The sequence below is a fragment of the Aulostomus chinensis genome, chromosome 16 (genome assembly GCF_037954235.1).
Source record: "Aulostomus chinensis isolate RoL2024-O1b breed Wild chromosome 16, RoL_Achi_v1.0, whole genome shotgun sequence".
NCBI classification, from domain to species: domain Eukaryota; kingdom Metazoa; phylum Chordata; class Actinopteri; order Syngnathiformes; family Aulostomidae; genus Aulostomus; species Aulostomus chinensis.
Genome location: NC_141335.1, coordinates 21575212 through 21717606, shown reverse-complemented (window position 1 = coordinate 21717606; position 142395 = coordinate 21575212). Strand labels below are relative to the sequence as shown.

Genomic DNA, 142395 nt, shown 5'->3' with positions numbered 1-142395 from the left:
CTCGCCAGCTCAATTCCTGCAGTTCCAAGACCTGCCGATCTTGAATTGCTAGAGGTAATCCTCCTCATCCTCTTGAACAAAGTCGGCCATAACTAATAGCAGCAGTTGTCAATTAACTTTGATATTATGCTTCTGATTCTAAAATGACTGTATCTCATGATGTTATGTTGATGTTATTTTATTTTACACTACTCCAGTTTTATTAACAGAACTAGGGTTGTATTGAATGATTACTGACTTCTTCCCTCTTAGCACGGTTTGCTAACCTGTGTCTGCAAGACAAAAATGTGCCTCACCGAGTCATCAAGTGGGCCAGCGGGCTTTTACTGTCGGTGTCAGTTACTCCACACAGCCGTAGCGTAAGGCCGCCACTATTTTTTAAGACTGCTCCCTTTACAGGGTGAAAATCCAGCTCCTTCACTCTGGCTGTCAGTTTGTGGTCCCTAAGGGTAGAACAAAGGGCTGCAGGAACAGTTTTGTACCTGATGATCCTCATTTGAAGCACTTTAATGAACTTCAGCGGAGGAGGGAGCCGGGGCGCGTGGTGCTGTGGTCTTGGTGTTCTGGCATTTTGTGACATTGCGCTGCAGCCTGGTCGAGAGTGTTTGTTTTGTTGTTGTGTGACATTGCGTGTCTATGCTGTCCTGTTTGAAACATTGGACTGCTGGATCTCGTTCTGGATACCATAAAAGAAACCTCGACCTTGATGATTGTGATTAACACTTGTTAAGTTTTGATAATTATAAGATGTTGTTATAACTTCAGTCAACAGAACTTCTTTCTGATGACTAGAGGAGCCACTGCGGTTTAATCAGAGGCAATTTTATTCAAGCGGATGAGGAGGATTGCAAGACCCTGATCCCGATCCAGTTAAAGCTGAATATATCGAGAAGGAACAACAGGCTTTGGAAGCTGAGTGAGCTGTGGACTGTGTCCAAGAAGAGAAGGAGGAGGCCCCAGAAGCCAGGGAGAGGAGACGAGTCATAAGAAACGGGACGGTCACAGATGAGATCCCGGCCACTTTGTTTGACCTTGTAATCAACCAGGTGTTGAGTGTACAGGAGCTGGTCAGAGGGGCCACTGGAGCAGGAGTCGACCCTGCAGAAAATCTGAAATAAGAACAGGTAAGAAATTGTCTCCTCCATAAGAGAGATTTTAGATGGAAGACATTCTCATTCTCTTTTGCAGAAATGCAAAACATGGTCATTGCAAGCCACAACACACTTGTGCGACAATGCCATGTTATTGCTGACAACCCATTTAGTGAGATAAAGAAGGTAATTTGATGTACTTGGGTCGCCGACTGAAGCAGCATCAGCTTCTGATGAAACAGCAGCCATTTGCTTTAAACCGAAGGATTGAAACAATATTACAACAAATATCATATTCAATACATAGACAAAAACAGACGCCTGGGCAGAGATCTCATCTGGTGAGCAGCATGAGGTTACAGTTTCAGGCCTGTAAAACTAACAAATACTAAAATAAAACTTGAATTACTCGTTTGAAAGATTTATTCCACACAACTACTACTTCCAGTCTTAGTTGTACTGGCTCCTCCCGCTAAGTGCACCCAGCAGCATGTCATTGTCCATGTTCTTTAGCAACGTGGTGGCAACACACAATGAGCCTCATTCATGAGATGTTATCAGGCTGAAATGCTCTTACGTAGCATTTTATATGACCATTTAGCCTGCAATTTAGCCTCACAGACAGAAAGCAGCTGCTGACATCCACATTAAAGTCTTGGCGAGTCTGGCTGAGTGATTGTTACAAGAATTACCAAATACAGTACCGGTATATCTTTCATTTTCCAGCAGTTGGAAATATCAGGCGTCGGGCTTTGCTTCCGGTCTGTAAGACTCAACTGAGGGTTATAAAATGCACCATAGCAAATTACTGCAAAAGAACATTTGATGAATGAGGCCCGTAGTGAGCTGCACTAGGCCACACTGGTGTCCCCTCTGTTCCACCCTTGGCTCAGGAAACACTGCTCATATTATCAGATTCGTTGACACCCTGCATCACATCCCCCTTTCCGGTGACCAGAGGAATGTGCTGGAGTACTCTCAACTTTATTGAACTTTATTGAATAGTGAAGAAGTTATTTTTTTCCTTCCCAAGTCAAAGTTTGTCACAAACGAGAATAGAGCCTCCACGTTCGGGAACTCCTTGCCCACCTCTGCGGCGTTGTTTAAAACTTGTCCTGAAATTTTTGTCTTTGTCAAAGTGTTTGTAAATGTTTGATCTTTTATTTGTTCTTATGTCACTGAGGATGGTACCACCACCACCCCCCCCCCCAAGCATCACATGTAAAGCTACCCTGACCTCAATGATCCAGTTCTACTTCAGAGGACCCACTGTCGTCGTGCCATGCATCATTTAAAAGCTCTGATTTTCATAAACAACACCATGTCAAGATGCAACAACAACAACAACAGCGGGTAAAGTTGCCACATTTTTCAGTCGATTGGCACTCAAACAGTGGTTACAGTATGCTATTCAGTTATATTCACCACAAAGGCTGAATAGTTCATGCAGCATCATCGATCTCCTTACACTGTCAAAAGTCCATATAATCCAAATCCTGTTAAACGTGTTATATTCGCGCAAACTGCCATGGAATGTGAAGCATGAGCAGAATTCGATAAACTGAGGCAGGCAAAACTAACACCATGTTACAACATTTCAAACTTAACAGGATAAAGAAGTTATTGCCCTTTGTCCTCGGTTTATGACAAGAAATATTAGAATATCTGCAAATGATAAAAATGACCCTCTAATGAATGCCTGAAATACTTTTGGACAAATTTGTGAAATATTCATCTCCTGTTATATCTTGATCCTTCTGGCTCACAACATTTCAACCCATTTCCAAACATAGAGAAAGAATTCTGGTGCCGTCTGAGAAGAGAGAGACCTGTTGAGGAACTCTTTGCCATTGTTTGAGACAATATTGCCTTCCACTTCACGATTTAAATATTTGATGAAGTAATACCCTGTGATCGCTTCTTCTGAAGCCAGTTGAGGAATTCCTCTCTGCTTGGTGATGGAAGCGCCATATGACCAGATGTCCCTCATGGAGGTAATGAATGCTTGGTTGCTTGGCAATAGGTGGTCCTGATTGTCAGCGATGGATACGTCAGGCCGGGAGGATGTTCCCTTGCCCATATCCAGCATGATGAGAAGCAGTCACCTAATTAAAAGTATACCTCTTTCTTTTGTCTTTTTGGACCTATTTTTGATCAATCCCCACATTTTATAGAGATGTTTTGTTCACGAATGATCGAAATAATATGTTTAATTCTTGTGTTACCTGATGGAAATATTTGTCTCAATTGTAGCTGTTAGGGCTGGCGGGCCTCACGAGTCTGCTCACGTTCTCAGCCTTCACAACCTCCACTTCCAATCAGCTTTCAGTCACCACAACCAAGGACAGCTGAATGCAGAAGTATTTAAACACTGGAGTTCTAAACACCCACATTCTCCCCATGTAGCTCTCGTTGTACATCACTTTTGATTTTCTACTTTTTTTCCCCCCACTTCTTCACTTACAGAAATGTAATGGCTGTTCTGTACAATAATTTGATCAATACATTGCTCTTCTGTTTTAGGTATGTTTACCTATTCATGTGCTGCGTATATTTCTGGTATTGTGCTCCTGAACTAAGCCGTCACCAAAGAACAATGTTAAGTCGCGCTCTAAAGATGTTCCTACGCGTGGATGTGAGCTGCTTTTCAGAGAAAAAGCAATTGATGATCACAGGGGAGGGGAGAGAATGAAGGGCTGATTGGTGTTGATGTAATTAGTGTGCGTGGCTCTGTCAATTTGTACTTGTTGTGGTAAAGTTTGTGCTCCCGTCTGTCTTCTACTCTCAGAGCCCGATGAATGTGCGTATCAAGTCCATTTAAAACAGGCAGAGAATAAGAAATAGATAGAAGTGTTTAATCTCTCAGGACTACCATGATTTGCAGGAACTCCTCCCCCACTGGAAGATACGTTAACCCAAACCATGCTAGCAAAATGCCCTCTTATAACAGAGCAATTAGGGGATCCTCTCACTGTCGGGGTCAAGCGCCCAGTCCTGCTCCCGTGTTGAGAGTACTATTAAGGCTGGCTCATTAGAACATATTTGATACACCTCAGCTCTGTAGATCTGTAGCAGTGTTCTGGCACCACTGATGCATTCATCTATGTAACGAGGGGTTTATGCACTACGAGAATATTCCCCTCTCTGTGACTGATCATGTCCTGCATTGATCCTCAGTCGCATGAGGACAGTTCTGCTTTCCCTGACACACCACATAAATGAATCACAGCCATCAAACGAGAGTCGAAACCCTGTTCTGATGTCTTTTCCACAGATATAAACACAGGCGTAACTCGCTCTCTTTTCCTATTGAAACTCTTTTGAGTTGAGCATCTTTGTGAGTGAAACTCCGGCCTGACAATGAACCCTCTTCCAAAGTCACTGAGAGCTTTCACACTGGTTTTTTTTTTGATCCACAATTCCAGATCAAGTGGGTCTGCTTAACATTTTATACACAACATGATGAGATGTGAATTGTTCACTTTTACTATTCAGTTCACCTGTGTGGAAACATCTGCCTTTGATAGACTCATCATTTTTTTTTCCTTTCATTTGTCAGCTGCCTGGAGTTTTATCTGAGCGTTTCAACCATTTATTCTAAGCAAAAATATTATAAATGCACCTCTTAAAGGGACTGAACAATTTAAAAACAATTATTATAGGATTAGACAAGGCAAGAAGATTCATTTCTTAAGTACTGTGTTGTTTTCAACTGAACTGTTTCAGGGTCCAAAGGGATACAATGACCAACAAGAAGACCGATTCACTTCTCTCCTCTGTGCATTCATTAGACACTGTGAGGCCAGCTGGCGGCTAGTTAGCTTGACACAATGAATGGTAGTGGATTGGAAGTGTTAGCATCCCTCTGTCATGAGTCTTCAAATGCATTTTTCTCTTAAATGGTCTTTGCCTCCGTCAGTCAAACAAGATTTGTAGAAGGCTCCTTAGGACAGAAGTATTTAAAATTACAAGCCGTTGTAATATTAGAATCAGACACACAATCGAAACTATGTCTCCGGTGCTAGAGCCGACTGCACTGATTTGACGCAGCACCTCAAAAGCCCCATTGTAACTTCGGCAAACATAACAAAACCTTTACTGATGATGAGGATGAGAAGGGTTACCTCTGGACAAACCACCATCCCGAATGTATGCAAACACAATCCAATGCCATTTATTTTGCTAAGCTAACTAGCAGTCAGCTAGTTTCTGTGGGTCTCAGCTCCCTAATGCATGCACAGAGGAAAGAAGGGGATCTGTCTTTAAGTCTGCCTCTGGGGGGGGGGGGGGGGGGGGAGAGACGGCAAAAAACTATATAACGCTTATCCATTCACTCATGCTCATTACATCGCATGGCAAACAGGGCAGCAACAAAAATCATCCCCAGTTTTTCTCCACTTTGGGCTGTGGTTACTGTTAATGTCCTTTATTTTAATTCACTACTTTAACTTCTCTACTCACTTGCTAACTGTTTTTCCTGTATTCTTTTGGCAAACAGTACATTTTCCCATCATGGCGGTTGAGTGTTTTAAATAGCTTAAATTGTTAATTTATATAATGTTATAAATGTGCCAAATCAAACCCATCTCCCTAATTACTTGCTTGCTAGTTAATATGAACAGCACTCATGACCATTTGCATTAATCTTTGGAATGTTATGTCCCCCATTCATACTTAATAGCTCCCCATTTTTGGAAGCTCATGAGAGTAATTCCTTGCAAACGAATTAATTACTGTAACGATGTGAGACCTGAATATGTGACTCATTCTTCCACTGGTTGTCTCCTGATCTGTCTGCTTTGAAACAGAGGACAGTCAGTGTGATCCCAATTTCAGCATGATTTACAGCTGCTTGTATATCTGGTGCAGTCAACATATTCATCAGTGAAAGTGACATTGCATTATGCTGACTCTCCCCGGGGGAATGTTAACATTAAACATCATGCTCATGCAGCAGCATGATGGCCTGGGGGGTGCTTGGTGGGGGGAGAGTGTGTGTGAAAACTTCCATATTAAAAGCATTATAAGGAGCAGATTTTTCACTCCCACCTCCCTCATGAAAAATGTACAGCGGCGTACTCATTACTTCACTGACCTAACTGAGTATGACAAGTGGAGAGCTGCGGCAACTGAGGGCAGGGAAGCAGCACCACAATGAAGCCTTCGGCCACTCTCCGAGGACATGGCTACCCCCGCCACTCATGGGAACTTCACCCATGCACTGTTTGGATTTTTCCAAACGGCTGAGGGTGCTGCACCCATCATAAAACAGAGATCACTTCAGCCTCTTTGCCCTTTCATCTAATGCTTGCATAGTCACTGGGCAGTAATCAATTCCCTGCCTTTACAGTGTGATGAATACAAGCCTGTAGCAATGACTCAAGGCCTTTGTGATATATGTAAGGTCATGCATTTTCATCAGTTTAACAGACATATGTATATAATCCCAGCAGAGGCTGCATTAAGCATCCGGAGGCTTTGTGAGGACTGTGATGTATTTGCTGCATAAAATGAGACGACTGGATATAGGTTTGACTTTCATGAGATTGAGTCCTACGGGTAACAGCAGGGAGGGAATGCACCATTCAGAAGTAACATGAAGTACTGTATTGCCAACACAAATATGTCAGTCATCCGCACCCGTACCTAATTGAAGGCTTGATTCCCTGGCACACTTAAACAGGGAATGTGGATATTTATGTGCTCCCCACTGTTGGATGATTGCTGGCAGATGACCTCCAGGCCCTCTCTGTCTGACCCTGAGGTGTCATTATGACTCAGCCCTATTGTCTGATTAACAAAAATAACGCTGTGCCCAGAGCAGCAGCAGCAGCAGCCCATATAGTCCTCCGCCGCACCGCTACAATCAGGAGTTTGCTTTGATGACCCTCCGCAGCAGCAACAACAATATGCCTCTTAATCCAGAGCAACAGTTTCCCTCAGACGGATGCAAATTAGTGGCTGCTTCTGCTGCTGCTGTTGCTACATTGTGGCATTGGACCTGGCACCACGGGCGAGTTGTGAGATTTGAATAATTTCTAAGGTGGTGGTGGAGTCTACAGAACGGCAAGCAGACTAATAACACAGGACTCAGTAACAAGGGCTGCTACGACAGTAATGACTCCCCTCTCCAGAAATATCTGATTCCCTGTAAAAGGAATATCTCAGGCTGGAATGTGTGTTTAATTTACTGCAACAAAAGAAAAACCCAGAAATAATTGGGATACAAAGTATTGTGGGAGGAGGAATATAATATGTTGGAATTTATTATGTAAGAATAATTAATGGATTCTGAATGCAATAAATCACATGATCCTATAGAACTCCCGTCCATTACAAATGCAGGAATATATAATCAGCGCAGCTCTCATGAGACTGATGCAACAAATGGTAGGTTTTCACCAGCAGAGCTATTCTCAAAGAGAAACCCTCATCAGATCTCACAAGTGTCATCTGTGCTCTCCTTTTGTGGAGGAACATTGTGTGGGAGGCATATTCACCACTCAGTTATCGGAATAACTCTAATTAGGCTATTTTTAACACATCGTTTTCAACCGCTCGTGGGTGTTTACATTTCCTAATGACAGCCCGGGTAAAAATCATCCATCATCAAGCATCAGCATCATCACTGGCACGTTAGCATCAAGCCTCCCAAGAAAAAAGGCCACCTACCCACAGAGCTTCTCAAACAGCATGCCATTTGCATGCATGTATGGTTCATATTTATATTTTGCTCATTGAAATTTTAGGCAACCCAAGCAAACTAATTAATAGGCCCTCAGGCACATATTTTGTGTTTTTTGCTCTAGTGAATATGAGACAGCTCTTTCAAGCCAGGACTTCGCCAGATTACACCCTTTGTAAAAAAAAAAAAAAAAAAAAAAAAAAAAGACTTTTTAACATCCATGCGATTTACATAATTTTCATTTGCTTTACTGTCAACTTAAAAAACACGGATGGCATGTAAAATTTCTTTCTCAGCTTGCAGTGCCTCTTGCTGAAAAAAAAAATAGAACAAGAAAAAACAACAACCCTTCTGACACCCCCCATACACACACTTGCAATAGATGCTTGTTCATATTTCTACAATTTCTACAGGGACTGTGAGTGAGGTATGCAATTACAGGTTTATAGTCACCTTGTTGTGGTATAATGGTATTTTTAAACTCATAATGCATCATAATTATATTCCAGCAGGGACTTTCATTTTTCCTGTGGTATTTGTAGACTGTTCCTGGAGTTGGTAAGGACAGGCAGTCCACTCTATACAGGCTTGACATCAGCCTCTACCAGCTCTTTTGCTCCATCTACTGGTCATTTGCAGGAACAGACAAGAGAAATAAGGAAATAATTCCTCACCTATCAAAAGAAGAAATGTAATATCTTGGGAGGGTTGCTAACTAAACCCTGAGGCGGCGCCAAGTCTTTCTCATCATTGTTTCCCCAAAAATCAATTGTGAGGAGTAATTTGGCAGAGACAAAAGCCGTCCCTCACAACTGACATAACATTTGGTCAGTGTGATAAATGAGGAGTTGAAGGTTGCCAGAAGCAGCTCAGAGAGAATGTTATCATGTTCACCTGAGGTAAATTATGCTATAAATATCGTGAAATGTTTGTTTAGATCTTTGCTTTCCATCATGATAACAAATACAGACAGCACTTGGAGATCGCACAGTTCCATCGAGGAGAACAATCAGCTCCTGGCACTTTCATGGCCCCAATTAAAGCTACAGGCTACGATGAGAGGGCCCTCGCGGGCCCTAGAGATTATATATGTTCTCTGGAGGGAGGTGGAATCTGGGCTATTTGGCTTTTGAAAGAGCAGAGGAATGTGCAAATACCACTTCCTTCATCCACTAGCTGCCAAAAGAGAACACGCGTACAGTACACGTGAAGCTGCTGAATGTCATGGGACAACACAATGTAAGTTTGATGTAAATCAAATGCTTCTAACACCTGGCTTTCTTCTTCTAACCACTAGGTGACGCTATGACTACCCCGCCCCAAAATGTAATAGATTCTCCCTGGCCGGTTACCACTTCTAAGGGAGACCTTCCATGTTTCCAATGGTCCCGAGTCTGGATCCTCTTTTATCTAGAACCAAAATAAGAGGGAAGAGTTCTTGACCAGCTTCTCCAGCCAACCGGCAGAGTAAAACATGTGATGCAACCACTGGGCAAATCCAGCAGGAAGAACATAGAGCAGGGGTCCCCAAACTTTTTTCTGTGAGGGCCACATAACTTTCCCCTTCTCTGATGGGGGGCCGGGGTCAGTTTGTAACAGAAAAAGTGTGACAATCATGGGGTTGCCTGAACGTAAAAATGTATTGTTTTCCAGAAAGCCACACTATCAAATAACCCTCTCTGGGTTCGGGTCTAGGGTTTTTTTCTGGGGGTTGCCAGATAGGGGCACGGACTGCAGAAGGGTGGAATAGAATGTCACGCTCTATGCCAGTATGAAATCGTTACTAACTGACTGTGAGTTCACATCAAACGGCAGTGTGAATTTTCGCGTTGCTTTATTCGCGAATATAAACACATTGATCCAGCGATTAAATCTGCACGAATAAAGTGACGTGAAAATTCGCGTTGCGTTTGGTGTGAACATTCGGGCTGCAACTAACGACTATTTTAATAGTCGACTAGTCACCGACTATTGAAACGATTAGTCGACTAATCGGATAATTGTCAATTTTTTCTTACATTTAGCATGAAGTTGATTTAATTATGTGGCAAATGATAATACACAAGAAAGACGGGTACAATGAAAAACACATCTTTTATTGAACATTCGTTAATTTAAAATACGGTTGTCCGGCACAGTCTGGCATAACGCTCGAGCTCTCTTTTATAGCAAAAATACGCTTATAAAATGTACAGTGTGTGTCATAAAAACCGTATTGGCTTGAATGTTACTTGAATCTCACCGAGGCGAGTCAGACTCCGTTTCGTTCAACTGCCCGACGGGCTTCTTGAAATGTCCGTGCATCACCGCCATGACACCAAGGTCTTTTTATTCGCCGTATCCAGGCTAAAATGCCACCAAACTTTAGAAGTTTTGGTGCGCGTACCTGATGTCGACGCCGCGTTCCTGCATGTTACCGCTCAGAGACAGAGACAGAGACGCTACTGCGCATGAGCGACTCTCGGCAGAGATTGTAATCAGGAGTTATGCGTCACTCTGTTGGAAAAATCCGTCTGGCGACAATAGTCGACGATGAATTCCATTGTCGACTATTTCTATTATCGATTTTTGTCGACTGGCTGCACAGTGATGCAGTGGTTAGCACTGTGGCCTCACAGCAAGAGGGTTCCGGGTTCGAGTCTCGGCTCGGGCGCGGGATCTTTCTGTGTGAGTCTCCATGTTCTACCCGTGCCCGCGTGGGTTCTCTCCGGGTATTCCGGCTTCCTCTCACCGCCCAAAGACATGCAATTTGGGGACGAGGCTGATTGATTCTCTAAATTGACCGTAGGTATGAATGTGAGTGTGAATGGTTGTTTGTCTCTATGTGTTGGCCCTGTGATGGACTGGTGACCTGTCCAGGGTGAACCCCGCCTCTCACCCGTAGATGCTGGGATAGGCTCCACCCCCCCCCGCGACCCTTACAAGTAGGAATAAGCGGAAGATGACGATGGATGGATGGATTTTTGTTGACAACGTCGACTAATCGTTGCAGCCCTAGTGAACACACCTTAATAGTTAATAATGAAAATATTTCATAGCTTGTGATCAATTTTATTATCAAATACAAATACACATATGGAAAAAAAAATCTAAATGCTACTCTGTTGTTGTTCAGGGGGCCGGGCCAAATGTGGAGGCGGGCCGTATTCGGCCCGCGGGCCGTAGTTTGGGGACCACTGAAACAGAGCATCTGCTTGTAGTCTCGTTCAATCTCCTGTTCTTGTTTTACTGCAGTTGTTTAGTCCATCTCTGACATCTTATGGAACTCCGTTTGGCCAGCGGCTTCATCCTCTACAAGAACCAAGCAGGGCTTACATTCATAGTTTTTTTTTTTTGTTGGTATTGAATCTACTGACAGGCAAAAAAAAAAAAAAAAAAAAAAGACAGAAAAGAAACAAACAAACTGTTGGACAATACATTTGACTCTTTGGTGAAGGCAAAAAATATTGTGCTCAGGAATGTGAAACTGATCAGACCAGTAACCTGGCAACCAGTGCTGAGCATTGTACTTGACAGGAGAGCTACAACATGAGTTGCACTGTCAACCTAATACACCACACGCACTCACGCACGCACGCACGCACGCACGCGCGTGCACACACACACACACACACACACACTCACTGCTCTCCTCCCCAAGCATAGCTGCACAGCAACGAATGCCTGAATTCCAGGCTGTATCAGGCAGTAGGTACATAGTCTGGAACCTGGACTTATCTCACCCCCCCCTACTGAGCATGCTGTCCTGGCTTGCTGTGGGCAGTCGAATGCTGGAGCAGGAGTCGTTCTGGGGGTCAGAGGTTTGTAGAACTCAACAGGGTTCCATCACAAGGCTTTTTTTGTTTCTGCAGCACTAAAACGCTGGTATCTGCATAGAGATGAGACAAGACGACAGATGGGACAGGACCTGGACCTCCAGGAGGGTCCTAGATCAAGGTACAAGAGTAAGACTCAGTATTAAAATCACAGGATATTTACATTTGCTTGAAACTGCAGTCTAATCTCATATGTAAGCCAGAAGGCGGCAGGCTGAAAAGGAGTGTTTTGCTGCTCTTTTAGGTTGAGAGTCCAAAACACCACCGGTGATGTCAGAGGGTCCTGCAGAATGTCTTCGTCGCTACAAAATTAACGATCTAATTCACACATGACTCAAGGCGTAGAAACATATTGCGATATTATTATAATGAGGGACTCACACAGTTTTATTGCAAAAAATAAAACCCAAAACAAACAAAAAAATCCACACTACCTCATTCAAAAATTTCACGAAAAATAAATATGAAATTTTGAACTCAGGATGTCTCCTTCGTCACTGAAAGGTTCGTTCTCAGTGTTTTTGATCTGCAGGCTTCAAGTTCCCACATCACATTTGTGGACTCTGATTAATGGACCATGTCGGCTTCCATTCTATTTTTGATGCAACAAATGATTTCTTTTCTGATTTTTATTTTTACATGTGGATTGTGTAAGGAGATACTGTCGGAATATTTTTTTTTTTTTGTTTCATCTCACAATTTGTATTGTGCAACCGATGTGAACTCTCGGAAAATATCAAATATAGGCCTAGAAAGAGGATTGCACACAGCTACTTCAGTTAAGAAGGAGAACTTTGTTGATAGTTATTCTTACCTGTATTTCTGTTTGAAAAAAATCCTCACAAACTTATCAGCCTGAAGCAGGTGGATTGGGGTCTCCAGGTAAAATTTTCTAATATGCTGTATTTGAGGAAATTAGCAGGATTCACATGCAAGTCCTGGAACTAATCAGGACTGATGGCTGCCTTATTCCTCAGACCCTGTCCAGGGGTAATCTGTTGTCCGTGGGTGTCAATACCATTACTTCCTGTACCCCAAAGACCTCCAGGTTCTTGTTGTTTAATCATTCACCTGCCGACTTCAGTGTCAGCAGTGATGCCTGATGAACCAGCCGCAGCTGGATGAACACTCCAGAGCTCAGGTGAGTGATCACCCCAGTGTTCATGTTCATTTCCCACAAGTGTATCCCATCCATTTTCTTATATTTGTTTTCATCTTCTTTTCATTTTCCTGCTCATGTTTCCTGAACACATCAGAACTGATTTATTCATCTAATCGCCTGTTCTGGCTCATCACTGGCGAGTTCTTAATATGACAAGCAAATACACATTAAGTATGAAAGAATAAAAACCGACCCCTCCCTTGGGTCTCACCACACATGCTGAAGCTTTGCATCAGTCTGCCATTATGTGGGCAGGTACTTATTTTAAAAACACAATTTTTCTTTATCATTCTGTCTTTCAGTAGAGTAATTGAAGTAAATTACCTTGACATACATTATTATGTTTTATAGGAAGCTTTACAGCTTTACTCTGCTGTAGTGAATTGAGTATAAAATGTCATCTAGTGAATGGAGGCTTGATTGATGCCTGTATTTAGGCAGTGTGTGTGTGTGTGTGTGTGTGTGTGTGTGTGTGTGTGTGTGTGTGTGTGTGTGTGTGTGTGCGTTGAATTGATAGGACAGTTGTGAATACTCGGCTGGGTCTTTCAGCCTTTGTGTGAACACTGTTTGCTCGCTCAGACTCACTTAAGATAACCTCTCTGGATTTTGTGGATGGCTCTGGGGATGGAAAAGCCATTCTGTCTGACTTTTTGTCCAACACTTTTGTTTAGATTAAAATATGTCTACAGGAGGGACATTCCTGAAAGGCTACTGGGCTGACTGTCCCTGAGGATGAACCCAGAGGACTTCAGCGACCCTTGTAGACTGTATAAAACATGCAAACTGAATGCCTGGGTCTAAAAAGTGAAGCTAAATGTGGATGTATTTTACACCTGTATTCTCTCTAAAGGCCACTAGGGGGCAAGTTGGCCGGTTGCAAAGAGATGTCAATTTGTATAAGAAGTCTGTAAAAATGAGCCTAATTCCGTCTTGAATTATTACCACAGTACACATTTTCAAATGAGTATCTGCTCTTGTACTTATCTGGAAAAAAATCACAGAATCACACAAGATAACCTTCACAAATGAACAGTTGTGTTTTCAGTTGTTAGAGGTACAAAGATAATGCTAAGGGCGACTCTAGTAAAGGATGCATGTCTTCAATGCCAGCCCTTCACTCTTGGTGTTTTTTCACAGCCTGTGACAGCCTCCCATTCAGCTACTTGTTTGCAGCTGCCATTTTTAAGACAGGGCAAAGGATTTTAAGTTCACTAGTATGACATGTACTTTTGTGTTTTATGCTCAAGGTGTGTGTGTATCAAAGACTTTATCCCAAGCATTTCTCCAAAAAACACATTTAAAGTCCCCCACTTCTTATGAGACGAGCAGCTTATTTCGTGGTTTGAGGACTCACTCACTCATTCCTTTGCCCCTCTGTATCGTTACATTAGCACTGTGAATGTAAACGTGGCAGCATCATGACCGTCTCTATAGTCGGAGTGGGGCTAAACACTAGTTATTGCAATTAATTCAGAGGCAACATTTACATTCAATGACTGTAATGCTGAATACATTTGTATAACAAATGAGGACAGGCATTTACAAAGAAGTACTGATTTATAAGATTATGAACAATCTTGCATCATATCAAGCTTAAATGAACATAAATGACATCACTTATAATATTGTTTCTCTCATTTTGTTTTTATGTTTATCGCTTTAAAGCACTGTGTGATTCTGCATTTGGGGAATATGAACACATTTTACTTATTTACTTACAATATAATGAACACAAGGAGGAGAATCTGAAACTGTAGACAGAAAGCTCACAAACACATGCACACGCACACTTCCTCCTTTCAGGGCTTATGAAGCTAAACTAACACCTCCCACACGATTCATCAAGAACAGTACACACACGTGCGCACGCACACACACACACACACACACACACACACACACACACACACACACACACACACACACACACACTGTCAATTAGCTTCTAGGGCCATTAAGAGAAAGCGAGGGCTGGATTTGGTGCTCCAGTGATGTCATCAGGGAACAGTGGGTTCTCTTATTATGTTCATTGAATTCCTATAAGTGAACTGGGGAAGCACTAGGTCATGTAATCAAGGAGGCTATTGAAGAATCCAAATTAAATGATTGAACTTTTGGGAATCAAGGTCATCATTAACACTGTCCTGAGTGTATAATGCTCTCAGTTCTCCAGTCGTTTGCAGGAGTTATGAGGAAGTTGTTTGGGATTCAGGTGTCACAACCCTGGAGAGAGGAGCCAACCCTGTAGCTGAGCCTCCCTCATTCAGGCACTTCAGCAGCCAGCTGGTATCGGCCGTACCAAGGCTACAGCAGAGTTCACTTCTTTATTTTACTCCAGCTGCAGGGTCCTTGAGTTGGAATTTTTAGAAACTGATAACTTCGGAAAGAGGAACAAAAAAAAAACGAAAAACACGGCTGCTGCAAATCATTTCACCAAGCAGTCTCTATAAAAATAATGACCAAACACAAAACTCAGAGCAACACGCGTCTCCCTCCCACCCTCTGAGGGTAGGAAAAAACTGAACAACATGTATTTATATCCAGGAAGGTTAATAAGCCATTCAGAATGTAAGAAGGAGATCATTTGTCGTACATCAGTAACATGACAGTTGAGCAGATGGAAACATAAGTAGAACCAGAGGTACAGTATGTGTCACTGTGGCTAAAGTGATGTCTCATAGGAGGTAAGACGATAAAGTCCCTCCAGCAACTCTCTGCTGACAAGACTACAGCAGTCTGTTCAAACAGACTTTGCTGTCTTTCAAGAAAAAGGTGATGGAGCACTTGGCATGGGAGAGGCAGAGCAAAGAGGAGAGGTGTGACACTTATCACCAGAACGAGGTGGAGGCCCACAAGGAGCCGCTCGTGGAAGGTGCGGGATTTGTGTTCTACAACTATGGAGGGATTTTGTAATTAAGAATTAGCAATGGAAAGCAAAACTGTGTGTGAATGTGTGCTGAAGCGATAACAGACATCTGTAGTACAGTTGTCATCGGCAGTACATTTTAATTAGCTTGGATGAAATTTCAGCAGAAAAACATTTGTTTATTTTCAACGTTTGGTTGGGATTATTGTGATTTCCAGAGTTGGCAATCGTATTTGGACAAGTGAATACTTAAATATTAATATAACAGGCCTGATAATAAAAATATCAAATAATTAGTGTCTTAAATTATGCGAGCCACTGCCGTTTCTTTTGCTCACAGTAAAAATGCCCTTAATATATAGGTCCCTAATAATGCATGGTTTTATTTCATGATTTGATCAAGTAGCACACTGAGTCTTGTGAAGTAAGAACAAATGGAATACAGAAGCAGGAGTACACAGAAAATTTACTGGAACAATACGATGTTTTTACTTTTGGCCTGTGACCCTCCGTTTAGTTTGAGTTTTGGTTTTCCAAGGAAGAAAGTTTAGGCCTCCTGAGTAAGAGATTAGAAGTGTACCAGTTCTTCTCTCGCTGTCAGAATAAGAAACACATTTATTGACCTGTTTTTTTTGTTTTTGTTTGTTTGTTTTTGTCAGAGTGAGTGAAAGAAAATGAGGACAGGGAGTGTCAAAACAAACTGGAGGAGCTGAGGAGTAAGAAGACTGAGGAGCACAAACAATGCAGTGAGGAAATTAAGAGCACAGGGAGGGTGTAAATGATGCAAGTGGCCCATGGAGGACAGTTGACCTAAGCCTCTCTGAAAAACAGAGATTGGTCAACTCCTAGACAGCAGGTGTCACCATTGGCCTATTTAGTGCTGAAGCAGGGGCCCTTGGGAAGTTGTCCGGCCCTGTTTCAACAGGAGGTTCCTGGTGTTGATGAGGGCTGGAAGGATCAGAACAGAGACCAGCCCAGGGAAGAAGATGTGAGCAGTGAAACAGAGAGCCGTTGCTCTGGAGGATGACCCCTAGGCAGCACACGGGGGAGGAGGAACTGCACTCAGTGAAATGCTGTCTTGTTTTCAGGGGTTTTTCTCTGAGTCAATATCTGTAGACAGACCAGGCTTAGGTTACAAATCGAGATAAAGACGGTCATACATTTTGTTATTTTTCATTGTAAAATACTGTAACAAAATGTTGTTTTTTTTTATTTGCTGTCTTGTTTAGGATACAGGTTGAGTATTCTACTATGTCACGTCTTGAGCATTGTTCTTGATACACATGAAATGTTTTGCGGCAAATTCTTCAAGTGATTCACTTTGTTTACCTGAAACAAACACCGAGGAAAGGTGTTAAAAAAGGCCTGAATCTATCAGAGCGTGGCCCTGAAATACATTCATTTACCATTACATCAAAACATACGCTTTGCGAGCTTTTGGCTGTGTTATCTACCGATGTGCACAACCATAGATGAACAATGTTACTGCTTTGAATCAGATTTAAAACATATGATCAGTTATTGACGTGACAGAAAATGGATCCATCACAATCAGCCAGGTCATGAAACTCTAAAACATTTGGATTTTACATAAAGGAAAACTGTAGCCATAACCATAACCACATAATCTGACATGTGCTTAAAATCTTTCCAATTTTGACATTAGCACAGGGTCTCGTAAACATGCTTTAACTTTGAGGAGAATTGGATAAAGCGCCTAAGAGGAGCCTGGTAAAGGATAGACAGAATTCAAAATGGTGGGCTCCCAGTTAGGTTGAGGTAATGGCACCAGTGGGCTTTTTTGTAGATCTTGGTATGTCATTAGTGCCCAGTGAATTCTGGATGAAACACGTGGATGTGTGTGAAATGTTTCCTGAGGATTTGACCATGTGGAGTCAAGTCATACTGTTTTTGTTTATCATGGCCAAGCATCAGCGTTGGCCAGTCCAACATGAAGCATTGCGTAATGTTGCCTAAAAAGCTTTGCAATTTAACATCGCTGAGGTCTAGGGTGACAATACTGAAAGAGAATCGGAGGAAGTGTGCATATTAACAGAGCATGAGAGAGCAACAGAGATTTTTGAGCATGATAAAGCCTTCCGATATGTGATTAGTCTCAGTGAACAAATGATAATTCCTTGTTTTTTAATAGGGCTCTCTCACTGCCCAGTGTTTTGGCCCTAACCATGAGATACTTTAATCGGGATCAGATACGTAACTGGGATTAGTTCCCTGACTGACACTGTTCATTTGAATTTCAACAAACAAAACCAAATTTTTGTTTTTGACTAGGAACAAAAAGCATGACCATGCTCATTCTTCCCTGGTTGAAGAGGACGATGGAGGAAGTCGGGGCAGAGGTCCTAGCAAAGACCCCCCAGGTATAAACCCCAAACAGAAGCGTAGATGTGATAGACGGACAGACTGATGGTTGGTGAATGAACTCAGCCCTGTTTCTGTACTCCCAGTAAAGTGTGAGAGCCTCCCACCGCCACACCTCTCTTTTCTCCTCAGGTGGTGGCGAGATCACGTCGGGGGATTGTGGTCAGGCAACGTTATGGTCATGCTGCCCCTCCTCATGACCCTGTTCATTGTCATCATGTCCAAGAGACTGATGCTGACCAGCCTTCCCATCTGGTGGTCCAGTTAAACCGGGGGTAGTCTTTGTGGACCAGGTCTCTTCAGGTTAATAGACAAGTTGTTTCTATGGCAACAAGTTAAACACATACATAAAAGATGGAGGCACTTCTCTCCTCTATGCTGCTCGAGACATCTTCAGAAACCAGCTCACTGCTCGTCAGCCCAGCCCAGTGCATGGCAGTAGTAGATGGGTAGAGCTAAATGGAATTTTTGTTTTTCATTTAATTTGTTTTAATCTTACCGCAACATTATTAAAATACATAAAAACCAGAGTGAATTACTCTAAGAGCTTCTCCTTTAGCAGTCCAGCGGTTCTTTTTTCCTTCATTACAATTGCATATTCAAAAATATACGTTCATGACATCAACAAAAAAAAAGAAAAGCAAAAGACACTGGTAGAGGTACTTCCAAGAAAACTGGAACAGGGTTCAACTCCCTGCAGTGTCCATGCTTATAAATAAGCCATTATTTACCACATGTAGCAATGATAATATTTTTAATAAGCATCCAGTTATTTTGCGTAAGTTACTTTACGAATAATTATGTTTTGCAGTAACACATATCAATCATCGCTTTTATGCTGCAAATACATTCTAAAGGTTGTGGAAGTTGCCTGGGTCTGGGGGGCAAAGTGCCTTCAGTCACATGACCACCGTGTCCACAGATAGTCCGCTGACTGTCAGGCCACCTGGAGGAGCTGGTGAGCAGGGGCCACCTGGATGTGAGGGGACCCGGTCCAGCTGCTGGAGCCATGTTGCTGGCTGGGCAGACTGGGTAGGTGTTGGGATCTCCTGCTGCACCTGTAAACACATCATCCCTCCAAACTTTAAAGCATCGAATTTGGGTAGTAGAGTAATTTTCTCTGATTTGCAGTTCATCTCAGTTCATAAATGGAGAACAGCAACCACCAAACCTATAGACACACAAGACGAAGGTGTCGGCGAGTGTGTTTGCCTCTCTACTGATCAGCCTCCTTTGTGGAGGTCAGAGTCAGCACAGCAGAGGTCCATACTTTCAACCCTAAGTTTCTGACTTCAACACAGAAAACAGGCAAGATGTTACCTGAACCTACCGAATTTATTTTCCTAGATTTTTCAATGCAAACTTGAGAACACCACTAACTCGCTAATCTCCCCAAGCCTGATTTTTGTGCAGTTTCATACGTTTTTGAGCACGTTTAGACCCCAGAAAGTCAGTTCATTGACTGTCAAGTTTTTTTGTCCTGTTTCAATTCTTTCTTTTTTTTTTCAATTATTTTGTTATAATCACCTTGTTGAGAGCTGAGGGCTCCTGTACCTCCAGGGTGGTGATGTAATACCAGGTACGACAGAACTGACCAAACACAAAGGTGTGGAAGTCCCTGCTGTCCTGAGTCAGACAACACTTGCTGAGCAGAACCTGCCTCAGTTCTGAGCCCACAGACGGGTAGCACCACACCCAGAGAGTGTCTCCATTCACGTCCTTCTCTGTGCACAAAACACATCCATTTAAACTTGTCTATGAACCTGATGGACAAACATGTTCCCGCAGGGACAGGAAGCTGCTGATGGGACGCTTTTGGATCTCACTGACATCATGTGATCCTCCTGGGGCTCTAAAATCTCACTGGAAGAGCAAGAAACGGTGAACCGAAACTTACCGATTAAACCGACGCTTAACATAGACTGTGTTTCAGTAGCTGCCATATTCCATACCTGAGAGAGTTGATAGTAAGCACAGGTTAACCGGAGAGCAACCACCGCCAACAAACCCCCTGTGTTAGCAAAAGAGTTTAAAAAACATTACTTGCTCTTATAGAGATAAAAATGACATTTAAAAAATGAATCAAACAAATGAGCAAATGAATCAAACAGATGGTCTCAGAGACGTTGCTACTGTGATGTTTTCTATAATGTTAGACTCATCATTAACCCACCCACCCCCATACACACACACACACACACACACACACACACACACACACACACACACACACACACACACACACACACATACACACTTTCTCTTTATTTCTTCAAATATTTTAGTTTTGTGTTGCATCATAATGTGTTTGATGGCAGAATGAGATTTTTCATTTTCAGTTTTTCCTCTTGGGATCATTTGTCTGACCGCAGACCACAAGTTTGCATATTTATTTGCAGATTTATTGATGGTGGATTTGTCCTGGAAGGAGAGGGAGTAGAATTGATAATCAGAATTTCTGAGCAGGAAGCCCAGTGGAACTTAATGAGTTGATGCCATTGATCATTTTGAGCATGCCTATAAAACTGTCAAGGGTTTCCTTTCATGGATTTTATTCATATTTTTCCCAACTGACCCTCAATATCGGATGGACCTGCATAGTCCACCTGTAATTAAATGCTGTTGTTTTTGTCAAAATAAAGATTAATTTCATAGCAGTCACAACTTTAGGTCAAACCATGAGCTGTATAGTACTGCCTTTGCCTGCTGAGATGATGTGTGTCCACAGTGTTTGAGTGTGTGTCTTTTTTCACACACTTTAAGTTTCTATTTTTCCTCTTCAGAGGAGTGCTGATGAAGCATCTCTATAATCAACTGATGGGTTAATGGTATTTTCACCTCTGTGTGTGTGTGTGTGTGTGTGTGTGTGTGTGTGTGTGTGTGTGTGTGTGTGTGTGTGTGTGTGTGTGTGTGTGTGTGTGCCAGATCTATTGCTGCCTTTTCTAAGTCTGAGTGGAAGAGACAGCAGCTCTGGTTGAGGCCTGATGCAGAAAACTAATATCACTGTAAGTCTCCAACAACCAGCACCTCTGGATGAGTTTCTGAATGTGAAGTTCATTTCTTTGCGCAGGTGAACCAGCATCAATGGTCGTGCCTTGTGGTACACATTCCAGGTGAGTATTCTCATAAATTGGGATTCAGTTAAGACTCAAAACAAACACTAATTCTTGATATTTTCTATTTATATATTTTTTGGATACATTTTACATGATCTATTATATTACCTTTCCCTCGTTTTTTGCTTTGGCGTTTTGTTTGTTTTTTTAATCCACAGTTGTACACTCACATGTTTTTTCCTCACACTTCTACTGCTCATTCTGGGTTCGTGGGTTTAAGACACACAGAGTAATAATTATCCCAGCGGTCCACTGGAGGGCAATCTAAAGCACTCCTGAAATCTTTCCTAGGTTGCAGTCACACATATCTCCTCATATTTTACAACCAGTAATTATCATCAACTGGTGCGCTGCCCATGACTGCTTGCACGTTTGTTTGCCGATATAGTTTTTTCAGCACAAAAAATAATAATTGATCACCTCATAACAGTATTTTCTTCCTGTGTCCCTTCATTTGTTTGCTGCAGCGACCAGCTACTTGCCAGTAGTGACTCTTTACCATTGGGATAATCTGCCATTGGACTACCTGTGGAGGTATTTATCTGTTACACACATGTATCTGCACACATGGCACGCGAAGCTCTGAGCAGGTGACCGACACCCGACACAAACCTCGACACCGCCTGTGTCTCGCTGCAGCTGATGTTGTTGCTGTCTGGTTTTTGCTCCACATGGCACAAAATTCAACAGGGCACTTGTTTATGTCCTCAGCAACACACAGAGTAAATCAAGTAACAGATACACGCACACAAATAGAGATTTCCAGCTACACCTTTTCCCACTTCACACACCAGAATGCATGAGGGTATTTGAGTGTAAACCTGGTAAAAAGCTGACTGATCCCTCTCCATTAGCAGAAGAGGAGATGACCTAATGTCTGTCTTTCCTGCTGCATCACGTCCAGTGTCACAAACTCATCCAATACCCCAGAAAAATAACAGTAGAACTTGAGGGCAGTGATGATTTTTATATTATAGATATTATTGGGTGTACAGTGGATTGTATTTTGTAAATGAAAGTTCTGAGCTGGTATTAAATCAGAGAGAGCAGAATATTATTCGATGTAAAAACATGAAACCTTAATAGCCTGGTAGGTTTTCTGTAATTCTGCCCAAAAAAAGATCAACAAACAGCGCTGATAAAATCCTTGATAAAATCCTTGATAAAATCCTTGAAGAATCACGTTTCTATTGTGTTTTGATGGCATCTTGTTTGCAATTCTGTTCTTTATTCCTTCCTTTATTTGTTTTATTTCCGTTTTTCGAGTACTCCAAACTCAATGTAAAAAAAAAAAGTTAAAAAAAAAAATTGTCCCAAAATTAAACGCATTCTTCCTTACCAATACTGCACTCCTCCATTAAGCTCAGTGCAAATTAGCCTCATAGTTACTGTAATGAATGACAGAGATTAAACACCATCAAAATCATGAGGCTCCTCGGCTGCTGGTAACACAAGTGACCACATGGTTCATTAAAAACATCTGAAAATGAATAATTTCAGCGGGCATCAGATGTGGGACTTCAGTCTGATTATGTGCATTGTTTTGAGGATCTGCTTCACTCCTGTTAGAAGCAGCAGCAGCTGACACACACATCCCTGCTCTCTGGGACTCTTGTCTGTCTGTTAGGGAGGTGTAAACCTGTTTCCTAGTCGGGCCCCAGCAGGGCAAACTTTACCGGTTTTTGGAGCAGGCAGCTCCAGATGGCTGAATCCAGAGCAGCTCGTGGTAATCGTGGTTTTCACAACCCAGATCCATTTTCCCGTCGCACAACTCCCCCTGAGATCTGTTTCCTCTGCTGATTAGGCTGCCCTCCCATATTTTTCCCCCAAAACAAAGTAAAGACAAGCCCCTGGACTGATTAACGGTCTGCTGTAACGGTCACTCACCACACAAGTGTTCCTGCATATTTTTGAAAGTGTCAGTCTGCACCTTTAATGTCTTTGTGTGTCCACTCTGAAATTGATGAATGAGGTCGTATGTTTTATTATTTTAATCCACTGATGTTAAAATCTTCACGTCATTGGACAGTGGAAGAATCAAAGAGTTCTGGTTATGGAACCATGTGACATCCCCGGCCCTAAATAATGACCACAACCTTCTGCAACAACTTCCTGCAAGAGCACTGCATTTTCTCGCGGACAAACACACAGGCAGATGTTAGACAATGTAGATGAGAAAGTTTTGAAGATGCAGGCTTCTTTTTCGTCCCATCCAATCTGTTTATGTGAATACTGCTATTATGACGTGATGTCAGTGACTGATTCGGAGTGAGCTGGAGAATAATGAGATGCCCCATTATCATAATTTCCCTGATTTAGATGAGTGGTTTTCTAACTCTGGGTAGTCAGCTCTTGCATTGTCCTCTTAAAATTCACTCTCCCATTCTCTCACTGCACTCGTGTGTGTGTGTGTGTGTGTGTGTGTGTGCGCATGTGTGTGTGCATGTGTGCGCATGTTTGTTTCAGCTCCCTCTTTCTGTGTTTCTGTCATGAAAGGCAATGAAACAGAGGAAATATTTTCAGAGGATTTTCTAAACTAACACCCTGTTTGACATTAAGACAAAAAGTAATTATTTATGAGTAATGTTTTTGTCTTTAATCGGAGCAGGAGGCACATTTTAACACACTGCAAACCTCATTCAGCGCTGTTAATTCTGTAGACGTGACGGTAATTCAAATCATGATTTTCATGAAGTGTCTGCTGGTTTTATTTCTGTGGTTTGTGCACTCTCACGCTTCAACAGGAAATAGGGATGAGCATGTTTTCCTGTTTCTCTTCATCTACTTTTTCTAGATATGCATTATATAAAGACTTGTATTTGAGCACGATTGAACTTGCTAGGCGTTATAGTTGTCTGATCTCTTAAGTTATTAATCATACCAACACACGTTTGTTAAGATTTGTTCTTTTCCTTTGTGCTGTAGCACATCTAGTGAGAGCAGACTTCCTTTAGATAGCAGCTGCTGGTGAACACTGGCAACCAATAGCCTGCTGGAAATTCTTGACTTTAAGCCTTAATTTAGAAAGACAGCGTCTTTCATTACCAATAAACAAACCAGACACTGTTACTGTTCAATACGTTCTCACATGGTAGGGCTGGGTAATCTATTGATATATATCCAATATACTCTAACTGTGATATCATATCATTGACTTGTTTTTTTGTTTGTTTGTTTTTTTTTTACCATTGAGAACTGTGACATAGAAATTGGCTGTCTAAATCTGCTGTCTAAAATAACATGTAATATAGAAACATGGATAAACAGATTATTTTCTTACTTATCCCATACTTACTTTCAAGTTTCACATTAGAAAAGGATGATGAATGTGGCAAAGCCACTAAGTTTTGGAGGTAATTCCGCCTTTTTTGTAAAAGAGAAAATCAAAGATGGCTTCACTTTCATTTTGAATGAACTCCAACTGAGCAGTTGTTTCGTTGTCCCGCGTACACTCCGAGTGTGTCCTTGTACCTGACTACTTATGAACAATGACACCTCGAACAAATGAAAGTAATTCCTCGAGAATGCTCATCTATGCTGTTTCAGCCATGAATGATGTTACATTGTATCTCTATCTTCTGACGGAATTATTTTCTTTCTTGGATGATTTTTTTTTTGAGAGGATTGATGCTGCTCTCATATTTATCTCCTATCAGACTAGCAGCTGGTTAGCTTAGCAGTATGAATTAGCATCGGGGCAAACAACTAGCCCGGCTGTGAGCGTGCACTCGCGGGACCTCAACATCTCGCAAATTATCATTTTAAACTGCTTCCTCTCGGGGTGATTCACTGCCACCGTTATTATTCTAGAACTACAACTGTACCCGCATTTCCACTTTGGTTGTTGTGTTTAAGCCCAATAAAACGGCATTCTCTTAATCACGTCTCTATTTGCTATAAAAGCACCCCCTTCCCCCCTCCTTCTCCTGCGATTTTCCATCATGTGGTCTGAATCTCATCACTGGTCTCTCTTTTCAAAACAGCCACACAAACATCATGATTGATTCAGCCACTATCCTCCAGGATCTCTCAATGCCTGCCTGGGCTAGAGATTAATTTCTTTTCCTCATCTTAATTTTTACTCATCGCCTCTCCATAAAGAGGCTAAATGTCAAGCATGCCTGACTCCCTCTAGTGACACGTCTATTCCTGCAGATAATTACCATAAGGAAATTGATGCTTTAGTGTGCAGAGGGGAATTTAATTTACTCTGACATCCTCACAGCATAATGCATTCCTACAGAAAGAGAGTTTTCAGTATACAATTGACTTTTTAGAGAAATTGGACTATTTAATGTGATTATCAGTCTTGAACGTCTTTGACTTATTAAGGTGTTGAAACCAATTAAGGGTTACATGCTGCTCGTGCTTCCAAATGTGAAACAGTGAATACTGCTTAAAGATCCATGAAATAAGAAGCAGCCGCGGCTTATTGTTCGCTAGTCGACCAGCTACATCGCCTGATGATGTTTTGAGTCGTGCCAGGTGATGATATTAATTACAGCAACACGGTTTGCTTAAGGATTAACATCAAGGAGCAGAGGGGGGTGTTTTGGCTTGATTTAGAATGGTGGATTACGGCCCAATGTTCTACAGAATCCATTAATCTCATAAAAAATTATCTGAAGACAGGTATTTCCCCAAATCAAATATGTTACGCATAACACAGAGGATATAGGGGTTCCCTAGCAGGGGTTCTGGTCCACAGGGGGGCACACAGTGCGTCTATATGCACAGTTCCAGTCTGGCAATTTAACTGGACTTCTTTCAGAAGAACTGTAAGAATGGATCAATTCAAGGAAGCGTGTTGGCCTCCAGAACATTTGCTGGCGATACGCCTCCTTGAAGCAATGTGCTATCAGACTTTGTGACACCAAACAAGTATCCCAGGTAATGAGTGTGCCAAAAACACAACTCCTTGTGGTGAGAAAGCATGAAATCTGACTCCTCATCCAATCTGATAAGCCTTGTGTTCAACGTAGGTTCATCTGCCGTGATGATTCCCCCTTGACTGTTCTCTGTTACACATCTGGGTTTAACACTGCAGCAGGACCGACTGTAGACAGAATGCACAAAACAACAACCTGATTAGAGGCCGATGGAAGTGAATACATGCTGGAGAGATACGAGTTCCAACCACTTTGCTGATTTATCTTATTCCAGCATCAACTCAGTACATTTCAGTCAAACAATCTCAAATCTAGTCAAATAATTCAGCTCTTTTTACCTTCCTGTAAATGTGCTTACTCACATGGGAGTTACAAGATGATTCTCATAAAATGATTAAAAATGGCACAGCTTGAATATTTTTATCTGTTTGTACCACATTTCATCCACCTCCTGGGATGGTGAGTCTCTAGGCTCGTGGTGCGGGGGTGTTATGAGGTTATAAGGGATCGTAAAGGATGGTAGTATCACAAACTCTGATCCCACCTTTGCACCAGCTTTGACTGAATCAGCATCCTGATGCTGTTGCCTCTCCACAAACGAACGAAGATGCTGCGTCATCGCACGTCTGCTTCATGGAGGATCACAGTTGTGATCGGGCATCTCTGTGTTCACTGATAGTAGTGAGTTACATTTATATCCCAACATTCAGTCCCAGGGGTCAACCACCCTGCAGCTTTTTGTAGGTGTCCAGAGAGAAAGTGTGCAGGCCCCTGACCAAACATGGCACCTAGGAAGTCAGTGGGCATTGCTGCAATCCACATAGTGGCCGTGAAGACACAGCGGTGCTCCTGCTTTGAGTTCCTCCTTGTGCAACCAACTGCCCAAAAGTTGTGCTTCTTAGGAGATAAGGGCTGCCTCCCATGAAAGGTGACTCAGCACGCAGCTCTCGCTCCTGAGATAAGAGTGCTTGTGGGGCCTTAGAGCTGCGGGATACTGGGAAAAAGAAGCGGAGACATCGGAGGGCCAAACTTAATCAGACTTCCAGCAATTTGAAATAAAACAAATACAGCAAAGATTATCACCAGAGAATGAGGGGCAACTCATTGCAGCCGTACCAGAAGTCATTATTTATTGAATATTTCTATTAATATTAATCTGCAATTTATATAATATTATAATAATTTTTGAAGTCTTTACTGCACTGCAAATGACTGACACATCAGACTGGCATTAGAAAAAAACGGGAAAGTAATTATAAAACATCTGGAAAGCCGCTGCTGTTATACAGCACTTTGCTTATCCACATGAATGAAGAGAGAATTTTTACATTCACTGCTCTTAATGCAGGTGGTTGACTTTGCAGTAAAACCTGCAGTGGTAAATGAGTGTCCTGCAGATGTGTAAACGAAATTCCTGATGGGTTTGGACCTGTAGAGTCAGACTGTGCTGGATTGGATGTAGTGTGAATCTACGATGCTTCTTTCAAATGAAATACAGCAATTGCAAAATGTTGATAAATATATAGATAAATGTACATAATTATATACTTTGTACAGGCTACTTCTGATTCTGGACCCTTGCTGGTGTATGAAACATTGAAGAACGAGGAGGGTGGTGAAAACTCATTACACTGGAAAGAGAAGAGTTGTGTTAATTTCATGGACTGCTTCAGCATGCCAGAACAGGTGACAGAAGGGGAGCTGTCCAATATGCAAGTGAGGACCCCCCCCCCCCCCGCCCCCCCCCTCCACCCCCATCCTCGGTGAGAATGAAATAAATAAACAATGAATGGTCCACTCTCCTCGCGCGCCTCATCCCATCTCATGCATGGCTGCCAGTAATGGTCTACTGGGTGTCAGCTTTTATTGGCACGGCACAAAGCAAGTGCCAAGGGCTCGGTGGCTCGACTCCCCGCCGCACATTCGGCCCACGGATAAAAGCAAGCAAAATGACTCAGTCGAGCTCAAAGAGCTAGTCATGTTGGGCTGGAACGAGGAAGTGCAGTGGAGAGGGGAGGGACTCCGGGCGCAACTCCATGGGGCCGCCGCGGCGCTGCGACCTTCTGCACATGGAGCCGGGGAGAGTTGGAAGAACTTCATTCTGCAAACTCAAGGAATAGCAGGTAAAGTGACTTCCACCGCGCTTCACAGCTCCACACCAATCTCACAGACTCGCTCCCGACCTGCTCGCCGAACACAAGTTGGGTTTTTGAGAGGTTTTTTTTGGAGACATGCACCTGCTGGAAAAGACTCCCGAGAGTTTCAGTGCAGGTGCGCCGCAGCATCACATCCCGTCTGACGCGCGCTTCTCTGCTCGCTCCGGACGCCTGACAAAAATGCGCTTCTAAAGATTAGACGCAGAAAAATAAGATTTCTTTATACCATGTGATAAAAAAAATAATCTATTTTGTTTTCGGGAATACTGCTTCCCATTTTCCATGGCTTTTCTTTTGGGAGTACATGGGTGACCTGAATTATTTCACAATAAGTTTGATGTTGTCAAAAGTTCTTAGCAAATTTGTAATATTTGTTACTGATTATCGTCGTAATTGCCTGTTATTTCCAACGGTTTCCTTCGCTTTACACTTCCTTGTGGCACCTGTTGCAACACATTTGCTCTCTTATCAATTTCAGAACGTGTTTGAAAAATTAAAAATAGAAAAACATGAAATATTCCTATATGTAAATAATCACAATCATCATAATTTCAACATAACAATTTTCTAAGCCAAATACTCAGCCGGATGTGAAAAAAATACTTCATTGGAGCTTAAACAGGAAATATCACGCTTACAGACTAACAGTGCTTACGTCAAATAATAATCGATAAATTTGATAATAATCAAACAGTTGACGTTTGTTTTCACCTGTCAAACCAGTCCCCGTTAGCAGTTTAACCACCGTCTGAAATGAAGAACACACACGTGTAGAGGGCAGAGCTGAAGAAACTTTTTTTTACGAACCCGACCTGGAAAGTTGTTCATCAACGCCCCAAAAACAGACACGTTGAGGAGATATTTATGGATTAAAAAAAAAAAAAAAGAAATATAAAAAAACCTCAAAATTTAATGCCAGTGTGATGAGGTTAAGTATTACTTCTACTTCTGTTACTGCAAAGTTAAATGAAGGCTTAAAATTTACAATTAACTGCAGTACTGATCGAGTTAAATGCCTTTAATCTGTTCCCATCTTTTATAATTTTGTTTCACATGACAGCAGTTTCCCTTTTTATACCTAATATTAGACAAAATATTGTTTTTTTACAAATTTAACTATGGGAAGGTTTATAATTAAGTAATTTCACTCAAATCATAACTCTTATATTTTTTTTAAAAAGTATTTTTTCCAAGAAACCAGTGGTGACATACATTTGGATTCAGTTGTTCGATCTTGAATCTTGGAAACACACCTGCTCGAGAAGGACTTTTTCATAACTGGAAAGAGAAGTGCTGCAAATCTGTCTGCATATACATCATCTTTCTTGTCAGTAGAAAGAGAAGTAGGAGGGGATGGTGGGGATGGTGGCGGGGGTGCAGGGGAAGACAGACAGTTATTAAAATGATTGTACTGTCTGAATAGCAGAGTATTGAAGTGTGTCAGATGCAAATGAAGGAAACTTCTCCTCAGCGCACCTCTACTCTCCCCCTCAATCTGCTTCCAAACACATTGACTATAAGACTGTCTACCCACTCCTGCCCAAACGCTTCATGAATTACTGATGAAAATCTCCATATGAACAAAAGTTACCATGCAGCACATTGTTTGGCACCGCGGGATCATCTCCTCTCCTCATGGTTGATCAGAAAACACCCACAGCTCCATCACTTAAAGAGGGAAAATTAATCATGCAGAATTTTTCAGTAATTATCTAACCTGGAAACTTGTGAATAAAAAAAAGAATAACAAGGTTTCATAATTATGAACCACATCATTTAAGAATTTAAGCCTGAATATGTCTAAGAATGATGATATAGCACCCATAAAGGCCACTAATATGTATTTTGACTGTTATTAAAGAAAAAAATTGGCTATGATAACTTAACACATGAAAAAAAAACTTAACATGTGCCTCTTTTATTTTTATGATTGTTATTTCTGGTGATATATACTTTTATTTAAAAAAATTAAAAAAAATTCTTATGTGTAACTTTTACAATGACAGTAATTTTAGTGTAAAACTGAAACACTTGGGCATTGTGTTTCCTTTTTTGTTGTAGTTGTTGTTCCATGTCTTTCCATACGTGTGGCAGTATTTTATTTTAAATGTGTATCATTTACACACGTGTGTGTGTGGCGCTTCTTTGAGGGTATCCAAACTTTACTGGTGTGGTCCTCAGTATCTGTTAACGGTTTCGTAGTTTCTCATCTCCACCCTGCTCTCTGGTGTTGCTTTTGCACCTCACTATGAGCAGATGCCTGCACCCCCACGCCCTCCCTTCCCACACACACACACACACACACACACACACACGCACACACACAAAACACACAAACTCACACACACACACACACACACACACACAAACTCACACACATGCACACACGCGCACAAACAGGAATAGGACTGAGAATTCTGTCAACCCACAAGCGTCTTCCTGCCACTCCACTTGATGCACTGAAGGTTCCACCTCCTGCCCCAGTTCATGCACACAAACACACATAAATACACACAACACAAACACACACCATCACACACATCTGTATTTCCTTAATTTTAGAGGGCATCGCATCGACTTACATTCACGTCCAGGAGTCACACGCTGACCCGAAACTTCACTTTAACAACTCTTCATCCTGAAATGTCATCAGTCTGCACGTTGTGACCCTGTAAACAGATCTCCTCTCTGATATTTTCAGCAGTTTGATTGATACTTCAAAAATCTATTTGAAAATTTGATCATAAATTAAACAGAATTAAACAGAAAGTTGAGAGATCTTAGGACTTAAAGTTCAAATCCTCTGTGTGTATTCACATGCTGGTACACTGATTGAGGAATATCCTGCAAGAAAAACCCATATGGGAAAAGTTTCTAAAATAGTTAGAGAAATGCTTAAGATGTAGAGGAAAAAAAGATTTCCTGAATATTGGGCATGCACCGTACTTTCCACGTGCCTACGCAACTGGGTTGTGGCTGAATGTAGGATCTCTCCTTCTTATTTTTGTCAAAGCGTCCCCACTGACACCACTGTGTTTCCCCTTGCACCATCTGCCAGAAAAAGGGCACATGAGAATATACAACCCCCCCCCCCCCAACACCACCACCCACCCACCCCCGACCTCCAAACTCCAGATGCTGAAGGATGCGGGTGCAGAGTCAGGCTCGGTGCAGTAACACGCAACACCTCATGTTGCGCTGAACAAATCATCTGCACCAGTGACCTTTGCCCCCCTCTCTCCCTTCCTCCTCACACTTGCATCCTGGGCGTCTGCAGGCCGTTGAGCTCCTGACTCGACTTCGAGAAATACTGTGCGTTGCGACACAGCAGCCCAGTCGCTTCCCACTATTTGTTCCAAGTGTGTGGAGCCATCTGTCAGTAAAACAGGAAGGCCTAGGTTCCCCTTCTCCCTTGGGCTTGTTTCGCTATTTTCGGGAGCTTCACTTCTCCCTGTGCGGCTGCTTGGACTGGGCAGCGGCCCCACCGAGGGCTTCTTGAAGTGGCAGAGCTGGGGCTGAGGCTGTCGGGCCCATCTGCTGCAGGCTTGAGGGCTATCCATTATTAATGGGGCCACAAGCACTGGTGACTCCTCAGATATTCAGCCCTGGCCGGAGGATTGCTTCTGGACTCAACCGCCTCCTCTTACTAAAAAAATAGATAAATAAAATAAAGAGCTTCTCTGTCCTATGTCCTCCTTTTCTCTCCATCTTCTTCTCTTAATCATTTTTCACTTCACCTTCGTGCCGCTGTTGCTCTTCTGACTTCTTGGCCTCCATCGCAATCTACTTCTCTGCCTCTATGTCTATCTTGCCGCCTTGGTGGCCCGCTCTTTCTTCTTCTCTTTCCTCCCATCTCTTTGTTTCTGATTGTGTCTTGCATGCGTCTGTGCTCAGGCCGCGGGCTCAGCGATGCATGCTCAGTAAATTAGAGAGAACACGAGCACCGATCAGCTGGGCACGGCAAAAACCCGCATGCTCGGTGACCTGGGGCCAGTTAATTTTCTGCTTAATTTTGCGGCAGTCAGTTTGCATTTTTGGATGATTACGTGGCAGGAAATTAACAATAAATAACAAATGTGGTCTGAAAGCCCATTCCCAGCAGCCTTTGCTAGCAGCGGCCCATCAGCCTGAGCCGAGCCGCTCTCTGAGCTCAGTCTCTCTGTCAGACTTGTAATGAAAATGTCTGTAATTCTTTGTAATGTAGTGTGGGGGACAGTGGCCTGTCTGTGGCCATGACAAGAGTGATCTCATTGAGGTGACACCCTTTACTCCACTCGAGATTTTTATAATGTTGTTTCGTCCGCACTTGATTAAACCGTCCTTGTGTCTGTCTCCCATTAGAGTACCTGCACCGCATGGAGACAGAGGAGGCCCAGGAAATGGCCCAGATGCCAGGTAACCCGCCCCCCCCTCCCCGAGTTCATAAAGTAGATACAAACAGCCCTGATGCTATCTGAAAGTCTTTTTGGTTCTCCTGAAGTGAATGATGGGTGCTTTCTGGTGTGTGTGTCCCCCTCACCCTATGCAGGCAGGGACAGCCCCCCAGCCAACGAAGCATCTGAGGAGGCAGAGGAGCCCATGGCCATTCCAGAGGACCTGTCAGCGAACTCTGCCCACCAGCAGAACAACCGAGGGGAAAAAGGTATCCATCCACCAGCAGTCAAAATGTCACTGACGCTTGTAAAACTTCAAGTGTGTGATTGTGGTGTTAAGGATGAAGCAGTGAGCCGCCGCAGGGCCAGAGTAAAACGCTTAAATTACAGTAACATGAAAAAGCAAAGCAAATTTTAATAACCTAACCCGTTGCACATCCAGCGGGAGATATTTGCTGCTCCAAATCCCTTGGAAAAATTATGTTGAAGCTGTAAAAGGACACATTTAGGTCATTGGCAGAAAAGGTTAAAAATGCTTTTGATCCATGGCATGTCATTAATAAGTCAAATCTTAAGGAATAGCTAATGTGGCCTTGATTTGAGTTTGTGAACATCAAGCCAGGGAATGTCACAAGGATGTCGGGGGAGTCACATCTGCTGCGTGGATTTATCTCAACTGGGAGTGTGGCACATATTTCAGGTGGGGTCTTATTTATCTCACCAATGTTAATTTACTGAATTAATTCACAAAATTAAATGAGTAAATAAAGTCACAGAATAACGATTCGGACAGCCCCGAGAGAACGTTTTAGATGGTTGAATGTGCGAAAAGCCGTGCAACCAGGATCAGGCAAAGACTGGTAAACGTTGTCATCGTGAGTCTTTGTTGCTGCTCCTCTTGGCATTTTTAAATCCAGATAAAGGTGAAGATTAGCAGCACACTGTCAAACCCAAAATGTGAGAGGAAACTGAAATAGGATGTGTAAGAGTTTCCTAAGACGAACTTGCTGTCAGACGGTTTCAACACTCCTGGAGATAAAGAACTCAGGAACAGAGCCGAGCTCAGTAGATCGACGCATCACAACACACACCTGCACACACCCACCCACCCACACACACACACACACACACACACACACACACACACACACACACACACACACACACACACTCATAAAGGCTTTGACTGTGGTGCTGTCGTGTAGGAAACAGTTTGTAAGTGTTGTGATGGCATCTGAATAACTGACTGATGGACATTTAGAAGAATGACGAGGAAAAAAAGGGAAATAATTTCAATGTTTGTCTTTCCCTGTTGTGGGTGACGGTGTCTGTTAATTCCCTGTAGAGTGAGATCACTTCATATATGTGTGTGTGTGTGTGTGTGTGTGTGTGTGTAGTGACAGAGAGACTGAAAGAAGGGAAGTGTAAGTATTTACGCATCACCGCCTCTCTGATGAAAGCCAGAAAGCGTTATAATTATCAGCTTGGATCATGAGCTGCTCACTTCTCTGTTGTGAAAAAAAAAAGGCAAAAAGCAGAGGGACTATATGTGGGACACGGGACCCCAAAGTATCGAAAGCTCCAAACCTCAAAACCATTTTGTTTCCTGTTGCAAAGAAGTCCTCACAGCCACAGATAACATCATCCTTGCTTTGCATTCATACATATTTGCTCAAATGGCACTAATAAGTTAATATATCATTCTGATATTTTTCCAGTTTCTTTCAAGTTTGAGCATAAATTCTCACAGAGAGGTAAAAGATGACCTTCACAACATCTTAGGTATACGATTTCTCGTTCACTTTCAGTGAATCAGACAGAGCCTTGATACTGAGTCTTCTCTAGTCCGTCTAGTTCCCAAAAATATGGAGGGGAATTTAAAATAAAAAAAGTGTGAAGGGAAAAGTAGGCTGTTTTTGGTCTTCCTGCAATCATTTGAACGTGTTGCTATAAGTTGAATACACGCGGTTCCTACTTTGCTCGCAAGGCTATTTTCAGGCAGTGAGAACTGTGTAACAGGAACCCCCAGCATGCACTTTGTGTTTCCACACAAGAACTAACACGCTTGCTTACTTACTTCCTATATCTGCTATCTATCAGCACAAAAATCCAACCCTGCTGCTTTATGTTTATAAGTCACTTCCCTTAGTATTTATCAGCTACAGGATGTGCTTTATTTCTATGATAACGCTTAGATCCACATCGGGTTACAAGCAGCATTTTATTGCTGTGTGTTTTGTCTGTGCATGTCGTGTGACACTTGCTTCCCAAAATGAGTAAATCAGGATATGTGACCCTGACAAACACGGTATAAAGCAAAGACCTTCTTCCTATTCCCGATTCAGTTGCGACTTCCCCAAATCCATGAGAAGTGGTGGCTGGCCCGAGCTCATGGTTCTCTTCTATCTGCTTCATCTTATGTAACACCGAAGCCTCGGTGCAGCGGAGTCATAGCAAAGACAGCAGAGTTTATAGGTCTCATTTGAGGTGGTTGTCTTTATGTCTTTTTTTTTTATTGTTTTATCTATACTTTTACAACTCCATGTTGACATTTGTAAAATTCTTATCCAGAAAAAGCATCAATCATAGAGTTTGTGGCCAAAACCATAAATTAAATCAGCAGGATTAGAGTGGGTCATCTTTGAATCGATCAGTTTTGATTTTCAGAGAATACCACAAGCAATCACTGGGACGAACAAATCTCTCCAGCTGAGATGTTCACCATTAAATGTTGATGACCCATGTTCTACCCGTGCCTGCGTGGGTTCTCTCCAGGTACTCCAGCTTCTTCCCACCGTCCAAAGACATGCAATTTGGGGACTAGGCTGATTGGATTCTCTAAATTGACCATAGGTATGAATGTGAGTGTGAATGGTTGTTCGTCTCTCTATGTTGGCCCTGCAATGGACTGGCGACCTGTCCAGGGTGAAACCCGCCTCTCGCCCGTTGACACTGGGATAGGCTCCAGCCCCCCCGCGACCCTTAATCTAGGAATAAGCGGAAGACAATGGTTGATGACCCTTTACACAAGACAGTCAGTCGCATGTTCTGCACTATAAAGTCTCCAGCAGCTCCGTCAGGGTTTTCTTTCATTCCAGCAAAGACGGCAAGAAGGACACATGCACAACTGCCTCATGGACTGGAGACAGTACTAATAGAAATGTGGGGACAAGATATGGATGTACAGCCTTATTCTCTCATATATTGAGTGTGTCTGCAAACTATTAAGATTTACAGCTGCTAGTGCAGTCGCTAAAAGTTATTTGTTAGTAATACGTGTTTCGATAGGTTCTTTTTAAATAGGTTATGGCTAAACAGTTGAAAGGAGTTAGCTTGAAGTAGAAAATAATCAGCTGAAATATGTCTAAGGAAATAAACAGCTCCCGAAGCTTATTATAACATTCTGTATCAATTATAAAGTAATGATTGGACTGTTTCGTTAAAAGTAAGAGCTAAATAGTAGCTCAAGACACAAAAGAAGCACAACAAGTGAAATAGTTTGTTACAAATATTACATAAACATTTATATCTAATAGCCTAAAAAATTTTTTTAATTGAGTGAAAAATGAATATCTCACGACCTCCAATTATATGTATTTTCTTTCTGTGCCCTCCAGTTTTTAATTTTCTATTCATGGCCAATGAAGGGTTCTGTACAAACCTGCACATAGATGTAAAACCAGAGTACTCCTAAGATCAGAGATGATATCTCATTGCAGAATAATTAATTATGGATGCACATTTAATGGGGTTCCAAACTAATCGTTCATAACTCATCATCAGCTTTTATGCTTTCACAGAACTGAAGCGTCAGTGAGGCTGTCCTTTCCATGTCACGCCTCAATCTTATCTTTGTTTAGCAGAAAGAACTAAAAAGAACAACCATTGAATAAATGAGCATATTGTTTTTCACATGACAAAATATTCAAATTTTATGTAGCGCTGAACCGTATGACTGATCGTGAACTGGGGGAAAAAGGACACCTCATGATCTTGTACCGTTATTTCTCCTATTTAGCTGCTCCTCAGACTCTGAGTGAAACTACTCTGGGTCAATGTGAGACTCCTGCTACAAAAACCCAACCTGTTTCAGTTACAGACTGTTTGACAATTCCTTTCCCGTGCTTCCCTTTCTGTCACTTCTCCATAATTCTTGGTATTTCAGTTAGACAGGCCCACTTTCTGATGCTTCCCCTTTTCCATGGATTCCTATATTTCATGATTTCCACTTCTTCCTCTTTGGTTGAACAAACAGGGTTTCAGGCGTGGGGAAATCAGGCTGAGAGCATGACATGCAAACCACAGGATGGTAGCTGTAGGACTTGCAAGATAAGTCAGTTCTCTGAAATATTTCTAAAGTCCGGTGGTGGAAAAGAAGGAGACGGCCGTTGGTAGTAATCGGAGGACACTTCTCTTTTCTGATCATGGTGGGAACACAAGTAATCAAATACCCTACTATTTAGTAATACCTGTACTAATACTGAATAAATGCTAAGAAATATCAGGATTAGATGAAAACAATTACGATCAATGTAGCTGATGAGGAAATCAGCAGGAGCAAGTGTGTGTTCATCATGCCCTGATACACCGCTCTCGTCCCCAATTTCACACTGCTTCTTGTCTCTCTGTTTCCTGTTTATCTTGCTTTCATTTGTGTCACCCAAGTGTGGTAGTGTCAGGTGATCTGTGCCTTTCATCATCTCATGTCCTCAAACACTAGGCCTGCGATCCATCTCTGTATCCTCAGGAAATTCATGTGAAAAAGACATTCAGCAGCAAAGCCTTCCTGTTAAATGTGAATCACGTACAGAACAAAAGCTTGAAAGATGAGAGGAAGTTTTGGTACAGCATTATGAAAATGTCTTATATTCTGCTAAAGGAGGTTTGGCTCATGAGTTCATGAATATGAACTTGATCAAATCAGCACGTACGTATTTGTTTCGGAAGAGATGCATGCTATGTCATATCACAGTCAGAGTAAAAAAAAAACAGCATCTCAAGTTAAAAGTCCAATCAAAGTGGAATTAAGCAAATTAAATAGAGTAAACTGAGAGAACGCAATAAGTTTACAATTAAAAATGTTAACTTAAAAGTCAAGAGCACCACAAAAGTAGTAATAAATGACAGGAGAGACAGGATTAATGATAGTAATGGGGTTTTAGTTATTGTTTTTTTTTAATGTGACTTAGAATGAAGAAAAAGTCATCAAACAAAATGAGAACAGGCTCAAAAATAACTTCTTTTATAGCCATGAGTAAAGTTGATATAATTTTGTAGAAATGTACGGAGCCCTGGAGAAGCCATAGAGACGTAAGAAACTGGAGGCCACAATGTGATGAATTTTGATTATGTCTCGTGGCCACAAATTAAATAAATTGAGGCAAAAAGTTATATTTTGTGGCCACAAAATACTTAATTGAGAGAACTAGTTCTATCTTGTGGCCACAGATTAATGTTCTCTCTAAGGCCGCTTCAGCACTCCGTATTCCTCCATAGTGAAGCCTGTCAGAGCCAGTGTTGCTAATTCATCACAGTGTTACAGGACGCAGCTCTGATCAACTGCCCGTCTCTAGTATATGACATCATGACAGAACCATGCTCGTATTCTAAACCGTGGCCCCCCCACCCTTGCCCTCTTTTCCAGCCTGTAACATTAAAGTTGAGGCTCGCAGTGATGAGGAGAATGGTCTGGCCTGTGACATGAATGGCGTGGAGGAGGAGGAGTGCGCGGAAGACTTGCGCGTGGTCGATACCTCAGCGGGGGCCAAGGTGAACGGCTCACAGCCGAGCCCCGAAGCCAAGGCCTTCTCCTCAGCCGGCGGTATCCGCCTGCCCAACGGGAAGCTCAAGTGCGATATCTGTGGGATAGTTTGCATTGGCCCCAATGTGTTGATGGTGCACAAGCGAAGCCACACTGGTAAGCCGTCTGCAATACTTCTTGCCCTTCCTTTGCACCCATGTTCACTGCTAGTTTGAGGATGAGGAGGGATGAAGGTGTCTGCTGTGGCTCCGTCTCATGTTTAGAGGATAGGAGACGTAGTTGTCATCTTCAAGTTTTAGCCATGCAAGCTCAGTGTTTACAACCGTAGTCTGGCATTCTTTTTGCTTGCACACTTGCAGTATGTTTGCAGCTTTAGTTGCTTTTGGCTGTGTGTCTGCAGACCTTCCTATCATGTGTGAAATGCACTTTGAGCACACCATTAACATCCATTATTGTTCATCTAATGACTGAATTACCACATGACAAGCAACACTAACTGATCCTATTACTGCGCGATAAAGCCTCCAAAATAAGTTGAGAAACAGGATATCTGCAGCAATTAAATGGAATCTCCATGAAGTCACAATTATCTGGCTATTAAAAGTTTTTCGAATTTCAAAATTGATATTCTATTGTAATGAAGCCAAACCAGTGGTGGGGAACAGTTTTGAAAAAGGCACTTAACTGTCAAGCAGTAGAAACTAATGAAACTCAAAATGGAAGAAAGGAACACTAGACTGATAAATGCAAAAGAAAGTACAATAAAAGATATAATGAAGTGCCTCCTATTTAAATAGAAAATATTCTGTGGTGAGTCTTTGCTCCTGAAATGCATTTTTAATGAATTTCCCTTTTTATATATTTTTGCTGCTTCACTGGTGACTCTTATTTTATGGGGGGGCCTTTGAAAAAAAAAAAAAAAGCTATATTAAAACGTTCTCACAGAATGCCACAACACTCGGAGAGGCTGGATATTGGTTTATTCCAGAAGCGCTGATCAGGAAGACTGGCTCTCAACACAAAGTGTTTCCTTCACTTTATTCAAATGAGGCTGAATTTGCATTGTGATGTGCCGCTCTTATTTTAGAGACGAAGAAGAGGAAAAAATGAGATTTTCAGATCAAATTGACCTAGGCAATGGTGCATTACGGAACTGGCAGGCTGAGTCTGAAAGGCTCTTGTTCGATCAGAGCACCAGAAGTCGGTGGGGCAGGGGGAGCATGGAGAGATGGAGTGTCACTCGGCTGAGAAACCCTCCCACAGGCTGCTGGGTGGCTCTCTTCCCCGGAGACGCACCATCATCCAGCGTGTTCTGGTGCTCGGGATGCTTGTAACACAGTGACCCCTCTTTGCCTCAGCAGCAGCCTGTTTTTTTTTCTTTTATCCTCATAGCAAAGACTTTCATTGTTGTCAAACATCAAGAGATTAGGGAAAGTAGAGCTATGAAGGACATGCCTGGCAGGACACCAGGAACAAATTAAAACTGGGGGCTTTATTTCCCCCAGTGTGTTTCAGCTGCTCCTGTGCAGTAATGTGTTTCTCCTGTGTCCTCAGGAGAACGTCCCTTCCAATGCAGCCAGTGCGGCGCCTCCTTCACCCAGAAGGGCAACCTGCTGCGCCACATTAAGCTCCACTCTGGGGAGAAACCCTTCAAGTGTCACCTGTGCAGCTACGCCTGTCGCAGGAGGGACGCTCTCACTGGTCATCTACGCACACACTCCGGTCAGTATGCAAAATGTAATCACACTACAAACTTCTGCAAGGCTGCGGCGAAGGATTGTTTTCATCAACTATTAAAGAAATGCTTCACCCTAAACATGTATTTGTCCGTCAAATACTCTCTCAAAGACGGCTGTCCTTCCTGCATCATTTATTTATGACTACAGAATTCAGAAAGATCTAGCAAGACATATTTAGTCTGAAGATTAATTGTGACTGATGACTAACAACAGCGACAGCAAAAGGTAGATTCAACCGAATGGGCCAGCTAACACAAATGAGTTCCTAACCAGACTTGTCATAGTGTGTTAGTTTTCAACTCACATCAAAGATTTTGCGGATTACCGAACATCAACTGGACAAAGAAGACATGGATTCCACTGAAAGATGTGCTGAGAGTTTTTTTAACAGATGTTTTTGAACAGTTTTTGCCTGTTTTAGTCAATAGTCACCATTAACTTCAAGCTAAATATATATTTTTTTTGATCGGCTAATTGATTAAAACATTAATTGTTGCACTTGTGGTGATTCTAGGAACGCCACATTGGAGACTTTACACAAGGCAAACCCTGCTCTGCTGTTCAGACAGCGAGAAGAGCTGTGAGTTCTATAAGAGGAAGTTGACAGGGTGTAGATATGGTGTCACTTATTTTTGCAAAAGCTTTGCAGAAGTACGTGTTAATAACATTTTTAGGTGTAAAGTATAAGCATGCTTGCACAGCCTGCATTGAAAAAGTTCAACGCTAAACAAAAGCACTCAAGTGCACAGTTACCAGCGTTACTGATTATTGATCATTAGTGACTTCGTTCAATTGTGATCATTCTAATAGATCGTCCATCTCAAGCACTTTTTATTCTGTAGAAGGTGGATTTCATGACATGCTGAGCTGAAACTGGAAACAGATTTTGACTTTAAGATGTTCAAAAATCGAACTCAAATGTGTGACAGTGTGACGCCGTGATATTAATCCCAGGTTTTGGACAACAACAACAACAACAACAACAACTATGACACAAAGGAGTGTGGCGTCGTACTTAATTCAGATATTAGAAACACTCAAATCCAGCTGCCGAAAATAAAAGATTCTCACCAGAAATCGTTTTTATTTTCATCGGATTAAATGTCAAATTGCAGGACAGAGTAAAGCCCTGGTTGGCCGTCGATAAAATAAAATAATGTTTCTGGGGTTCTTTATTTTATTTTATTGTAACTGCAGAATGTAAGCTCCTTCTACTGGAAGCTGCAGTCAAGCATGTACCATCATTAGCAAGAAAAAGCCATATCTCTATTCCTCTCTGGTAAAACCAGCGTGAATGTGAAATTTCTTTCTCTTTTACTTCCAGCAATAAAAACCAGTAAATAGCAGAAGGACAAAGTATTGCCAGATATATTTGTCTATTTTTAAAAAAATATCCTGTAGATTGTACTGTAAATCAACACCGATTCTTAATGAGTGTCATCTTAGTGAGATAAAGGGGTGTGTTTTTCACGTCACTCTGCTTACACAGTGACTGATTATTGTAACGATCACATTATCATTAAAATGATTACAATCATTTCTTGTGATGAATAAAATAATCTGCCAATTATGCTTCTGCCTTCACTTACCGAGTGTGTTGCGGGTTTCTTTTTTCCAGTTGGAAAACCCCACAAGTGTGCTCACTGTGGGCGGAGTTATAAGCAGCGCAGCTCTCTGGAGGAGCACAAGGAGCGATGTCACACCTACCTCCAGTACATGGGGCTGCAGAACAGCATCTACACAGGTTAGTGCCAGCTCACATTCACACTCACCAGATCTGATGACCTAGTTTACCCTGAGAGCAGGACTTGCTATGCACGCAACAGCAGAGACTCAGTCAGTTAATAAATGCTCCAACAATTGATGACATGAATATATGTATATGGTCCTCTGATGGACACTGAAGTACACTCTTGCATTGAATTAACCTCCGAGCTGAGATCCTCTGAGCGTATGAACTCAAGCTATATTTAAAGACCAAGTGCTTCACGTGTGTCAGAACGGTCCGCTCTGAGCTCTGTGAGAAAGAGAAAGAAAACATCAGGTCATCACTTTAAACCAACTCCAAAGACTTTGACTCTGAATTCTACTTCTCTGTCTTGCTTTCCAGTAGTAAAGGAAGAAAGCAACCAGAATGAGCAGAGGGAAGACTTAAGCCAGACGGGATCTGACAGAGCCTTGGTGCTAGACAGACTAGCCAATAATGTAGCTAAGCGTAAGAGCACTATACCACAGAAGTTTGTGGGTAAGGGCTGCTTCCTTTGTGTCAATACAATGTTGTTACTTTGGCTGCAAGTTTGGTACATCGCTTAGACTGTCGGTGACAATGTGTGTTTTCTGTCACTTAGCGATGTATTTTCTTCATTTATTTTTACCCTGGATGTGCAAAGAGGTCTATTATAACTATTCACCCTCACAGTAAAAATATGCTTTTAATTTAAGGCATGTTTATCCATGTACCTTTGAACTATTTTGCTGTGTTTTATTATGTCATCTTGTATTTTGCTGATTATTATGACAGAGGAGAAACGTTCATGTTTCTGATGATGCACGTGTAAAACCAGGAACACAAATATTCCAAAATGCAGATAGCTGTGTAAGCTTGGTATCAAGATACTGAAATCACAAGATGTTCGTTTTTAGAAAATTCTACGGTCTCATCGGTCTTCAAAATCTGTCTGGCCCTTCAGGTGACAAGCGCCTGTCAGACCTCTCATATGACGGAGGAGCTGGTGAACTGATTCAGCCCCACGTCATTGACCAGGCCATCAACAGCGCCATTAGCTTTCTGGGGGCTGACACGCTCCGGCCACTGGTCCAAACCTCCCCAGCCTCCTCCTCTGATGTGGGCCTCAGTTCCATGTATCCGCTGCACAAGCCAGCACCCGAGGGTCACATGGGGTCAGGCCACAGCCTGTCAGCCAAAGACAGTGCAGCCGAGAACCTGCTTCTGCTCTCCAAGTCCAAGTCTGCCTCTAGCGAGAAGGACGGCTCTCCCAGCCACAGTGGCCAGGACTCCACTGACACTGAGAGCAACAACGAGGACCGACCAGGCGGGGCGGCCCCCGGCCTCATCTACCTGACCAACCACATCACCTCAGGTGTGAGGAACGGCGTGCTGCCCCTGGTGAAGGAGGAGCAGCAGAGGCAGTACGAAGCCATCAGGGCCAGCATGGAGATGGCTTCCGAAGGCCTCAAGGTGGTGACAGCGGACGGGGAGCAGGTGAGGGCATACCGCTGTGAACACTGCCGCGTTCTCTTCCTGGACCATGTCATGTACACCATTCACATGGGCTGCCACGGCTTCAGAGACCGCTTCGAGTGCAATCTGTGTGGGCATCAGAGTCAAGACCGATACGAGTTCTCCTCTCACATAACACGAGGGGAGCATCGCTACTGAGCAGAGAACACACTCTCACACACACTCACTCATAGACATGCACATACATCATCTAAAGTACACTGCTGTGTGAAAGTGTTTTATACAGGTATGCATGTTTGTCAAATACAGATTTATCAATTTATTTTCATTTCAAATAAGAAGAGGAGCTCCTCGTTTTAAAGAAACAACATAATATGAAGTCAAAACAGCAGCGTCATTTACATTTTTACATCAGTTACTGTTGCCACTTGTATAAAATGTAGAAATATGTCTCTTCTTTTTCAAACCCAGACAGCAACCTTTTTATTGTAGTTTTATGATTAAATATCCTTACATTTATGAAGTGTGTGAAATGTCAATAAAATATGTTTATGATTTTTTTTTTAATGTTTTCGTTTGTTTTGCAGTGGTTTTCAAGTGTTAAATTAACCAGTACAACAGAAAAAAAGTCACTGTAGATAACCCAACACTTTCTTCACATTCATTTACATTTTCAAATCTGTATTCTTGTATTTGTACCCACTCACTTATTATTTATATCACATTTACTTGCCTGTCTGTTTTTTGTATTTATTACAGTGGTTGATGTTTGTCGATAGGGTAGAAAATAAAAGCTGCATCTCTTTCTGTTCAACTGTACTGAATGTGTTGAAAGTGAAAACTGCTGCTGGATGTTCAGTGTTTTTGTTTCCTCCCGAATTGCTATATTGTTTCCCTACCAAAATAAGAGCCTTTTGAGGTCTGAAGGGAGCTTTATGCTTGCAAAAATATCAATAAAGGGATATTTTGTATATGCAAACCAGACACTGAAGTCACTATTTTTTGTCCATGTGGAGGGATAAAAGCTGTAGAAATGTGTATTTCCAGGATATTGTTTCATTAAAAACAGGTGCATGTAGGAATAGCTGCATTTTTATAGGAATTTCAGACTACAAGGATGTAAAGTAAAGACATGGAAATATTAAAATGACTCCAGTATTTACTGTGTTGTGAACGGGGATAATGAGCCGAAAGAAACTTCATCTCAGTGTTACTACGATGAAATACGTCAATTGCATTTCACTCCCTCCAATTTTAGAAATGATTAAGTTAATATGTCATTCAGGATACCCCCCCCCCCCCCCCAAAACTGTCAAGAAACAAATACTCAGGTAGAGTGAGTGACAGGCATTTTTATACAAATTGCAAAAAGCACTGAACAAATTGAAAGAAAAATGGGTGGATAAATAAATCCATGGAGATAGTAGTTGGGACTGCAAAATATTAATATTTACAAAAAATTGTAAATTTTGTCAAACAATAGACCTTGAAACAAAGATTTGCTACAGGAAGCATGTTTTCATTCAGTTTTATCTGACAATCAAGCAGAAACCCCTGCGTTAAAATTGCAGCATTAAGGGAGAGGAGTAAGAGGCGTGCACACTAAAAGGAAGGGTGTGTGTGTCTGTGTGTCTGTGAGCGTGAAGTGCTTGCATGCACACACACCAGCAGGTCAGCATGTGCCATATCCAGGACCTGAGGAGTACACGGCTGGTCCTCTGAGGAGCGAACGCAGCAGCGAGCTGGGACGGTCAGATCAGGCATTGGAGCAGAAGGCAGGGGCCGGGGCTCTGAGGGGCCAGACCTGTCTGGAGAGGCCCAGTCAGAGGCCTACAGAGGAACTCGGTGGCGTGGTGCAGCGTTGGCGGCCTCGTCCAGATGGCTGCTGTGTGATTTAGCAGAAACGGGAAGCAGCTGTAGCCGACGCTGAGCCCCCACGGTTGACTAGGACCCAACAGGGGAGGGAGGACATTTGCATGAGAGGAATAATCTGGCCAAGCAACTCTGACCTGCCAGGATCCCACATCTCACTTCCCCTTTCAGCCAGCTGACTGAAACACTCCATCTAGAACCTAAATGTGCTCTTCACAGAATCCAGCAGTCTCAATCTGGTTTCTAATTCACACCCTGAATCCCATTAATGGAGGACCGTAAAGAGTTTGATTTGATCACCGTGTCAACTAGTGTACCAGTGGAAGAAATTCTTTTCTCTGTTCGGCCCCTCCTGGGCCCATTAGGGGGCAGCAGCGGACCCTCGCCACCAGCATTCAGGAATACCACAGTATGAAACTCTCCTGACACGTGGGCACGACTCCTGTCACTCTTCTCCAACCAGATACTTGAGTACTTTCAAAGTCACAAGACAAAGACAACAAGTTGTAGTCGGGGTCTATATTAAGAGCTGTGTTGAAGACATGCACTGACGACCGCAAAAGATGCTTGAAAATACACAAAAAAGTTCGAACAAACCAACATCAAACATCATTTTTCCATCTGATGATAGATGAAGTGTCAAAAGTCCCTGATTACATTACTAGTTATGTTGAAGGAATGTTTCACTTATTTGTGCTGAAAAAAAATTGGTATTTGGGATATAAAAAGGCAAAATCGTACATATTCAAACATGGCCAAAGTCACAAAAATTCCAAACGGTTGGAATAAAAATGGTTGGGTTCTCAAGTGTGTGTGTGTGTGTGTGTTTTTTCATATTTTTTTTTAATACAAATTCCATAAGAAAACTCCCAAAAATTTGGGCAGAGGAAACAGCCAAAAAATAAAAATCAGTAAATTTTACTAAATGTGAATCTCAGTGAGTTTAATTGTTTCAAGACTTTCAGGTGCTGCTTTTTTTTTTTTTTTTTTAATTCTTGGCTGGGGGGGGGGGGGGTGGTGGGATTTGGCTGAAAGTTGGAAACAGGGATGTCTTTTATTCGAAATTAACATCTGAAACACCTAAAAATTCATTGAGTAACAAGTAACCCCCCTCCCCCCCCCAGTTCATTAAGAAATGAGGATGTAAATCCTTGTTAAACTTGTAGACATTGACTGCAAGTTTATTGTATAGTGTAGGCATGTGTGTGTGTGTGTGTGTGTACACAACTGTGACCACTGTTGCAGCGCCACAGAGAAATTAAGCTACAAGCTGAGACCATATGGCTCCGTTGTCGGTCTGTACTCGGCGGACGGATCCTGGCAGCACCAGAGGAATTCTGTGCATCTGTCCCAGTCCAGATGTGGGGAGTCGCCCGGGGGGGCTGTTGTGTGACCACTTCCACTGCTGGCTAAATCAACAAAGTTTAAACAGAGTGGCCAACCACACAGGTCTGAAATATTTATCAGGGACTTGACAAAAAAAAAAAAAAAAAAAACAGATAAAAAATAAATGACAGGCTTTTTTTTTTTCATGGTCTTCCAGATTTGCAAAGCTTGTTTCATTAAAATTACATGACAATTTCATTTCATGTGTAGTGTCTATAACCGCCCCCTTCATTAGCACTGAGGACATTGGACTGGGGGGGGGGGCTCTCTGCTCAGAATCATGCTTAAAAACCTTTTTGGCATAATTTTGTTATTTTAAGACCTCAAAATATAACATGACAACACAATCTTATTTATTTGTGGGAAGATGTTGCTTGTTCGAAAACATAAAAAAATAATTAAATTGAAGGAGTTGTGAATTACTTCGCTGGGTAACAATTAATACCTCAAGGCTTTAAAATGAGTTTGTTTTGTCTTTGCGCTAAAAAAAAAAAAAAATCCAGGGTGCCGTAAACGAGGGATGTGTTGCACCAACAGATTTTCCTGTTTGGTCCACCGATGTCTTAACAACAGGAAGGAAAGGGCAAAAGGACAGTTTCTAAGGTTTGTTGTTCTTTTCAACATGAGTACCAGGATATTGACCGTGTTGCACAACTTTATGACATAACTTAAACTTCAACGACATGATTAACACATCCAGCATCAGGAGTGTCTCAGGACTGTGAGACTCCACGAGAGACCGGCTGGCACTGAGAGGGCTCACACTGCCCTCTGTGGACACACCGCTGAAGTGTACTGCAGGGTACAAGTATAACGACTGTAATTTTGTTACCTTAAATAGTTTAAACAGGATTTATTTAACATTTTATTAGAACAATAAACCCATAAATGTCAACTATGAACCAGACCAAAAGGGTGAAGCTGCCTGAAGGTGAATTATTACAACAGAAATCAATGATTCACCTGGAACAGAAATTAAAATGAACTCCACTAATACGTTCATAACTTGGGACCCGGTGTGAATGACATCTCCGGAAAGCTACTGAACTATTAGTTAGAAATACTTCACATATTTGGAATCTTTTTGATGTAACAAATGCCGATTTTCATGATTGATTTCTTTGCTTTAATGCACAGAATGAAAGAGTACAGGCGCTACTGGCGACTGTGATTCCCTGGATGTCATCAGACGGCTTGTTTTGTCTGAGCGACAGTCTAAAAAGTAGGACCGTTCAGTTCATCATATCAGCGGCAGCAGTGAAAACAAAAAGTGGTATTTTTTTCTTGAAAACATTCACAACAACAAACCGTAAATGGATAATCAAAATAGTTGCAATTTTATTTTTGCAAGGAGAACTCTACAGTGTTCAAGAAGTCACTCTCGCGACACGACTGTTTAAAGCTGATATCATCGCCCACATCCAAAAGTCTTGTTCCAGTCCTCATAAAGCTCCAGGTCTTTGGATGACACGCTGGGTCGGACAGTCTTCAGGGCCTCCAGGAAGTCGCTGTAGAGAATGGGCCGCACCTGGTCGGCGCTGATGGTGGCGATGTCACTGAGCTGGATGCTACGGATGGGCCCCAGCGCCGCCTCTCGACACAGCTGAGTCATATCAGCGCCAGAGAAGCCTTCGGATGCTGCTACGATGCTCTCCAGCTCCTCCTCTCTCAGATGGTTCTTTTCACGAGCCATGAGGTTAGTTACTATCTGCTGTCGGGCGGCACCCTCAGGGAGGGGGATGTACAGCCTCTTTGCCAGGCGTCGCCGGGCAGCCTCGTCTATCTCCTGAGGCCGGTTGGTGGCCCCCACCACCAGGATGCGGTCCTCAGCTGCGGTGGCTGCCCCATCCAGCTGAACCAGAAACTCTGTCTTTATCCTGCGCGATGAGTCGTGCTCCCCGTCTGTCCGCTGAGACAACAGTGAGTCAATTTCATCGATGAAGATGACGGCGGGCTGGTGGCAGCGGGCGATGGCAAACAGCGCTCGCACCATCTTTTCACCCTCCCCCACCCACTTGGACGTGAGCGAGGATGCGCTGATGCTAAAGAAGGTGGCACCCGATTGACAAGCGATGCATTTCCCTATCAGGGTTTTCCCGGTTCCCGGAGGTCCGAACAACAGAATGCCTTTGGGTGGCCCACGGAGGCCGGTGAAGATGTCAGGTCGCAGCATGGGCCAAACCACAATCTCCTTTATGGTAGTCTTCGCAAACTCCAGACCCGCTATGTCATCCCAGACCACTGGGGGCCCGTGGTCCATGATCTCACTCATGATCAGCTCCACTATCTTTGGCTCAAAGTTCTTCAGACGCTCATCCAGAATCGGAGGTTCCTGATCTGAGCTCTGCCTCGCCCTGCCCTCTTCCTCCTCCTGTCGTGGCATAGGTGATACAAATTTAGAAAACGTACCACGAGGCCTGTTGGCGCCCAGGGACTTCTTCACAGCCGCGGCCATTCCAGGGAGCGGACCTCGCTGGGGCTGATGGGAGTTTTTTCTCTGTTGATCAACAATAAGCTGTTCACGTGCAGTTTTGAAGTTACTTGCGGCTCTTGGTTCGACTTGCCCCCCATGTGGCGCCCTCCCGCCATCGCCTCCATCTGGGGTGTAAAAGTGCTTCCGCTTTGATGTGTTGGTGGTGGGGAAGGAGGAGGACTGGTGGTTGGTGCCTGCAGAACCAGGGGAACACTGTGGGGGTACTGAGGACTGGTTATTGAATACAGCTCTGGCTGGAGGACGGGGGAAGGGGGTGGGATTACCTGAAACCCCCTCAGAGCCTCTTGGTCTCTCTGCAGAAATACTAGTGGCAGCATGACTGGCGGTGCTGCTGACCTCAATTTTGGGTGGCGGTGCTCCTGCGGGTTTGAAGAATGTACCCTCTGGCCTGACTGCCAGTCTGGAGGCGGAGCAGGAGCTGCCTCGGCTGTCTTGTCCGACAGAAATGTCAACATCTGCTGTTGCCACCGGTGAGCCTCGTCCCCCCGTCCCCGCCTGAGTCATTCTCTGCACGCAGGGCAACTCCCGCAAACTCTCCATGGTCAGGGATGACTCCCATTTGTCACTGTAGTTCCTCTGACTCCGAGCCAGATGCAGCGCATTCTCTGCATAATTGTTGAGGCCTATGTGGGGGTCATCCGAGTCCAGCACTGCAGCGTAGCGCTCTGAGTAAGTCCTGAGCAGGCTGGCCATGCCGGCCTGAGAGAGCTGGGAGCTTGCCCATGCATGCTGAATGGAGAGAATATGGGCCCGATAGGCATCTGCCATCTGTTCAGGTGTGCACTTGCCAGAAGAAATGTCAAAGGACCTCCGCTGCCATTCGTCCAGGTGTGGGCCACTCATGCCTGGACTGCTCCCGCCTGGTGAAGGAGCGGGGACAAAATTATTAAAAATAGATGAACCCAGTAAAAGCCCTCATGACCTGTGACCCATACACACGTCTCTAGGGTGTGTTGGAGCTTATGATACAGAGATCTTGTCAAAGGGGTTCTTATCTGATATATTTAGGTGAATCAAAACAAAAGATTGAAAATCAGGATTTCACAATAAAATGAGCAACATGCTTCACCCAAAATGTCCAATTAAATGAACATTAAATATCCGCAGAGCTGCTGTCTTTTAAATTTACCAACCCGCTACTTCCTTCAGATACAGACAGAGACATTAAGCTGCACTGGAGCTTCAAGCGATTGTGATATGAATAAATCGGTAATCCCGGGATTTAACTATTTATTTTCCGCTTCATGGAAACTTATCACACATCTCCAAAAACCAGGAGGTAAATTTTAGTCTGCGTTTTTTTTTCACTCAACTGTTACTAAACACCTTCGCATGCAGTTTGAGCAGTAATGAACGGAACCTGACAAACCGTAGACACTCACCAACGTTCGGCATTCACACTCACAACTGCACCTCGCGAGCTATAATGCCGATATCCTCGTGTGATACTGTGACGAAAACACGTTGTCAAACACACAACCAACGACACTTCGTGAGCGTGTTCTTGTACTATCCTCCCCGCAGCTCGGTGGGTTGTCTGTTCCCGCCAACCGTTCCGTCCCCGACTTCCGGCCTCGTTCCGTATCGTTCAGAAAAAAAAAAGCATTCTAGAGTACAACTTTTCTATTAAAAAAAAAAAAAAAGGTACAGAAAACCAACAGGTGCTAAACTTGATAAGTGCTGCTGAGTCGACAAAAAAAAATGATCGATATGAAATCATGGCGTCTATGCAGAACAACAGTGGACGTAAATATATCATTGACAATATTCGAACGAGACCCACAACTGCTCACAGTTTGGGAGCGCTTCATTTAACACCCAGGGTACACAGGCGTTCGGGTACTATCTAGCAACATATTGTTGCACAAGTTTAACACTTCGACAAAAAGTTTGTTACGATTATTATTTTACTTGACATTGAATCAATCTACCGAACCAAACAATCTGATCAAGACAGCAAACCTCTTTCATGACATTTTTTGTGTCGGAATTTAATTGGAACACCACACAATGTTTGGTGAGGGACGCCATCGTGTGGCTTCAACGCGTTAAAACATCTGAAGGACGAAGAGGGGTTTTAACCATTGTGGGGCTTGTGGTACATTTACTGCGAAATCTGAACTGTACAACCCGAAGCGTTGCCGGTGCGATCCTCACTTCCCCCTGTCGAGGTATCCTTGAGCAAAATACTGAACCCCTAATTGCTCCTGATGGCCCTGCGACGGACTGGCGTGAATACAAACGTCTTTACCCTGAAACTTTACTTTTGCTGGAAAAGCAACAATGATATCAGCAGAAACAAACACCATAAGATATCCCGGACAGCGTGTTGATTTCTGTTTGTCATTTTTTGTCATCTTTAAGAACTACGTGAGTCGAACTCTGAGACAAAAATGCCCCCCCCCCCCCAAGTGGCGTCAAGACAAAAACCTGCTCTCTCCCTGCCTCTCCTGAAACTTTGACTGAAGACCCCTGAATTGCTCGTGTTATAAATTGTATTTCTTTTTGAGTAAAATGCAAAAATCTTCTTTGTTACATGTTCTTCTTGATTAAAATTGTATATTTCTATTCCCTTTTTACATGACGAGGGGGAGTTTTTATGACCCTAATGTTAATGTCTGATCATACTGTGGCAGTATTTTATTTATGAGAATGATAAAACTCAGAAGAACTGAGTGAGGACACCCGATCGCCACAGTCTGTTGCAGCACAGAGGTCCTGAGCACCCGGTGACGAGGCACTGAATTGATGGAGGTTTTGGTTATAAAAAGGCTGAACGATAAAGGAGTAGTAGATTGAGTGTCTGAAATTAACGTCATCAGCTGATTGTCAGTAATCTGCTGCAAGAGGATGAGATTAATAAACTGAGACAGATTCAACATTTACTCTCAAAGACTCTCATCTTGTACCTTCATGACACCCATTTAAATTCATTCGGTGTTCTTGGAGACCTTCACTCTTATCAGAAGCAAAATCTCCATCAATCCAGGGTCTCCTCGCCGGGTGCGCTGGCGCGCGCCTGTAATCCCAGCTACCGGGAGGCTGAGGCCGGAGGATCGTTTGAGCTCAGGAGCTCTGAGCTGCAGTGGACTATGTTGATCGGGCGTCCTTGCTAAGTTCGGTATCGATATGGTGCTCCTGGGGGAGCTCGGGACCACCAGGTCGTCTAAGGAGGGGTGCACCGGCCCAGACCGGAAACGGAGCAGGTCAAAACCCCCGTGCCGCTCCGGAGTGGGATCGCGCCTGAGAATAGACGCTGCAGTGCAGCCTGAGCAACACAGCGGGACCCGGTCTTTTACTGCTCTCTACTCACTACAAACACGTGTGACGACACACACGCCGTCAACGTCACGTCTCTGAAACGTCACAACTGCTTCTGACAGTTCCTCTTCCCTGCACTGAAACTCTCAGTAACTACAGCTGTTAGTTTATCCTCCACTGCCTCCTGCTGGAGGAGAGCAGCAACTACGATCAACCCACCAAGATGAAACTGCACCAGCTGGTCTGTCTCTCTATCACTGAACTTGGAGCTAAAAGAGCTGCGCTACAAAAACCTTCACTTTCCACTTTCCTTAAAAAAATCTAACAAATAAAGACACACAATGACAGAACACCAGACAATTAAAATTACTCCCACTCATGTAGAAAGAAATAAGAAATTCTGCAATTAAGTTAAAATTATTAAAATGCAACCTACTCTGTCTCCTTCATCAAATAAACAAATAAATAAATTGATAATCTAGATTATATCAATGCTGAGTAAAGGTCATTCAAAAAGCTGCACTTCTGGACTCAAGTTATCTCCTACGTTCCAATAAAGAGCATTTTCAGGGTTGGTGACCTGGTGCGTCAAGTTCCTCCATCCTACTCATGTATGCTGGATACTGGACCACAACTGGCTTTCAGACTGTTAGTGATGCCCCAAATCCTGACATGGGCTCATCTTTTAATTGACGAAAAACTTTGCAACATTTCAAACCTCCTGTGAGCCTCAGTCACAGTCTGTCGTCTTTTCAAAACTGCATCAATCATGTTCTTCTGCACTAATTACTGCTAATTACTGTGGAAATATGTTTATTGATAACAACGATAAAACACAGAGGAAAGTGAAGGTTTTTGTAGCGCAGCTCTTTCAGCTCCAAATACAGTGATCGAGAGACAGACCAGCTGGTGCAGTTTCATCGCTTGGTGGATTGATCGTAGTTGCTGCTCTCCTCCAGGAGGAGGCAGTGGAGGATAAACTAGCAGCTGTGGTTACTGAGAGTTTAAGTGCAGGGAAGATGAACTGTCAGAAGCAGTTGTGACGTTTACGAGATGAAACGTTGACGGCGTGTGTCGTCACACGTGTCTGTGGTAAGTAGAGAGCAGTAAAAGACCGGGTCCCGCTGTGTTACTCAGGTTGCACTGCAGCGTCTATTCTCAGGCGCGATCCCACTACGGAGCGGCACGGAGGTTTTGACCTGCTCCGTTACCGGTCTGGGCCGGTGCACCCCTCCTTAGACGACCTGGTAGACCCGAGCTCCCCCAGGAGCACCATATCGATACCGAACTTAGCGAGGACGCCCGATCGACATAGTCCACTGCAGCTCAGAGCTCCTGAGCTCAAACGATCCTCCGGCCTCAGCCTCCCGGTAGCTGGGATTACAGGCGCGCGCCACCGCACCCGGCGAGGAGACCCTGGATTGATGGAGATTTTGGCTTTGACGAGGATGAACAATAAATGTAAAGCAACATCTTTTAATGCAGGGACCCTCCAACAACAAATTCATTAAAAGTTTTTTTTTTTTCATCATCTAATCGCACTTTGACACTCCTGAATAATTGGATCAGTTTACAGGACAGATAACTGCTCCTCTCCAGTTGGAGTGTCTGAAATTAACGTCATCAGCTGATTGTCAGTAATCTGCTGCAAGAGGATGAGATTAATAAACTGAGACAGATTCAACATTTACTCTCAAAGACTCTCATCTTGTACCTTCATGACACCGATTTAGTTTCATTCGGTGTTCTTGGAGACCTTCACTCTTGTCAGAACCAAAACCTCCATCAATCCAGGGTCTCCTCGCCGGGTGCGGTGGCGCGCGCCTGTAATCCCTGCTACCGGGAGGCTGAGGCCGGAGGATCGTTTGAGCTCAGGAGCTCTGAGCTGCAGCGGACTATGTCGATCGGGCGTCCTCGCTAAATTCGGTATCGATATGGTGCTCCTGGGGGAGCTCGGGGCCACCAGGTCGTCTAAGGAGGGGTGCACCGGCCCAGACCGGTAACGGAGCAGGTCAAAGCCCCCGTGCCGCTTCGTAGTGGGATCGCGCCTGAGAATAGACGCTCCAGTGCAGCCTGAGTAACACAGCGGGACCCGGTCTTTTACTGCTCTCTACTCACTACAGACACGTGTGACGACACACACGCCGTTAACGTCACGTCTCTAAAACGTCACCTGAGCGATTCATGCCTGGGAAAGTCATGTCAAAGTGTCTTTTTTGCATGTTTCACCATTTTATATGGCCAGTTCATCTTTAAGTGGTCAGCAAAAAGAAGCCATCTTCCCTCAATGATGTGAGTCAATGGACTCCTCAACCATACCCGGTTGACTTCTCCTCCGCTGCTCTCTGACTCTGCTGTGTTCTCCTTTACATTTTCCGTCATTCGCAGGAGGCGGAGTTGAAGGTTTTCAGGTCGCTGGTGGTTTTGCTTTGATAAACTTCTGAGTGTTTTTCTCAGGTGTTTGCTGTCAGTGTCAAACCACTTGTCACTGTACAACTGCGCAGGCTTGTGACACTGAGAGCTTCTCGGCTGGGATGAATCTGCAGCCTTGTCAGATCTGTTTATTAGAGTTTGTACAGCCGGATTCAGGCCAGTGTTACTGTGGGAACATCTGGTCGAAATACAACAGTCTAGTTGTGAATGAGTTGACTGATGGGTGGTTGCTTTCTGGTAGTCCTGCTTGCTACTGTTCGTCCACCTATTATAGCATTAGTAGTATGAGTATGGTTTAGTGTCCCGATGATGTTTGCCTTTTACCACATCGGCATTCCTCCTGAATCTCTGCCTTCTGTTACTTGTTTGGTGGTTGGGAATATAATTTCTCTGGAGCCTCAGGGACAACCGGTGCAGCATGAACACATCTGCGTCTCCTATCTCTCTGGTGAAGACTTGGATCCTCCTTTTACAGTAAAAACAGAGGATGTCAGACTCTGCATATTCCAACATGAAATGACAAACAATTTAGATTCCATTAAAAGCCACATTCGGTAATAAAATTTGGTATAGATTAATTTAAGAACAACACACTAATACCAATATCACAATCAATATTAATATCAGGAAATATAACATTTTTGTAACTTTACAAAAGTAAAAACAAACGCTCAATGTTCTCTCTCTCACGTCACGTCTCTTACACGCCACAACAGCTTTTCAGATTTCGTCTCCCCTGCATTTAAACTGTCACTAACAACAGCTTTTTTTTTCCCTCCACTGCCTCCTGCTGGAGGCGAGCAGCAACTACTATCAATCCATCAACTAAAGAATTTGCACCGGCTGGTTCTTCTCTCAGTCACCGAATTTGGAGCTAAAAGAGTTGCAAAACAATAGGCTACAATTCACCTTGTTGCAGATTTGTGACGTTCAACTGATGCTCACCATCATGAAAATGTCTCGAAATATGTTATGCTTTATACAAATGATATAACAATGCGAGTGTCAACAATAGGGCAGCTCCACGGCCAACATTAAAGCAATGAATCCTGTAATCTTAGCAACCGGCAGGGGGAACGAGGTAAAAAAGACAACACCTAATAGACTAAAGAAAGGATTATTTAATGAGTAACGCGTTTGATGAAGATTAAATTATCGCGACCACAGCGGACCTCATATATGAATGAATATATTTGAGACGCAATTTGTCACAGTTTCGGAGCACTTAATTCATTCCTCAGGATAATCAGACGACCGGGACAATACGTTGTACAAGTTAACATCCTCGACATCTCTCTCTCTCTCTCTCTCTCTCTCTCTCTCTCTCTATATATATATATATATATATATGTATAATATGTATGTATGTATGGCTGTCTTTATTTATCTATCTATATACATCTGTATACAGATATATCTATATCTATATCTAGATAGATAGATAGATAGATAGATAGATAGATAGAGAGACAGATAGATAGATAGATAGATAGATATGGAGAGGGACGCCATCCAGTGGCTTCAACGAGAGTTAAAGCATAAAAATGTTCAAAGGACGAGCTGCCCCTTTGCATTCTGGGTCTTGTAGTACATATGCTGCTCAATAAGAATTCCGCACTCAATTTTGGAAAAAAAATCGTAGTTTTGTATACACGAATAATATCGATGAATGTCACACAAGTAATACTGACTTGATTTTGAATGATATGTCATTTCATATCATAAGAAACACGAGATGACAACGCATGCCAGAACTACACTGACCACAACTGTGGAGCTGTAGATATGCTAGCCAGTGGTAACTAACAGATAATAGGAGCACACGCTGATGTCGGGGAAATATATTACGTTTTTGATATTGTACAACTAACCGACAAGCCAATGTGAGATTATTATTTTTTATAATTAACTAGAGGCATAATTAAATAGGGATACGGGGACAACTGCTAACAATGGTCGCGCCCAGTTAGCTAAACCGGATGCGGGATATTTATCACTCCAGACGAGACTCTCAGCCCTCGGAGCCGGCAGCAGCAGCAGTCAGTCACACCCTTGTGTGTCTGGGGCCACCGGGGGACCCTTGACGGCTCAGAAACAGCTTTTCTCCCCGTGTTGTGTTCCGGTGTTGTGACCGTATAGCTACGCTTCCTGATTAAACCCGGCACTTCTGACTGGAATGTGAAGTACACTGGGAAGTATGGGCTGGATATGACTGACTCATCATCATGGCATGGACAGAGGAGGTAACCCTGCACATTCCGTCTGCTCAAGTGCCAACCAGAGAGAAATAACAAGTACGAAACTCTTTTGATGAGATAATTTCCCCTCTCAAGTGGTACAATGAACGCCCCGATGTACACTTTTGTCACCCGTGACGACAACAGCACTGTTTATGCAGAAGTTTCCAAAATCCTCCTTTCAACTGGACAGTGGAAGAGACTGAAAAGAGACAATCCCAGATTCAACTTAATGCTCGGTGAACGGAACAGGCTACCCTTTGGACGGCTTGGTAAATTACATGCTTTTTTTTTTCTTCCTCTATTCATGACTTAGCTTTATGCGCTACATTTGGTGTCCACCCACTCAGGATGAGACAGCTGCTGTGACTGTGCAGGGCTGCTTACTCCAGCATCAGGGGAACGATGGTTGTCCTGCTAGTGGTCCTCATTTAAAGGTGCATTTAGGGCACAGGGTGGAATTATGCATTTATTTACGTTGAAATGTTTTCATTTGGACTGAACAGGTCATGAACCAGGACTGGTGCAGCTGGTGAATTACTACAGAGGGGCAGACAAGCTTTGCAGGAAGGCATCCTTGGTCAAGTGTGTGTCTACTTTCTTAAATGAGAAATCTATATTTTTTTTCCTCTCGCCTCCCTCAAGTAAATTATTCAGAAGAGACAGCATTAGCTAACCATTATTGTTCTTTGTCATCAGGCTAATAAAGACCAGCCCAGAGCTCTCTGACTCCACAAACTGGTTCCCAGAGTCCTACATCATCTATCCCACTAATCTCAACACTCCTGTTGCTCCTGCCACAAACGGCATCAGCCATCTGAAGTGCAATCCCAAGACTGATGAGCGAGAAGTTTTCTTGGCCTCCTACCACTCCAAGAAAGAAAGTGGAGAGGGGACGGTGTGGATAGCCAAGTCATCTGCTGGAGCTAAAGGTTAAAGGACCTAACGTCATTGTTACTATAAATGCAAGTGTCTGTCTGACTGTGAATCAATTGACCACAAGATTAAAAGTGTCCGATTTTCAGGGAGGTTTGGGGAAGTCACACTAGCCTTGCCCAAGGACCTTCCCCTTAAACAAGGGACACTTCACTAGATTGTCTAAACTAAAAACACAAGCAAGCCTTTGAAACAAATGTTCCCTATAACGTTTTCCTAGATTTTACTACTTTATTGAACTGAAGATTGTGTACTTGTGTTTGCTGCTATATACTACAATTTCCCTTGATAAATCTGCTATCTGCTTTTACTGTATCATATTATTTCTTCTGTGGAGGACGTGGTAGATCCTACATCAACAGTCTTCCATGTAATTGCGACAGGTGCTGGGATTTTGATATCCCACGATGCTAATCAGCTGCTGGAGTACATCGACAATCAGGGACAGGTTCATGTTATTCAGAAGTACCTGGAGAAACCTCTACTTCTGGAGCCAGGACATCGGAAATTTGATATCAGGCAAGTCTTTAATGTTTAATGTGTCCATTTCTTTCACTGAGCCGTCCTCATGTGCTGTGTAAAGTGTATCTTATGATGTGTTGTCACCAGGAGCTGGGTGCTCGTAGACCACCAGTACAACATCTACTTATACCGTGAGGGCGTGCTGCGGACCTCCTCTGAGCCCTACAACAGTTCTGACCTGCAGGATATGACCAGTCATCTGACCAACCACTGCATCCAGAAGGAGCACTCCCAGAACTACGGCCGCTATGAGGAGGGCAACGAGATGTTCTTCGATGAGTTCCGGCTGTACCTGCTCAACACTCACAATGTCACCCTGGAGGCTGCCATATTACCTCAGATCAAGCAGATCATCAAGTAGGGTCCCCTGAGCTATTTTATGTTGGCAGATTACTACAGAGTCCAGTGCTATAATGCTATAGTTCTTTCGAGCAATTACTAACATTGAACATCATCTGATTACACAGGACAGATTTATTTAGTTCATTTCGTGATATTGTTGTTCAAACTGATTTTCCAGGAGCTGTCTGTCATGCATCGAGCCAGCAATCAGCACCAAACACCTGTCCTACCAGAGCTTCCAGCTCTTTGGCTTTGACTTCATGGTGGACGAGAGCTTCAAAGTGTGGCTCATCGAGATCAACGGAGCTCCCGCCTGCGCACAGTCAGTAGCAGCTGATAATGGCCATGATGATTGTAAAAATGACCACATTATCCGTTGCCCTTGCCTTGATCCAGCACTCATGATGTAGAGGGAGGGAGGCAGAAGACATGGAACCTTTGAAATACATCAGCCATGTTCACGGGACCGCATGAAGGCAGGGTGATGACCTGCTACACCCCCTTCATCACATGTCAACATGTTTCAGGGTTCATGCAGACATGGAAAATTTGGGAAAGTCATGGAAATTGAAAATGGTCATTTACAGGTCTGGAAATATTTTTAGAATTATTTTTTTTTAAAGTCAAACAATTTTGAAGATTCTTGACAGTTTTCCTCACAAATACCTACAAATATTGGAATGTGTATGGTTCAGTTATGATCAACAGAAAAATCTCAAAAGGTTATTCTTTATTCACTTTATCACATGTTCATGTGGTATAAAACTAAATAGATTATGATTCATTTTAGTTAATTATATGCTGGATTTCTAAGCATATTTTCATGTGTTAACAGATTTTAAGGTCAGGAAAATTTTCCACCAAGGTGTGGAAAAGTCAAAATTTAATTGGTAAAAATGTATATGAATATCTGAGTTTTAAAGTACAGTTCATCAGTATTTATCCACAAACACTGCCAGGTTCACTGCAAGTAAATATGTCAATTGTTTTTTAACTACAAGATCAAGGTCGATAGGAATTATTGATTTTAGTTTGTAATGGAAAAGTTGCACTGTTGCCTCGCATGACCTCGGTATAACGAAGAATTAATTTTGGTCGGTGCAGTTGCTTCAGCTAACCGGTAACTGCGAGGCTACCGCGGCTCCCCTCTCTGTGAGCGTCCCTGTCTCCTCTTATCATCTCTTCCTCCATTTGTGGCTTCTGTTCAGTGAGGGGAAACTATTTTTGATTCAAAAGATTCTGTTATCTGAAATTGTTTTGGATCTTGTGTGAAAATATTCCCTGCTCTCTGTCAACCAATATTTCTTTCCTGCTGAGTCACAAACTGGAAACTTGAACGTTTTCCAACACAAAAGTGCCATTTGACCACTGTCAGATATGGAATGCGTCAGCACTAATGATGGTCTTCCTCCCTCCTCCAGGAAACTCTACCCAGAGCTTTGTCAAGGCATTGTGGATGTGGCCATCTCCAGTGTCTTTGCCCTCAACAGTGGCAGCGACATCTCATCAGCTTCGTCTTCTCCTTACTCTTCCTCCCCGTCCTCCATCTTCACCACCAACTCCTGCTCCTCTCCCAAACTGAGGGGGCCGCTTCACGTCGGCCCCTTCACTCGACTGTAAGCACACGTCGCTAACCTTCTCGCCTCCTCCTTCTTAGAAGCTTCCTCCATGCTCTGTCCTTACCCCTGAATTCTACCTGAGAAGCAGGCGAGTAGAGCTTTCACTTCACACGCATCTATCCTTTCATGGAAATCACCGATCTGCAGAAATGATCTCCTGATTATGCAAGTTATTAATTTAGAGGTGAAGAGGAGTTTGGGGTGAAACTGGCAGTGATGGAGGGGCTTCTGTCCTCATTCACACACACATGAACCAGTAGGTCTGATGGATGCAGAGATGCTCCAACTGTAGTGCCTTACATTTCCAACCATGCCCTCTTAAAGACTGCCAGTTAGCTCTCTCTATGACTGTGAGTTGTACTTGTTTTATAAGCCTTTGCACTGTTGCTGAACCAAGCCCGTAGAGGGCTAGTCTGCGGCGTCCGTAAGAGTATGCAGCGAACAAATACCTTGATGTTTGTTGAGTTTTGAATGCCATTTCTCTCATCAGACACGTTTTATTGGTTAAATGATTGCAGCTAAATCTTCCCATTAGTTTCAATGACTTTTAATTAAGAGTGTGAGGTAATATGAGGCCGAAAAAAATTCACAATATAAGCACATGGCGATATGTATCGCCAGGAAAGGCTTGCCCACGACATCGGGCCATAGAACAACGTCTGTTCATACTCTGTCTCTGCAGACAACTCCGCTCATGTCTTCAAGTCCAATAAGACCTTCAAGAGTCAAATTAAATGTCAGACCAGTTGTTCCTCAAGCAGAAACATCTAGAAACCTGATATTTCCCCCATCATGTTATAGTCAGCCACAGTGTGATTGTTGAGCGAATAGCTAAGTGTTACATGCTAAGTGACTGCAATGAAGCCGGCCTCTCCACTTCCGAAAACACACTCAAACTAGTCCCCGCGCAATTTTGTTGTTCATGTATATACTAGCACTCACGGTAAAGATGACCGAGAGGTTTTCGGAATAAAAACAGAATGCGATTTTGCAGTCAGTTTGTTGTGTGTTATTCAATGAAAGAGTGAATTCACCCATAAATTTGTGTGAAGAATTAATTTCAAAATGATTCTAGCAATCCAAACGATCTCAGGTCGATAGACCACCTTCCTGCAGTACAGTTTTAGGCTTCCCAAGTCATATTAAGTCACTTGTAACTGTCAAATAACTCTATAATAGCAACATTCAACTCTGAACACACATGCTGCTGCTTTAAAACTTAACACGAAGGAACAGTGAAAGTTTATAAGAGAAATCCCTCAGTGACGTGATTATAAAAGGCGCCAGTGAGAGAGTGCTGACATGATGATTGTTATAAATTCAACACTAAGATAGCATGTTTGCCTGCTTTTTTGTGATGTGTTTTCCATCAAAGTCCAAATTTGCAGTCATATTTTCCTCATTCAGTTTTTCTTCAAAATATTTGTACCCAAATCTGGTCTCGTCACACTACTAATGCTAACAGAGAGGAAGCTACTGTGGCGATGCGTTCAAACTACTGATGCACTCCCTCAACGTGTCTGATGAGCTGAACAATCGAGAAGTCGAGGTTGGTAACATTCGGACGCTGCACATGAAGGGTAGCAGGAGGATCCGTGAGCAGGGAGACTGTCCTTCACCTGGGACGTCCAGACTCCGCTTCATACTCAATCATGTATCAGGAGATTAAAATCCAGTGTGGCTTCTCTTCAAGCCCACATTTTAAAGCCACCCCTCCAAGCATCCCGAGCTCTCGAATGCAGCCAGCAAAGACAGGAAATGAGTCAGTATTAGCCGGCATTCCTCTGTTCTCACTACTTTACAGCTGATGATGTTTTAGTTTTTAGGGTATTTGAGTGAAAGCGGGTCTATATCTTCATACAACACAACCCCCCCTCCCCTCCACCCGATATCTGTTTTGTTTTTTGGATTGCTAGATTGTAAAGTGTTGTCTTGCTGTGTGTGGACTCAACTGGTGGAAGTAGATCGTACAGTGTCTTAGAATTTAACAAACGTGTAAAGGCCCCATGAAATGACTTCAAATCATCTACACCATTGTTGTTTAAAGGAACAAAATCATGCTAGAATTTTGTCTGGTTTTATAAACGGACTGTTTTCATCAAAGGGAAATACACACACACACACAGAGGTCTTCATTTCCTCACTGCCTTTTCTGCTGTTACACATTGTTTTACACATACACATTTACACATGTTGTTTTTTTCTTTGTGTTTCATGGGGTCTGTCACATATTTCCTTTCAGACTTTGTGTTTGTGAGTAGAAGGGATGGATCTATTTTGTGTTACTGTTTAGGTCATTTGTTGAAGACGGATCATGCTCGTTCCTACACACACAACATTTTCAGTTGGCTCGCGACAGTTGCGTGACAGGAAAAGACGTCATTGCAGTCAGAGTTTTCAAATTATGAGAATTCCCCTGTCGTGTTTTCAGTTGACTAAACACCATCGTAGCATTTATTTAGTTTGGAATCACTGTGTTTTTAAGATTCCCCCGAAGAATGAAGGATGTCGTCACACCTGACGGCGTGAAGCGTGTGTGTTTGTGCGTGCAGTCAGAATGATAATAAATATACAGGACAGCTTCGATGGATATGAAGCCAGGACTACTCCTTGACAGACACTGAGCTCTTGCAGTGTCATAAGCTAACGTTTGTTGTGATTTATACATACAAATAAAACTGACTTGACTTGGTTTAAGCTGATGAATGCCAGTGACTATGAAAACATGATGAATCCATACGTGTGTTCAGGATTGCAAAGCCCCTTTGTAGCGAAAAAGATGTTTGACAACTTGAGGTTGATGGAAGTGGAAATGAGAATAATCAGTGTCAGTATTTTTCAATGATGTTTGTCTGTGATTTACTTTCTATCAAAGGGAAAGGTGCCTTAGAGGCAGTTGCATATTGATAAATGAAGCAATGGACCTCCAGATTTTCAATGCACCTTCATTTGTTTGCCTCAGTGACTATTAGACTTCCTTTCTTATCAATGATGTCATCTCCTCTTACTCGGAGTTTCTTTGCACATCGAATTCATGTTGAATCATGTTTGCTCTCATGGTTTTCATATTTCTACTTTTGATGTCTCCTGGATTTCCTCATCTTTACCAAAGATAAACTTCCTGCTATATTTTCAATGTCAACAAATTTTTTTGTAACAACAACAAATAATTCGGATGTTCTCACACAAATTGGCCAACTGGATCTAAAAGCAAGTGTCATATTCAAGCAGATGTATGTGTTGTGTTTTTGCTGGTGACGTTTATCCAAAATCCTGCATGAGCATTAATCAAAAACAATATTGCTAGAATAAAAAAAATAGAAACAATATTAATCTACTGTCCTGTTTCTTTTCGTACCCTACGTGCTCCATCTTTGTGTCCTAAGATCAGCCGAACACAGTCCCAACCATGATGGAACAACACTAACAAGAAAGTGATGGTGTAGATAAATGTAGGGGGCTGAAAAATCCAGTATTTCCATTGAAACTGAAGCGTAAAAGAACAAAGAGCCCAACAATATTTTCACATTTTGTTCTGAAACTGTGTTTGAGATTAGAGGGGAAAATATCTGAAGATCCTCCTTTAGATATAGACGCGTCTGTTGTCTGCTGATTTTAATCGACCCAAATATTGGCCCAGCCCACCTGGAATCTTCCTGATTGTCTCAATTCACCACTTTGCATCCATCATTAGTAGTTTATGGATGAGACTGGACCTTCACACATTAACCCAGATAATGCAGACAATAAATATGAATTCTTTATTTCAGCCCAGCAGTTTAGTTAAATTCTCGTTTTTCTCATTTAAACACAAAACACAACCAATGGTTTTCATTTATAAATGAGTTTTAGTTGCAGTTCACAGTACATGATACATTTCATTAAGATCATCCATCCATTTTCTTCCGCTTATTCCTGCTAAGGGTCATGGGGAGGCTGGAGCCTATCCCAGTGGCTATGGGCGAGAGGTGGGGTTCACCCTGGACAGGTCGTCAGTCCATCACAGGGCCAACACATTTAGACAGACAACCATTCACACTCACAGCCACACCTACGGTCAATTTAGAGTATCAGTCAGCTTCATCCCCAATTGCATGTCTTTGGATGGTGGGAAGAAGCTGGAGTACCGGAGAGAACCCACACAGGCACAGGGAGAACATGGAGACTCCACACAGAGATCCCGTGCCCGAGCCAGGACTCAAACCCGGAAGCTTCTTGCTGTGAGGCGACAGTTCTGACCACTGCATCACTGTGCAGCCGTTCATTAAGATCAACCATTTTCAATTTAAAAGAACAAAGAACAAAAAAAACCCCAAAAAACATTTAGAGGCGTGTTAACAGAGAGGCTCAGTAATTCCAGTATTGCAGGATTACCTGCAGTGATTCATGCCTCTCTGCCAGACTAAATTTGACTCCCTACAGCAGCCTGAAAAGCCCTGGGGACTCAGCTTTTCAGGCTGCTGACTTCACTCTCGTGGAGGCCAGAACTCTTAAAGGTTGAGGGTGAGTACAGATTGAGATGATGCTTAAGTGTTCCAGTCCCACCCTGTCCTGAGGTCACACGCTGTCAGAGGACTGTCAAGGTCGGCGCGTGGTGTGGCTTGTTGATTGTTTTCAGCTGGAGCATGGCTGCACAGAAGAAACCCAACATGGAGGAGGTTACCGGTGTCCTTATCTCACGAATCTCATCTTCACAGGAATGATCTGATCACATGCATCCTCCCTCTTGATGCCAACTCCTCCCACACTACTTACAGGCCTACTCCACTGTTACTGAACAAATAAGACACTTGACTGTGTCCAGGTGCAAATCTATATAAAACAGGGCTGAAAGAGCTTGAAAGGCAACTAACAACACAATGACACATGGAGGCGCATTGTTCTTTTTAATGTTTGACTTCCAATTTCTCGTGAAACAAGGTTTTGTGCTTCATAAGGATCATCATCATTCTCGACATCAGAGAAGAAACAAACTCTTCCCCACAATCTGTTCCTTTGATTTTAATGAGTCGCTGCAGAAAAGGAGGCGTCATAAATCTATGGATCATTTCACATTTTTATTTAGTCACGTATATTTTACTTCGTATTCAATTCTAGTTATTTAATTATTTTTTTTAAAAAAGACCATGGCATATTAATGAACATGTGCATGTAAATATGCAGGATTATAGCCAGAGGCTAGTTTAGCACAGTCATTTTAATAATTAACCAAGACTAATGAAAAAAAGTGTAATATTTAATGAGATATATGTTAAAGTACACTTGCAGTACTTCAAACTCCCCCATCCACACATTCCTCCACCTGAGAAACACTGGTCTGAGACAATACATAAATTCTCATGAATCTTACTAGGTATACAGTATATGATCATGAAGTCTACATCATGAGCTGTCTGATTATATATGAAGTGAAATGTCTTTTTTGAAGGAAAACATGGTGAAAAGGTACTGCTTTGAAAGGCCTACCTTATATTAACAGTTAATCTCCAAAATGGAGAGAACCATTCAAGGAAATAAATTCATGGGAAAACCTGTGGCTTTCTTGGGAGTTTTCCAGATTTTGGCCCCGATGCAGACACAGAGGGGTCTAAACTAGTCTCTAATACAGCTCTACTCATATTTCTAATGACCTCAGACAGATGTTCACACGCACAGACCTGACAGGAGTCCATACCTCCCTTGATGATGTCTGCAGGGTTAGTATGCAGGAGATCTGCATTTCTCCTCAGCGATCAAGACAACAGGAGCATCCACCAGTTGCAATCTTTTTCTGAGAGAAAGACGGAAAAAAGCTGTTACACTAAAGTTTTGTTCAACTCTGTAACTATGGCTGTTGTGAATACATGGTTAAAATTTCCATGAAGGTCATCTCCTACAAATGTTTCTAGGTCTCATAGGATACTGAAGGTAAGTTTTAGGTGAATAAACCTGATCTGCCCATTAAATTTTAAAGGACTTGGGGGGGGGGGGGGGGGGTGTCCAGGGAAGAAGTCGCTGAAGTAGTTAAACAACTCTCACCAAGGGCTGTCTTGGTTGACACATCTGTGCAACATTAAGTCGACATTGGGGGCAGTGCCTTTGGAGTGGTCCCCATCTTTAAGAAAGAGGACCAGAGGGTGCGTTCCAGCAATTGGGGGATCACACTCCTCAGCCTCCCTGGAAAGGTTACTGGAGAGGAGGGTCATGGCGAAAGTTGAAAGAGCAAGGAGTTCACCTGTGTCATTTAATAATCCGTCAGTTGCATCTTTATTGTTTGAATGATGTTTTTATTAAAGTAATTTCAATGATGAACTTCCTCTTCAAATCATGCAGCTATGAACTGTTCTTGATATATCATGGAATTTCATAGCTCCCTCAAAGGAATAAATCTGGAGTGGTGCAGGTGGTGAGGTTACTTGGGTGCATGGACATTCTGCTCATACCGTACCCAGGAAACCGCACCACCAGTTTGGGAGGTTCCATTGATTATTGTGACATTTCCAAATGTAGGTCAATATGCAGGGCACATAATCACGTAAGATACAGTCGCAACTCTCATGTGTACTTTCCTTTACTCCCAGCACATTTTGCTGTAACAGGCTGTGTCTGAATGTGACCCCCCTCCTGGCTGTTGGAGGCTGCTGTCTGCCCTGTGCGTGGCAACGCCATAAAAAGATCATGGTCTGTTCAAAATCAATGATTACTGTCAATGAATACTTGTGCAAAGAGGCTTCAGAGTCTTGCAGAGCCTCATCTGCAGAGGGCAGCAGTGAAGCGTTCATCTACTGCCAGGTACAGTACACAATATTTCAACATTTTCAAAGATTTCTTAACAAGGAAAAACATTCTACAACCTGACAAATGCAGACTTTCATATTTTCCTTATCAAGTACCTTCAACAAAACCAGAATATGTCTTATTAGATAGTTATGGGGAGGCACGGTGGTGCAGTGGTCAGCACTGTCACCTCACAGCAAGAAGGTTCCAGGTTGCAGCCCCTGCTCAAGTACAGAGTCTTTCTGTGTGGAGTCTGCATGTTCTCCCTGTGTCTTCGTGGGTTCTCTCTGGTACTCCAGCTTCTTCCCACAGTCCAAAGACATCAAGAGGGGACGAGGCTGATTGATACTCTAAATTGACCGTAGGTGTGGCTGTGAGTGTGAATGGTTGTCTGTCTCTATGTGTTGGACCTGTGATGGACTGACGACCTGTCCAGAGTGAACCCTGCCTCTCGCCCAAAAGCAGCTGGGATCGGCTCCAGCCCCCCCCCCCCCACCCCCCCGTGACCCTTATCAGGATAAGCGGAAGAAAATGGATGAATGGATGGATATTTGTTTTTCAAGAATTGGTTATTATCTCTTAAAGTCATCATGATCTTGTAGCATTATTTTTTTTCTTTTATATCATTCCAGTTAACATGGAAAGCACCCATAGCGGTGATCTCTTCAACAACACGATGGAAGAGGATTGTTAATTGTTCATAAAAGTCTGACTTTGCTCAAGAGTTGCAGTACATTAAGATAAAGAACTTCTAAACTTAAAATGAGACATTCACACTATCAAAATCTGTCTCAGCTTCTTTTGGTTATTTATTGTTGTAATGTCATGACAGGGGTCACATTTCGTGATTCAACTATTCATTTTAGTTTATGTCAAAAAGGGCATTTTGTTTGAATATTAAAGTGTCTTCATTTGTGGGCTGACCAACCTCAATGAATGGACCTTTGACTCATTGAAAAAGTTCTTTGTGGCCCCTTAAGATTTGTCTTCGAGTACCCCAGGTGTAGGTCATGTGTCTTTGTGCGTGAGGCTCCAGATCCAAATTCGGACTCGTAAGGCAGGTTGTTGTTGTTGTTGTTGTTTTTATTTTATCCAAGATATAAGGTTTCCCAGAGATGCTAAACATTTCTAAACATTTGTTTTAAATTACTTTTTTTCTTAGAGGAAGGATGCCCAGCCATGTTTTCTTTTTGTTTGTATTTTTTTTTTTTTTAGCAAGATTGCTTTCAAAACCCTGATCAGGCCTCATGTAGTGTTACAAACAAGTAAAAAATATATGTTGTGCAGTTGATGTAACAACTGCATCTATGATGGGGGAGAACTCTGTTCCATTCTGATCCAGGAACAAGGCCTCCATCTCTGGTTGGTGAAATTCCATTTATTACGATACCTTCAAAAATATAGGTTAATTAATGGGTGAGGCGTTCCCAGCCGCATGATGTTGACACTCCCAAACATACCAGATAAGATTTTCATCTTCCTTTGGTGAGGTGTGTCTGAATGTAACCACAAATAGTTCCAAAGAAAATTTGCTCTGTGACATCTAAAAATGTTCCTTTGTCATATCTCATAACTCAACTCGAGAGGCAAACACTTTAACTACATTTAAGTCCAGGCTTAAGACCTTCCTCTATGACAGAGCCTTCAGTTAGGACTGGTTCAGGTAGCTCTGAACCATTGATAGCTATGCTGCTATAGGCTTAGACTGCTGGGGGACACATCAGGTTACATGGAGCCCTACCTTCCTCTCCTCTCCTCTCCTCTCCTCTCCTCTCCTCTCCTCTCCTCTCCCCCTCTCTCCTCCTCTCCTCCCTGCACATTTTTGGAACTGTCATTACCATTACTTGTTGCACTTTGTAGTTTGGCCTTGGTGTCGCGCAGTCTCTCTCTCGCAGTCTCTCCCCCTTATTCCCTACTGTCACACCGGCCCGCGCTCCCCTTCCATGAAACAGTCTGCTATCCAGTCCCCCATCAAGCTGGCTTGCTCTCCCTGCCTCCCCTTCCAGATGCTTCCTTCTTCAGCTGTTATTAACATTTCCGTGTTTCCCACATTTTGTATTGTAAACTGTTTTCTTGTCTGTAACAACATCTACTGCACGTCTGTCCGTCCTGGGTGAGAGATCCTCCTCTGTTACTCACCCTGAGGTTTCTCAGATTTTTCCTTGTTAAAAGGGTTTTCTATGGAGTTTTTCCTCAGTCGATGTGAGGGTCTGAGGGCAGAGGATGTTGTTATGATGCCATGAAGCCTGGAGACAAACTGTTTGTGAAAACGGGCTAGACAAATAAAATTGCCTTGCCTTGCCTTGCCTTGGTGCAGGTGGTGAGGTTGTTTGGGTGCATGGACATTCTGCTCATACCGTACCCAGGTAACCGCACCACCAGTTTGGGAGGTTCCATTGATTATTGTGACATTTCCAAAAGTAGGTCAATATGCAGGGCACATAATCACGTAAGATACAGTCGCAACTCCCATGTGTACTTTCCTTTACTCCCAGCACATTTTGCTGTAACAGGCTGTGTCTGAATGTGACCCCCCTCCTGGCTGGTGGAGGCTGCTGTCTGCCCTGTGCGTGGCAACGCCATAAAAGTATTTCTCAAAGCCTCATTATTGATGATGTTTTTCAAAAATGTTACACTGATGGAAATAAAGTATTTTTCAAATCAAAAACTTTCACGTTTTTTTTATTGGGAATGCTGATATTGGTTTCATGACTCTAATATCTGGAAGGTAGTTGCCAGTGGCTATGAAACTATTTTTCAATGCATCAGGTAGGTTATGAATATATAGTGTGCATAAAAGGACAAGCAAGGACAAACATTCAACAACCTGAGAAATGCAGACCTTCATATTTTTAATCGTTCATAAAACTCTGACTTTGTTTCAGAGTTTCAATACATCAAGATAAAGAACATATAAACTTAAAATGAGACATTCACACTGTCAAAATCTATCTCAGCTTCTCTTGGTTATTTTATGTACTTTTTAGTTGCTTCACCATATAATAACCCACCACCCCTTCATTGATCGCTTTCTTTTCTAAAAATATTTAACTTCAGATTTGGTTTTACTCTCTGTAACTATCCAGTTGTTATTTTACGATGTAACATATTGATCATTGTCAGTTTCTTTAATTTGAATAAAATTAATTTAATTATTATGTTGTTAGATAATTATTTGAAATGTTCTGTTAACCTCATTCTATCATGTCTCTATTATGATGGGTAATTTGAGACTACAGCATCTATGATGGGGGAGGACTCTGTTCCATTCTGATCCAGGAACGAGGCCTCCATCTCTGGTTCGTGAGGTTCCATTCACTCCCCTCGTATAGCGAGAGCAGCCTCCTACTTGGCACTAATTGAGGAGCAGAAGACCAACCCCAGGTTCCTCTTCAGTTCTGTAGCCAGACTGACAGCCACAGCTCTATTGAACCAAGTATTCCTGTTTCCCTGGGTAGCAAAGATTTCATGGACTTCTTTAAGACAAAATTATACTTATTAAAGAGAAAATTCATCTCCTCCTGCCATCAGCTGACAACATTTCACCTATAACCTCAGAAGCCTTAGAGGCAGTTGTTGGACCACACATACACTTTGATAGTTTTTTTGCCATTAGCCTTCATGAACTTAGTACAATAATTTCATCCTCTAAACCAGGGGTGTCAAACTGGTCCAGTAAAGGGCCGGTGTGGCTGCAGGTTTTCATTCCAACTGAACAAAAGCAACTCCTGAATCTACTTAAATCAACCAAGCTGTGTCCACACAGCTCATTGGTTGGATCAGGTGTTGCTTTTACTTGGTTGGAATGAAAACCTGCAGCCACACCGGCCCTTTACTGGACCAGTTTGACACCCCTGCTCTAAACCGTCCGCCTGTCTTCCCATCCCAACTAAGCTGCTCAAAGATTCTACCCCTCGTTACCACCTCTTTCTTAAATATGATCAATGTGTCGCTGTTACCAGGTTACGTCCCACAGTCCTTTAAAGTAGCAGTAATTCAACCCCTCCTCAAAAAAACAACCCTGGATCCAGAAGTTTTGGCCAACTACAGACCAATATCAAACCTTCCTTTTCTCTCCAAGACTGGAGAAAGCGGTTGCTAAACAACTCTGTGACTTTCTCCACAGCAACAGCCTATTAGAGGATTTCCAGTCAGGTTTCAGGATTCATCATCGCACAGAAACAGCACTAGTCAAAGTTACCAGGGACCTCCTACTAGCATCAGATGAGGGGCTGGTCTCTGTGCTGGTCTCTGTGCTGGTCTCAGTGCAGCTTTTGATACCATTGACCACCATATCCTTCTACAGAGACTGGAACATGTCATTGGCAATAAAGGAACTGCACTAAACTGGTTTAGGTCATATTTACTTGGTCAATCTCAATTTGTACTAACTAATGATAACCCCTCTGAAACCACTGTAGTCAGTTATGGTGCTCCACAAGGGTCTGTACTTGGACCAATCCTCTTCACACTATACCTGCTTCCTCTATGTCACATTATTAAGAAACACTCAATGAATTTTCACTGCTATGCAGACGATATGCAGCTGTACTTCAATGCATCCACATGAAAGAAATCAGCTGACTAAACTGGAGGCCTGTCTAAAGGAGATAAAAACATTGATGACCCATAATTTCCTTTTATTAAGCTCGAACAAAACTGAAGCTATTGTGCTGGGCCCAAAACACCTTTAGAGACACCATATCTAATGAGATAGCTACCCTGGATGGCATCACCCTGGCCCCCAGCACTACCATAAGAAACCTAGGAGTTCTCTTTGAACAGGATCTGTCCTTCAACTCCCACATTAAGCAAATCTCTAGGACTGCTTTCTTTCTTTCATTTACGTAACATTGGCAAGATCAGACACATCCTGTCTAAAAAGATGCAGAAAACTAGTCCATGCTTTTGTCACTTCCAGGCAGGATGACTGCAATTTACTCCTATCAGATTGCACTAGGAGGTCCCTAAAGACTCTCCAGCTGGTCCAAAATGCTGCTGCCTGCATGTTGACAAGAACTAGTAGAAGAGACTATGTCTCTCCTGCACTGGCTTCTCTGCATGGCTCCCTGTCAAATTCAGAATAGAATTCAAAATTCTCCTTCTAACATACAAAGTCCTCAACAATCAGGCACCTTCATATCTGACAGAGCTCCCAGTTTGAGCAGCCTATAAAGGATGCAGAGCAACACGCTCTCCGCATCAAGTTCTGGTAAGTCAGACCTAATTCGCTGAGCCTCTTTTCAGAAATTTTATGTACTGACATTTTCCAAATGTGTTCTTCTTTTCAGACTTGACATCTGCACTTACAAAGACCACCATCATGGCTCCAGTCCTCCTCATCCTGCTTGTCTCTGTGACGATTGTTCCCTTGGTAAGATTCATGATTGCAACACTTGTGAATTAATACATTACTGATCTGCCTGATGAGCAGATGTCAAGTTTTAAGGCACGAAAAGTTATAAAGTTGAGTTGTAAGTTTGGTGATAATAGATTTTTGGCACAATTGTCAAATATTACAAGAGCATTTATGTGTAAAATAACATAAGTACAAATGAAAGCATGTGCATTTCTGTTTCAGGGAGGGATAGATGGAGAATTAATGGGTGAGTTGAATCATATTGCGGAACTATGTATGACTGTTTATGTTTCAGCACTGCTGCTTTGGTGACAAATAAAAATAATAATAAAAAAATGGTTAAAAACATTTTTAAAAAATTACACACAAACAAAAAAATGTAACAAGTGTATGTAACAAAAAAGATACAGGTCAAATGAACTGTAAATTAATCATGCAAAATATTAAAACTTCAAAAGGTCATGGAGGTCCTTCATCCCTGAAAGGAAAGCAGTTGCCCATGATGTTATTCCAACCTGAATACATAAATACAAGGGACAAGAAACAACCCATATTTTATTTATGAAGGGTGCTTCCAAACTTTTCCATCTGTTTGTTTGAAAGATCCACTGGATTCCCACCACCCCCATAATATGGCTTAAGTTCAACTAATGTTGGCAGCAGTGGGTCAACAAAATCAATGGTAGATTTTCCCATTTTCAAACTGTCTGTGTCTCCTCTAACTCTGGCTGAAGCCTTGGACCCGTGTGCCACTGGGAACCATGACTGCGAGCATATATGCATCAGCTCCCCCGGATCGTCCAAGTGTGCCTGCAAAGAAGGCTTTACCCTCATGGACAATGGACGCAACTGCAGTGAGTGTCCTGATTACGTGTTGCTGTGAAAATGGAGCTTTTTGTTCAATCATGGTCTCTGAGCTCGCAGACAATCATGATTTTTTTGTGTGTGTGTCCGTCTGTGTCCGACTGCGCCAGCTTGCGACAACTCAATCAAAGATGTGGTGTTCCTGGTCAATGGCTCTGGGAGTGTGGGTGCTACAAACTTTGAGCTGGTCGAGCAATGGATCAAGCAGTTCATTGACAACATGGTTGTGTCTGACACCAGCACTCATGTCGGACTTGTGCAGTACGCCACTAACGTCAATCAGGTATGCGTGTGTTTTGCCGTTTTAGTCCCCCTTAAACACCTTCCTTCAGTCTTTCACTGAGCAAGGTCATTTTTCCATCTCCTCACTGCAGGAATTTCCCTTGGGCCAGCACAACAACGTGCAGGACCTTAAGGATGCTGTGGACCAAATTACCTTTATTGGGGGAGGGACCAGCACAGGCAAAGCCCTCGATTATCTGGCAGACGAAAGCTTTAGTGCAGTTCAGGGCGCCCGACCAGGAGTCACCAAGGTCGCCATTGTCATCACAGATGGACAAAGCGGGGACAGTGTCAGTGATGCTGCAAATAAAACCAAGGAGATGGGTGAGAGGAGGACAGATTATTCGACTGGCCGTAGTCGGCTCATGCACTTCCCTCTTTAGAGCCTCACAAGAAAAGCCTATCTGTGTTTGTTTCAGGGGTCAAGGTGTTTGCTGTTGGCGCAGGCCGTGCCGTGGTTGATGAGCTAAAAGAGAGATTGCCTCAGAGCCCACTGCGGAGCACCTGTACTACGTTAACAACTTTCAGGCAATAACCCAGATAATAGAGGAGCTGGATGACAAAATCTGTCAAGGTGACACAATTTATTTTCAGATTGGGATTCTCATTTCATCTTTAGGTGCACTGATATTTACATTTCCTCTAATCACTGTTACTTTTTTCAAATCCTTTTTTATGACCTGGCACTGACAAAAGCCAGCCAACTTAAAAGTTAAGTTGTTGAAAATGAAGCGTCATTGGACAAGCTTCTGCTTCAAATTACATGGCAGAAAGAGGAACAACCCATATTTTATTTATGAAGGGTGCTTCTCAACTTTTCCACCTGTTTGTTTGAAAGATCCACTGGATTCCCACCACCCCCATAATATGGCTTAAGTTCAACTAATGTTGGCAGCAGTGGGTCAACAAAATCAATGGTAGATTTTCCCATTTTCAAACTGTCTGTGTGTCTTCTAACTCTGGCTGAAGCCTTGGACCCGTGTGCCACTGGGAACCATGACTGCGATATATGCATCAGCTCCCCCGGATCGTACAAGTGTGCCTGCAAAGAAGGCTTTACCCTCATGGACAATGGACGCAACTGCAGTGAGTGTCGTGATCTTTTTCTTTTCTTTTTTTTTTGACACATAATAATGTATTGAAATTTCACAATTATTACAAGCCAACTATTCACAGGACTGGTAGCTCAACATCTGAAATATTTCTTTTCGTCCTAACTGCAGAAGACACTTGCAATCATGAAGATACTGACAAATTCCTTGACAGACAAAAGGGTTCCCTTCAGAAGCTAAAACGAAAGAATATCCTTTCAATGCAGTACAGGAACTTGTGATATCTTGTAATGTTCTTTTTGTATTTTCTGTTGTATGATTTTTGTCCTTAATTAATATATCACTTAAAATCATGTTGAAGAGGATCACGTCGCTGAAGCAAAAACTTTCTTGAGGATTCATATCACATCTTACTTTCACTGTTAGTTTCATCACTGACGGGATTCATTTAACCATCAACCACTATTGTTACAATCACATTCTCATTTTCTCTTTCATTTGTGTAAACACAATGATCAGCAAGGTTTGGACAAAGACATTTTCACACAGATATTTAAGCAGTGTCTTGTTTCAGTTTCTGCTGGACTCTCGTAGCGTGTACAGTGACAACTCTCGCTTATACTCCAACATTCCATTTGTGCTTGATTCCCCTTTATATCCCTCTGGTTTATCCTTGTAAATCTCACAGTTTATCACCTATAGCACATGTGGATGAGCAGTTCTGACATCCATCTGATGTAAAATGAGGTTTGTCTGTGCATCAACAGTCCAAGTCAGGTTAGCAGTAGGGTTCAATGTCTGATCAGAATCGATGCCCACTTTCTAAGTGTGCCCTCCTGCTCGTCAGCTGTGGCTGCTGAGTGAGTGAGTGAATGCCTGTTAATGTGCCTGTGCAGCATCTGGAGAGTTGCTCATTCCCATTTTTCTCACATCTTCGGGGCTCCAAAGTGTGAGATATGCTTTCTCTTTTTCTCTAAAGTTCTATGGGCTCAACTCAACCAGCAGAAATGGTATCACACAAGATAATTTGCTGCTCTCGAGTGAGACCCAGCCTGTCCCCCAGTGGTGACAGCAGTAGCCTCATATTCTTTGGGACACTGGCTCACGGCCAGGTGATTGGGCTATTCTGATTAATAACCTTATGCTCCTGCCCTGCTACCGGGAGGCTGAGGCCGGAGGATCGTTTGAGCTCAGGAGCTCTGAGCTGCAGTGGACTATGTTGATCGGGCGTCCTCGCTAAATTCGGTATCGATATGGTGCTCCTGGGGGAGCTCGGGACCACCAGGTCGTCTAAGGAGGGGTGCACCGGCCCAGACCGGACACGGAGCAGGTCAAAGCCCCCGTGCCGCTCCGTAGCGGGATCGCGCCTGAGAATAGACGCTGCAGTGCAGCCTGAGCAACACAGCGGGACCCGGTCTTTTACTGCTCTCTACTTACTACAAACACATGGGACGACACACACGCCGTCAACGTCACGTCTCGTACACGTCACAAGAGCTTCTGAGAGCACCCATAGCGGCGATCTCTTTAACAACACGATGGAAGAGGATTTTTAATTGTTCATAAAAGTCTGACTTTGCTCAAGAGTTGCAGTACATTAAGATAAAGAACTTCTAAACTTAAAATGAGACATTCACACTATCAAAATCTGTCTCAGCTTCTTTTGGTTATTTATTGTTGTAATGTCATGACAGGGGTCACATTTCGTGATTCAACTATTCATTTTAGTTTATGTCAAAAAGGGCATTTTGTTTGAATATTAAAGTGTCATCATTTGTGGGCTGACCAACCTCAATGAATGGACCTTTGACTCATTGAAAAAGTTCTTTGTGGCCCCTTAAGATTTGTCTTTGAGTACCCCAGGTGTAGGTCATGTGTCTTTGTGCGTGAGGCTCCAGATCCAAATTCGGACTCGTAAGGCAGGTTGTTGTTGTTGTTGTTGTTGTTGTTGTTGTTTTTATTTTATCCAAGATATAAGGTTTCCCAGAGATGCTAAACATTTCTAAACATTTGTTTTGAATTACTTTTTTTCTTAGAGGAAGGATGCCCAGCCATGTTTTCATTTTGTTTGTATTTTTTTTTTTTTTTTTAGCAAGATTGCTTTCAAAACCCTGATCAGGCCTCATGTAGTGTTACAAACAAGTAAAAAATATATGTTGTGCAGTTGATGTAACAACAGCATCTATGATGGGGGAGGACTCTGTTCCATTCTGATCCAGGAACAAGGCCTCCATCTCTGGTTGGTGAAATTCCATTTATTACGATACCTTCAAAAATGTAGGTTAATTAATGGGTGAGGCGTTCCCAGCCGCATGATGTTGACACTCCCAAACATACCAGATAAGATTTTCATCTTCCTTTGGTGAGGTGTGTCTGAATGTAACCACAAATAGTTCCAAAGAAAATTTGCTCTGTGACATCTAAAAATGTTCCTTTGTCATATCTCATTACTCAACTCGAGAGGCAAACACTTAAACTACGTTTAAGTCCAGGCTTAAGACCTTCCTCTATGACAGAGCCTTCAGTTAGGACTGGTTCAGGTAGCTCTGAACCATTGATAGCTATGCTGCTATAGGCTTAGACTGCTGGGGGACACATCAGGTTACATGGAGCCCTACCTTCCTCTCCTCTCCCCTCCTCTCCTCTCCTCTCCTCTCCCCCTCTCTCCTCCTCTCCTCCCTGCACATTTTTGGAACTGTCACTACCACTACTTGTTGCACTTTGTAGTTTGGCCTTGGTGTCTCGCAGTCTCTCTGTGTTTCCACAGATCCACCAGAGCCCCAACCGCCGCCTGCATCACCCCCCCCCCCTTATTCCCTACTGTTACACCGGCCTGAGCTCCCCTTCCATGAACCAGTCTACCATCCAGTCCCCCATCAAGCTGGCTTGCTCTCCCTGCCTCCCCTTCCAGATGCTTCCTTCTTCAGCTGTTATTAACATTTCCGTGTTTCCCACATTTTGTATTGTAAACTGTTTTCTTGTCTGTAACAACATCTACTGCACGTCTGTCCGTCCTGGGTGAGGGATCCTCCTCTGTTGCTCACCCTGAGGTTTCTCAGATTTTTCCTTGTTAAAAGGGTTTTCTATGGAGTTTTTCCTCAGTCGATGTGAGGGTCTGAGGGCAGAGGATGTTGTTATGATGCCATGAAGCCTGGAGACAAACTGTTTGTGAAAACGGGCTAGACAAATAAAATTGCCTTGCCTTGCCTTGCCTTGGTGCAGGTGGTGAGGTTACTTGGGTGCATGGACATTCTGCTCATACCGTACCCAGGTAACCGCACCACCAGTTTGGGAGGTTCCATTGATTATTGTGACATTTCCAAAAGTAGGTCAATATGCAGGGCACATAATCACGTAAGATACAGTCGCAACTCCCATGTGTACTTTCCTTTACTCCCAGCACATTTTGCTGTAACAGGCTGTGTCTGAATGTGACCCCCCTCCTGGCTGGTGGAGGCTGCTGTCTGCCCTGTGCGTGGCAACGCCATAAAAGTATTTCTCAAAGCCTCATTATTGATGATGTTTTTCAAAAATGTTACACTGATGGAAATAAAGTATTTTTCAAATCAAAAACTTTCACGTTTTTTTTATTGGGAATGCTGATATTGGTTTCATGACTCTAATATCTGGAAGGTAGTTGCCAGTGGCTATGAAACTATTTTTCAATGCATCAGGTAGGTTATGAATATATAGTGTGCATAAAAGGACAAGCAAGGACAAACATTCAACAACCTGAGAAATGCAGACCTTCATATTTTTAATCGTTCATAAAACTCTGACTTTGTTTCAGAGTTTCAATACATCAAGATAAAGAACATATAAACTTAAAATGAGACATTCACACTGTCAAAATCTATCTCAGCTTCTCTTGGTTATTTTATGTACTTTTTAGTTGCTTCACCATATAATAACCCACCACCCCTTCATTGATCGCTTTCTTTTCTAAAAATATTTAACTTCAGATTTGGTTTTATTCTCTGTAACTATCCAGTTGTTATTTTACGATGTAACATATTGATCATTGTCAGTTTCTTTAATTTGAATAAAATTAATTTAATTATTATGTTGTTAGATAATTATTTGAAATGTTCTGTTAACCTCATTCTATCATGTCTCTATTATGATGGGTAATTTGAGACTGCCACACTTGGACTGAAATCCCATCACGCCCAGTTTGAGCAGCCTATAAAGGATGCAGAGCAACACGCTCTCCTAATCAAGTTCTGGTAAGTCAGACCTAATTCGCTGAGCCTCTTTTCAGAAATTTTATGTACTGACATTTTCCAAATGTGTTCTACTTTTCAGACTTGACATCTGCACTTACAAAGACCACCATCATGGATCCAGTCCTCCTCATCCTGCTTGTCTCTGTGACGGTTGTTCCTTTGGTAAGATTCATGATTGCAACACTTGTGATTTAATACATTACTGATCTGCCCGATGAGCAGATGTTACGTTTTAAGACACTAAAAGTTATGAAGTTGAACTGTAAGTTTCGTAATTAAAGATTTTTGTCACAATTGTCAACAATTATAAGAGCATTTATGTGTAAAATAACATAAGTACAAATGATAGCATATGCATGTCTGTTTCAGGGAGGGACAGATGGAGAATTAATGGGTGAGTTGAATTACATAGTTGAACTCTGTATTACTGTTTATGTTTCAGCACTGTTGCTCGGATACAAAGAAAAAGAGTAATAAAAAGTGGTAAAAACATAACAAAAATGTAACAAGTAAAAAAATGTTACAGGTTAAATGGACTGTAAAATTAAACATGCAAAATGTTAAAACTTTTGAAGGTCATGGAGGTCCTTCCTCCCTGACAGTAAAGCAGTTGCCCATGACGTTATACCCACCTAAAAACATAAAATACAAGGAAAAAGGAACAACCCATATTTTATATATGAAGGGTGGCGTAGGCGGTGCCGTGGTTGATGAGCTAAAAGAGAGATTGCCTCAGAGCCCACTGCGGAGCACCTGTACTATGTTAACTACTTTCAGGCAATAACCCAGATAACAGAGGAGCTGGATGACAAAATCTGTCAAGGTGACACAATTTATTTTCAGATTGGGATTCTCATTTCATCTTTAGGTGCACTGATATTTACATTTCCTCTAATCACTGTTACTTTTTTCAAATCCTTTTTTATGACCTGGCACTGGCAAAAGCCAGCCAACTTAAAAGTTAAGTTGTTGAAAATGAAGCGTCATTGGACAAGCTTCTGCTTCAAATTACATGGCAGAAAGAGGAACAACCCATATTTTATTTATGAAGGGTGCTTCTCAACTTTTCCACCTGTTTGTTTGAAAGATCCACTGGATTCCCACCACCCCCATAATATGGCTTAAGTTCAACTAATGTTGGGCGCAGTGGGTCAACAAAATCAATGGTAGATTTTCCCATTTTCAAACTGTCTGTGTCTCTTCTAACTCTGGCTGAAGCCTTGGACCCGTGTGCCACTGGGAACCATGACTGCGAGCATATATGCATCAGCTCCCCCGGATCGTACAAGTGTGCCTGCAAAGAAGGCTTTACCCTCATGGACAATGGACGCAACTGCAGTGAGTGTCCTGATTACGCGTTGCTGTGAAAATGGAGCTTTTTGTTCAATCATGGTCTCTGAGCTCGCAGACAATCATGATTTTTTTGTGTGTGTGTCCGTCTGTGTCCGACTGCGCCAGCTTGCGACAACTCAATCAAAGATGTGGTGTTCCTGGTCGATGGCTCTGGGAGTGTGGGTGCTACAGACTTTGAGCTGGTCAAGCAATGGATCAAGCAGCTTATTGACAACATGGTTGTGTCTGACACCAGCACTCATGTCGGACTTGTGCAGTACTCCACTGACGTCAATCAGGTATGCGTGTGTTTTGCCGTTTTAGTCCCCCTTAAACACCTTCCTTCAGTCTTGCACTGAGCAAGGTCATTTTTCCATCTCCTCACTGCAGGAATTTCCCTTGGGCCAGCACAACAACGTGCAGGACCTTAAGGATGCTGTGGACCAAATTACCTTTATTGGGGGAGGGACCAGCACAGGCAAAGCCCTCGATTATCTGGCAGACGAAAGCTTTAGTGCAGTTCAGGGCGCCCGACCAGGAGTCACCAAGGTCGCCATTGTCATCACAGATGGACAAAGCGGGGACAGTGTCAGTGATGCTGCAAATAAAACCAAGGAGATGGGTGAGAGGAGGACAGATTATTCGACTGGCCGTAGTCGGCTCATGCACTTCCCTCTTTAGAGCCTCACAAGAAAAGCCTATCTGTGTTTGTTTCAGGGGTCAAGGTGTTTGCTGTTGGCGCAGGCCGTGCCGTGGTTGATGAGCTAAGAGAGATTGCCTCAGAGCCCACTGCGGAGCACCTGTACTATGTTAACAACTTTCAGGCAATAACCCAGATAACAGAGGAGCTGGATGACAAAATCTGTCAAGGTGACACAATTTATTTTCAGATGGGGATTCTCATTTCATCTTTAGGTGCACTGATATTTACATTTCCTCTAATCACTGTTACTTTTTTCAAATCCTTTTTTATGACCTGGCACTGGCAAAAGCCAGCCAACTTAAAAGTTAAGTTGTTGAAAATGAAGCGTCATTGGACAAGCTTCTGCTTCAAATTACATGGCAGAAAGAGGAACAACCCATATTTTATTAATGAAGGGTGCTTCTCAACTTTTCCACCTGTTTGTTTGAAAGATCCACTGGATTCCCACCACCCCCATAATATGGCTTAAGTTCAACTAATGTTGGCAGCAGTGGGTCAACAAAATCAATGGTAGATTTTCCCATTTTCAAACTGTCTGTGTCTCTTCTAACTCTGGCTGAAGCCTTGGACCCGTGTGCCACTGGGAACCATGACTGCGAGCATATATGCATCAGCTCCCCCGGATCGTACAAGTGTGCCTGCAAAGAAGGCTTTACCCTCATGGACAATGGACGCAACTGCAGTGAGTGTCCTGATTACGCGTTGCTGTGAAAATGGAGCTTTTTGTTCAATCATGGTCTCTGAGCTCGCAGACAATCATGATTTTTTTGTGTGTGTGTCCGTCTGTGTCCGACTGCGCCAGCTTGCGACAACTCAATCAAAGATGTGGTGTTCCTGGTCGATGGCTCTGGGAGTGTGGGTGCTACAGACTTTGAGCTGGTCAAGCAATGGATCAAGCAGCTCATTGACAACATGGTTGTGTCTGACACCAGCACTCATGTCGGACTTGTGCAGTACTCCACTGACGTCAATCAGGTATGCATGTGTTTTGCCGTTTTAGTCCCCCTTAAACACCTTCCTTCAGTCTTGCACTGAGCAAGGTCATTTTTCCATCTCCTCACTGCAGGAATTTCCCTTGGGCCAGCACAACAACGTGCAGGACCTTAAGGATGCTGTGGACCAAATTACCTTCATTGGGGGAGGGACCAGCACAGGCAAAGCCCTCGATTATCTGGCAGACGAAAGCTTTAGTGCGGTTCAGGGCGCCCGACCAGGAGTCACCAAGGTCGCCATTGTCATCACAGATGGACAAAGTGGGGACAGTGTCAGTGATGCTGCAAATAAAACCAAGGAGATGGGTGAGAGGAGGACAGATTATTCGACTGGCCGTAGTCGGCTCATGCACTTCCCTCTTTAGAGCCTCACAAGAAAAGCCTATCTGTGTTTGTTTCAGGGGTCAAGGTGTTTGCTGTTGGCGCAGGCCGTGCCGTGGTTGATGAGCTAAGAGAGATTGCCTCAGAGCCCACTGCGGAGCACCTGTACTATGTTAACAACTTTCAGGCAATAACCCAGATAACAGAGGAGCTGGATGACAAAATCTGTCAAGGTGACACAATTTATTTTCAGATTGGGATTCTCATTTCATCTTTAGGTGCACTGATATTTACATTTCCTCTAATCACTGTTACTTTTTTCAAATCCTTTTTTATGACCTGGCACTGGCAAAAGCCAGCCAACTTAAAAGTTAAGTTGTTGAAAATGAAGCGTTATTGGACAAGCTTCTGCTTCAAATTACATGGCAGAAAGAGGAACAACCCATATTTTATTTATGAAGGGTGCTTCTCAACTTTTCCACCTGTTTGTTTGAAAGATCCACTGGATTCCCACCACCCCCATAATATGGCTTAAGTTCAACTAATGTTGGCAGCAGTGGGTCAACAAAATCAATGGTAGATTTTCCCATTTTCAAACTGTCTGTGTCTCTTCTAACTCTGGCTGAAGCCTTGGACCCGTGTGCCACTGGGAACCATGACTGCGAGCATATATGCATCAGCTCCCCCGGATCGTACAAGTGTGCCTGCAAAGAAGGCTTTACCCTCATGGACAATGGACGCAACTGCAGTGAGTGTCCTGATTACGCGTTGCTGTGAAAATGGAGCTTTTTGTTCAATCATGGTCTCTGAGCTCGCAGACAATCATGATTTTTTTGTGTGTGTGTCCGTCTGTGTCCGACTGCGCCAGCTTGCGACAACTCAATCAAAGATGTGGTGTTCCTGGTCGATGGCTCTGGGAGTGTGGGTGCTACAGACTTTGAGCTGGTCAAGCAATGGATCAAGCAGCTCATTGACAACATGGTTGTGTCTGACACCAGCACTCATGTCGGACTTGTGCAGTACTCCACTGACGTCAATCAGGTATGCATGTGTTTTGCCGTTTTAGTCCCCCTTAAACACCTTCCTTCAGTCTTGCACTGAGCAAGGTCATTTTTCCATCTCCTCACTGCAGGAATTTCCCTTGGGCCAGCACAACAACGTGCAGGACCTTAAGGATGCTGTGGACCAAATTACCTTTATTGGGGGAGGGACCAGCACAGGCAAAGCCCTCGATTATCTGGCAGACGAAAGCTTTAGTGCGGTTCAGGGCGCCCGACCAGGAGTCACCAAGGTCGCCATTGTCATCACAGATGGACAAAGCGGGGACAGTGTCAGTGATGCTGCAAATAAAACCAAGGAGATGGGTGAGAGGAGGACAGATTATTCGACTGGCCGTAGTCGGCTCATGCACTTCCCTCTTTAGAGCCTCACAAGAAAAGCCTATCTGTGTTTGTTTCAGGGGTCAAGGTGTTTGCTGTTGGCGCAGGCCGTGCCGTGGTTGATGAGCTAAGAGAGATTGCCTCAGAGCCCACTGTTGAGCACCTGTACTATGTTAACAACTTTCAGGCAATAACCCAGATAACAGAGGAGCTGGATGACAAAATCTGTCAAGGTGACACAATTTATTTTCAGATTGGGATTCTCATTTCATCTTTAGGTGCACTGATATTTACATTTCCTCTAATCACTGTTACTTTTTTCAAATCCTTTTTTATGACCTGGCACTGGCAAAAGCCAGCCAACTTAAAAGTTAAGTTGTTGAAAATGAAGCGTTATTGGACAAGCTTCTGCTTCAAATTACATGGCAGAAAGAGGAACAACCCATATTTTATTTATGAAGGGTGCTTCTCAACTTTTCCACCTGTTTGTTTGAAAGATCCACTAGATTCCCACCACCCCCATAATATGGCTTAAGTTCAACTAATGTTGGCAGCAGTGGGTCAACAAAATCAATGGTAGATTTTCCCATTTTCAAACTGTCTGTGTCTCTTCTAACTCTGGCTGAAGCCTTGGACCCGTGTGCCACTGGGAACCATGACTGCGAGCATATATGCATCAGCTCCCCCGGATCGTACAAGTGTGCCTGCAAAGAAGGCTTTACCCTCATGGACAATGGACGCAACTGCAGTGAGTGTCCTGATTACGCGTTGCTGTGAAAATGGAGCTTTTTGTTCAATCATGGTCTCTGAGCTCGCAGACAATCATGATTTTTTTGTGTGTGTGTCCGTCTGTGTCCGACTGCGCCAGCTTGCGACAACTCAATCAAAGATGTGGTGTTCCTGGTCGATGGCTCTGGGAGTGTGGGTGCTGCAGACTTTGAGCTGGTCAAGCAATGGATCAAGCAGCTCATTGACAACATGGTTGTGTCTGACACCAGCACTCATGTCGGACTTGTGCAGTACTCCACTGACGTCAATCAGGTATGCATGTGTTTTGCCGTTTTAGTCCCCCTTAAACACCTTCCTTCAGTCTTGCACTGAGCAAGGTCATTTTTCCATCTCCTCACTGCAGGAATTTCCCTTGGGCCAGCACAACAACGTGCAGGACCTTAAGGATGCTGTGGACCAAATTACCTTCATTGGGGGAGGGACCAGCACAGGCAAAGCCCTCGATTATCTGGCAGACGAAAGCTTTAGTGCGGTTCAGGGCGCCCGACCAGGAGTCACCAAGGTCGCCATTGTCATCACAGATGGACAAAGCGGGGACAGTGTCAGTGATGCTGCAAATAAAACCAAGGAGATGGGTGAGAGGAGGACAGATTATTCGACTGGCCGTAGTCGGCTCATGCACTTCCCTCTTTAGAGCCTCACAAGAAAAGCCTATCTGTGTTTGTTTCAGGGGTCAAGGTGTTTGCTGTTGGCGCAGGCCGTGCCGTGGTTGATGAGCTAAGAGAGATTGCCTCAGAGCCCACTGCGGAGCACCTGTACTATGTTAACAACTTTCAGGCAATAACCCAGATAACAGAGGAGCTGGATGACAAAATCTGTCAAGGTGACACAATTTATTTTCAGATTGGGATTCTCATTTCATCTTTAGGTGCACTGATATTTACATTTCCTCTAATCACTGTTACTTTTTTCAAATCCTTTTTTATGACCTGGCACTGGCAAAAGCCAGCCAACTTAAAAGTTAAGTTGTTGAAAATGAAGCGTTATTGGACAAGCTTCTGCTTCAAATTACATGGCAGAAAGAGGAACAACCCATATTTTATTTATGAAGGGTGCTTCTCAACTTTTCCACCTGTTTGTTTGAAAGATCCACTGGATTCCCACCACCCCCATAATATGGCTTAAGTTCAACTAATGTTGGCAGCAGTGGGTCAACAAAATCAATGGTAGATTTTCCCATTTTCAAACTGTCTGTGTCTCTTCTAACTCTGGCTGAAGCCTTGGACCCGTGTGCCACTGGGAACCATGACTGCGAGCATATATGCATCAGCTCCCCCGGATCGTACAAGTGTGCCTGCAAAGAAGGCTTTACCCTCATGGACAATGGACGCAACTGCAGTGAGTGTCCTGATTACGCGTTGCTGTGAAAATGGAGCTTTTTGTTCAATCATGGTCTCTGAGCTCGCAGACAATCATGATTTTTTTGTGTGTGTGTCCGTCTGTGTCCGACTGCGCCAGCTTGCGACAACTCAATCAAAGATGTGGTGTTCCTGGTCGATGGCTCTGGGAGTGTGGGTGCTACAGACTTTGAGCTGGTCAAGCAATGGATCAAGCAGCTCATTGACAACATGGTTGTGTCTGACACCAGCACTCATGTCGGACTTGTGCAGTACTCCACTGACGTCAATCAGGTATGCATGTGTTTTGCCGTTTTAGTCCCCCTTAAACACCTTCCTTCAGTCTTGCACTGAGCAAGGTCATTTTTCCATCTCCTCACTGCAGGAATTTCCCTTGGGCCAGCACAACAACGTGCAGGACCTTAAGGATGCTGTGGACCAAATTACCTTTATTGGGGGAGGGACCAGCACAGGAAAAGCCCTCGATTATCTGGCAGACGAAAGCTTTAGTGCGGTTCAGGGCGCCCGACCAGGAGTCACCAAGGTCGCCATTGTCATCACAGATGGACAAAGCGGGGACAGTGTCAGTGATGCTGCAAATAAAACCAAGGAGATGGGTGAGAGGAGGACAGATTATTCGACTGGCCGTAGTCGGCTCATGCACTTCCCTCTTTAGAGCCTCACAAGAAAAGCCTATCTGTGTTTGTTTCAGGGGTCAAGGTGTTTGCTGTTGGCGCAGGCCGTGCCGTGGTTGATGAGCTAAGAGAGATTGCCTCAGAGCCCACTGCGGAGCACCTGTACTATGTTAACAACTTTCAGGCAATAACCCAGATAACAGAGGAGCTGGATGACAAAATCTGTCAAGGTGACACAATTTATTTTCAGATTGGGATTCTCATTTCATCTTTAGGTGCACTGATATTTACATTTCCTCTAATCACTGTTACTTTTTTCAAATCCTTTTTTATGACCTGGCACTGGCAAAAGCCAGCCAACTTAAAAGTTAAGTTGTTGAAAATGAAGCGTTATTGGACAAGCTTCTGCTTCAAATTACATGGCAGAAAGAGGAACAACCCATATTTTATTTATGAAGGGTGCTTCTCAACTTTTCCACCTGTTTGTTTGAAAGATCCACTGGATTCCCACCACCCCCATAATATGGCTTAAGTTCAACTAATGTTGGCAGCAGTGGGTCAACAAAATCAATGGTAGATTTTCCCATTTTCAAACTGTCTGTGTCTCTTCTAACTCTGGCTGAAGCCTTGGACCCGTGTGCCACTGGGAACCATGACTGCGAGCATATATGCATCAGCTCCCCCGGATCGTACAAGTGTGCCTGCAAAGAAGGCTTTACCCTCATGGACAATGGACGCAACTGCAGTGAGTGTCGTGATCTTTTTCTTTTCTTTTGTATTTGACACATCATCATGTACTGAAATTTCACAATTATTCCAAGCCAAATATTCACAGGACTGGTAGCTCAACATCTGAAATATTTCTTTTTGTCCTAACTGCAGAAGACACTTGCAATCATGAAGATACTGACAAATTCCTTGAAAGACAAAGGGGTTCCCTTCAGAAGCTAAAACGAAAGAATATCCTTTTAATGCAGTATAGGAACTTATGATATCTTGTCATGTTCTTTTTGTATTTTCTGTTGTATGATTTTTGTCCTTAATTAATATATCACTTAAAATCATGTTGAAGAGGATCACGTCGCTGAAGAAAAAACTTTCTTGAAGATTCATATCACATCTTACTTTCACATATACACACACATTAACACAAACACAACTCATTGTTACTTCTTGTAAAATACTGGGGAAAAGATGATAATAAGATGATAATAAATTGGAAATTAATTTGGTCATGTAGTCTGTCATTTTCAGACACTAAATAACAAAACACTATTTTCTCCATTGTCTTGAACAACGACTCAATTCACTGGTCAACTTAACCTTTTGAAGACTTGCAGCTTTGGGCGATTTAATAAGTATTTTCATCTATTGTTATTTTTTTGTTACATTTCCTTCTGGACCGGAACCACTTTTAGTTTTTGTCTCTTACATTTGCATCATCATGGATTATTTTATTTTGATCTTTTCTTGTTCTCTGTTATTCTATTGTATGTCCGTAATTTGTGCTCTTTTTTTTTCTTGGTAACAACATTTGTAAATTCCTGTATCCAGCTTTTAATAAATCTCTATCTATTTATATATCATTTACTTTAGTTCCTTCCTGTCTCAAATACGACTACCTCCATCAAGCAGCATTAGCATGTATGTGTGTGTGTGTGTGTGTGTGTGTATGTCCAGGGTTTTACCTGCAATCTTCTTAAACTGAGGCTGCTCGCTGTGTTGTTCACTTTCTGTTCACATGGTGTCGCTCTATGTTTGCAGTTTCGCCTGTTCAACTTTTCAAATATTTTCTCCACATACATCTTTAACAACACTTCTACACACACTATACTTTTCAATCTCCTTCACCAATTTCAGTGCGTTAGTTTCATCACTGATGGGATTCATTTAACCATCAACCACTATTGTTACAATCACATTCTCATTTTCTCTGTCATTTGTGTAAACACAATGATCAGCAAGGTTTGGACAAAGACATTTTCACACAGATATTTAAGCAATGTCTTGTTTCAGTTTCTGCTGGACTCTCGTAGCGTGTACAGTGACAACTCTCGCTTATGCTCCAACATTCCATTTGTGCTTGATTCCCCTTTATATCCCTCTGGTTTATCCTTGTAAATCTCACAGTTTATCACCTATAGCACATGTGGATGAGCAGTTCTGACATCCATCTGATGTAAAATGAGGTTTGTCTGTGCATCAACAGTCCAAGTCAGGTTAGCAGTAGGGTTCAATGTCTGATCAGAATCGATGCCCACTTTCTAAGTGTGCCCTCCTGCTCGTCAGCTGTGGCTGCTGAGTGAGTGAGTGAGTGCCTGTTAATGTGCCTGTGCAGCATCTGGAGAGTTGCTCATTCCCATTTTTCTCACATCTTCGGGGCTCCAAAGTGTGAGATATGCTTTCTCTTTTTCTCTAAAGTTCTATGGGCTCAACTCAACCAGCAGAAATGGTATCACACAAGATAATTTGCTGCTCTCGAGTGAGACCCAGCCTGTCCCCCAGTGGTGACAGCAGTAGCCTCATATTCTTTGGGACACTGGCTCACGGCCAGGTGATTGGGCTATTCTGATTAATAACCTTATGCTCCTGCCCAGGGGTGAAAGTAGCTTAAAAGTGTTGCTGGAACTGTAAACGAACATTAAAAAAAAAAAGCGCACGCCCAAAGGGCTGTGATTTTTATGACAGTTTTCGGGTGTCTATTCCCCACACAACTACAGCTCCCATAGCCCCACCCTTCCTGCGCTACCCCTGGAAATGCTTTGAAAACTGCTTTTACAGTAATTGCCTGCAACAGTGCAAACAACAGGGAACAGGTAGACATGCATACATGAAAAAACAGATCGTCAATATCACTCAATGATTTATTTAGCAAAATATCAGTTTACACTTTACAGTGAGTGACACAACACTCCTGTTTGTCATTTCATGTTGGAATATGCAGAGTCTGACATCCACTGTTTTGACTGTAAAAAGAGGATCCAAGTCTTCATCAGAGAGATTGGAAACGCAGATGTGTTCATGCTGCACCGGTTGTCACTGAGGCTCCAGAGAAATTATATTCCCAACCACCAAACAAGTAACAGAAGGCAGAGATTCAGGAGGAATGCCGATGTGGTAAAAGGCAAACATCATCGGAACACTAAACCATACTCATACTACTAATGCTATAATAGGTGGACGAACAGTAGCAAGCAGGACTACCAGAAAGCAAACACCTATCAGTCAACTCATTCACAACTAGACTGTTGTATTTCGACCAGATGTTCCCACAGTAACACTGGCCTGAATCCGGCTGTACAAACTCTAATAAACAGATCTGACAAGGCTGCAGATTCATCCCAGCCGAGAAGCTCTCAGTGTCACAAGCCTGCGCAGTTGTACAGTGACAAGTGGTTTGACACTGACAGCAAACACCTGAGAAAAACACTCAGAAGTTTATCAAAGCAAAACCACCAGCGACCTGAAAACCTTCAACTCCGCCTCCTGCGAATGACGGAAAATGTAAAGGAGAACACAGCAGAGTCAGAGAGCAGCGGAGGAGAAGTCAACCGGGTATGGTTGAGGAGTCCATTGACTCACATCATTGAGGGAAGATGGCTTCTTTTTGCTGACCACTTAAAGATGAACTGGCCATATAAAATGGTGATATATAAAACGATCCTCCGGCTTCAGCCTCCCGGTAGCTGGGATTACTGGCGCGCGCCACCGCACCCGGTGAGGAGACCCTGGATTGATGGAGGTTTTGCCTTTGATGAGGATGAACAATAAATGTAAAGCAACATCTTTTAATGCAGGGACCCTCCAACAACAAATTCATTAAAGTGTTTTTTTTTCATCATCTAATCGCACTTTGACACTCCTGAATAATTGGATCAGTTTACAGGACAGATAACTGCTCCTCTCCAGTTGGAGTGTCTGAAATTAACGTCATCAGCTGATTGTCAGTAATCTGCTGCAAAAGGATGAGATTAATAAACTGAGACAGATTCAACATTTACTCTCAAAGACTCTCATCTTGTACCTTCATGACGCCGATTTAGTTTCATTCGGTGTTCTTGGAGACCTTCACTCTTGTCAGAACCAAAACCTCCATCAATCCAGATTCTCCTCGCCGGGTGCGGTGGCGCGCGCCTGTAATCCCTGCTACCGGGAGGCTGAGGCCGGAGGATCGTTTGAGCTCAGGAGCTCTGAGCTGCAGTGGACTATGTTGATCGGGCGTCCTCGCTAAATTCGGTATCGACATGGTGCTCCTGGGGGAGCTCGGGACCACCAGGTCGTCTAAGGAGGGGTGCACCGGCCCAGACCGGTAACGGAGCAGGTCAAAGCCCCCGTGCCGCTCCGTAGCGGGATCGCGCCTGAGAATAGACGCTGCAGTGCAGCCTGAGCAACACAGCGGGACCCGGTCTTTTACTGCTCTCCACTTACTACAAACACATGGGACGACACACACGCCGTACACGTCACAAGAGCTTCTGAGAGCACCCATAGCGGCGATCTCTTTAACAACACGATGGAAGAGGATTTTTAATTGTTCATAAAAGTCTGACTTTGCTCAAGAGTTGCAGTACATTAAGATAAAGAACTTCTAAAATTAAAATGAGACATTCACACTATCAAAATCTGTCTCAGCTTCTTTTGGTTATTTATTGTTGTAATGTCATGACAGGGGTCACATTTCGTGATTCAACTATTCATTTTAGTTTATGTCAAAAAGGGCATTTTGTTTGAATATTAAAGTGTCATCATTTGTGGGCTGACCAACCTCAATGAATGGACCTTTGACTCATTGAAAAAGTTCTTTGTGGCCCCTTAAGATTTGTCTTTGAGTACCCCAGGTGTAGGTCATGTGTCTTTGTGCGTGAGGCTCCAGATCCAAATTCGGACTCGTAAGGCAGGTTGTTGTTGTTGTTGTTGTTGTTGTTGTTGTTTTTACTTTATCCAAGATATAAGGTTTCCCAGAGATGCTAAACATTTCTAAACATTTGTTTTAAATTACTTTTTTTCTTAGAGGAAGGATGCCCAGCCATGTTTTCTTTTTGTTTGTTTTGGTTTTTTTTTTTAGCAAGATTGCTTTCAAAACCCTGATCAGGCCTCATGTAGTGTTACAAACAAGTAAAAAATATATGTTGTGCAGTTGATGTAACAACAGCATCTATGATGGGGGAGGACTCTGTTCCATTCTGATCCAGGAACAAGGCCTCCATCTCTGGTTGGTGAAATTCCATTTATTACGATACCTTCAAAAATATAGGTTAATTAATGGGTGAGGCGTTCCCAGCCGCATGATGTTGACACTCCCAAACATACCAGATAAGATTTTCATCTTCCTTTGGTGAGGTGTGTCTGAATGTAACCACAAATAGTTCCAAAGAAAATTTGCTCTGTGACATCTAAAAATGTTCCTTTGTCATATCTCATAACTCAACTCGAGAGGCAAACACTTTAACTACATTTAAGTCCAGGCTTAAGACCTTCCTCTATGACAGAGCCTTCAGTTAGGACTGGTTCAGGTAGCTCTGAACCATTGATAGCTATGCTGCTATAGGCTTAGACTGCTGGGGGACACATCAGGTTACATGGAGCCCTACCTTCCTCTCCTCTCCTCTCCTCTCCTCTCCTCTCCTCTCCTCTCCTCTCCTCTCCTCTCCTCTCCTCTCCCCCTCTCTCCTCCTCTCCTCCCTGCACATTTTTGGAACTGTCATTACCATTACTTGTTGCACTTTGTAGTTTGGCCTTGGTGTCGCGCAGTCTCTCTCTCGCAGTCTCTCCCCCTTATTCCCTACTGTCACACCGGCCCGCGCTCCCCTTCCATGAAACAGTCTGCTATCCAGTCCCCCATCAAGCTGGCTTGCTCTCCCTGCCTCCCCTTCCAGATGCTTCCTTCTTCAGCTGTTATTAACATTTCCGTGTTTCCCACATTTTGTATTGTAAACTGTTTTCTTGTCTGTAACAACATCCACTGCACGTCTGTCCGTCCTGGGTGAGGGATCCCTCCTCTGTTGCTCACCCTGAGGTTTCTCAGATTTTTCCTTGTTAAAAGGGTTTTCTATGGAGTTTTTCCTCAGTCGATGTGAGGGTCTGAGGGCAGAGGATGTTGTTATGATGCCATGAAGCCTGGAGACAAACTGTTTGTGAAAACGGGCTAGACAAATAAAATTGCCTTGCCTTGCCTTGCCTTGGTGCAGGTGGTGAGGTTACTTGGGTGCATGGACATTCTGCTCATACCGTACCCAGGTAACCGCACCACCAGTTTGGGAGGTTCCATTGATTATTGTGACATTTCCAAAAGTAGGTCAATATGCAGGGCACATAATCACGTAAGATACAGTCGCAACTCCCATGTGTACTTTCCTTTACTCCCAGCACATTTTGCTGTAACAGGCTGTGTCTGAATGTGACCCCCCTCCTGGCTGGTGGAGGCTGCTGTCTGCCCTGTGCGTGGCAACGCCATAAAAGTATTTCTCAAAGCCTCATTATTGATGATGTTTTTCAAAAATGTTACACTGATGGAAATAAAGTATTTTTCAAATCAAAAACTTTCACGTTTTTTTTATTGGGAATGCTGATATTGGTTTCATGACTCTAATATCTGGAAGGTAGTTGCCAGTGGCTATGAAACTATTTTTCAATGCATCAGGTAGGTTATGAATATATAGTGTGCATAAAAGGACAAGCAAGGACAAACATTCAACAACCTGAGAAATGCAGACCTTCATATTTTTAATCGTTCATAAAACTCTGACTTTGTTTCAGAGTTTCAATACATCAAGATAAAGAACATATAAACTTAAAATGAGACATTCACACTGTCAAAATCTATCTCAGCTTCTCTTGGTTATTTTATGTACTTTTTAGTTGCTTCACCATATAATAACCCACCACCCCTTCATTGATCGCTTTCTTTTCTAAAAATATTTAACTTCAGATTTGGTTTTACTCTCTGTAACTATCCAGTTGTTATTTTACGATGTAACATATTGATCATTGTCAGTTTCTTTAATTTGAATAAAATTAATTTAATTATTATGTTGTTAGATAATTATTTGAAATGTTCTGTTAACCTCATTCTATCATGTCTCTATTATGATGGGTAATTTGAGACTACAGCATCTATGATGGGGGAGGACTCTGTTCCATTCTGATCCAGGAACAAGGCCTCCATCTCTGGTTCGTGAGGTTCCATTCACTCCCCTCGTATAGCGAGAGCAGCCTCCTACTTGGCACTAATTGAGGAGCAGAAGACCAACCCCAGGTTCCTCTTCAGTTCTGTAGCCAGACTGACAGCCACAGCTCTATTGAACCAAGTATTCCTGTTTCCCTGGGTAGCAAAGATTTCATGGACTTCTTTAAGACAAAATTATACTTATTAAAGAGAAAATTCATCTCCTCCTGCCATCAGCTGACAACATTTCACCTATAACCTCAGAAGCCTTAGAGGCAGTTGTTGGACCACACATACACTTTGATAGTTTTTTTGCCATTAGCCTTCATGAACTTAGTACAATAATTTCATCCTCTAAACCAGGGGTGTCAAACTGGTCCAGTAAAGGGCCGGTGTGGCTGCAGGTTTTCATTCCAACTGAACAAAAGCAACTCCTGAATCTACTTAAATCAACCAAGCTGTGTCCACACAGCTCATTGGTTGGATCAGGTGTTGCTTTTACTTGGTTGGAATGAAAACCTGCAGCCACACCGGCCCTTTACTGGACCAGTTTGACACCCTTGCTCTAAACCGTCCGCCTGTCTTCCCATCCCAACTAAGCTGCTCAAAGATTCTACCCCTCGTTACCACCTCTTTCTTAAATATGATCAATGTGTCGCTGTTACCAGGTTACGTCCCACAGTCCTTTAAAGTAGCAGTAATTCAACCCCTCCTCAAAAAAACAACCCTGGATCCAGAAGTTTTGGCCAACTACAGACCAATATCAAACCTTCCTTTTCTCTCCAAGACTGGAGAAAGCAGTTGCTAAACAACTCTGTGACTTTCTCCACAGCAACAGCCTATTAGAGGATTTCCAGTCAGGTTTCAGGATTCATCATCGCACAGAAACAGCACTAGTCAAAGTTACCAGGGACCTCCTACTAGCATCAGATGAGGGGCTGGTCTCTGTGCTGGTCTCTGTGCTGGTCTCAGTGCAGCTTTTGATACCATTGACCACCATATCCTTCTACAGAGACTGGAACATGTCATTGGCAATAAAGGAACTGCACTAAACTGGTTTAGGTCATATTTACTTGGTCAATCTCAATTTGTACTAACTAATGATAACCCCTCTGAAACCACTGTAGTCAGTTATGGTGCTCCACAAGGGTCTGTACTTGGACCAATCCTCTTCACACTATACCTGCTTCCTCTATGTCACATTATTAAGAAACACTCAATGAATTTTCACTGCTATGCAGACGATATGCAGCTGTACTTCAATGCATCCACATGAAAGAAATCAGCTGACTAAACTGGAGGCCTGTCTAAAGGAGATAAAAACATTGATGACCCATAATTTCCTTTTATTAAGCTCGAACAAAACTGAAGCTATTGTGCTGGGCCCAAAACACCTTTAGAGACACCATATCTAATGAGATAGCTACCCTGGATGGCATCACCCTGGCCCCCAGCACTACCATAAGAAACCTAGGAGTTCTCTTTGAAGAGGATCTGTCCTTCAACTCCCACATTAAGCAAATCTCTAGGACTGCTTTCTTTCTTTCATTTACGTAACATTGGCAAGATCAGACACATCCTGTCTAAAAAGATGCAGAAAACTAGTCCATGCTTTTGTCACTTCCAGGCAGGATGACTGCAATTTACTCCTATCAGATTGCACTAGGAGGTCCCTAAAGACTCTCCAGCTGGTCCAAAATGCTGCTGCCTGCATGTTGACAAGAACTAGTAGAAGAGACTATGTCTCTCCTGCACTGGCTTCTCTGCATGGCTCCCTGTCAAATTCAGAATAGAATTCAAAATTCTCCTTCTAACATACAAAGTCCTCAACAATCAGGCACCTTCATATCTGACAGAGCTCCCAGTTTGAGCAGCCTATAAAGGATGCAGAGCAACACGCTCTCCGCATCAAGTTCTGGTAAGTCAGACCTAATTCGCTGAGCCTCTTTTCAGAAATTTTATGTACTGACATTTTCCAAATGTGTTCTTCTTTTCAGACTTGACATCTGCACTTACAAAGACCACCATCATGGCTCCAGTCCTCCTCATCCTGCTTGTCTCTGTGACGATTGTTCCCTTGGTAAGATTCATGATTGCAACACTTGTGAATTAATACATTACTGATCTGCCTGATGAGCAGATGTCAAGTTTTAAGGCACGAAAAGTTAAAAAGTTGAGTTGTAAGTTTGGTGATAATAGATTTTTGGCACAATTGTCAAATATTACAAGAGCATTTATGTGTAAAATAACATAAGTACAAATGAAAGCATGTGCATTTCTGTTTCAGGGAGGGATAGATGGAGAATTAATGGGTGAGTTGAATCATATTGCGGAACTATGTATGACTGTTTATGTTTCAGCACTGCTGCTTTGGTGACAAATAAAAATAATAATAAAAAAATGGTTAAAAACATTTTTAAAAAATTACACACAAACAAAAAAATGTAACAAGTGTATGTAACAAAAAAGATACAGGTCAAATGAACTGTAAATTAATCATGCAAAATATTAAAACTTCAAAAGGTCATGGAGGTCCTTCATCCCTGAAAGGAAAGCAGTTGCCCATGATGTTATTCCAACCTGAATAAATAAATACAAGGGACAAGAAACAACCCATATTTTATTTATGAAGGGTGCTTCCAAACTTTTCCATCTGTTTGTTTGAAAGATCCACTGGATTCCCACCACCCCCATAATATGGCTTAAGTTCAACTAATGTTGGCAGCAGTGGGTCAACAAAATCAATGGTAGATTTTCCCATTTTCAAACTGTCTGTGTCTCCTCTAACTCTGGCTGAAGCCTTGGACCCGTGTGCCACTGGGAACCATGACTGCGAGCATATATGCATCAGCTCCCCCGGATCGTCCAAGTGTGCCTGCAAAGAAGGCTTTACCCTCATGGACAATGGACGCAACTGCAGTGAGTGTCCTGATTACGTGTTGCTGTGAAAATGGAGCTTTTTGTTCAATCATGGTCTCTGAGCTCGCAGACAATCATGATTTTTTTGTGTGTGTGTCCGTCTGTGTCCGACTGCGCCAGCTTGCGACAACTCAATCAAAGATGTGGTGTTCCTGGTCAATGGCTCTGGGAGTGTGGGTGCTACAAACTTTGAGCTGGTCGAGCAATGGATCAAGCAGTTCATTGACAACATGGTTGTGTCTGACACCAGCACTCATGTCGGACTTGTGCAGTACTCCACTAACGTCAATCAGGTATGCGTGTGTTTTGCCGTTTTAGTCCCCCTTAAACACCTTCCTTCAGTCTTTCACTGAGCAAGGTCATTTTTCCATCTCCTCACTGCAGGAATTTCCCTTGGGCCAGCACAACAACGTGCAGGACCTTAAGGATGCTGTGGACCAAATTACCTTTATTGGGGGAGGGACCAGCACAGGCAAAGCCCTCGATTATCTGGCAGACGAAAGCTTTAGTGCAGTTCAGGGCGCCCGACCAGGAGTCACCAAGGTCGCCATTGTCATCACAGATGGACAAAGCGGGGACAGTGTCAGTGATGCTGCAAATAAAACCAAGGAGATGGGTGAGAGGAGGACAGATTATTCGACTGGCCGTAGTCGGCTCATGCACTTCCCTCTTTAGAGCCTCACAAGAAAAGCCTATCTGTGTTTGTTTCAGGGGTCAAGGTGTTTGCTGTTGGCGCAGGCCGTGCCGTGGTTGATGAGCTAAGAGAGATTGCCTCAGAGCCCACTGCGGAGCACCTGTACTACGTTAACAACTTTCAGGCAATAACCCAGATAATAGAGGAGTTGGATGACAAAATCTGTCAAGGTGACACAATTTATTTTCAGATTGGGATTCTCATTTCATCTTTAGGTGCACTGATATTTACATTTCCTCTAATCACTGTTACTTTTTTCAAATCCTTTTTTATGACCTGGCACTGACAAAAGCCAGCCAACTTAAAAGTTAAGTTGTTGAAAATGAAGCGTCATTGGACAAGCTTCTGCTTCAAATTACATGGCAGAAAGAGGAACAACCCATATTTTATTTATGAAGGGTGCTTCTCAACTTTTCCACCTGTTTGTTTGAAAGATCCACTGGATTCCCACCACCCCCATAATATGGCTTAAGTTCAACTAATGTTGGCAGCAGTGGGTCAACAAAATCAATGGTAGATTTTCCCATTTTCAAACTGTCTGTGTGTCTTCTAACTCTGGCTGAAGCCTTGGACCCGTGTGCCACTGGGAACCATGACTGCGATATATGCATCAGCTCCCCCGGATCGTACAAGTGTGCCTGCAAAGAAGGCTTTACCCTCATGGACAATGGACACAACTGCAGTGAGTGTCGTGATCTTTTTCTTTTCTTTTTTTTTGACACATAATAATGTATTGAAATTTCACAATTATTACAAGCCAACTATTCACAGGACTGGTAGCTCAACATCTGAAATATTTCTTTTTGTCCTAACTGCAGAAGACACTTGCAATCATGAAGATACTGACAAATTCCTTGACAGACAAAAGGGTTCCCTTCAGAAGCTAAAACGAAAGAATATCCTTTCAATGCAGTACAGGAACTTGTGATATCTTGTAATGTTCTTTTTGTATTTTCTGTTGTATGATTTTTGTCCTTAATTAATATATCACTTAAAATCATGTTGAAGAGGATCACGTCGCTGAAGCAAAAACTTTCTTGAGGATTCATATCACATCTTACTTTCACTGTTAGTTTCATCACTGACGGGATTCATTTAACCATCAACCACTATTGTTACAATCACATTCTCATTTTCTCTTTCATTTGTGTAAACACAATGATCAGCAAGGTTTGGACAAAGACATTTTCACACAGATATTTAAGCAGTGTCTTGTTTCAGTTTCTGCTGGACTCTCGTAGCGTGTACAGTGACAACTCTCGCTTATACTCCAACATTCCATTTGTGCTTGATTCCCCTTTATATCCCTCTGGTTTATCCTTGTAAATCTCACAGTTTATCACCTATAGCACATGTGGATGAGCAGTTCTGACATCCATCTGATGTAAAATGAGGTTTGTCTGTGCATCAACAGTCCAAGTCAGGTTAGCAGTAGGGTTCAATGTCTGATCAGAATCGATGCCCACTTTCTAAGTGTGCCCTCCTGCTCGTCAGCTGTGGCTGCTGAGTGAGTGAGTGAGTGCCTGTTAATGTGCCTGTGCAGCATCTGGAGAGTTGCTCATTCCCATTTTTCTCACATCTTCGGGGCTCCAAAGTGTGAGATATGCTTTCTCTTTTTCTCTAAAGTTCTATGGGCTCAACTCAACCAGCAGAAATGGTATCACACAAGATAATTTGCTGCTCTCGAGTGAGACCCAGCCTGTCCCCCAGTGGTGACAGCAGTAGCCTCATATTCTTTGGGACACTGGCTCACGGCCAGGTGATTGGGCTATTCTGATTAATAACCTTATGCTCCTGCCCTGCTACCGGGAGGCTGAGGCCGGAGGATCGTTTGAGCTCAGGAGCTCTGAGCTGCAGTGGACTATGTTGATCGGGCGTCCTCGCTAAATTCGGTATCGATATGGTGCTCCTGGGGGAGCTCGGGACCACCAGGTCGTCTAAGGAGGGGTGCACCGGCCCAGACCGGACACGGAGCAGGTCAAAGCCCCCGTGCCGTTCCGTAGCGGGATCGCGCCTGAGAATAGACGCTGCAGTGCAGCCTGAGCAACACAGCGGGACCCGGTCTTTTACTGCTCTCTACTTACTACAAACACATGGGACGACACACACGCCGTCAACGTCACGTCTCGTACACGTCACAAGAGCTTCTGAGAGCACCCATAGCGGCGATCTCTTTAACAACACGATGGAAGAGGATTTTTAATTGTTCATAAAAGTCTGACTTTGCTCAAGAGTTGCAGTACATTAAGATAAAGAACTTCTAAAATTAAAATGAGACATTCACACTATCAAAATCTGTCTCAGCTTCTTTTGGTTATTTATTGTTGTAATGTCATGACAGGGGTCACATTTCGTGATTCAACTATTCATTTTAGTTTATGTCAAAAAGGGCATTTTGTTTGAATATTAAAGTGTCATCATTTGTGGGCTGACCAACCTCAATGAATGGACCTTTGACTCATTGAAAAAGTTCTTTGTGGCCCCTTAAGATTTGTCTTTGAGTACCCCAGGTGTAGGTCATGTGTCTTTGTGCGTGAGGCTCCAGATCCAAATTCGGACTCGTAAGGCAGGTTGTTGTTGTTGTTGTTGTTGTTGTTGTTGTTGTTTTTATTTTATCCAAGATATAAGGTTTCCCAGAGATGCTAAACATTTCTAAACATTTGTTTTGAATTACTTTTTTTCTTAGAGGAAGGATGCCCAGCCATGTTTTCATTTTGTTTGTTTGTTTGTTTTTTTTTTTAGCAAGATTGCTTTCAAAACCCTGATCAGGCCTCATGTAGTGTTACAAACAAGTAAAAAATATATGTTGTGCAGTTGATGTAACAACAGCATCTATGATGGGGGAGGACTCTGTTCCATTCTGATCCAGGAACAAGGCCTCCATCTCTGGTTGGTGAAATTCCATTTATTACGATACCTTCAAAAATATAGGTTAATTAATGGGTGAGGCGTTCCCAGCCGCATGATGTTGACACTCCCAAACATACCAGATAAGATTTTCATCTTCCTTTGGTGAGGTGTGTCTGAAAGTAACCACAAATAGTTCCAAAGAAAATTTGCTCTGTGACATCTAAAAATGTTCCTTTGTCATATCTCATAACTCAACTCGAGAGGCAAACACTTAAACTACGTTTAAGTCCAGGCTTAAGACCTTCCTCTATGACAGAGCCTTCAGTTAGGACTGGTTCAGGTAGCTCTGAACCATTGATAGCTATGCTGCTATAGGCTTAGACTGCTGGGGGACACATCAGGTTACATGGAGCCCTACCTTCCTCTCCTCTCCCCTCCTCTCCTCTCCTCTCCTCTCCCCCTCTCTCCTCCTCTCCTCCCTGCACATTTTTGGAACTGTCACTACCACTACTTGTTGCACTTTGTAGTTTGGCCTTGGTGTCTCGCAGTCTCTCTGTGTTTCCACAGATCCACCAGAGCCCCAACCGCCGCCTGCATCACCCCCCCCCCCTTATTCCCTACTGTTACACCGGCCTGAGCTCCCCTTCCATGAACCAGTCTACCATCCAGTCCCCCATCAAGCTGGCTTGCTCTCCCTGCCTCCCCTTCCAGATGCTTCCTTCTTCAGCTGTTATTAACATTTCCGTGTTTCCCACATTTTGTATTGTAAACTGTTTTCTTGTCTGTAACAACATCCACTGCACGTCTGTCCGTCCTGGGTGAGGGATCCTCCTCTGTTGCTCACCCTGAGGTTTCTCAGATTTTTCCTTGTTAAAAGGGTTTTCTATGGAGTTTTTCCTCAGTCGATGTGAGGGTCTGAGGGCAGAGGATGTTGTTATGATGCCATGAAGCCTGGAGACAAACTGTTTGTGAAAACGGGCTAGACAAATAAAATTGCCTTGCCTTGCCTTGCCTTGGTGCAGGTGGTGAGGTTACTTGGGTGCATGGACATTCTGCTCATACCGTACCCAGGTAACCGCACCACCAGTTTGGGAGGTTCCATTGATTATTGTGACATTTCCAAAAGTAGGTCAATATGCAGGGCACATAATCACGTAAGATACAGTCGCAACTCCCATGTGTACTTTCCTTTACTCCCAGCACATTTTGCTGTAACAGGCTGTGTCTGAATGTGACCCCCCTCCTGGCTGGTGGAGGCTGCTGTCTGCCCTGTGCGTGGCAACGCCATAAAAGTATTTCTCAAAGCCTCATTATTGATGATGTTTTTCAAAAATGTTACACTGATGGAAATAAAGTATTTTTCAAATCAAAAACTTTCACGTTTTTTTTATTGGGAATGCTGATATTGGTTTCATGACTCTAATATCTGGAAGGTAGTTGCCAGTGGCTATGAAACTATTTTTCAATGCATCAGGTAGGTTATGAATATATAGTGTGCATAAAAGGACAAGCAAGGACAAACATTCAACAACCTGAGAAATGCAGACCTTCATATTTTTAATCGTTCATAAAACTCTGACTTTGTTTCAGAGTTTCAATACATCAAGATAAAGAACATATAAACTTAAAATGAGACATTCACACTGTCAAAATCTATCTCAGCTTCTCTTGGTTATTTTATGTACTTTTTAGTTGCTTCACCATATAATAACCCACCACCCCTTCATTGATCGCTTTCTTTTCAAAAAATATTTAACTTCAGATTTGGTTTTACTCTCTGTAACTATCCAGTTGTTATTTTACGATGTAACATATTGATCATTGTCAGTTTCTTTAATTTGAATAAAATTAATTTAATTATTATGTTGTTAGATAATTATTTGAAATGTTCTGTTAACCTCATTCTATCATGTCTCTATTATGATGGGTAATTTGAGACTGCCATACTTGGACTGAAATCCCATCACGCCCAGTTTGAGCAGCCTATAAAGGATGCAGAGCAACACGCTCTCCTAATCAAGTTCTGGTAAGTCAGACCTAATTCGCTGAGCCTCTTTTCAGAAATTTTATGTACTGACATTTTCCAAATGTGTTCTACTTTTCAGACTTGACATCTGCACTTACAAAGACCACCATCATGGATCCAGTCCTCCTCATCCTGCTTGTCTCTGTGACGGTTGTTCCTTTGGTAAGATTCATGATTGCAACACTTGTGATTTAATACATTACTGATCTGCCCGATGAGCAGATGTTACGTTTTAAGACACTAAAAGTTATGAAGTTGAACTGTAAGTTTCGTAATTAAAGATTTTTGTCACAATTGTCAACAATTATAAGAGCATTTATGTGTAAAATAACATAAGTACAAATGATAGCATATGCATGTCTGTTTCAGGGAGGGACAGATGGAGAATTAATGGGTGAGTTGAATTACATAGTTGAACTCTGTATTACTGTTTATGTTTCAGCACTGTTGCTCGGATACAAAGAAAAAGAGTAATAAAAAGTGGTAAAAACATAACAAAAATGTAACAAGTAAAAAAATGTTACAGGTTAAATGGACTGTAAAATTAAACATGCAAAATGTTAAAACTTTTGAAGGTCATGGAGGTCCTTCCTCCCTGACAGTAAAGCAGTTGCCCATGACGTTATACCCACCTAAAAACATAAAATACAAGGAAAAAGGAACAACCCATATTTTATATATGAAGGGTGGCGTAGGCGGTGCCGTGGTTGATGAGCTAAAAGAGAGATTGCCTCAGAGCCCACTGCGGAGCACCTGTACTACGTTAACTACTTTCAGGCAATAACCCAGATAACAGAGGAGCTGGATGACAAAATCTGTCAAGGTGACACAATTTATTTTCAGATTGGGATTCTCATTTCATCTTTAGGTGCATTGATATTTACATTTCCTCTAATCACTGTTACTTTTTTCAAATCCTTTTTTATGACCTGGCACTGGCAAAAGCCAGCCAACTTAAAAGTTAAGTTGTTGAAAATGAAGCGTCATTGGACAAGCTTCTGCTTCAAATTACATGGCAGAAAGAGGAACAACCCATATTTTATTTATGAAGGGTGCTTCTCAACTTTTCCACCTGTTTGTTTGAAAGATCCACTGGATTCCCACCACCCCCATAATATGGCTTAAGTTCAACTAATGTTGGGCGCAGTGGGTCAACAAAATCAATGGTAGATTTTCCCATTTTCAAACTGTCTGTGTCTCTTCTAACTCTGGCTGAAGCCTTGGACCCGTGTGCCACTGGGAACCATGACTGCGAGCATATATGCATCAGCTCCCCCGGATCGTACAAGTGTGCCTGCAAAGAAGGCTTTACCCTCATGGACAATGGACGCAACTGCAGTGAGTGTCCTGATTACGTGTTGCTGTGAAAATGGAGCTTTTTGTTCAATCATGGTCTCTGAGCTCGCAGACAATCATGATTTTTTTGTGTGTGTGTCCGTCTGTGTCCGACTGCGCCAGCTTGCGACAACTCAATCAAAGATGTGGTGTTCCTGGTCGATGGCTCTGGGAGTGTGGGTGCTACAGACTTTGAGCTGGTCAAGCAATGGATCAAGCAGCTCATTGACAACATGGTTGTGTCTGACACCAGCACTCATGTCGGACTTGTGCAGTACTCCACTGACGTCAATCAGGTATGCGTGTGTTTTGCCGTTTTAGTCCCCCTTAAACACCTTCCTTCAGTCTTGCACTGAGCAAGGTCATTTTTCCATCTCCTCACTGCAGGAATTTCCCTTGGGCCAGCACAACAACGTGCAGGACCTTAAGGATGCTGTGGACCAAATTACCTTTATTGGGAGAGGGACCAGCACAGGCAAAGCCCTCGATTATCTGGCAGACGAAAGCTTTAGTGCAGTTCAGGGCGCCCGACCAGGAGTCACCAAGGTCGCCATTGTCATCACAGATGGACAAAGCGGGGACAGTGTCAGTGATGCTGCAAATAAAACCAAGGAGATGGGTGAGAGGAGGACAGATTATTCGACTGGCCGTAGTCGGCTCATGCACTTCCCTCTTTGGAGCCTCACAAGAAAAGCCTATCTGTGTTTGTTTCAGGGGTCAAGGTGTTTGCTGTTGGCGCAGGCCGTGCCGTGGTTGATGAGCTAAGAGAGATTGCCTCAGAGCCCACTGCGGAGCACCTGTACTATGTTAACAACTTTCAGGCAATAACCCAGATAACAGAGGAGCTGGATGACAAAATCTGTCAAGGTGACACAATTTATTTTCAGATTGGGATTCTCATTTCATCTTTAGGTGCACTGATATTTACATTTCCTCTAATCACTGTTACTTTTTTCAAATCCTTTTTTATGACCTGGCACTGGCAAAAGCCAGCCAACTTAAAAGTTAAGTTGTTGAAAATGAAGCGTCATTGGACAAGCTTCTGCTTCAAATTACATGGCAGAAAGAGGAACAACCCATATTTTATTTATGAAGGGTGCTTCTCAACTTTTCCACCTGTTTGTTTGAAAGATCCACTGGATTCCCACCACCCCCATAATATGGCTTAAGTTCAACTAATGTTGGCAGCAGTGGGTCAACAAAATCAATGGTAGATTTTCCCATTTTCAAACTGTCTGTGTCTCTTCTAACTCTGGCTGAAGCCTTGGACCCGTGTGCCACTGGGAACCATGACTGCGAGCATATATGCATCAGCTCCCCCGGATCGTACAAGTGTGCCTGCAAAGAAGGCTTTACCCTCATGGACAATGGACGCAACTGCAGTGAGTGTCCTGATTACGCGTTGCTGTGAAAATGGAGCTTTTTGTTCAATCATGGTCTCTGAGCTCGCAGACAATCATGATTTTTTTGTGTGTGTGTCCGTCTGTGTCCGACTGCGCCAGCTTGCGACAACTCAATCAAAGATGTGGTGTTCCTGGTCGATGGTTCTGGGAGTGTGGGTGCTACAGACTTTGAGCTGGTCAAGCAATGGATCAAGCAGCTCATTGACAACATGGTTGTGTCTGACACCAGCACTCATGTCGGACTTGTGCAGTACTCCACTGACGTCAATCAGGTATGCGTGTGTTTTGCCGTTTTAGTCCCCCTTAAACACCTTCCTTCAGTCTTGCACTGAGCAAGGTCATTTTTCCATCTCCTCACTGCAGGAATTTCCCTTGGGCCAGCACAACAACGTGCAGGACCTTAAGGATGCTGTGGACCAAATTACCTTTATTGGGAGAGGGACCAGCACAGGCAAAGCCCTCGATTATCTGGCAGACGAAAGCTTTAGTGCAGTTCAGGGCGCCCGACCAGGAGTCACCAAGGTCGCCATTGTCATCACAGATGGACAAAGCGGGGACAGTGTCAGTGATGCTGCAAATAAAACCAAGGAGATGGGTGAGAGGAGGACAGATTATTCGACTGGCCGTAGTCGGCTCATGCACTTCCCTCTTTAGAGCCTCACAAGAAAAGCCTATCTGTGTTTGTTTCAGGGGTCAAGGTGTTTGCTGTTGGCGCAGGCCGTGCCGTGGTTGATGAGCTAAGAGAGATTGCCTCAGAGCCCACTGCGGAGCACCTGTACTATGTTAACAACTTTCAGGCAATAACCCAGATAACAGAGGAGCTGGATGACAAAATCTGTCAAGGTGACACAATTTATTTTCAGATGGGGATTCTCATTTCATCTTTAGGTGCACTGATATTTACATTTCCTCTAATCACTGTTACTTTTTTCAAATCCTTTTTTATGACCTGGCACTGGCAAAAGCCAGCCAACTTAAAAGTTAAGTTGTTGAAAATGAAGCGTCATTGGACAAGCTTCTGCTTCAAATTACATGGCAGAAAGAGGAACAACCCATATTTTATTTATGAAGGGTGCTTCTCAACTTTTCCACCTGTTTGTTTGAAAGATCCACTGGATTCCCACCACCCCCATAATATGGCTTAAGTTCAACTAATGTTGGCAGCAGTGGGTCAACAAAATCAATGGTAGATTTTCCCATTTTCAAACTGTCTGTGTCTCTTCTAACTCTGGCTGAAGCCTTGGACCCGTGTGCCACTGGGAACCATGACTGCGAGCATATATGCATCAGCTCCCCCGGATCGTACAAGTGTGCCTGCAAAGAAGGCTTTACCCTCATGGACAATGGACGCAACTGCAGTGAGTGTCCTGATTACGCGTTGCTGTGAAAATGGAGCTTTTTGTTCAATCATGGTCTCTGAGCTCGCAGACAATCATGATTTTTTTGTGTGTGTGTCCGTCTGTGTCCGACTGCGCCAGCTTGCGACAACTCAATCAAAGATGTGGTGTTCCTGGTCGATGGCTCTGGGAGTGTGGGTGCTGCAGACTTTGAGCTGGTCAAGCAATGGATCAAGCAGCTCATTGACAACATGGTTGTGTCTGACACCAGCACTCATGTCGGACTTGTGCAGTACTCCACTGACGTCAATCAGGTATGCGTGTGTTTTGCCGTTTTAGTCCCCCTTAAACACCTTCCTTCAGTCTTGCACTGAGCAAGGTCATTTTTCCATCTCCTCACTGCAGGAATTTCCCTTGGGCCAGCACAACAACGTGCAGGACCTTAAGGATGCTGTGGACCAAATTACCTTTATTGGGAGAGGGACCAGCACAGGCAAAGCCCTCGATTATCTGGCAGACGAAAGCTTTAGTGCAGTTCAGGGCGCCCGACCAGGAGTCACCAAGGTCGCCATTGTCATCACAGATGGACAAAGCGGGGACAGTGTCAGTGATGCTGCAAATAAAACCAAGGAGATGGGTGAGAGGAGGACAGATTATTCGACTGGCCGTAGTCGGCTCATGCACTTCCCTCTTTAGAGCCTCACAAGAAAAGCCTATCTGTGTTTGTTTCAGGGGTCAAGGTGTTTGCTGTTGGCGCAGGCCGTGCCGTGGTTGATGAGCTAAGAGAGATTGCCTCAGAGCCCACTGCGGAGCACCTGTACTATGTTAACAACTTTCAGGCAATAACCCAGATAACAGAGGAGCTGGATGACAAAATCTGTCAAGGTGACACAATTTATTTTCAGATGGGGATTCTCATTTCATCTTTAGGTGCACTGATATTTACATTTCCTCTAATCACTGTTACTTTTTTCAAATCCTTTTTTATGACCTGGCACTGGCAAAAGCCAGCCAACTTAAAAGTTAAGTTGTTGAAAATGAAGCGTCATTGGACAAGCTTCTGCTTCAAATTACATGGCAGAAAGAGGAACAACCCATATTTTATTTATGAAGGGTGCTTCTCAACTTTTCCACCTGTTTGTTTGAAAGATCCACTGGATTCCCACCACCCCCATAATATGGCTTAAGTTCAACTAATGTTGGCAGCAGTGGGTCAACAAAATCAATGGTAGATTTTCCCATTTTCAAACTGTCTGTGTCTCTTCTAACTCTGGCTGAAGCCTTGGACCCGTGTGCCACTGGGAACCATGACTGCGAGCATATATGCATCAGCTCCCCCGGATCGTACAAGTGTGCCTGCAAAGAAGGCTTTACCCTCATGGACAATGGACGCAACTGCAGTGAGTGTCCTGATTACGCGTTGCTGTGAAAATGGAGCTTTTTGTTCAATCATGGTCTCTGAGCTCGCAGACAATCATGATTTTTTTGTGTGTGTGTCCGTCTGTGTCCGACTGCGCCAGCTTGCGACAACTCAATCAAAGATGTGGTGTTCCTGGTCGATGGCTCTGGGAGTGTGGGTGCTGCAGACTTTGAGCTGGTCAAGCAATGGATCAAGCAGCTCATTGACAACATGGTTGTGTCTGACACCAGCACTCATGTCGGACTTGTGCAGTACTCCACTGACGTCAATCAGGTATGCGTGTGTTTTGCCGTTTTAGTCCCCCTTAAACACCTTCCTTCAGTCTTGCACTGAGCAAGGTCATTTTTCCATCTCCTCACTGCAGGAATTTCCCTTGGGCCAGCACAACAACGTGCAGGACCTTAAGGATGCTGTGGACCAAATTACCTTTATTGGGGGAGGGACCAGCACAGGCAAAGCCCTCGATTATCTGGCAGACGAAAGCTTTAGTGCAGTTCAGGGCGCCCGACCAGGAGTCACCAAGGTCGCCATTGTCATCACAGATGGACAAAGCGGGGACAGTGTCAGTGATGCTGCAAATAAAACCAAGGAGATGGGTGAGAGGAGGACAGATTATTCGACTGGCCGTAGTCGGCTCATGCACTTCCCTCTTTAGAGCCTCACAAGAAAAGCCTATCTGTGTTTGTTTCAGGGGTCAAGGTGTTTGCTGTTGGCGCAGGCCGTGCCGTGGTTGATGAGCTAAGAGAGATTGCCTCAGAGCCCACTGCGGAGCACCTGTACTATGTTAACAACTTTCAGGCAATAACCCAGATAACAGAGGAGCTGGATGACAAAATCTGTCAAGGTGACACAATTTATTTTCAGATGGGGATTCTCATTTCATCTTTAGGTGCACTGATATTTACATTTCCTCTAATCACTGTTACTTTTTTCAAATCCTTTTTTATGACCTGGCACTGGCAAAAGCCAGCCAACTTAAAAGTTAAGTTGTTGAAAATGAAGCGTCATTGGACAAGCTTCTGCTTCAAATTACATGGCAGAAAGAGGAACAACCCATATTTTATTTATGAAGGGTGCTTCTCAACTTTTCCACCTGTTTGTTTGAAAGATCCACTGGATTCCCACCACCCCCATAATATGGCTTAAGTTCAACTAATGTTGGCAGCAGTGGGTCAACAAAATCAATGGTAGATTTTCCCATTTTCAAACTGTCTGTGTCTCTTCTAACTCTGGCTGAAGCCTTGGACCCGTGTGCCACTGGGAACCATGACTGCGAGCATATATGCATCAGCTCCCCCGGATCGTACAAGTGTGCCTGCAAAGAAGGCTTTACCCTCATGGACAATGGACGCAACTGCAGTGAGTGTCCTGATTACGCGTTGCTGTGAAAATGGAGCTTTTTGTTCAATCATGGTCTCTGAGCTCGCAGACAATCATGATTTTTTTGTGTGTGTGTCCGTCTGTGTCCGACTGCGCCAGCTTGCGACAACTCAATCAAAGATGTGGTGTTCCTGGTCGATGGCTCTGGGAGTGTGGGTGCTGCAGACTTTGAGCTGGTCAAGCAATGGATCAAGCAGCTCATTGACAACATGGTTGTGTCTGACACCAGCACTCATGTCGGACTTGTGCAGTACTCCACTGACGTCAATCAGGTATGCATGTGTTTTGCCGTTTTAGTCCCCCTTAAACACCTTCCTTCAGTCTTGCACTGAGCAAGGTCATTTTTCCATCTCCTCACTGCAGGAATTTCCCTTGGGCCAGCACAACAACGTGCAGGACCTTAAGGATGCTGTGGACCAAATTACCTTTATTGGGGGAGGGACCAGCACAGGCAAAGCCCTCGATTATCTGGCAGACGAAAGCTTTAGTGCGGTTCAGGGCGCCCGACCAGGAGTCACCAAGGTCGCCATTGTCATCACAGATGGACAAAGCGGGGACAGTGTCAGTGATGCTGCAAATAAAACCAAGGAGATGGGTGAGAGGAGGACAGATTATTCGACTGGCCGTAGTCGGCTCATGCACTTCCCTCTTTAGAGCCTCACAAGAAAAGCCTATCTGTGTTTGTTTCAGGGGTCAAGGTGTTTGCTGTTGGCGCAGGCCGTGCCGTGGTTGATGAGCTAAGAGAGATTGCCTCAGAGCCCACTGCGGAGCACCTGTACTATGTTAACAACTTTCAGGCAATAACCCAGATAACAGAGGAGCTGGATGACAAAATCTGTCAAGGTGACACAATTTATTTTCAGATTGGGATTCTCATTTCATCTTTAGGTGCACTGATATTTACATTTCCTCTAATCACTGTTACTTTTTTCAAATCCTTTTTTATGACCTGGCACTGGCAAAAGCCAGCCAACTTAAAAGTTAAGTTGTTGAAAATGAAGCGTTATTGGACAAGCTTCTGCTTCAAATTACATGGCAGAAAGCGGAACAACCCATATTTTATTTATGAAGGGTGCTTCTCAACTTTTCCACCTGTTTGTTTGAAAGATCCACTGGATTCCCACCACCCCCATAATATGGCTTAAGTTCAACTAATGTTGGCAGCAGTGGGTCAACAAAATCAATGGTAGATTTTCCCATTTTCAAACTGTCTGTGTCTCTTCTAACTCTGGCTGAAGCCTTGGACCCGTGTGCCACTGGGAACCATGACTGCGAGCATATATGCATCAGCTCCCCCGGATCGTACAAGTGTGCCTGCAAAGAAGGCTTTACCCTCATGGACAATGGACGCAACTGCAGTGAGTGTCGTGATCTTTTTCTTTTCTTTTGTATTTGACACATCATCATGTACTGAAATTTCACAATTATTCCAAGCCAAATATTCACAGGACTGGTAGCTCAACATCTGAAATATTTCTTTTTGTCCTAACTGCAGAAGACACTTGCAATCATGAAGATACTGACAAATTCCTTGAAAGACAAAGGGGTTCCCTTCAGAAGCTAAAACGAAAGAATATCCTTTTAATGCAGTATAGGAACTTATGATATCTTGTAATGTTCTTTTTGTATTTTCTGTTGTATGATTTTTGTCCTTAATTAATATATCACTTAAAATCATGTTGAAGAGGATCACGTCGCTGAAGAAAAAACTTTCTTGAAGATTCATATCACATCTTACTTTCACATATATACACACATTAACACAAACACAACTCATTGTTACTTCTTGTAAAATACTGGGGAAAAGATGATAATAAGATGATAATAAATTGGAAATTAATTTGGTCATGTAGTCTGTCATTTTCAGACACTAAATAACAAAACACTATTTTCTCCATTGTCTTGAACAACGACTCAATTCACTGGTCAACTTAACCTTTTGAAGACTTGCGGCTTTGGGCGATTTAATAAGTATTTTCATCTATTGTTATTTTTTTGTTACATTTCCTTCTGGACCGGAACCACTTTTAGTTTTTGTCTCTTACATTTGCATCATCATGGATTATTTTATTTTGATCTTTTCTTGTTCTCTGTTATTCTATTGTATGTCCGTAATTTGTGCTCTTTTTTTTTCTTGGTAACAACATTTGTAAATTCCTGTATCCAGCTTTTAATAAATCTCTATCTATTTATATATCATTTACTTTAGTTCCTTCCTGTCTCAAATACGACTACCTCCATCAAGCAGCATTAGCATGTATGTGTGTGTGTGTGTGTGTGTGTGTATGTCCAGGGTTTTACCTGCAATCTTCTTAAACTGAGGCTGCTCGCTGTGTTGTTCACTTTCTGTTCACATGGTGTCGCTCTATGTTTGCAGTTTCGCCTGTTCAACTTTTCAAATATTTTCTCCACATACATCTTTAACAACACTTGTACACACCCTATACTTTTCAATCTCCTTCACCAATTTCAGTGCGTTAGTTTCATCACTGATGGGATTCATTTAACCATCAACCACTATTGTTTCAATCACATTCTCATTTTCTCTGTCATTTGTGGAAACACAATGATCAGCAAGGTTTGGACAAAGACATTTTCACACAAATATTTAAGCAGTGTCTTGTTTCAGTTTCTGCTGGACTCTCGTAGCGTGTACAGTGACAACTCTCGCTTATGCTCCAACATTCCATTTGTGCTTGATTCCCCTTTATATCCCTCTGGTTTATCCTTGTAAATCTCACAGTTTATCACCTATAGCACATGTGGATGAGCAGTTCTGACATCCATCTGATGTAAAATGAGGTTTGTCTGTGCATCAACAGTCCAAGTCAGGTTAGCAGTAGGGTTCAATGTCTGATCAGAATCGATGCCCACTTTCTAAGTGTGCCCTCCTGCTCGTCAGCTGTGGCTGCTGAGTGAGTGAGTGAGTGCCTGTTAATGTGCCTGTGCAGCATCTGGAGAGTTGCTCATTCCCATTTTTCTCACATCTTCGGGGCTCCAAAGTGTGAGATATGCTTTCTCTTTGTCTCTAAAGTTCTATGGGCTCAACTCAACCAGCAGAAATGGTATCACACAAGATAATTTGCTGCTCTCGAGTGAGACCCAGCCTGTCCCCCAGTGGTGACAGCAGTAGCCTCATATTCTTTGGGACACTGGCTCACGGCCAGGTGATTGGGCTATTCTGATTAATAACCTTATGCTCCTGACACATAAATGACTGTGTATGACGTAATATAAGGTACGAGTGGAACACTGAAAAGTGTAGCATTGCTGCTAAATTGAATGTTACGATTTGTAATGTGTATTTCTGTCCTCTGGGACGGACTGGGACTTTTTGTCGTCAAAGGCAAAACCTCCATCAATCCATGGTCTCCTCGCCGGGTGCGGTGGCGCGCGCCTGTAATCCCAGCTACCGGGAGGCTGAGGCCGGAGGATCGTTTGAGCTCAGGAGCTCTGAGCTGCAGCGGACTATGTCGATCGGGTGTCCTCGCTAAGTTCGGTATCGATATGGTGCTCCTGGGGGAGCTCGGGACTACCAGGTCGTCTAAGGAGGGGTGCACCGGCCCAGACCGGAGACGGAGCAGGTCAAAGCCCCCGTGCCGCTCCGTAGTGGGATCGCGCCTGAGAATAGACGCTGCGGTGCAGCCTGAGTAACACAACGGGACCTGGTCTTTTACTGCTCTCTACTCACGACAAACACGTGTGACGACACACACGCCGTCAACGTCACGTCTCGTACACGTCACAACAGCTACTTAGAGTTCATCTTCCCTGCAATTAAAATTCCAGTTACCACTACTGTTACTTTAACCTCCACTGCCTCCTGTTGGAGGAGAACAGCAACTACTATCAATCCACCAAGATGAAACTGCACCAGCTGGTCTGTCTCTCTATCACTGAACTTGGAGCTAAAATATGGACTTTGCAGACAAAATCAGACAAATCTGTCTAGACCCTGAAGAAACCATGGTTTCATACGATGTGACATCTCTGTTCACATGCATCCCCACGGGAGAAGCTGTACAGACAGTCAAGAGAAAACTCCAGAGAGACGAAACTCTAGCGAAAAGGACCAACCTTTCAGCTGAACAGGTGTGTGACCTTCTTGACCTTTGCCTTAACACCACCTACTTCCAATACATCAATGGTTTCTACAGGCAAAAATACGGCTGTGCCATGGGATCTCCGGTATCCCCCATTGTAGCAAACCTGTATATGGAAGAGATGGAGAGTCTAGCCTTGGAAACTTTCAGTGGCCACCCGCCAAGACATTGGTACAGATACGTAGACGAAGCCTGGGTCACCATCAGGAAAAGTGAAGTTGAGCATTTCACTGAACACCTTAACTCGGTGGACAAGAACATCCCATTCACGAGGGAAGATGTCAAAGACAACTGTTTGGCTTTTCTAGACTGTGCGGTAGACATTGGAAACAATGGGGAACTTAACATTGGGGTCTACAGGAAACCCACCCACATGGATCAGCATCTCCTGTTTGACTCACACCACCCACTCGAGCACAAACTAGGGGTGATCCAAACTCTCAAACACAGAGCACAAAATATCCCTTCCAAAACAGATTGGAAAAGAAGGGAACACAACCACATCCACTCAGTTCTCCAAAATTGTGGTTATCCGAACTGGGCTTTCATTAAAACTGCCAAGAAGCCCAGGGAGGATAAGAAAGATGAAGCCCAAAAGAAGAGGAGCATCGTCATCCCATACGTGGCTGGGGTTTCGGAGAAACTCAGAAGGATCTTTAACATGCATCATATCCTTGTGCACTTTAAGCCCAGCAACACCTCGAGGCAAAAACTCATCCACCCTAAAGACAAGGTTCCAAGGCATAAACAGAGTAATGTTGTTCATGCAGTCCAGTGTAACGAGGAGTGCTCGGACCTCTACACAGGGGAGACAAAACAGCAACTGCACAAATGCATGGCGCAACTCAGGAGGGCCACAACCACAGGCCAGGACTCAGGAGTCCACCTCCACCTCAAGGAGAAGGGGCACTCCTTTGAAGGCCACAAGGTGCGCGTTCTAGCCAGGAAGGACAGATGGTTTGGCAGAGGGGTGAAGGAAGCCATTCATGTCAAAATACAACGTCCATCTTTGAACAGAGGAGGGGGCCTCAGACACCACCCAACACCACCTACAATGCCATCCTTAGATCCCTGCCTAGGAAGTGCAGTCAGCCTTCACGCCTTCATTCAGGTGACCTGAACGACCCTCCAAAGAGGGCTGGGAGGGGTAATGACCTGAAACTGAGGCCAATTGTTCTGGTCTGACGACCACTTTTTTTTGCGTCCGCCCCTCCTGGGGTGGTTATATACCTGATACTTCCCACCAGAATTTTAGAACTGAAGAAGCTTCTTGGATGAGAGGTGAAACGTCTTTATATACAAGAGGGGAGCCCAGTTGCCTAGTTTGACCTTTTTTTGAGGATTACGATGACCTGGAGGACTGAGAACATTCACAAATACAACCTTCACTTTCCTCTGTGTTTTATCGTTGTTATCAATAAACATATTTCCACAGTAATTAGCAGTAATTAGTGCAGAAGAACATCATTGATGCAGTTTTGAAAAGACGACAGACTGTGACTGAGGCTCACAGGAGGTTTGAAATGTTGCAAAGTTTTTCGTCAATTAAAAGATGAGCCCATGTCAGGATTTGGGGCATCACTAACAGTCTGAAAGCCAGTTGTGGTCCAGTATCCAGCATACATGAGTAGGATGGAGGAACTTGACGCACCAGGTCACCAACCCTGAAAATGCTCTTTATTGGAACGTAGGAGATAACTTGAGTCCAGAAGTGCAGCTTTTTTGAATGACCTTTACTCAGCATTGATATAATCTAGATTATCAATTTATTTATTTGTTTATTTGATGAAGGAGACAGAGTAGGTTGCATTTTAATAATTTTAACTTAATTGCAGAATTTCTTATTTCTTTCTACATGAGTGGGAGTAACTTTAATTGTCTGGTGTTCTGTCATTGTGTGTCTTTATTTGTTAGATTTTTTTAAGGAAAGTGGAAAGTGAAGGTTTTTGTAGCGCAGCTCTTTTAGCTCCAAGTTCAGTGATAGAGAGACAGACCAGCTGGTGCAGTTTCATCTTGGTGGGTTGATCGTAGTTGCTGCTCTCCTCCAGCAGGAGGCAGTGGATAAACTAACAGCTGTGGTTACTGAGAGTTGAGATAGAGGGAAGATGAACTCCAAGTTGCTGTTGTGACGTGTACGAGACGTGACGTTGAAAGCGTGTGTGTCGTCACAAGTGTTTGTAGTGAGTAGAGAGCAGTAAAAGACCGGGTCCCGCTGTGTTACTCAGGCTGCACTGCAGCGTCTATTCTCAGGCGCGATCCCACTACGGAGCGGCACGGGGGCTTTGACCTGCTCCGTTTCCGGTCTGGGCCGGTGCACCCCTCCTTAGACGACCTGGTGGTCCCGAGCTCCCCCAGGAGCACCATATCGATACCGAACTTAGCGAGGACACCCGATCGACATAGTCCGCTGCAGCTCAGAGCTCCTGAGCTCAAACGATCCTCCGGCCTCAGCCTCCCGGTAGCTGGGATTACAGGCGCGCGCCACCGCACCCGGCGAGGAGACCATGGATTAATGGAGGTTTTGCCTTTGATGAGGATGAACAATAAATGTAAAGCAACATCTTTTAATGCAGGGACCCTCCAACAACAAATTCATTAAAGTGTTTTTTTTTTCATCATCTAATCGCACTTTGACACTCCTGAATAATTGGATCAGTTTACAGGACAGATAACTGCTCCTCTCCAGTTGGAGTGTCTGAAATTAACGTCATCAGCTGAATGTCAGTAATCTGCTGCAAGAGGATGAGATTAATAAACTGAGACAGATTCAACATTTACTCTCAAAGACTCTCATCTTGTACCTTCATGACACCGATTTAGTTTCATTCGGTGTTCTTGGAGACCTTCACTCTTGTCAGAACCAAAACCTCCATCAATCCAGGGTCTCCTCGCCGGGTGCGGTGGCGCGCGCCTGTAATCCCTGCTACCGGGAGGCTGAGGCCGGAGGATCGTTTGAGCTCAGGAGCTCTGAGCTGCAGTGGACTATGTCGATCGGGCGTCCTCGCTAAGTTCGGTATCGATATGGTGCTCCTGGGGGAGCTCGGGGCCACCAGGTCGTCTAAGGAGGGGTGCACCGGCCCAGACCGGAAACGGAGCAGGTCAAAGCCCCCGTGCCGCTCCGTAGTGGGATCGCGCCTGAGAATAGACGCTGCGGTGCAGCCTGAGTAACACAGCGGGACCCGGTCTTTTACTGCTCTCTACTCACCACAAACACTTGTGACGACACACACGCTTTCAACGTCACGTCTCTTAAACGTCACAACTGCTGTTTTGAGTTCATCTTCCCTGCAATTAAAATTCTCAGTAACCACAGCTGTTAATTTGTCCTCCACTGCCTCCTGCTGGAGGAGAGCAGCAACTACTATCAACCCACCAAATGATAGCAGTGCACCAGCTGGTTTTTTTAATCATTGAATTTGGGACGAAACGACTTTGAAAACAGTCGGTCAACACGTTTGTTTAGAGTGTCAGTTCTTACGGCTACAATTTTAATGAAAAAAAGGGTAATTTTTTTGAAAGTATTTGAATTGTATTTCTGCAACTGAATTTAAAATACGTTCTGAAGTCTGTCTTCATCTCAGGTTTTACAAAAAAATCTTCATATTTTCCTTTGATCTCTGAAATTGTTAGACTGATTTTGAATCTGCCTCCCGCAACTGATTGTCAAACTACGATACCCACAACCCTCCAGCATTCTACCCTCTTGTACATAGTTGCCCCTGATATTCCTTCACTTGATTGAATGGATTATAACTTGAAGGAATCGATGAGTTTCTTTAAGATTTTGAATCCTGATGGAAATAAATCAAAACATTATTTTTCTCTCAAGTCACATTGGGTTCCAAAATCCATTTTAAATTGTTGATACTTCATTAAATTCACTCCATAAAGCCGCGATGCATTACAGAATAGTCAGGTGCCGAGGCGTGTTTAAGTATAAAAACAACACCAAGCACCAGAAAAAGACAGAATGAATGTGATAAGAGTTTATTAAATACTCTATTACAATTAGGATTTTCAAATGTTTAAAATCATTACACAATGAAATCAGTGGTTTTCTATTTTGCAGGAAAATGGTCCCTGTAACAGTAAAGTTTCTTTTTGTGTACACATTTTTTGAAATATTAGAAATGTGGTGATAATTATTGACCCTAAAATTCTGAGAAACTGTCAGGCAAAAGTCTCATTGCTCAACTGAGTGAAACGAAACTCCATCCAGACATTGCAGACAAATGTTTAATACATTATAGAAAAAAAAAAACAGAAATGCAGTGAATTACTAATTTTAATGCTCAAGTCAAGTACAGAAGGACTTACATTGAAAGAAGTTCTTGTTGGACAAATTAAGACATTCATCTACGATACCCGAAGTTTCACATGTGGTTCGAATAACCAGTCGTCTTTATTTCAATTGTGCCAGAATATCCGGCAGGTCCAGCACAGAAGTGATGGTGTAGTCGGGTTGCACCGACCCAGCTGGCACCGAGCCTCCTGAACTGTTGATCCAAACTGTAGCTCGCACTCCAGCGTTGAAGCCCCCCTGAATATCTGTGTCCAGAGAGTCTCCCACCATCACACAGTCCAGGGCCTCCACTTGCAGCATGCTGAAACACTGTCTGAAGATGGAGATGAAAGGTTTCTGCTCAGCATAATCACCCCCCACCACCACGGCATCAAAGAATGCTTCACATCCGGCGGCCTCAATTTTCTCCTTCTGGGTCCGAGCCTCCCCATTGGTCAGCAGCAGCAGCTTGTACCTCCCCCTGAGCTGTTTGAGGAGCTCGCATACCTCAGGCGACAGACTGAGAAGCACCAGTCGACTGGTTTTCCACAGGCGGTAGCACTGAGCTGCCAGGGAGGGGGATGAACAGCTGCCCAGGGTTTCTTTGATGCTCTCCTCCCAGTGACCCTCCCGGACCTCATCGATGGAGCGGCCTGCTGTGGGGTCGAACCTCTCCTGCAGGAGCTTCTGCTTGAACTTGTCACAAACACTGACGACGGCGTTGTCGTCAAGGCCCAGCATGGATTTCAATAGATCACTGGTCTGCAAGATTCACATGCAACAGAAAACATCCATCCATCTTCTACCACTTATCTTGTTAAGGGTTGGGGTTGGGGGTGGGGCGGCTGGAGCCTATCCCAGCAGCCTTCAGGCGAGAGGCAGGGGTTCACCCTGGACGGGTCACCAGTCCCTTCCAGGGCCAACACATACAGACAGACAACCATTCACACTCACAGTCACACCTACGGTCAATTTAGAGTATCAATCAGCCTCGTCCCCTCTTGATGTCTTTGGACTGTGGGAGGAAGCTGGAGTACCAGAGAGAACCCACACAGGAACAGGGAGAACATGGAGACTCACACAGAAAGATCCCGTGCTCCAGTCAGGGTTTGAACATGGGACCTTCTTGCTGTGAGGCGACAGTGCTGACCACTGCACCACCGTGCTGCCAATAACAGAAAATACATTAAAATAATTTAATAAAATGTGTTAAAATAATTCAGTAAATGAACCACATGAGGGACGGCATCGTAGGCGTGGCTGTGAGTGTGAATGGTTGTCTGTCTCTACGTTTTGGCCCTGCGATGGTCTGGTGACCCGTCCAGGGTGAACCCTGCCTCTAACCTGAAGGCTGCTGGGATAGGCTCCAGCCCCCCCGCGACCCTTAACAGGATAAGCGCAAGAAAATGGATGGAAACATATGAGGTTGAAAAGTGAGAAACTTAAGGGAAAAGACATAAAACAGTCTAACCTTTCGATTCATCACTCAGATAAAAAAGCAAGACGACAGAATTCCCTCAAGCATGATAGTATTAAGGAAAAACACAACACTTGCAGAATATTTTTAAATTACTGAGTATATTATTAGATTATCGCACATAGGGATGTGCGATGCTATTGACACGTGCTTGTCGACAGATATTGGTAATTTTTCAAAGGATCACTTGAGGAAAAAAGCAAAAAAAGTTTTGCTCAAGTGTGTACAGTAAAAGACTGAGGGTTTTTCCAAATGTTTTAGAACATATAAAAATTCTTGATGTTACCTTGCATGTGTGTATATGGACAACATATGAATATCACAAAAGACCGTTTCTGTATAGATAAAACTGATTGGTAAATACTGGCTATCAGCCAAAACAGTTGTAAAATATCTGCACATCAGTTATTAACAAGATAAATCCAATTTCTCAAATTACTAGAGTATTAGTATGGAAGCAGGATTTAAGTGTCGCAGTTGTTTACGAAGGGTTATACTATACTATATTAATCGTGTGAGGTCATCAAACTCAGCTAACAGAATGCTAGGGCTCTCTTTGGGTTGCAGTGGAATATTAAAAAAACAAAAACAATAAACAAACAATAAAACATGATTGAGTGGAGTAGTGTGTGACCAGGAGTATTTATGCGATGATAAGGGTACTCTGCCTAGTACTTGGAATTAGATTAAAAAGGTGACTGAATTCCATTTAGCTGCCCACTTACTGTACTTATTGTACTGCTTTGCTGTCATGGCTGCAGCGGTATTTCAATCCAGAAACGTTAACACCATAAAAATGTAAACTGCAATCAGACAAATATACAAGTGACAAAAGTACTCAGTATTATTAAGTGTCACGTTATTAACGCAAATGATTCTTTTTACTTGTAGATAGATGAGGATGACCTTATTTCAATTGTTTAATAAACAATTGACGTTGACGTAGTAATCCTGTAATATCCCAGTATCACTGAACGCACCTCAGCATGTAAACCGGATCCCGTAGCAATTTCATTCATAAATCTACTTTAGCTTAGCGAGTTAGCACTATACTCACTCACAGTGAGCTCACCTGAACGTAGGAGTATTAATATTTGTCGGGTAACAGTTGACAGCCTACATTTACTACGTCTGTCAGACGTTACTAATCGATCGTGGAAGTAGATAAACTTGAAAGAAAAAAAAAGATCACCTTTTCTAACGCAAATCCACCTGCTCGATTTGTTTCTATGAGCGTGTTGTCCAAGTCAAACAGAATCGCCTTTACAGTTTCCCCGTCCATTGCTACAACACACTGCACACGGCAAACGGAAGTAAGCTTTTGCTGGATGAATACAACGCATTGTGGGAATTGAAGTCTTTATTCAGTAATTGTCATTTTACTTCCTCAAGAGGGCGCCAGTAAATCAATTTGAAGAGCACCGCTAACGTGTCATCTGCTTCGAATGAATCGAAGCATCCGATTTAAGGCGTACTTGGACATTTTAACCCTTGCAGATTATACACGTGTTTAACAACAGATATGATGATATTTATTAATTTAAAGCAAGCTCATAAACAACTGTAAAGAAACACACAGCCGTAAACCTCATCAATAACCTCATGACTAAAGAATCCCCTTAAAAAAAAAAATCCCGCAGTGTCATTGGAACATGCTTTAATTATTGCGCTAATGTTGAGTGCATGACCAGAAACGAAACGATCTAATCTGAAATAAGGACTACACAACTTCATATATCGCTATCAAAGAGAACATTTATCCTGCCTTGCATCCAGTAACACACTTATGTTCTGACATCATTTCCCTTTATGGACACATTTTCCTCTCTCTTGTGTCTGAATCTGCTTCTATTCACTCTGAAATGAAGCTTTTTAGAGAAGGCTGTCATGATGGCAATATAGCGGAGACAATCAGTGCCATCGAGTGTCCTTATTTAATGCCCTTCGTGACTTCAGACTACACATATTGTCAATTTAGAAATGTATTCCGTGACACTCTTTCAAAATCAAAACATACCACAGTTCTTATGCAACCGACTCACACTCTCCTCTGGCAGAAAGCCAGAGGTTCAGTGTGCAGGCCTGCTGCACCTCCAAACCCAATCTGAAGGCACGACAGGTCTCACACGTTACCTGACAACATTTGGAACTCAATTCATGACTTAAACAGAAACCTGGCCTAATCAACCAGTTACCCTGGACATAATATGCCAAGGATAAACTGTAAATCATGTTATGGTGTGAGAAGCCTGACCGTCTACTCTCTATCAGTGCAAACAACACCTGCCTTTTGCACGCGAAGGAGGGATACGCTTGTTCAAAGCCTCTTTCACCGTAAAACGGGGAGAGGAACATAAACAGTGGATGTGTGAAGGGTGAACTTGTAAGTTTAAGGATGGAATTTCCCCTCTGATATGATGTGAAAGAGAAACAAAAAACAAGCAAATGACTTCCCCTCCCTGTGTGTGTGTATGTGTGTGTGTGTGTGTGTGTGTGTGTGTGTGTGTGTGTGTGTGTGTGTGTGTGTGTGTGTGTGTGTGTGTGTGAGACTCTTCGAAGAAGAAAGTGCAGGCATCTGAAGGAACGGTGAGGCCTGGTGTCTTTGTCTGCACGACACCATTCCTCTTTTATCTGAGTGGGTGGCTGCACAGTCACACGCTATCTCTCAGCTGGGCATGAATCCCCCCTTAGGAACAATTATTGAAGGTGTCATTCCACCAGTAAATTAAACTTTAATATTTTTTTTTTTTTTGCAGCCATCCTGTAGTTCTTTGTCATAATGTTGCTGTGTATGTGTGAGTATACAGGGGACCAATTAATTTAGGCTCCATACGGAACACGTGTGCACCACCAGATGAAGACGTGCATTACGTGACATCCAACCAGTGTATAGAAGGAAAGGTGGAGGACACCGCCAACCCAGGTATGAGGATTCTCCTGGCAAAAATATGCTCACCCCTATTCCAAGTTTGAACTCTATGATCATTTTACTGCTCAAATATGTTGTTACAGAGAGGAGGGCACATCTTTGCCCCTGATATACAGACAAACTCTTCACACACACACACACACACACACACACACACACACACACACACATACATGTGAGATTTTATCAAGGGCAGGGGAATGTATGAACTACAGTCTAAATAGAGAAACACTGGTGTGCTTAATGGCACTTGTCATGGTAACAGAGGGAGTCTGGCAACCTGCACGTACACACAAACAAAAACAAGATGATCTGGGGCAGGATGGTGCCTCTTCAGGCGGTTATGTAACGCTCTCCATGATAAAAGAGCAATAAGCTTTTCCATAGAACTTGTGTAAATTTCTGAGCATCCAGCAGCGAGACATCACTATCATTGTCAAATGCTGCATAGTAGGCCTGATTCTCCCAATAGAAACATAAAATCAGACTTTTGTGGGGGAATATTGGGTGTTATTTGAAGTATGCTAATGCTGAACCTTCTCACTCAAGAAGGCAGCCAGGACCGCCTGTAGTTGTGTGGCAGTTTGCGAGGGCTTCCAGTCGCCCCCGTCTCTGTGCTGATACACCTGAGTTCTCCTGACCTGCCACTGAACCAGCGCAGCAGCAGGGAGGGCGACCAACTATGTGCGGTCACTGGAGTATAATCCTGAGAGCCTGGATGATCATCCAGTCCCAGTGTGAAGTTTGGCAGACAAGAGCAGCCCCGTAGTCAGCGTCCAAATGGTGCGTGTTCAACGTTGCTCCTCAGTCGCACACCTCTGTCTACACGGTTACTGATGGGGGAAAGATGTGGCGAGGGTGAGGGTGAGGTAGTGATGGTTCTGATTAGATGACATAGCTGGGGAAATTAGCATTAACAAAAATGTTGCAGTTGTTGTTTTTAACTGTTATTCATATTATTGTTTTTAATGTTGGTATGCAGTGCACACTCAAACAAAGCCCTTAGCATTACCATGGCAACCTCCATCTGCAGTTGAAGGCTCCCAGCTGACTCTGAGCAGCTGATTCCACTGCTTCTCTAGTGTTTGTAGGATTAACCAAACACTTGACAGACACTTCTGCCAGTCAAGCTCCACGTAAACTGTTTCTCTTGTTCCTAGTATTCCTCCTTCATACGGTTAGCAAACTTTCAGGAGAAAGATCAGATGCAAACATGAAAACCTTGACGTCCATGGTCCCTGCATGTCCTGGTTCTGACTGATTACCTTTGGCCACTCTATCCACACAATCTACTTCTTCTGCTTTCTATAAACTAGAAAACAGAGAGCATATTCACTGTGAATCTTTTTTTTTTCGTAAGCAAAAACAATTGCTGGATGCAACAATTTACGTCATATAACTCAGCATCTTCTGTCGTTAAAACCTCCCAGCTCTCTAGATGCAGATTACTTCGAATGCCAAACCACAACATTGAAATTCAAATGATCTGAAAATTTAGCCCAAAGCTGAAAGTAGGATAATGACAATATTGTCAGAGTAATTACGTTTGGGAAAGTACGGGGAGGCAATGGCATCACTATGACAGAAAAGTCAAGAAATGCTCGTCATTCACTGATTACTGATTGATGCAGCAGTTTCACAGGAAAAAAATGCCTCAGCTCTTCCTTCAATAAGGTCTGAAACGACCTTGATTTCCTTAAACGAGCCTCACTAATCGTTTCTGCTCTATCACCTGATAAACCTACACGAGGACGTCAAAATGCACTGAGATTAGAAAATGCTGTGTCACTGTTACTTCACATAATCTAGGATCCTAATTTCTGCCAGTGATCAAGTGACAACAACCTGAACAGGTTGTTGGCACATCATTGACTCTAATTATAATGTCACAAATTTACAAGGGAAATTACATCAACATTCTAAGTCTGATGTGATGGAAGTGCCAAGCACAACATATCAACGTGTAAATTCAGTCTCAAGGACAAGATCTTTACCTTAAAAACACCGTTTTCTATGATACAACTCTACCCGTGAAAATAATCATAAAAATGTAACTTAGGGCACCATTTTTATTTCCATCGGTGCGTCAGCTAATCAAAGGACATGCGTTTGTGTGTGTGTGTGTGTGTGTGTGTGTGTGAGAGACATCTGCCAACTCAGAGGAGTTTTACAACAGACTCTACATCTCGTCACTGTATTCCTCAGGTAAAATTTTCAGGCTGACTGGACAAGGACAAGACGGGACAGGCTGAGACAGGTGACTGGACGAGGCTGTTGCGCTTCTCTCTGACACACACACACACACACACGCACACACACACACACACACACACACACACGGCAAACCACAACACAAACACAACTTACTTCAATACATGAGCTTGTGAAATCTTCTAACAACATGTAGAGATCGTGGAATGTGACTTCAGTTTAAACGCAGTCATCTTTGTAGCGTACAATCCCTCAGCTGCATTTAATTTGTAGACATATCTGTTACTCCCTCATGTGATTTGGAAGCTCTGACATCATGGTTTTGTACACAATGTTTGTCTTGGAAAAACCCTTAAGGGATATTTAGAAAGTTGAGATGTTTCAATCATTTGACAACAGCTTCATCAAATGTCACATGATAATTCATAAATTCAGCTTGGAGCACATCTCTCCTTTGAAGTTGTGTTGACGTCAAATTAAATCTTTAATGCATCTCAGCTAATAGAACCATGGTGGAGCTCAGTGGTTCCCAACGACAGAACAGGATGTAATCACACTGTATAAAACACTGGTTTCTGAAACTATCATTTGGTATAGTTTTCCTATTCAGACCCATAAAAATGTGGCGATGTTTAATTTCCACATCACTGTCTAATGGATATTTGGAAAGAACCTTGTAATTTGGTATAAATTTCAGCAACTCCCTGTTCCTCCACTCAGATCTTTCTAGCACCTCTTCTTGTTTATACCAGCCATCTGCCGGCGGTTGACACTGGACGTTTCTGCAGGGCTCTGTTCAAGGATGTGAAAACAAACGCAGTCAAGTTCCCTCTCCTTGCTCCCTCTGATTGGTTCATGATGTGGGATGCAGAGACGGCGGGCGTGCGGAGAACAGATGGCCTATTGCTGCACCAGGTGCTGACACTTTTCATTTGAAGTGTTTTTTTCCCCGCTCATCACAGAGGCGTGTAGATGACACGACATGCCCAGCGTCAGTTTCAGAACTTTGAAAAGATGCAGGGTCTGGCTGGTAGTGACGTGGAGGAGACATGACTCCCCGTTCTTGTGTGGGCTCACTGTGAGATCATCCACCACTCACCTTCGCATGCGACTTTGTCAGGAGAGTCAAGAGGAAGCTCCTCTTTTAAAAGCGAAAGGTTCACGCCAGGTTATATCAGTAACTTGAAAAGATGCATTCAGGCTGCTGAGTTAAAAGTTTGAAACTGATATTTGGTTTAAGATCGCGACATGACAGGGTTGGAGGTGGGAAAGTCATGAAATCAAGGCTGGTGGATGCTCTTTACAGAGGTTCAACCTGACCGGCAAAGAATCCTCCAGCATCGACAGGAATATATGTTGCCTGTCTGTGTGTTGTGTTCATACTGAGCTCACGAAGGATGCACAATAATATCAGAGTGTAAGTGGTAGCGGCAGATATTGTTCATTTAAAAAAAAAATATCTGCATTCATACATTGAGCTGATATTTACTCTTTTTATCATCAATGATGAGGAAACAACTTATGTGACTTACAGGCCAAATGTTTTGAAATGAAGAAATCTTTACCCTTTCAAATGAATTCACAAATACTTTCACATCATATTAATTTACTTTTCTACAGATAATATTGATATTGGTAAATCATAATATCATTTGACCGCTACCCCAGTGACTTTAATAATTTGATTATTATTTAATATCGCCCTATTGGCTCATCATATAGCTTTAACATATTGCTTATTGAAATGATTAAAGAATGACTGGAGCACTGTTGCTTCATCGTTTTGGAACATTTAAAGGATGTCTGTGCGTTCCTTAATTCAGAAGTCAATGGAAATAAAAGAAATAATTCAAATCCAAGTTGTGCTGTCCAATCTTTGGTAGCTTCAACTCAAGTATTTAAACATATTAAAGAGTGACAAGATAATTTAATGAATAATTCAACACATGAAAATTCGGATTTCTTGATCAATATACTTGCCGTCGTTTGAGTCATGGCTCATGTGCATCGACCCCCTGACCCCACCTTCGGTTTGCACCCACTCTTGAACAAAGGGCACCACCGTTTGCATCTGTGGCCCAGGTGACAACGGTTCATAATCCGTCTGCATTCATACTTGATAAAGTAACATTAAGATAAGACAAACCTTAATTTGTCCCTCAGTGGGGAAATTGGCAAAGGTCACAGCAGCAGTGGGATTTGAACCCACGCCCCCAAAGAGATTGGAGTCTTAATCCAGCACCTTAGACCGCTTGGCCACACTACCTACTATAACGTGGTATTTGTGTCAATAATTGTCCTTCCCAGTGTACTCCACGTGGTGATGGTGGTGTGTGTGTGTGTGTGTGTGTGTGTGGGGGGGGGGGGGGGTCAACTTCTGCCTAGGGCCCCCTAAAGGCTTGGGGCCAGCACTGCCCGGCACGCTGGGTCAAACCAACAACTCAACCTCATTGCCCATATTTAATCCAGCCCTGGTTTACCAAGATGACCTGAACCGGATTGTTTTTACTCAGCAGTTTTCAGGGTACTTTGTGAGTACAAATTCCACAAAGTAGAGCAGAATCAAATGTAGACACACTGATTTCCTAACTTTTTTAAGAAGGTTTTATCAAACTGGAGAAATGTGTGCTGCCTGTCTGCACGTTTGACCCACATTTTAACATCGTCTGTCAAACAGGCAATACAGATGCACCATTATCAGCTCCGTTTCTGTTCACTCTGCCAAATATCTTTATGGAACCGGAAACTTGTCCAACTGACGCAGACTGACTGCCAAACCAGATTTGATCATTTATTTTTAGAAACATACACATAATGTCTTTACACACCTACAAACACAGGAAGAGAATTATCTCAAATGTGCTTTGCAACGCCTCTAGGCATGGACAGAAATAAACAAACACCATACAAAACATAATTGTTTCTCTGATTGAAATTTAAAACTAAAATGTCTCAAATCCAATTTGTTTTTTTGAGCTAATATGAAACTTTAGGGCATGAAAAAAAGATATATCATTGCTAGATGGCTAAATAAAAGGGCTGTATTCCAATGGAACATTTGGACTCCGGTATTTTCTTTCACGGTGTTTATATTCTGGGTTCAGTCTATAAGGGCGAACAGTGCTAGGTTGCATGGCGTATGTGTGGAGGCGTGCATGCATGCATCCTTCGCCTCAGTGAGTTGGAAAAGTCTGCCTTGATTTTGTCTTGTATGTCATCACACGAGTGGTTCAAGTAGATTGTTTTCAGGGCAATGCAGGCAAATGATACTCTTCAGTTCCCATGAAAGACGCGCTGCAAACGCTGTACAGTGACGCCCACCATGAAACAACAGGTAGCGTGGACAGAGAAGACGAATCAACATTTGATGGTAATTTTAAAGAAACTCTCACTTCCAAAGGGAGTAATCAAAGGGGGCTGAGGAGTGTTTTCAAATTACATTCCTCTCTGGGGTCTTTTTTCATGGTTATGTGATGAGGTGGAATCCCAGATGCTGCTGATAATGGCGTTTGACAGACTGATTGCTGGACCCTTCTTTTATCTCACCTGGCTGAGAGAAAAGGCACCTTTGACCTGTCCCGCAGAGGCTCAAGGGAACCTTTGTTGTAAGCATGGCGTGGCAGCGGGACAACAAAGAGGCTTTTTTTAACGTCAGAAAGAAACATCTTTCTCTCTTTCAGTCTTGGACGGGTACACCTGTGCCTCTGTGTGGGATCTTGGCGCGGCCATCACGTGGCCGATGGAGATCAAATGATCGACTGTGGCTCACTGGCTCTGCAATTCACAATACAGTAAGAATAATAAACTACTACAGCAGTAGATGTCAAAGCTGCGTGTAACGAATATTCCTGGAAGAAGGGAAGCGGCGAAGGAGAACGCAGTACAAAAAATAGTGAATTGAAAAAGTACAGGACATGTCAGGTCTAGTATGGTTAGAAGTGAAAATAAATCATAATTAAAACTGATCTAATCAGAATGGATTGAGTAAGGAATGTGTGTGGTGTGGAAGAGGTCATTTGAGGTGATTAAACCACAGAAAAACTATATCAGCTGACTCACTGCATTTTTAAACCCTCTGATATTTTTTTGACAGTGTACAACAACCATCAGTCACCAACGAGGACCAACGAATAAGGCAACTTTTAAAAAAAGGAAGAATATGTACAAATACATCAAATCCCATCAGTCAAAATTGAAATGGCTAGCTCTCGCATGTATGCAGCAGAAGGTTGTATTAGAAACAGTGTAAACAAATGGTGCAATTTGGTGCATATTTGAATAAAATTGTGAATTTTGTGGCACAAAATCAGATTTTTGGGGTGAGAGGGGTTGTTTGCGGGATACCTCAAAAGCAAAGTCATAGATTGTGATAGATTTGGAACAGATTAATCATTTCTGGATGTGGATCAAATTGAAGATCTGGATGCTGAAGACTGTGTTCTAAATTTATGGCTGGATGTAGCTTGTGCCTGAGCTAGTCTGACTGCCCTGTAGTTGTATTTTAAATTTTTTTTTTTTACAGTGGATTCAGCTTCTGAAAACCGGTGTTATAGTTACAATTTATCAAAAAATATGGAAAGTAAACTCTGTGTGTTACTTTCAAGAGGGAAAAATTGATTTTTTCATGATTTTAAGAAACAATGCCTATAAATTAAGGGTAGCGTGGGACATGAGGTAGACATTTTCTGTCTGGTAGACACTTGTCCATTTTAGGGGTCATATTGCCAGTTCAGCTTTCATTTCCATCCATCCATTTTCTACCGCTTGTCTTGTTAAGGGTAGCGGGGGGGGGGGGGGGGGGGCTGGAGCCTATCCCAGCAGCCTTCAGGTGAGAGGCGGGGTTCACCCTGGATGGGTCAGCAGTCCATGGCAGAGCCAACACAGATAGTCAGACAACCATTCACACTCACAGCCACACCTACGGTCAATTTAGAGTATTTAGATGTCTTTGGACTGTGGGAGGAAGCCGGAGTACCAGAGAGAACCCACACAGACACAGGGAGAACATGCAGACTCCACCCAGAAAGACCCAGTGTCTGAGCCAGGGCTTGAAACTGGAACCTTCTTGCTGTGAGGCAACGGTGCTGACCACTGCACCACCGTGCCGCCCCCAAAAACTCCATTGAGATATATAATAATGATAACCATTTTTTTTGAATGAAAGAAAAGTGTTTTTTCCATTCAAAACATGTCTTCAATATTTACTTTTGTTTCCCACAATGACAGAAGCTTACGATAAAAACTCAACCTGTGCGGTAAACTGCGATTTAAACTGACTGTTCCTTTGCAGAACTTCTGCCTGAGCAATGAATGATGTAACCTGAGGGTATAAAAAGGATGAGCTGGAAATTATATCAAGGTTTAGATTATTTTCCATGATGACTAAGGAACCTGGTGGTGAGTAAGTTGGTTGTGATGTGTTGGGACTTGGGGCTTTAAAGGTTGCTACGCTGTGCTAGTAAGCCAGTGACGACCCAGACCATGGTTACATTCCTGGAATAATGTTGGTGACTCAAACTGGCTTGCAGGCGGAACTGTGTGTTTGGAGCGCAGATAATTATTGGGTCTTATTGCTTAATCCTGCCACTGGATTATGTTTCTCATGACATGTATCAGTCTGCAAGTCTGTAAAGGGTTCACCACAATAAATATGCAGCGTTGAACCTCCAGGGGCTCTCTTGAGATGGTAAATAAGCCACTGAGGGGTAATGAAACCCTGTTTATGTCTCACATGTATTTTACCACAACAGCTTAAGCAAGTGACCTGGGCAGCAGGTATTTTAGGCACAAGCATCTCTTTGCTTTCATCTCTGGTTGAAGCGATGCTTTTGCATTTCAAGTACTTAGGAACAGACCAGTATCTTCAACTAACAATATTTTTTTTGTCTTTTGCTATTGCATCACTTCTTTATGTCTCCAGAATGCAGAAAGAGACAGCTATATATGTTGATCCTGAAGCTAAGGGTAAGTGATGGCTAAGCAACCCAAAAATATCCATTTACAAGGTCTCAAGAATATCGTCTGGTATAATCCAGGTCTTCCACACAAAGTCATATGCTCATTAATCCACCAATACTTTGATTTGACCAATAAACAAACAAACTAAAAGTCTTCCTGTTTGGCACGACTCTGTCCTATCAACTGAATGCTCCAGCTGGTCATATTTGTATGTGGTAGAGAAAAAATGTACAGTTTGTTTTCAAATCAAAGTGTTTATGAATTACTGAGCATACAGCTGCAAGGGCGTGGATTATTCTGGAAGATCCACAACAGACTTTGTAAGGGGTTTGTTGTTAGTAACCATTAGCTCCAAGCTAAATATACATTGCTGGCTCTTTCTCCACTTTGGAGACACAAAGAAATAATGCAGGAGGGGGAAAATATCTTTGTGAGCTCAAGGCTCCTATCCGTGAGCACTTGAAAGACAAAATACACGTTTTGAAAAAGGATGATTCAGTTTATATTGCAGGCCTATTACTTCGTTAATGCACACTGCTGATACACTGCACGGACGCACATTTGATTTAAAACCAAATGGAAATATGTGGAAAGCACGTTAGAAAATGGGTTTTCCCCATCCTCTAAATTAAAATCCAGGAAGCTGTAAATGGTCTCATAAAGGGACAGACAAAATGGCACCGCATTGTTGTTTACCTGGCCTGGCGGTTATTTTCCAACCAAGCATCAAAGAAATAAATCTGAGCCAACTGTGTGAACACAATGGCTGCCACCAGTATCAGTGTTAAAAATAGAAACGTGGCAATATCACGTACTGCAAAGTGAGACAATCACTTTTTTTTTTAAGAAGATATATCAACTGGAGCATGGAAGAAAGCTGGCCACACAGACCATGACACAATGGGTTTCATTTCCCACCATTAGCTCTTCTGGCCCATTCACAACAGTTGATGTGTACTGCTTTATTTCACAGAGGAGTACAGAGTTTGCTGTAACACACATGAAGGCCTGTAAACACACCGCCCACCCGAATGGTGTTACTGTATGAAGACATGATCATATCATATCATGAGCACTGCTCAAACTGAATTATTGCCAAGAAGATTGAACAAGAAAACCATGCACAATTTGTCTTACATCACTGTCCTATTATATGATTCCTGCTGATTGATGGCCTTATGTATGGCATGTTTTTCTAGTCCTTATGTGTCATATTTAACCCGAGGCAGAGGAAGAAAAGTAGCACATGTTGACATCAATTAGCAACGAGTAAACATATGAAAACAAAGGTTTGTCTCTAAGTTCGGGGGGAAAGTGTTAAATTCAGCACAAGCATGTCGACGGTGAAAAATACTGCTGAGGTTTACATAACATAATGGGAAGCTGTCAGCAATCTGACAATTAAACACTTATTTCAGGAGGAAGAAGAGGCCTGAATGGAGGATCTCCACCAAAGAGATGACAGATGAGGGTAAGTGAAGCAGCACACTCGTGAATATTTGGAAACAGGACCAGGTTGTGCAGCCAAGGTGGGTATTAATCTGTTTTCTGTCATATCAAGATCTTTTTTTGTTTGTTTGTTTGATTTGTGAATCACTGAGTTGTTGAACTATTGGATATTCTACGCATTCACCTCACTCTCACTGGACTATTGGTGACAATTCCAGAAATTAAACTTCACAATTCCTCATCACCCTGTCATGAACAGGACGGCGGCAAACTTCTGCAAACATCCCAGTGAACACGTTCATCAATATGTGTTATACGCTAAGTGTGGTGATAGGCAAAGTCTTCAACATGTAATTATTTCCACTGCAAACAATGCATGAAGTCCCTCCTCAAGTCTTCCCTCCTTAAACGACTGAGATCTGACCTGAATAGAGTTGGAATTAGGCACCGTGACAAAACAAACAAGCGTAACAAAGAAATGTATTTTTACTTTTGGGGGGAAACTATCTTGGCTGCAAACATGCGAAAGGAAAACTTGCTGATGAAGCTTTATGTTAAATTAAAAAAAAACAAAAAAACAATCGGAGTCACCCTCATGAGGATGTGCATATAAAAAGTGTAAATTAACATAAAAGTTGCTATCAGAGATGACGGCTGAGCTTTTAACATGGTTCAGATGATATTGCCCTAGTGACCCTCATCAGCCATGTTTTTGTTTTTTTTTATATGTAGATGCTGCTGAAAAAGATCTGGAGTAAACAAGCCTGGAGACATGATGAAGCATCAACACAGCAGCAGCATCATGCATTAGCTTCTCCCCTCATGCTAAAGCTACACATCGATGACTTTATATTTGTGAGCAAGTTGAGTGAATCATGCCTGAATAGAACTAGAAACACTAGAAACTATTGGAATGTATGTAACAATGCCAGTTGTGCAGGAACGAAAAAGTGGGAGTGTCTCTGTTCAAGCACAGATCCTGGATGTAACTGGCTTATGTGAGAGGAGGGAGCCTGTTGTAGTGCAGAGGACCGTTACATGGTCACCAAAGCCTTTTTTTTTCTCAGGTTCTTGAACTGGTTCCATCCAAGATTTTCTGTCTTCCAATGCTGCGCTCCACTTAAACTTGGAGGTTGTAATTTCCCAGTTGCAAGTTTCGATTTAAAACACCCCCGAGGTTTGACTTCTCACTTGGAAACTCAGTGGTATTTGTTGAGCATGTGATCACAGTCCAGAATGGCCTCTCTACGCATCAGTCACGTCAACATTTTGAAAATATGCCATTTTCAGCAGGTCGTTCCCGGTTCTGACCTGCGAAATTCAGGGTAAATTACTGTTGAGTTTAGTTAATTTAGAGGGTAGTGTAAAAAAGGGTAGTGTGCACTTAGTTATTTGCAATAAATAAAAAGATTCAGTCATTTCATCGGCTCACTGATGGCGGCTACTGCGTGGCTTGGACTCCACATGTGAAAGATGGAAGCTGAAGTTCTGGTAGGTTTTCATAATGAAAAGCGTTTCCTCCAAAAACATAATGTCAAATATCAATGGTAAAATAAATCATGCACATATTTAGAAAAAAGTCCAGGTCCAACAGTAACACAGATTTTATTTAAATAAAGTTTGTAACTTTATTGGCCTTGAAAGAAAATTCTGGCTCAATGCAGTCCATAACTGGAGTCAGCAATTACAGGAAAGGACAAGACAAGACCCAACAACAATGGCTGACCCCAAATTGCTTTATATAGTTGAGAGTTCCACAACTTTTAAGAAAGTCATTTTAAGTTCATTTCCTTTTTCCAGTGTATGGCCACAAACACGCACCCCTCCAACTCCGACACACTGAGGTGAGCTGTTCTTGCGCTTTTCATCAAAAATCTTGATATCCACTCATGCTTGCCATTTATCTGATGTCACAGTCTCTTAATAGCTTCTTCTGAGAGATCCTTCATTAGATATTGCACTGCACTGCAATCCTCCCCTCCCTCTCTCAAACTTTTCGTGAGAAGGCAGTGCAACACAGAGTTGTCTGGGCAGAGCCACCACATGTGATGATGTTGCTGTAACAATAACTCGCCGACAGCTCTTCTTTCCTCAGAACACCCTCCGTCTGTGGAGCACTGACTCCTGCCATTCATAAATAAGACACAATCTCTGTACATTAGCAAACAGAGTGGTTCATAATGACACGTTACCATAATAAAAGTAATACAGGTAGAAAGGATGTTTGCGTGCAAATGTCAGAGAATTACAGAGCATCGTGTTCTACCGCCGCTACAACCTCGTTCATCCGGTTTGGTGTGTTCCATTCAACCTGACACACACTCACACATTACCTGGTTACAAAGAAGAATGTAAACTACAGAGAATGTTGATCCATGAAAAAAAAAAAAAAAGTCAGTCAGTCACACCAGACAGAAGACAGAGGGGTTTTTTTTATGAATGGAAAGCTTTTCTCCTATTTCATTCATAAATACACCTGAATGTATCATGCAGCAGTTGAGCAGTTTTCAAAGAGGGGATAATCAATCAATATCGATAATCAGCCGCAATGTGATAAATGAAACTGACATAAAGTTACTACTTTCACTAAAATAACATATAGGTAGTACATGCAGGTTTGGAAACCGAAACAGGCATTTGCTCCCTCTGGAAAAGTGCATTTGCTGGTTGAACGGGTGTTCAGTCCAAACACAGGAAGGAAACGTATATCCCTCCAGCATGTCAAAGCTATCTGAAGCTGTCTGTGCACATCAAAGCCCTGCTGAGACAGAAGTAATCCAGAGTGACGGGCCAGCCTCTCACCTACCAAAACCATGACAGCATCCCTTTTTTCCACAAATTCAAATCAGAGAAACAAAACGACCCTGGCAGAGTTGTGTCAACCTTGTTGGCGCCTTGGCAACCACAGACGTAGGAGAGGAGTGATATATATATATATATATATATATATATATATATATATATATATATATATGATATGATTTTTAGTGGATGCACAAAGACCTTTGACGGTGTCTCATTGTAGGAAAAGCCAGCACTTTTAGGTCATCCTGTCAATCTGAGGAAGCGGGAGGGACAAAATTCAAAGCAAACAGAGACCAGCTAACGCTAGCATCTAATTAGAATTCAGTCTGAATTATTAGAGCATGTCTGTCCATGTGCCTTCAACCGTTAGACACACACAAACAGTGGCTGATGATATACATTCAACCTTAATTAGACCTGTCAACACTGGCATGGCAGGTGCAGCCAGACCATAATGACCCTATATACATTTGTCAGCCAGTTGTAAACAGTTTTTGAGAGGAAAAAGATGCTTTTTGCTGAGGGATGATTATACATGTTACGCTCCAGTGAAACATCTTGCGATGAATTTAGCTTCAAGCTGAAAAGTATTGTTTTTCTTTGGTTGAAAGATTTCTAGCCCTAAGACGCGGTCAGACAGACCTGTAACCACACCCAGAAGTGATGGAGCCAGGGTTTACACCTGGCCTTCAACTGAGTCAGTCATAACCTGGTGATGTTCAACCTAAGAGTCATACTTAGTATGTTTACACAATGCTATGTTAAAACTGTAAAATACATGATAACACATCAGTCCAAAAGAAATCATACCACATCAGAATAAGATCTCTAGATAATGCGATCTGGGAGTGATTTAGTCGGGCACGTAAATGCAGTGATCGGCAACAAATTATGGCAGTCAGTACACAAGCGTTTAACTGAGTAGTGACAAAGGGGTGTCATCACGGCGGGCATGAGGGCAGAAACTATTAGTTTCTGAATTCCGCCTCAATTCAAGTAGTTGTCTGTTTATCTCTTAACGCCGCCATTAGACAGGAACATCACTTGCTAACCCATTTGGTATGTGACAGGGTGAATCAGAAGAAAGTCTATAAGGGGACACACTGCCACCTACTGTTATGGAGGTAGACACACTTCCATAAATAAATATTTCTTACACAGTTCTTGAATACTGGATGCAAAATGGCTGATTAAATGGACTACTCCAGCTAAGCTATAGCTCAGGCGTGAATGCAAACTCAGTGACTGCTTGCACCATCTAGGATCAAGGTTTTGTCTCCTTCATACCAGGGTCACACTGCCTGTGCAAATGGTGTATCATCTGTAGACAGGTCAGCAAACACTGGAAAGTTCCACTGCAGCTTTTAGGACAGAATAAAAATAAAATCCATGTGACCGTTCTCTAGTTTGAACTTTTATCCAGCTGTGAAATGTTACCATGTTGGTCAGGGCAGGGCTCCGTGGGGTATCGAGTTATTTCTTTCTTTCTTACTTTTATTGTCGTTTTTTTTTTTTTAATCAACCATAACAATACAGAATGAACCAAAACATTAAGTTACGGCCTCTAAAACCAACAGAACAACCTGACAGATGATACGACAGTGTTTCCCGCTGGAGGGAGCTGACTGATTATTACGTCTGGTGGGTTCGTCTCTATCAATGTGTCCTTTGTTATTACACATTATCACATGATCCACAGTAAATATAAAAATACTTAACAGCAACACTTTGATACTTAATAATTAACTGATAAGATCTAATTTGAATATCCCACAGGTCAATAGAAATCTGCAACTTCATTTGTAAGTCACGAAAGTGTAAAGATGTTTGGAGAGAGTCTCCAAGGCGGCCATTGTTGCTGTCCATCACTGGCAGTGAAGACATGGTCCACTGCTCACTCTCCCATGTCCCCTGAATTCATTGACAGCTTTTGAGATTTATTGTCCTTATATGCTTGGCCCCCCTTTGTCACTTTTATCTTCAACTTGTTGAGGAGCTCTGACCCTCTGACAGTGTTGTGGCAACATGATGAGAACGTCATGCTTGAGAGATCTGGCTCTTTAATTTGTGTTTCCCAACATCATGGGGGATCACCACGTTTTAGGGGTTAGCAGGGCTGAGGAGGGGCCACGACCGTTCTATCACCCCAGCGCCCGCAGCCGTCTGGGCTGAAGCTGAGTTGAGCTCTTCTCCGAAGCAGAGAAACCAAATCCGTCTGGACTCGGTACAACAGGATCAAAGTTTCAAATAGAATGTTGAGGAGGGGATTCAGAAGCAGACGCTAACTTTAATTTTACTGGAGAAAAACCAGCGTTATTTTAACTAACTCAAAAACTGTTGTGTGAATAAGGGTGTATGACAACACAGCGAAAATGAATAATTATTCACACATATTATAATTCGTAAAGTAAATCATGCATTGTTAGCTTTTCACAATATATGGTCCAGTATCAATTTTTTTTTTAACTATTCATTTATTCAAGCATTTATCAAAATCTGTTTCAACTGAAATATATTACATGCTTGTTATATATAGAATTGATCAGTGTACATATGATTAATTTAGATGAATGACAAACATGTAATTAATTTCTTTTATTTTATGACAGCCTGAATAATAGGCAAGGCAAGGCAATTTTATTTGTCTAGCCCGTTTTCACAAACAGTTTGTCTCAAAGGGCTTCACATGGCATCATAACAACATCCTCTGCCCTTAGACCCTCACATCGACTGAGGAAAAACTCCATAGAAAACCCTTTTAACAGGGAAAAATCTGAGAAACCTCAGGGTGAGCAACAGAGGAGGATCCCTCACCCAGGACGGACAGACGTGCAGTAGATGTTGTTACAGACAAGAAAACAGTTTATAATGCAGAATGTGGGAAACACAGAAATGTTAATAACAGCTGAAGAAGGAAGCATCTGGAAGGGGAGGCAGGGAGAGCAAGCCAGCTTGATGGGGGACTGGATGGCAGACTGGTTCATGGAAGGGGAGCGCGGGCCGGTGTGACAGTAGGGAATAAGAGGGGGGGGGGGTGATGCAGGCGGTGGTTGGGGCTCTGGTGGATCTGTGGAAACAGAGAAACTGAGAGACACCAAGGCCAAACTACAAAGTGCAACAAGTAGTGGTAATGACAGTTCCAAAAATGTGCAGGGAGGAGAGGAGGAGAGAGGAGAGGAGGAGAGAGGGGGAGAGGAGAGGAGAGGAGAGGAGAGGAGAGGAGAGGAGAGGAAGGTAGGGCTCCATGTAACCTGATGTGTCCCCCAGCAGTCTAAGCCTATAGCAGCATAGCTATCAATGGTTCAGAGCTACCTGAACCAGTCCTAACTGAAGGCTCTGTCATAGAGGAAGGTCTTAAGCCTGGACTTAAACGTAGGTAGAGTATCTGCCTCTCTGACCCATGGAGAGAGCTGGTTCCACAGTAGAGGAGCCCGGTAACTGAAGGCTCTCGTCCCAGTCTGTTTTTAGAGATTACATTTTATATATGCTTTAATACTACTACTACTACTAATAATAATAATAATAATACTACAAATAATAACAATAATAATAACGAGCAAACATGAAGTACCTTCAGGCTCAGGCCCTAATAATAATAATAATCTTAAGAGGGACTAATCTGAAACTCCTATGATTTAACTGAATTTTCTGTCAGTAGGATTTTTTTACATGAAGGATCAGAATGTTTCTTCACTATGTTCAAGTACTAAACCCTAGAAAAGGAAAAATCACTGGAAAAATGAGACAGTCATTGTTTTTTTTTTGTTTTTTAAAATTAAAAAAAAAAGTTAATAATTGAAAAATAATATAAACTATCAATCAATTATCAATTATCAAAGAAACTTAGTTATGTTGTATATCGTTTCTTTTCCATCTTGTCCATAATGTGCACTAACCTGTAGCTGTACATGACGGGCGCCAGAAGCTGAACTGAGTGAGTGATTAATAAAGTAATTATACATCATTTAGAGAAAAGATATACATAGAGACTATATTTACATGATTGCCCTCTTAAATAACGTCACACAGCAGTAATGGGGACCAAAGTCATCCTGACACCTGAAGCTCTGAAGCCGACATCAGGGTCGAAGGAAGCTGCTGGTTGCTTGTTCGGTTCATGATTTGTTTTCTTTATTTAAGTTGAATTGTAGTGAAACACGTTGATGTTTCTTATGTAAATAAATTAATGATGAATCACTTATTGGCTCACTCATTTAGGATATCCATTTCTTTATCAAATGAGGCAAAATAAACACAAAATAAGGCAAACTGCATATGTGTGTGTGTGTGTGTGTGTGTGTGTGTGTGTGTGTGTGTGTGTGTGTGTGTGTGGATGTGTGCATGCTCGCGTGCATGTGTGTGTTTAGCTGTGCTGATAAGGCATGTTGTTGCTCTCTCTGTATCCCTCCACCCTTCCTTCTCTCAATAGAATCTGATCCACTGGGACTCTATTTCTGTCAGGGGGTTTTTCATCTTCATGGGGGGGGGGTTGTCATTTGGGAGGAAGCTGTTTTTTCATCATATCACACAGCGGTTTATATTTCACTTGGTATGTTTTGCTTTCAGCGGATTTTATATTAAAATGTTGCATTTTGCCACAGTATTTTTCTTTTTAAATCAAAAGAAAATATTGTATTAAATATCATATGCAAAAACAGAATATTCAGACCATGAGCTGCTATGAAAGTCTTTTTTTAATGAAACAATACAAAAACAAACATTGAATACCTGTATAAGAGATATAAAAATAAAAAAATATATATAAATGATATAATCAAGTGAATATAAAAGGAATAAATAAATGAATTCCATCATGCTGTTGAGCACACTGACAGTAAGATAAGATATCAGCATCTTAATTCCATCAATCCAGGATTTCTGTTAGGACTTCAACTTTAATGCTTCATTAATTTGAATCCACACAATGCCATGACCGGTCCCTACCTGATGCCAGCGAGGAAAATGTACTCCATGACCTAACCTGCCTCCATATGATGCTATCTGATGGACTGTGAATGCCGTATCAGCAGCAACTGTAGACCCAAAGGAAATACCAACCCCCCTGTGAAACAATGGGCTCAGAACGTACAGTTCAGAGCATGAATAGACTCTAATATGGGATTTATAGGGGTGGGATTTCATGTGGCTTCCTGCTGCAAAACTTCGCCGAAGCGCATTCAACTGCATTTTCGCATCAGAATCACAGAATCCTCTGTAAAACAACCCCGACTGTTGAGTGTCTTTGCATGTTGTATCCTGCACAAATATCAACCTTGCATACTTTGCTCGACAGCTTATCATTGTGCTGCTGAGGCTAAAGTTTTTCAGATCTACACTTTTGTGGTTTCACGCGTCCTTTTTCTTGTAGTCCTTGTTTGATATGAAAATCACTTGTTCCAATGAATTCATAAACATCATAGCTGCACTTTTTTTGTTGCATCATCCGTATTTGGTGCACGGAATACTGCACTGCGTATGTGTTTATGTGTTGTAAAGCTTTTTATTTCATTGTTTTTAATGATGTAATGAGACCATAAAAATTAATCAAATCAATTTTGCGCTTGCTGTCAGGGAACTGTTGGGTGAGGGGCTTGGTTTTAGACTTACAATACTTGTTAAGTGTCATTGAATAACTTCCTTTAAGATTCAGCGCTATGCAAATAAAACTGATTTGAAATTCAACTCATTGTGTTTTGTAGCTCATTCATTTAAATTAATCACACATATCAGTTTCGGCCTTGACGAACATTAAAGTTATTTATTTTCAAAGGGATTTTTATTAACTGTGTGAATAAATGGAAGGATATAATTTACAGGATTAAGACATTTTTTAAAAATTGTTTTCCCTCATTTCTAAGACTTTTAACAAATATGAGCCATGAATACAGTGTTAAACAACCAGCACTTTTTTTTTGTCTTCCTCTATCACTGTTGAGGGTGTTTGATGATGCCTGGGTTCCTCTTCAGCCTTTTATTTTAGACTAGACGAAGCTGAAGAGTACTGCAAAAAAATTTTTTTTTTAAAAACCCTTCACATATTGACAATTAAACACTTGAAATAATTTGTTATAATTTGTTCAAAACTTGCAGAGGCACCAGCATGGATCTTTAAGTAGTTTCACGTACAAATCGTTCTTTTTCACTCAGCATCCTTGAGAGGAGATATTCCACAAGCGCCGCTCTTGAAATGCGGCAAACATGACTTAGCATCTCCGTCTTTATTCCGGCATCTTAATTCCATCAAACATTTGTCCTGATTGTCCGTATGTAATCCACTGATTATTGATTGTGATTTGCATCAGAGCTCATCAGGAAATGCTCAAAGGAAAAACGATCTCCAGAAGGAAACGCTGTGGTGACGTTATCCAGGATTTCTGTTAGATTGCACATAAAGCTCTTGTAGCCATGGCACAAACTGCGAAACATCTGGAGAACCACTGTATCTGGCTGCAGGCATAAATAGCATAGATGTGTAAAGAGAAGTCAGCGACTTTTTGAATCCAGCATTGTTCTCCGGAAGAAAATCAGCCCTCCTCTTCTGCACATCTCAGCGTTAAACATCCAAGAATGAAGAAAGAATAAGAGTCCATTTGGTCATCTCCAACGACGCTCACTTTCTCGGCCATCCAAACAGATCCTCCCTCAGTTGTGGCTGAGCATTTTTATACACTCGTTGTTTTCACATGACTGACAAAATAAGTCACAGTTTAATGCTTCAGAGGACTGATGCTGGGTTTGTTTGGGCTTTTCCAGCCATGAAGACACAAACATTGGACAATGGATTGTAAGGCGATACAGAGACTGAGAGCACTTACATAAGTGGGACATCATGTACTAATGACATGTATCGAGATGTTGCAAGAACCACCAGTGTAGTTGTTGTCAAAGGTGACACTCTTGAGTTTAAACATAAATGTCCTCTGAAGCCGGTCGCCAGGATAAAACTTGTCAGTAATTTTGCAACGTCGCAGTAGAATCAACATCAAATTGACACAGGTTACTGAAACAAAACTCTATGAAATTGTATGTCATGATTTTTCATAAAGAATTTCATGAAAATGCTGGGTTGGCACATAAACAGTCAGGGTTAAGAGTGTAACAATGGGTTGACTTAATGAGTGATTTTCACTTAGTGGTCGTGTAGACAGTTCAAGCTGTACTCAGAAATCTTTTTTTTCCCTTTCAAAATAAAAAGTGCTTCAATACTAATTTGACATTGTCCGAGTTGACTTGGTGAGTCTTATTCTGAAAAATTGCTGTAATGTGAGGGATTCTGTTGCTAGCTTGTTGCTAGCAGCTAAGCTAACATCACAGCCTGGTTCATCTTTACTCTGTATTGATTGTTTACTACAGTGCACTGTTAGCATTAGCTTACTGCTCTATAGAATGCCCTCATCTCACCCCACCTGGTTGATAATTATGGTTATGGTTAATGGTTAATATTTACACATAAAGGCCAATCATTTTTATTTTTTTATTTTGGCAGGAAGTGCCTTCGACACACCCACTAACAAAACGCTGTGTTGTTACTATATCTGGTCAGAAGTAGGTCGTGAATAAAAGGGGCCACAGTTAAAAGTGTGACACAACTGACCCAAACTGGCTTATGACAAACAGTCTTGTCCAGTTTTAGTTGTTTGGTGGTCCCATCCAACACCGCGGCCAACTCAAACTCTACCAACTTTCATTTTGTAAATTGTAAGCGTTCTAGATGTAACATATCTGTACCCGTGGATACAAATCCATCCATCCATCCATCCATTCATCCATCAATCCATCTATTGTCTACCGCTTATTCTGTTAAGGGTCACGGGGGGGGGGGGGGGCTATCCCAGCAGCCTTCAGGCGAGAGGCAGGGTTCACCCTTGACAGGTCGCCAGTCCATCGCAGGGCCAACACATAGAGACAGACAACCATTCACACTCACAGCCACACCTACGGTCAATTTAGAGTATCAATCAGCCTCGTCCCCTCTTGATGTCTTTGGACTGTGGGAGGAAGCTGGAGTACCAGAGAGAACCCACACAGGAACAGGGAGAACATGGAGACTCCACACAGAAAGATCCCGTGCTTGAGCCGGGGCTCCAACCTGGAACCTTCTTGCTGTGAGGTGACAGTGTTAACCACTCCAACAGCGTGCCACCTATTGATACAAACGCAAAGAAAACATAACTCACCGCTCTTAAATGAATGGTACATCAGTTTTATTGAACTATTTTGAACCTCATATGTTGCAGTCAAGAGTTTTGAATAATTCAAAGACCATAGGGGTCACTTACAGTCTGT

General features: G+C 42.8%; 7 protein-coding genes, 1 long non-coding RNA gene, 7 other non-coding genes and 3 pseudogenes across 25 annotated transcripts; 14 read left to right on the top strand and 4 right to left on the bottom strand.

Annotated features, from left to right (window-relative positions):
• Positions 1 to 27834: 27834 nt before the first annotated feature.
• On the top strand, positions 27835 to 44235 carry ikzf1 (IKAROS family zinc finger 1 (Ikaros)). Of its 6 annotated transcripts, none has more exons than XM_086180511.1 (8): positions 27835 to 28129; positions 32504 to 32557; positions 32691 to 32804; positions 38180 to 38452; positions 39851 to 40018; positions 41654 to 41779; positions 42149 to 42280; positions 42726 to 44235. In XM_086180511.1, the coding sequence occupies exons 1-8, from the start codon at positions 27835 to 27837 to the stop codon at positions 43433 to 43435; spliced, it is 1872 nt and encodes a 623-aa protein (XP_086036637.1). In that variant the 3' UTR covers positions 43436 to 44235. The 6 variants fall into 6 exon arrangements, with proteins under 6 accessions (XP_086036637.1, XP_086036641.1, XP_086036640.1 ...); XM_086180512.1 differs by having other exon boundaries at positions 27978 to 28129; positions 42146 to 42280; positions 42726 to 44233; XM_086180515.1 differs by lacking the exon at positions 38180 to 38452 and having other exon boundaries at positions 42726 to 44234.
• A 3572-nt stretch (positions 44236 to 47807) lies between these two features.
• fignl1 (fidgetin-like 1) lies at positions 47808 to 50654 on the bottom strand. The gene is made up of 2 exons (XM_086180193.1): positions 50372 to 50654; positions 47808 to 49849 (listed from the first exon to the last, which is right to left on the bottom strand). The coding sequence occupies exons 1-2, from the start codon at positions 50382 to 50384 to the stop codon at positions 47904 to 47906; spliced, it is 1959 nt and encodes a 652-aa protein (XP_086036319.1). The 5' UTR covers positions 50385 to 50654; the 3' UTR covers positions 47808 to 47903.
• A 1333-nt stretch (positions 50655 to 51987) lies between these two features.
• LOC147247814 (signal recognition particle RNA) lies at positions 51988 to 52286 on the top strand. Its single transcript, XR_015109640.1, has one exon.
• A 1072-nt stretch (positions 52287 to 53358) lies between these two features.
• Positions 53359 to 53657, bottom strand: LOC147247813 (signal recognition particle RNA). Its single transcript, XR_015109632.1, has one exon.
• A 396-nt stretch (positions 53658 to 54053) lies between these two features.
• LOC147247812 (signal recognition particle RNA) lies at positions 54054 to 54352 on the top strand. The gene has a single exon (XR_015109631.1).
• A 2128-nt stretch (positions 54353 to 56480) lies between these two features.
• Positions 56481 to 63648, top strand: ttl (tubulin tyrosine ligase). 4 transcript variants are annotated; one of them, XM_086181087.1, is made up of 8 exons: positions 56481 to 56926; positions 57068 to 57192; positions 57427 to 57505; positions 57620 to 57852; positions 58240 to 58375; positions 58466 to 58735; positions 58899 to 59042; positions 60142 to 63648. In XM_086181087.1, the coding sequence occupies exons 1-8, from the start codon at positions 56892 to 56894 to the stop codon at positions 60338 to 60340; spliced, it is 1221 nt and encodes a 406-aa protein (XP_086037213.1). In that variant the 5' UTR covers positions 56481 to 56891; the 3' UTR covers positions 60341 to 63648. The 4 variants fall into 4 exon arrangements, with proteins under 4 accessions (XP_086037213.1, XP_086037215.1, XP_086037216.1 ...); XM_086181089.1 differs by having other exon boundaries at positions 56481 to 56977; positions 60142 to 63647; XM_086181090.1 differs by lacking the exon at positions 57068 to 57192.
• Positions 63649 to 73133: 9485 nt separating this feature from the next.
• LOC147247807 (collagen alpha-4(VI) chain-like) lies at positions 73134 to 97125 on the top strand. Its single transcript, XM_086181373.1, has 28 exons — positions 73134 to 73308; positions 73429 to 73601; positions 73693 to 73894; positions 74020 to 74106; positions 74570 to 74686; positions 80097 to 80222; positions 80337 to 80509; positions 80601 to 80832; positions 80928 to 81080; positions 81476 to 81601; positions 81716 to 81888; positions 81980 to 82211; positions 82307 to 82459; positions 82855 to 82980; positions 83095 to 83267; positions 83359 to 83590; positions 83686 to 83838; positions 84234 to 84359; positions 84474 to 84646; positions 84738 to 84969; positions 85065 to 85217; positions 85613 to 85738; positions 85853 to 86025; positions 86117 to 86348; positions 86444 to 86596; positions 86992 to 87117; positions 96571 to 96743; positions 96835 to 97125. Exons 1-28 carry the CDS (start codon positions 73134 to 73136, stop codon positions 97123 to 97125), a joined length of 4764 nt encoding a protein of 1587 aa, XP_086037499.1.
• On the top strand, positions 75760 to 76073 carry LOC147247810 (signal recognition particle RNA; annotated as a pseudogene).
• LOC147247809 (signal recognition particle RNA) lies at positions 90480 to 90778 on the top strand. The gene has a single exon (XR_015109639.1).
• LOC147247808 (protein tolkin-like) lies at positions 95317 to 96479 on the top strand. The gene is made up of 4 exons (XM_086181300.1): positions 95317 to 95449; positions 95529 to 95611; positions 95819 to 95843; positions 96331 to 96479. Exons 1-4 carry the CDS (start codon positions 95416 to 95418, stop codon positions 96477 to 96479), a joined length of 291 nt encoding a protein of 96 aa, XP_086037426.1. The 5' UTR covers positions 95317 to 95415.
• Positions 97126 to 98898: 1773 nt separating the features above from the next.
• On the top strand, positions 98899 to 99212 carry LOC147247806 (signal recognition particle RNA; annotated as a pseudogene).
• A 1825-nt stretch (positions 99213 to 101037) lies between these two features.
• LOC147247805 (collagen alpha-4(VI) chain-like) lies at positions 101038 to 112549 on the top strand. The gene is made up of 23 exons (XM_086181372.1): positions 101038 to 101065; positions 103239 to 103364; positions 103479 to 103651; positions 103743 to 103974; positions 104070 to 104222; positions 104618 to 104743; positions 104858 to 105030; positions 105122 to 105353; positions 105449 to 105601; positions 105997 to 106122; positions 106237 to 106409; positions 106501 to 106732; positions 106828 to 106980; positions 107376 to 107501; positions 107616 to 107788; positions 107880 to 108111; positions 108207 to 108359; positions 108755 to 108880; positions 108995 to 109167; positions 109259 to 109490; positions 109586 to 109738; positions 110134 to 110253; positions 112305 to 112549. Exons 1-23 carry the CDS (start codon positions 101038 to 101040, stop codon positions 112547 to 112549), a joined length of 3813 nt encoding a protein of 1270 aa, XP_086037498.1.
• On the top strand, positions 112272 to 112570 carry LOC147247804 (signal recognition particle RNA). The gene has a single exon (XR_015109630.1).
• A 240-nt stretch (positions 112571 to 112810) lies between these two features.
• Positions 112811 to 116166, top strand: LOC147247802 (uncharacterized; annotated as a pseudogene).
• Positions 115195 to 115493, bottom strand: LOC147247803 (signal recognition particle RNA). The gene has a single exon (XR_015109634.1).
• Positions 115889 to 116187, top strand: LOC147247801 (signal recognition particle RNA). The gene has a single exon (XR_015109629.1).
• An 833-nt stretch (positions 116188 to 117020) lies between these two features.
• nanp (N-acetylneuraminic acid phosphatase) lies at positions 117021 to 120073 on the bottom strand. 3 transcript variants are annotated; one of them, XM_086180466.1, is made up of 2 exons: positions 119830 to 119961; positions 117021 to 118042 (listed from the first exon to the last, which is right to left on the bottom strand). In XM_086180466.1, exon 2 carries the CDS (start codon positions 118019 to 118021, stop codon positions 117401 to 117403), a length of 621 nt encoding a protein of 206 aa, XP_086036592.1. In that variant the 5' UTR covers positions 118022 to 118042; positions 119830 to 119961; the 3' UTR covers positions 117021 to 117400. The 3 variants fall into 3 exon arrangements, with proteins under 3 accessions (XP_086036592.1, XP_086036593.1, XP_086036591.1); XM_086180467.1 differs by lacking the exon at positions 119830 to 119961 and adding an exon at positions 119483 to 119540; XM_086180465.1 differs by having other exon boundaries at positions 117022 to 118042; positions 119950 to 120073.
• A 1284-nt stretch (positions 120074 to 121357) lies between these two features.
• On the top strand, positions 121358 to 132279 carry LOC147247799 (uncharacterized). The gene is made up of 3 exons (XR_015109606.1): positions 121358 to 121680; positions 131274 to 131326; positions 132037 to 132279. It is a non-coding gene; the product is annotated as an uncharacterized LOC147247799 (long non-coding RNA).
• Positions 132280 to 142395: the final 10116 nt, after the last annotated feature.

What these genes read in the sequence shown, in the direction of transcription:
- LOC147247808 (XM_086181300.1), top strand. Translation starts at nt 95,416, where the DNA reads ATGCAGAGCAACACGCTCTCCGCATCAAGTTCTG. An exon ending in GCTCTCCGCATCAAGTTCTG is followed by an intron (nt 95,450 to 95,528) that starts GTAAGTCAGACC and finishes TCTTCTTTTCAG; the next exon opens with ACTTGACATCTGCACTTACA. An exon ending in GATAGATGGAGAATTAATGG is followed by an intron (nt 95,844 to 96,330) that starts GTGAGTTGAATC and finishes CTCTGGCTGAAG; the next exon opens with CCTTGGACCCGTGTGCCACT.
- LOC147247805 (XM_086181372.1), top strand. Translation starts at nt 101,038, where the DNA reads ATGGACATTCTGCTCATACCGTACCCAG. An exon ending in TGGACGCAACTGCAGTGAGT is followed by an intron (nt 107,502 to 107,615) that starts GTCCTGATTACG and finishes CGACTGCGCCAG; the next exon opens with CTTGCGACAACTCAATCAAA. An exon ending in GGATGACAAAATCTGTCAAG is followed by an intron (nt 109,739 to 110,133) that starts GTGACACAATTT and finishes CTCTGGCTGAAG; the next exon opens with CCTTGGACCCGTGTGCCACT.
- nanp (XM_086180465.1), bottom strand. Translation starts at nt 120,039, where the DNA reads ATGGACGGGGAAACTGTAAAGGCGATTCTGTTTGACTTGGACAACACG. An exon ending in GTGGATTTGCGTTAGAAAAG is followed by an intron (nt 118,043 to 119,949) that starts GTGATCTTTTTT and finishes TGAATCTTGCAG; the next exon opens with ACCAGTGATCTATTGAAATC.
- ikzf1 (XM_086180511.1), top strand. Translation starts at nt 27,835, where the DNA reads ATGGCTGCCAGTAATGGTCTACTGGGTGTCAGCTTTTATTGGCACGGC. An exon ending in GGAAATGGCCCAGATGCCAG is followed by an intron (nt 32,558 to 32,690) that starts GTAACCCGCCCC and finishes CACCCTATGCAG; the next exon opens with GCAGGGACAGCCCCCCAGCC. An exon ending in GCACAAGCGAAGCCACACTG is followed by an intron (nt 38,453 to 39,850) that starts GTAAGCCGTCTG and finishes CTGTGTCCTCAG; the next exon opens with GAGAACGTCCCTTCCAATGC.
- ttl (XM_086181086.1), top strand. Translation starts at nt 57,024, where the DNA reads ATGAACGCCCCGATGTACACTTTTGTCACCCGTGACGACAACAGCACT. An exon ending in GCTACCCTTTGGACGGCTTG is followed by an intron (nt 57,193 to 57,426) that starts GTAAATTACATG and finishes TGGACTGAACAG; the next exon opens with GTCATGAACCAGGACTGGTG. An exon ending in CATCGGAAATTTGATATCAG is followed by an intron (nt 58,376 to 58,465) that starts GCAAGTCTTTAA and finishes TGTTGTCACCAG; the next exon opens with GAGCTGGGTGCTCGTAGACC.
- LOC147247807 (XM_086181373.1), top strand. Translation starts at nt 73,134, where the DNA reads ATGGTAGATTTTCCCATTTTCAAACTGTCTGTGTCTCCTCTAACTCTG. An exon ending in AAATAAAACCAAGGAGATGG is followed by an intron (nt 82,212 to 82,306) that starts GTGAGAGGAGGA and finishes TGTTTGTTTCAG; the next exon opens with GGGTCAAGGTGTTTGCTGTT. An exon ending in GGATGACAAAATCTGTCAAG is followed by an intron (nt 85,218 to 85,612) that starts GTGACACAATTT and finishes CTCTGGCTGAAG; the next exon opens with CCTTGGACCCGTGTGCCACT.